Raw genomic sequence first — 116338 nt, 5'->3', positions numbered from 1 at the left:
AAAAAGTTATACACAGACAAACACACAACAAACAACTACTATACCACCACAGACACTAGGACTCAATACAAGTAAGATGATACGGGTACACATACAATCCAAATACTGATTGAGCAAAAACATAACATAATTTAGAGTCAATAAAGAAACAAGAGAGAAAAAAAAGAAGGAAGAATCGCGTAGAAAAAATAAATACAAGTGAAATGTAATTAAATGCAAAGTCAACAATCTGTCAAATAGATACATCAACTATAACTGGGTGGAAGGTTAAGATATTGTAGGTCCATTTCCCCCCACTTTTGTCTTTGTTTTCCTAAACACAAGCCTACCTTGATTGAATGTGTTCATCAGTTCATGGCGTCATGATGCCATTTAGGGCAGCAGTGGGATATGGGACATTATATTACATTTGATTTGCGAGAGCTATCATTACATTTTAGGATTAGGTGGTTAATTGTCTATAAATAATTGGGATTAGTGGTTTAATTGTGTTTTTGGCATTGAACATTGGAACATTTAGAAATACATTTCTTTTAGGTTTAGGTTTTGTAAGCCAAAAACCGCACACAACAACAAGACATAGATATGACAAATAACTTCAATATACGACGCATATTACTGAAATATACCACGAAATGACTATGTGGCCTACCACCCACACTACCAATAATCAAATCAGTAAATAATTAATTTAATTAATTTATTTTTTTAATTAAATAAAAAATAACGAAATTGTTGGATTTACAAGCTCACATTTGTTTTTAAATGGAAATGTTTCAATAATAAAAAAGAAAAAAAGAATATATATAGGGCTATTTGCCATACATTACCCAAATAGGAACGCCTGGATAAAAACCGTGGGAAATACGTGTCGTGGACATAATGATGGAAATATGACAATTCTGTTCATTTCATCCAGCTTTTTATTCAGATGATTGGAAACGATTGTAACAATTTTGTTTTCATTCGATTATGTAGCTACTGTGTTTCCTAAACACTGGGTTGGGAGCCATGTTTGGATCACAAACACATTTGTATGGGTCACGAGTAAATATAGCCTACCTTTTTGTATTTTTCGTTTATTGCAATTTATTTCATTATTATTTCTAAATATTTTCAAAAAGTAAAAAACAATTGTAATAATAATAATAATAATAATTGCAACAACAATAATCATAATTTTAAAGTGCTTTTTGAAGGGGTTAGAAGTGAACGTTCTTTACAAAACAAAATAATATGCATCGAGATATGTAATTAAAATAGCAAAGTAAAAACCAAACAATAATATAAATAACAATTTAAAAAACAAATAGCACCAACAACAACAATGAGACAAGTTTAATTCAATTCAATTCAATTCAATTCAATTCAATTCAATTCAATTCAATTCAATTCAATTCATGTGTGTGTGTGTGTGTGTGTGTGTGTGTGTGTGTGTGTGTGTGTGTGTGTGTGTGTGTGTGTGTGTGTGTATATATATATATATATATAATATATATATATATATATATATATTATATATATATATATATATATATATATATATATATATATATATATATATATATATATATATATATATATATATATATATATATATATAATTTATATGATGGTATCGTTAAGGTGATCCTATACCTGTTGGTTCTTTGTACTTCTAGACCAGTGGTTCTCAACCCTTTCAGTCCACGACCCCCAAAATAATCATATTTGAACTGGGGACCCCGACCCACCCTGACAAGCACTTGGTATTGTAGACATTACATTTAGTTTGACTTGGTTCCACAGATAAATATTGTGAAAATAGCCGAGCTTGTAGATTGGCTATTGTCACATTTTTTTCCTTTCTTATATAAATTATTTTTAAGACAGGTTGAGAACCACTGTTCTAGACTAATGATGATTATTACTTTCTCCATTGGCCTCCACACCCGATCATTGTGCTCATGAATACCTAACTGAAACAGTAGTCATGAAACCTCCTGAGCCAGTTAGATAGCCCAGTAGTCCTACTACAGATTCATATTTACATACAGCCTACTGTTAAAAAATACAGCCATGACCAAACAAAACTATACAATATTGTCACTAAAGGACTAAAGAAGTGCATCATAAATGCAGTGGTGGAAAGTAACTAAGTACATTTACTTAAGTACTTTACTTAAGTACAATTTTGAGGTATTTGTACTTTACTTGAGTATTTCCAATTTCCAGGACTTTTACTTCTACTCCACTACATCTCAGAGGCATATATTGTACTTTTACTGCACTACAATTATTTGAAAACTTTAGTTACTAGTTACTTTTCAGATTTAAATTATGATATTATGAAACATACATTAACCACTTTAGCCCTATTTTATACATAGGCTATTTGAAAATAGCCGATCTACAAGCTCACAACGCGTCGCATCGCAACGCTTGTAGATCTGCTATTTTCAAATATTTAGTACTTTTACTTTTGATACTTTAAGTACATTTTGATGCCAATACTTTTGTACTTTTACTCAAGTAAATTTTTTATTCTGGACTTTTACTTGTAACTGAGTATTGGTACTTTTACTTAAGTAAAACATTTGAGTACTTTTTCCACCACTGCATAAATGGACATTTGAGACAGAGTAACCCAGTCTCTGTCAACTCTAGACGAGATCTAAATGAGCTGTGAAACCCTCACTGGGTTTAAATGACAATACAAATACAATGCTCTATTTGTATATAGTTGTATTTGTGTCGGTTAAAATAAATAAATAATAAGCAATAAACAACAACAGATATAACAACAGGTATTTTTACTTTACTGGAGTATTTCCACAATTTTTGGTACTTTTACTTCTACTCCACTACATCTCAGAGGCAAATATTGTACTTTTACTCCACCACAATTATTTGAAAACTTTAGTTACAAGTTACTTTGCAGATTTAAATTGTCACATTATAAAACATACATTTAACCACTGAAGTTTAGCCCATATGCCAACCTCAGACCGTCTGATAACAGGAGATTTTTTTTCCAGGGGGGGGGGGGCTCTTGACCCAGGGCATTTTTAACAGAGTAGGCCTAGATGTAATTTCCAGTATTCTGATGGATTTTGGGGGTTAGACACCTCAAAAAAACACTTTTACCTAGAAACTCCATTCACAGTTAAAAAATTCCACCTTACTGTGGACATGCATCCTTGGGATGTTTTACTTTGAAATGATTTGTAGTTTTTGAAATATTTAACTTTAAGCGCCCAATGCATTGTCAATGGCAATGGACATTTAAAAGGGGAAAAGTACAAACTTTGGCAGGCTACTAGTCCTACATAATAGAACCCCCATTCAAACTTTAAAATGTTCATCTTAATGTGGACATGTTTGCCTGAAAAGTAACCTTTGAAATGTTTCATAGTTTTAGAATTGTACTCCTTTAAAAGTTCAGAGATTTATAATGGAGGTCGATGGAAGATTTTGGGATCTCAAAAAAACACTTTCACCTAGAAACTCCATTCACAGTTCAACAATTCCACCTTACTGTGGACATGCATCCTTGAGATGTTTTACTTTGAAATGATTTGTAGTTTTTGAAATATTTAACTTTAAGCGCCTAATGCATTGTCAATGGCAATGGACATTTAAACTGGGGGAAAACTGGGGTCCCAAAATCTTCCATCGGCCTCCATTATAAATCTCTGAACTTTTAAAGGAGTACAATTCTAAAACTATGAAACATTTCAAAGATTTTCCTTTTCAGGCAAACATGTCCACATTAAGATGAACATTTAAAAGTTTGAATGGGGGTTCTAGGTGTAAGTAAAATACAAAAAAGCAAGTCAAAATCACAAAGAGACATAATGTGAGCAGCTGAGAGATGGTGTAGGGGTCTAAAGAGTGGATTCTCAGCACAGAGGTTCCATGTTCAAATCACAGTTGTCCCATGTTTCAATGTTGTAGTACTTTGAAATGTTCAAGGCCAAAATACAAAAAAGCAAGTCAAAAGCACAAAGACACATAATGTGAGCAGCTGAGAGATGGTGTAGTGGTCTAAATAGCAGACTTTCAGCACAGAGGTTCCATGTTCAAATCCCAGTCATCCCATACTCAAAAGTTGTAGTACTTTGACATTTTCAAGGCCAAAATACAAAATAGCAAGTCAAAAGCACGAAGAGACACCTGCTGAGGGCCCAAAGGTGTGTTGGCGCAGTGGTCTGGGTGCTTGATTGGTTGCCTCTGCTACAGACAGTTGGCAGGTTCAAGTCCCATGCCATCAACGTACTGGAGGACCATCGGTGGGACTGTGTCCCTCCCCTGTTTCCTGATAGTTAAAGGTGGGGGGTTATGTCTGAAAGAACTCTGCCCAGCAGTTTTACAGGTCCTGTGAACTCATTGCTGATCAGCAGGGTGTCTTTTGGGGACCACATGATTGCTGCCCTGGTGCCTCTGAAGGACTCGTATGGTATCGCTGGTTCGCAAACAGGGCCATGGATAAACACCAAAAGCACCGAGAACACATCAGAGGCACGTGGAGGACCTCGATGGCTGAATGAGCTGGAGTGTCCTTCTGTAAAACCTTAGCTGGGCAGAGTTCTTTCAGACATAACCCCCCACCTTTAACTATCAGGAAACAGGGGAGGGACACAGTCCCACCGATGGTCCTCCAGTACATTGATGGCATGGGACTTGAACCTGCCAACTGTCTGCAGCAGAGGCAACCGATCAAGCACCCAGACCACTGCGCCAACACACCTTTGGGCCCTCAGCAGGTGTCTCTTCGTGCTTTTGACTTGCTCTTTTGTATTTTGGCCTTGAAAATTTCAAAGTGTTACAAATTTTGAGTGTGGGATGACTGGGATTTGAACTTGGAACCTCTGTGCTGAGAGTCCACCCTTCAGACCACTACCCCATCTCCCAGCCACTCTCTTTGCATGTCTCTTTGTGGTTTTGACTTGCTTTTTGTATTTTGGCCTTGAAATTTTCAAAGTATTACAACTTTGAAGTATGGGACGACTGGGATTTGAACATGGAACCTCTGTGCTGTGAGTCTGACCTTCAAAGCACTACACCATCTCTCAGTCGCTCCCTCCACATGTCTCTTTGTGTGTTTAACTTGCTTTTCTGTATTTTGGCCTTGAAAATTTCAAAGTATTACAACTTTTGAGTATGGGATGACTGAGATTTGAGCTTGGAACCTCTGTGCTGCGAGTCCACCCTTCAGACCACTACCCCATCTCTCAGCCACTCCTTTTGCATGTCTCTTTGCGGTTTTGACTTGCTTTTTGTATTTTGTCCTTGAAAATTTCAAAGTATTACAACTTTGAAATATGGGACGACTGAGATTTGAACATGGAACCTCTGTGCTGAGAGTCTGACCTTCAAACCACTACACCATCTCTCAGTCACTCCCTTCCTTTGTCTCTTTGTGCATTTGACTTGCTTTTCTGTATTTTGGCCTTGAAAATGTCAAAGTATTACAATTTTGAAGTATGGGACGACTGGGATTTGAACATGGAACCTCTGTGCTGAAAGTTCGACCTTTAGACCAATACCCCATCTCTCAGACACTCCCTTCACATGTCTATTTGTGCTTTTGGCTTGCTTTTTTGTTTTTTGGACAGAATCCGAAGGAGTAAGAGCAAAACAAATGTTTTACAAAAGTCAGCCTCCTGGTGGCGCTCTAATAGGCATATGTGAAAAATGCAGGGCAAAGGTTTTTCCTTGGCCTCTAGGGAGTGTGCGTGCAAAGTTTCACGTAGATTGGTGCAGTAAGGTAAAAACGTGAATCGGCCTGTTATAGCGCCACCATGAGGCTGATTTGAAAGTTTTCAAGTGGCATTTCTTCATGGGCCAAGTGGGAATCTACGTGGAAGATTTCACGGATCCCGACGATCTTTCTAGGAGATCTTTTCCCAGAGGGGGTGGGTTCTTGACCACGCTGGGGGTCCCCCCCAGGAAATTTTTAACAGAGTAGATGTAATTTCCAGTATTCTGGTGGATTTTGGGAGTTTGACACTTTTATCAGGCTTTACTTACATAGGATCCATTAAAAAGTTAAAAGTAGCAATAAAAGAGCCATATTTAATAATAACATTTTGCTGGGGACCCCCTGGAACCCCCCTCAAGGACCCCTGGGGGTCCCCGGACCCCACTTTGAGAACCAATACTTAACTGTTTTTGAAAGTCCTGAAAAGAAAAACAAGACTCGCGCAACAAAAATCGGCAAGACACACCATCTCCGGTTTACTTCCCGCGTCTCGCGTAGCTATCTGTGTGAAGTGGGCGGACGCCTTTTTAGGAGACCGGAAGCACGTTGGCGTCCGCCCACTGCACGCAGATAGCTACGCTATAGCTTATTGTCGATCTGCTGTTTTTGCTATTTTAGAATGTTTATGCTGAAAAGTAACAGTTTTGGCCATAATGAGGTTTCCGCCCGACAGACAATATATTAATATTTATATTGTACATGCAAAATTGCTGCTATACGAAAATGTATTGTTACTGCACTGTTTCTTATTTTCATTTTCATTTGTAATAAAATGTCACTGACATCACAAGGTATTCTTCATTTTACGTATGGTCCAGTATATTATTAATTCATATCAGTCACTGTATTCCAGACTGTAAGTCTTAAACAAAATATATAAAACATAACCCTAACCCTCAACAGTGGGATAAAATCAATATGGTAACGTCTTATGCAAATGAGCCATGCGGTCGAATGTAAAGAAATCGCTAGTGTAGTCTGGATCTGTCATGACCGTCATGGATGAACTTCAACCTGGTGTTTGCACTTTCTCCATTTTTGACCCGTTCATTCATCTACATAAACGTTCGGATTTCAAATATAAAGTTTTTGACCCTGGCGAGGGTGGGAGTTGAAAGTGTGACTTCTGCTTCCTCTGCGGCTGCTCTATCCATAGCTTAGTCGGAAGAGCTCTTGACTTCAGACCACAAGATCATGGGATCGAATCCCAGCACAGGAACCTTGGCATCTGGCTCCCACTGGTCTACTATCTTTTTTCTATCTTTTCGCCTATCATAAAGGTTACTGTACAATATATAGAGGATGAAATGCATAATTTATTAAATAATATAAAAGGTAATATCAAATACATTGTAAAAATGAGAGACATGACGCTTTATTAACAAGACAGTCTTTTATTATATTATTCCTCATTTTGCTGGTTTCCCCTGAAACCCCTTTACTGTTACAGAGTATAACTGCCTTAGAATCTCTGCTGATGATGTGGCCATAGCTGAATGGTTAGAGAGCCTGCCTTGCAAGGCATAAATCCCAGGTGCGATCCCAGGCCTCAGCAATGTTTCAAAGTGTACATGAACAAGACATTTAATAGAATAGTTCACCCAATAAAATACTTATTTTCTATCAATTACACACTCCATGAAGTCTTGAATTCATGGAGATTTGTTTTGTTTTTGACACATTCCTGAGCACAGACTCAGACATATTGGTTGGATGCATGGCGCATATAATAGGCTATCGCATTCTAGATTAGTAGGCAATAATTCCAATATTCACTATACACTCCTCATGTTTAAGCCTAACTGAATTATGGACTTGTATATAAATTGTATATATTTTTGGACGACTTGTGCATTTAATTTGTCGGCAATACTTTGCCACACTTTCTCCCTGGATCCATTTATTGCGGCGGTGTTTCCTTTCTTGCTTATTTGTATTATACATTTTACTTCCTCGTATAATTCCGGGGAGACATCAAATTTCTCTTTTGGGTCTTGGGTCAAGACCCAGGCTCCCGGGGAGACATCAAATTTCTCTTTTGGGTCTTGAGTCCCAAGACTCAAGACCCAAAAGAGAAATTTGATGTCTCCCCGGGAGCCTGGGTCTTGACTCAAGACTCTTTTGGGTCTTGAGTCCCAAGAGCCAAGACTCAAGACCCAAAAGAGTCTTGAGTCAAGACCAAAAGAGAAATTTGATGTCTCCCCGGGAGCCGGGACCCAAGCCTCCAGACTCTTGAGCTAAACAATTTGTGAACCACTGCCATTTAGAACAGTGGTTTTCAGCCTTTTTCATGCCCCTTTTCACCCCTAAATTGATATTACAATTACTCCACTTTTTCCCCAGTAACACAACACTGCTAACCACACAGAAATTGTTCACACGGCCAGAGGGCATTTTTTCCCCTATTGTATGGAATGCATGCGCTAATAAAAAACAACTTAACTTCCTAAGGGTAATATGAGCATCAAAACATTTTTATTAGCATGCATTCCATACATGCCATAGGACTAGACCACACATGGACAAATGACATCATCAACTTGTGATGGGCATTGTCCTTGAGTAAAATATGAACTATTTCTAAAATACTGGTAAATAAAATATTTTAGGTGTTTTACATTTTTGTTATAGAGGGCAATTATGATGTATTACGGCATATAAGGCTTGTTAGCCATGCAGGGATCCATTTAATGCCTTTAAAATGAAAATAGATAAATAAGACCATTACTATGTCAAAAGTAATCAACAGACTATACTATACATTGTCAGACATTGGGCAAATTGTCAAAGATGACCTATAAGAATAAAGCAAAAATTCTGAAAATAGCTGATCTATGCACACGTCGCGAGGCATAGCATGTAGATCTGCTATTTTCACAATATTTATCTGTGGAGTCCTACAAGTCCTACAATTGTAAGTGCTTGTCAGGGTGTGTGGGGTGGGGTCCCCAGTTGAAATATGGTTATTTTGGGGGGCCTGTAAAGTTTGAGAACCACTGCTCTAGGACACAATAATGAAAATATGTCCAGGTGACTTATCAGTGCATGTTTCAGACACTCGTTCATACCTTGATCACATTCAGACTCGACTACTGACAGACTCGGCAGTGGTTCTCAAACTTTAAGATTTCATGGACCCCCCCAACAGTATACAAATGTATACTGTCAGAGTTATATATTACATTATATTATATATAGTTATATATAGAGTTAGACTTGTACGGGTCAATTTAGAACCCCCTAAAAGAACTCGGAGTGTCCCTGGACCCCACTTTGAGAACCACTGCTATACAGTGTTCTCAAGAAACTACAGTACGTAAAAAAACTCTGCTGCCCGCCTGCTCGCCAGAACCCGATCCAGGGACCACATCACACAAGTCCTCCATGACCTTCACTGGCTCCCAGTCAAACAAAGAATAGGCCTACAGTATAGACTTCAAGATACTGATCACCGCCTGCAAGGCCCTCAACAACCAGGCTCCCTGTCACCTCTCTGACCTCCTCTGAACCTCATGGACATACCCAAGACAAAGAAACGAACCTGCGGTGACAGGGCTTTCTCAGTTGCCGCCCCCAGCCGAACTCACTCCCAGCTCACATCAAAGCTGACCCCACCCTCGCCACGTTTAAAACCCACCTTTTCAGACTCGCATTCTCTATACCTAATTCAAATACCCCCTTTTTTTTTTACCTCTTAGGTTTTTTTTGTTTCTTAACCTTTATAACTAGTTTTTTCTCTACTAAAGTTTTTTTAAATTTTGTTTCCGTTTTGCAAAGCGACTTTGAATATTTAGAAAAGCGCTATATAAATTGTATGTATTATTTATTATTAGTAACCACCATAGATAACAGCTAAGCACCATAGCTATAGAAATGCACCATTTGCTGCAATAAAATAAACAATAGATAAGGGATTGGAAAATCCAAATCAATATTTCATCAGACAGACAGACAGACAGACAGACAGACAGATAGACAGATAGACAGATAGACAGATAGATATATGTGTTCTCCATTAAAGTGAAATAATTTCAGGCCCATGGAATGGACTAATAATTGTTGAGATGGTAACAGGAAGAGTGGCACCTCGATGTAACATTGGCTATTTGGTCCAACATGTTAAGAAAGAAAATATTTGGAAAACGGTCTAAAGTAATGTAAAGTAGGCTACACATGATAAGAACATGATTGAACATTTGACATTTAAGGAATAATATTTCTACAATTGCTGCAAAAATAATACAAGGCAAAAACTACCCCTAGCACTAGTGCTTCCGGTTTGTTGCCAAGGCAACAGTAATGCCAACTAAAAGCTTGAAAGGAGAGGAGATCTGCGTCTAGTCTAGCCTGTTATAAACGCTCTTTTGGCTAAATTGGTGTCAAACAAATCCAATTAAACGTAGTTTTAACATTTAACGCATTAAAATAAGTGTTCGTTTGAACTTATCCTGCAATAATGACTCAGAGACAGATTTTACAAGGTGAGATTTACAGCATTATTCTTTGAACAGGAGGAGACATTTTTCTATGATCTCTTGAGCAGTGGTGGATGTTTTGTAAGAATAATCAGAATCTACAAAGTAACTATAGCCTCGTTCCCAGCCTTAACTCATGCAAAGTAACTAGTAACTAAAGTTTTCAAATAATTGTAGTGGAGTAAAAGTGCAATATTTGCCTCTGAGAAGTGTAGTAGAAGTAAAAGTACTGCAAATTGGAAATACTCCAGTATAAGAATTACCTCAAAAGTAGGCTACTTAAGTACAGTACTTGAGTAAATGTACTTAGTTACTTTACACCACTGCTCTTGAGATAGTTGACGTGTTCAATGCCATTGATTTCCATCTCTGTTGTGCAGCTTTTGAGCAGTATCAGCAGTCCAGGATGCAGTTTGTGCAGACTGTTGCTGAACTGGCAAATAGACCACAGAACATACAGACGCTACAAAACGCAGGTAAGAAACGAGTTTGCCCAGTGGTGGAAGAAGTACTCAGACATTTTACTTTGGTAAAAGTATCAATACCACAATAAAATAAAAAAAAAACTCCGTTACAAGTAAAAGGCCTGTGTTCAAAATGTTACTTGAGTAAAAGTAGCTACAAAAGTATTGGCATCAAAATATACTTAAAGTACAAAAAGCTAAAAATAAATACTAAACTGTTTGTAAATAGCAGATCTACAAGCTCGTGAGCTTGCAGATCGGCTATTTTCAAATAGCCATGTATAAAATAGGGCTAAAGTGGTTAATGTATGTTTTATAATATAATAATGTATATCTGCAAAGTAACTAGTAATTAAAGTTTTCAAATGATTGAAGTGAGTAAAAGTTATTTGCCTCTGAGATGTAGTGGAGTAGAAGTAAAAATAACTAGTAACTAAAATAACCAAATACGTTTTTGAAAAGCTTTGACATTTTCTTCAATGTATTGACATTGTTGGATTTTTTTTTTTAATGTTTTGAAAATATTTGCCTATATATAATAACATGACCAAAATAGGGACGACAGGTTGAAAGTAGGCTAGTTAATGCTCGCAATTAGGCTCTATATGCACAGCTGCTATAGTGGAAAGAAATTCACAGGTGTTACCAATGACACTAATTAAGGCTCTGCCCCATTCTGGTCAAACAGAGTCAGGGTGCTGATACTGTGCATGTTGGCTCACTGGAAACACTCAGCTACATCAATGGGTCTCAAAAGCCCCTTTTCCATCACAGCTTAAGCACGACACTGTCCAGTACAGTCCAGAACCGCACCACACCGCTTCAAAATGTCTTGCGTTTCCATTGCACAAAAGTCCCCACTCGCAAAATCCCCACCCTCCCGAAGGAAATCAACTCCCCTTTCTTTAACACACCAACTTAGCCTCAGGCTACAGGGTTAGCCTAAATGCTAGCTTGCTTCCTCAGAGCTAGTTTGGCTCTTAAGTTATTATTTGGCCATGTTCACCCTGACTTTAATCTTCGCTATTGTTGGGAAGACCTGTGTGGTGTCTAAACACGTTGCCATCACTTATATAAAAAACATTATTAGCGTGTATCGTCGCACATTCATTGTTGCCAGGTTTAGCAGAAAAAAATAAGCAATCAGGTCTATGAAAACAATCCCAAAAGAAGCGACTATCTACGGCTATTTGAAAATAGCAGATCTACAAACTCACAACGCGTAGCGATGCGACGCATTGTGAGTGTGTGCATCTGCTATTTAAAAAATATATATACATATATAATGTTGACAAATACATGAAAATGTTTAAGAACCACTGGTTTCAACAACATATGGAAACAAGCCCCAAATAATCAACTACATTTTAGAAACAAGCAGTGGTGGAAAAAGTACTCAAATGTTTTACTTAAGTAAAAGTATCAATACTGCAATGTAGAAGCATCTACAAGTGAAAGTCTGGAATTACTTGAGTAAAAGTACAAAAACTATTGGTATCAAAATGTACTTAAGGTACCAAAAGTAAGTACTAAAATGTTTGAAAATAGCAGATCTACAATGATGCGATGCGTTGTGAGCTTGTAGATCGGCTATTTTCAAATAGCCTAGGTATAAAATAGGGCTTAAGTGGTTAATGTATGTTTTATAATGTAATCATTTATATCTGAAAAGTAACTAGTAACTAGTAACTAATACGTTTTCAGATAATTGTAGTGGAGTAAAAGTACTACCAATATTTACAAGCAACTTTACAGAAAAATAAGCCCAATGTCGCTTATAATAAGTGGACATGGCAACACTGCTACCGTAGTGTTTACATTTTACAGAGACCTGAGTGGACAGACACAGCTGTGAGCCGACCAATCAGTAGCAGTCACAGCTTTAGCCCCGCTTAGCCCAGCTCAGACCTACCCAAGACTGGGTACTTTTTAGGCACCAGTTTAGTACCACTTACACACCACTCTACCCACTTCATTGTAGTGGAAACCGTTGCTGTGGTGGGCGGTGTGGGGTGGGGCTAGGTAAGTCCGTGTATATGGAAAGCCGCCAAAAGTGTGGTCCAGGGACCCTTATGGTTCCTTGAGGGGGTTCCGAAATCTCCCCTTACGGGTGTGTAAATCTGTGTACAAATGGAACCATAAGGGTCCATTTGGTTCCATTTGTACACTCTCAGAGAGTCAGAGTTATGGGGGTCCTTGAAATAAATAAAAAGTTTGAGAACCACTGTGGTACACGAAATGGAACAGAGCCTTCATTAGCATCATTGGTAACACCTGTGAAGGAAGTAAGGAAGAAGCCCAATTTCTTTCCAATATGGCTGCTGTGCACAGAGCCTGTTGTCTTGTTGTTGTTGATGAAATATGCCTCCCTCTCCTCTCCTACTGCTCCAGGTGTAATGTCCCTGCTGCGCCCCCTGCTGTTAGACGTGGTGCCCAGCATCCAGCAGACAGCGGCCCTGGCCCTGGGTCGGCTGGCCAACCACAGTGACGACCTGGCGGAGGCCGTGGTGGAAGGAGACGTGCTTCCCCAGCTGGTCTCCTCACTCGCCTCGCAGAACGTCAGTGTCTCGCGTTGGGCTTTTCTTTACAGTTGCTTGCAACCCGTAACTCTTTACAGGATTATATGCCCTCCTGTCTATCCGGGATTTGAACCCGCGGGCCGCGGACGGGTCCCCCACCCACGCAAGCGGCATACTTTCGAAATTCTACTGCTGAACGCCTGTTTTGTGCAGAGAGCACTGTTTCCCAAACGGTGGGTCGGGACCCATTTTCGGGTCGCTGGCCCATTTGTATGGGTCGCGAGTAAATATTGCTTTATTTTTCGTTTCCTACGTTTTGTTTTTTAACTATTAACAATGTCAAAAGATTTTCAATTTTTTTTTTTTTTTGTCATTTATAATTTTCGAAATATTTTTCATTAAGACAAATTTAAAAAATCAAAGTAATTCCATGAATTAGGAAAACGTGTGTGTGTGTGTGTGTGAGAGAGAGATGATGATTGGCTGGGTGGACGTTTACCCACCCACTGAGTGAGGTCAACTCATGTTCGATGTTTATTGTTCTACACATATAGGTAAATGTAACGACTATAATACACTCCATTCCATAAACGTTCACCCAGACCAAGAAGGGGGGGTTAGGTTTAGGCGCTCACGGTCCGGTTCTTGAATAGAGTTGTGCCAGCTTTGGCATTTTGCCTGGGAGCCACTTCAGAACTCAAGAGCCCTTTGCTCTTGCAAAAAAGAAAGGCTAAGCCTTTCTTTTTATTCATCTCTGAGTTTACGTCTCTCTGACTCTCCTCTCTCTGTCTCTCCCCCTTCCTCTCTTCATTGCACAGGCCCTCTTGAAAGCGTATTCTAATTCATAATGTTATTTATTTATTACTATCAGAATTGATCTCTGGATCCAGAAATGTTTTCCATGCATGTCAGGACAATGTGCCTTGCCAATAAAAGTAAAGATAGGTAAACTTTCTGTTTTGAGATTTCTTCTGTGCACTGACAAATATGTGCGCGCATGCATGTGTGTGTGTGTTTGCAGAGGTTTTATAAGAAGGCTGCAGCGTTTGTGCTCCGAGCGGTTGCCAAGCATTCTCCAGAGCTGGCCCAGGCGGTGGTGACCAGCGGTGGGGTGGATGCTCTGGTGCTCTGCTTGGAGGAGTTTGACCCCGGGGTGAAGGAGGCCGCGGTCTGGGCTCTGGGATACATCGCACGACACAATGCACGTAAGACTGAGCCCATAGACATGTATGTGTTATTGTATAGTCCATTATCTGCCTTTACCGTCTACGACAGTGTTTTGCCAAGGACCGCCCATACCTTCTTCTTATTGGTTGAAATTAATGAACAGGAACTGGCTGTTTCTACCCCTTTTTTCCGCTGATTAAGTATGTTTTTTGTCTGCGACAGAGGCGCGCTGTCTGAAGCAGACTTGAGACTCGAGAGGCCGAGCGAGCTCAGGTGAATTAGTCGCTGTGCCGAACATTGCGAAGTCTGCTTCAGCCGACTCAGCACTGTGCGAGTTATGTCCCGATAGAGACAGAATCATAAATCATGTTTTGGGGTGAGCGTTCGGCACAACTGCCAATCAAAGTGACTACTGGCCAATGACGGCACGTCTTTTCCGGGACTTGGCAAAACACTGTCGTTGATTGTATATACGTATAACGTAACATAATATAACATCATAACGTAACGTAACGTAGCGTAACGTGGCGTAGCGTAGCGCTACAACATCAAGGATATGTTGAGAAGGAGAGGACATTTTCAATGTTTGTGAGATAATTGGTTCAGGAAAATAAAAAGAAGGCTTATCACTTTTTCAGAGATCTTGTTCTACAAAAGTATTCAAAAGTAGCAGGTCCACAAGCTCGAAAGCTTGTAGATCTGCTATTTCTGCTATTTTTTAATTTGAATCCTGAAAAGTAACAGTTTCAGACTTATGAGGTTTCCACCCGACAGAGACGATATCGTAACACGTTTCTCCCATCCCTGTGTATAGAGCTGTCTCAGGCAGTGGTGGATGCGGGTGCCGTCCCCCTACTGGTGCTTTCCGTGCAGGAGCCCGAGATGGCCCTCAAGCGCATCGCGGCCTCGACCCTCAGTGACATTGCCAAACACACCCCAGAGCTGGCACACACCGTGGTGGACGCCGGAGCCATCGCCCACCTGGCACAGATGATCCTCAACCCAGACGCCAAGCTCAAGGCAAGGCCGCTGATATGCAAGGACACGCGACTTTCATTTATATGCCAAATGTTACTTGCTTTGTGTTGCAACTTTGAGTTTGAGCTTGTAGCTCACGGCCGACATTTTGATTCTGTGCATGTTGAGCCTTTGATGCTGTATACAAATAACGAGCAATGGTAAAATATCGATAAATCTGAGTAATTCTCTGCAAATTCATTCTTTTATTTCTTTCTGGGAAGCACATTAATACTGCAATTTGTAAAAGCATTCTTCTTCTTCTACAATTTACAATTTAGGCATTTAGCAGACGCTCTTAATCCAAAGCGATTTACAGTAAGCAAGGAAAACGCAAGGTAACACATTTAGCATCATAGGTAAACCAAGAACCTCCCATCAGTCTAAATATAATAATGTACATTGAAACTATACAAACTATAAGATGTCAGGTCAACAAATGAACCTGGCATCTGTCTAAATTACATTTTAACCTTTGCATAAGACTAGTGCTACAGGCTGAGGTGAGTCTTCAGATCCTTAATTTGATCACCATCCTCATCGTCCTTCTCTCTCCGCCTCCGTGCAGAGGCAGGTGCTGTCGGCTCTGAGTCAGATCAGCAAACACTCCGTCAGTCTGGCGGAGATGGTGGTGGAGGCGGAGATCTTCCCCGCGGCGCTGGCCTGTCTCCGGGACCCCGACGAGTATGTCAGGAAGAACGCCACCACGCTGATGAGAGAGGTGGCGAAGCACACGCCCGAGGTACACATCTAACACCCAGCACCCCAAAGAGGAACCCCCCCCCCGCTCCCCTACAGCTTCGGGGGATTCCATTACATAAACACTGTCAGGATTAAATTAATTCTTAAAGGAGTGAATTGAAAATAGAAGTACAGTGGAAGTGGAAGTCATACCCGAGTAAAAGTAGACTAGAGATATCACAACGCTCACCACGTCTCGTGTCGCGAAGCGTTGTGAGCTTGTAGACCGGCTATTTTCACAATATTTATCTGTGGAAGTGGAACCCAGTCAAAGAAAATGTAAGGCCTACAATTCCAAGTGCTTGTCAGGGTGGGGGGTCCCCAGTTCAAATATGATTGTTTGAACTGGGCCTGAAAAGGTTGAGAACCACTGCTATACGCCACTGAAGACACAGACGTGTGTGTGTGTGTGTGTGTGTGTGTGTGTGTGTGTGTGTGTGTGCGTGTGCGTGTGCGTGTGCGTGTGCGTGTGCGTGTGTGTGTGTGTGTGTGTGTCCATCCAGCTGTCCCAGCTGATTGTGAATTGTGGCGGTGTCGCGGCGGTGGTCGACTACCTGAGCGATAGCCATGGAAACGTGCGGTTGCCGGGGATCATGATGCTAGGATACGTAGCAGCTCACACCGAGACCCTTGCTATGGCTGTGATTGTCTCCAAGGTTTGTGTATATGTCTCTGTTACTGTGTGTGTGTGTGTCTTCCATGTGTGAAATGCGTGTTTTTCTGCATGTGTATGTATGTCGTGTATGTATGAATCAGGCTTAAAAGGATCCCTGATGAGGGCATAGGCTGCTCTATGAGCCAGGATGAATCCCAGAACCTTGTGAGAACATCAAACACACTGAGTTTGAGAAACGCTGCGTGCCTGTTGTCAATTAAACCCTTTGTGCTGTGTACCCTCCCATCCCCCAGGGGGTGCCCCAGCTTGCCCTGTGTCTGTCCGAGGAGCCTGAGGATCACATCAAGGCAGCCACAGCCTGGGCCGTAGGTCAGGTGGGGCGCCACAGCCCCGAGCACGCCAGGGCAGTCGCCACGGCCAACCTGCTGCCCAAGCTGCTGGGACTCTACATGGACGCCAACAGGTCAGAAGACCTGCAGGTCAAGGTGAGACAAGACAAGACAAGACAAGACTTTAATTATCTCTGAGAATTCTCACTGTCAAGAAAAACGTGGACACCAGGACACCTAAGGTCATTTTGGTTGTTGTTTCCCATCCTGTGGCCTGGACCCCCTCTTGGGGTCGGCGCAAACAATCACAGGGGGGATGGGGGTTGAGGCTTTGTCTAAAATGTAAAATATGGCTTGCCACCAGGGCAGGAATTTCAGGGAGGCCACGAAGGCCATGTTCGTCGTTGCCCCTCAGTTTGGCCTTGTGCCCCTCAAAAAAATGGCATGCCCTGAGGCCACAGTGGCCTTAATGCCCCAGCTGACTGTACCACTTTCTCCTCTGTCTCTTTCTTGCCAATATGTAGACACCAGTGTCTCTTTCGTCAATATGTAGACACCAGTGTCTCTTTCTTGTCGTGTAGCCATCAGTGTCTTTTGTTGAGATTCTGGAATTCTTCTTCTTCCAATCCCCTGAGTCCCCATGCATCTTTAAACCAATCCAGTAACTTTGATTGGTGCAGGGCTGAGCATGGATCAGATTGTAAATACCATAATGTATTTATTTCACTGCAGATAGTCTACATATTAAAGGGATACTTCACTTTCACATAAAATAAACATTTAAAAAATATATTAAAAATAAATGAAAAAAGTAATGGAAAAATCACGGCCCCCTCACGCATTAGTGTCCTACTAATGTGTGAGGGGGCCTTTATTTTGCCATAACTTCCTTCATTTTTTTAAAATATATTTTTTTAATGTTTATTTTATGTGAAAGTGAAGTATCCCTTTAAATGTAAAATCATCCTTAACCCTTAAATTCAATTAATTCTTTCAATGGACTAAAATCATGTTTTATTTGATGGCATTCCTGCCCTGGCATTTGGTCTTTGTGCATCAAAAAATGTACAATACCAAAGGCCAAGAGGCCCCTAAAATGTTGTGAGCTTATAGATCTGCTATATTTGTATCTGTCATACAAGAAGTATTATAGGGCTTACAGTAAGTGGTTAATGTTTGAAAAACAAGTGTGCGTTCGTGTGTGTGTGGGGTTTGTCAGATCTAATAAGGTGGGCTCCCAGGAAGAAAAGTTGGGAAACACTGATTTAGGTGGTTAGAAACAAAGGGGTGTATTTGTTCCACAGAATAAGCATGTGTGTTTTGTCATGTTGTCTGTGTAAGAAGAGTGTGTTGTGTGTTGTTGTCAGTGTAAGAAGGCTCTGAAGGCTGTCCTGCAGAAGTGTACGTACCTCCCAGCCCTGGAGCCTCTGCTGTACGATGCTCCCAGCAACATCCTCAAACATGTGGTCTGCCAGTTCAGCAAGGTGGGTTTCCACTGCATGCATTTCAGGTTGGCGGGTTCAACCAGCGATGGAAAAAGTACTCACTTTATTTATTTTTTAACTTAAAGACGGGGTGCCGTGATTTTCAGTGATCCCCCCCCCCCCCCCTAAAACATAATCATCAGGTATTATGGTTATACTAGGAGGAACACAAAAAAGTTTTATGTGGACACGCCTCCAGTTCATTAAGTATACCTGGTTCTCACCTTAGCACCTCCTCCACCACCTTAGCACCACCCACCTGTCCTAGTCCCTCCTCCTCCTCATGCCCACACCTGTTGTGTTATGATAATGAGGGGGAGGGTATGTTTTTACTATGTCACTAAAGCAGTGTTTTTCTATTGGCACGTTTGACCCTCAATAAGGTTTCAGCCTCCAGGTAGAAACTCAAAATAGTCAGAGAAGACATAAAACACCATAAAAACACCAGGGGGCTTAATGAAGTTCTATCAACCTCATAGACACATGAAAAACAGAAGAAGTGCAAAACCATGGCGCCACCTCTTTAAGTAAAATTCAAGTAAATGTAGCAGTACAACGATGTAGAAATACTCAATATTTTACTTGAGTGAGTGTTGGCAGCAAAATGTACTTTTAAGTACCCAAAGTAAATGCAGAATGTCACATTTCTTCAAAAGTTTTCAGAATTTGTCTCACAACGTTGTAGATGGGCTATTTTAAAATGGCCAAAGAATAAAATAGGGCTTAAGTGGTTGGTTTATATATGGTTTTATAATAATAATAATATAGCATCAAAATCAATTTAACCACTTTAACCTGGGCTATTAAAAAAAAGCAGATCTACACGCTCAAAAACACCATGTGACACGTTGTGAGCTTGTAGATCAGCTACCGGTATTTTTTTTTTAATCATGAAAAAAATGAAAGATTTTGAATATTTCTGAAACATTTTAACAACACAAATCTTGTACGGAGGTTCCTGGCACAAAACATTTTCAGAGGGAGAGTGGTTAGTCATCATCCCTTTGTAGTTTTAATTTTAATTTTATTAAGTTATGAAAGCTGAGAAGGAAGGCATAGATGGAGCAATTTGTAACCCTGTTGTGGAAATTGCTTTTAAAAGGTACTTTGTGCCTTCGCCTCACTGATGGCTTTGAACTTTTCAAAGCATTGGACTATCAGAGACAGACAGATGCTTTAACAATGTCTAAGAAAAACATACCTCTATAATGCCTCCTTTCTAAATCGTGTGTGGCTAGATTTGACCCAGGCAAAGTACCCCCGGAAGGGGGTGTTTTTCAGCGGATGATAAAAACCTGCCTCGGTCGCAATCCTGGAATACAAGGGAATGATTCACATAAATGTCAGAGCTTAAATTGGCACACAAATGTGAAATACATATAAAAATATATATTTATTTCTACAGCAGCGGTTCTCAAACTATGAGTTGCATTGGCAACTGAAAAATAGATTTTTCTTTTTTATAAAGAAACAGAAAAAAGTGGTGTTGAGACTTTTATTGTAGGCTGTTACGTACTGCTAGGTGGAGTTTAACTAACATCTAGCCTGTCTCGGGTCTGTAATATCTTGGAACAAATCGATCTCCCTTACGTAAGCCCATGTTAACCACAGAGCTTATAGGCATTTAACCAAAAACCCATAAAAGAATATTTAAAAAAAACCCAGTGAGAACCAGGAGGTGCAAATGCTAAATCGTTTCCAGATTTTGGTACACAAACTCTATACCAGTGGTTCTCAAAGTGGGGTCCGGGTCCTTATGTAGGGGTTCCATAGGGTCCCCAGCAAAATGTGTTACAATGGCTATATAGCTTGTACATCTGCTATTTTTGAACATTTTTTAAAAATCGTAAAAAAGGTGTTTGGAATAATTTGTATAATTGGGTTTGTCTCCTGTCCTCTATAGGTGCTGCCTCATGACAGCAAAGCCCGCCGCCTGTTTGTGACCAGCGGGGGTCTGAAGAAGGTCCTAGAGGTCAAGGTTGAACCCGGCTCCGCACTACAGGAGTACATTAACACCATCAACGGCTGTTACCCCGAGGAGATCATCAGGTTGACACACACACTCGCACGCACGCACGCACGCACGCACGCACGCACGCACACACACACACACACACACACACACACACACACACACACACACACACACACACACACACACACACACACACACACACACACACACACACACACACACACACACACACACACACACACACACACACACACACACACAAAAGTCAAAGCCTACCTCAAACTGTTTATTGTACTTTTGTGTTTTAGTTTTTCTGTTTTCAAACTGTTTTTATGATGTTTCGCATTGTAGTGTATATCTGTCTGTCATTAAATTTCTCTATGAATTGAGTACAAAGGACCCCAATGGAAACAAGCCATAAGCTTTCTTGGGTTTTAAATCCTCTTAGCTGACCTTGCTTTTTTTTTTGCAAACTGCTAATAAAGCATTTAATCAATAAAAAATACAATTCCCTGTTTAACAACAATAATAATAATGATAAAAAGCAATAAGAGGCATAAAAGCGTAAATGAAGCAGAATGGCAGAATAAGGTTTATTCATAGTATAGCTTTGCAAAGTCTGACTTTTGGTTTAGACTGACCTCTGGTGGCCGTTTTCCTCCATCCGTCCATCCATCTTTTTTTGTAAGACTTTTTTGTCTTATCCTTTTAACCTTAATATCTGACTGTACCACATGCTGTTTATAGTTCTGACTAATAAAGTATTCAATCAATCAATCAATCAATCAATCAATCTAGCCATCTATCTATCCATCTATCTATTGTGTGTATATAGACTAAAACAACAAAACATTGGAGATAACGAAACCCAAGATCCAAGATCTTTTAAAATGTGAAAGAAATTCTCAGTGCATGGGAGAATCTCTATAGCATTGGTTCTCAAAGTGGGGTCCGGGGACCCCCAGGGGTCCAGGGGGTCCCCAGCAAAATGTGTTAATATAGCATCACAATCATTTTAACCACTTTAACCTTTTATACTTTGGCTATTAAAAAATAGAAGATATACAAGCTCATAGCTTGCAGATGTGCTATTTTGAAAAATTGTGAACATTTTTGCAATCCTTTGAATATACATTTTTTTAAGCAAACATTTGTAACTCAAATCTTTGCTTCTGGGGGTCCCTGGAACAAAATATTTGAGATGGCGTCTGCGGCTAAATACATGTCATTTTGGGAGTCCTTGACATGAAAAGGTTTGAGAACCACTGCTCTATAGGCAGTGAAAACTCAGCGATAAAATGTGCTTCAATGAAAACCAAACTTGTGTTTAACACTCGTGGGGTGTTGCTCTGCATCAAATAATGACTATTCTCTGCATATTAGGCATAATTCATGTACATTGTGGTGTGTGGGCCTATGGTAACATTGACTGTTGTGTTGTTGCAGGTACTACTCCCCCGGCTACTCAGAGGTCTTACTGGCCAGAGTGGAGAGCTACCAGCCGGGAGCCTGATCCTTCAGTGGTTTCTTTTATTTCAAGGACCCCCGGAACTCTCAGAGGAATACTAGAACGCTTGCCCAAAAACACGCTCGCCCCGGGTCAAATCCGGAGACCTCAGAACGGTCGCCACCAGGTATTCCTAAACGTAACCTCAGTGAAACTATGCCTACATTTAACCTTATTCCTAAACGTAACCTCTGTAAACTGTGCCTAAATCTAACCTTATTCCCAAACGTAACCTCAGTGAAACTATGCCTAAACCTAACCTTATTCCTAAACGTAACCTCAGTGAAACTATGCCTGAACCTAACCTTATTCCTAAACGTAACCTCAGTGAAACTATGCCTAAACCTAACCTTATTCCTAACCTTAACCTCAGTAAAACGAATACAAGAGCTGCTGGGGGGGAGCGGTCCGCGGAAAAATGGGGGCGAGTGTGTTTTGGGGCGAGCGTTCTGGTTACCTTTTCAGAGTTACAGCCTAGACCCCACTTTGATAACCACCGGTCTAACACCCCCCCCCCCACACCTCATTTCCATGTTACTACGAACTATGAAGAGTGATGTATGTATGTATGTATGCATGTCTCAGCCTTATATCCATTAAAGAAGATTCTTTTTTTCTTTCAGATGTTTGCATTGTGAGACATTTGTTCTGCAGTCAGCTACTGTTAACAGTTTGTTTTGGATACAGCAGGTCCATGGTCACCTAAACCTTGTGAGAACCTCAACATTAAAGCCTCACTATGTAACTTTTTTTTAATTTAATACATTTTAATTGTGTCCAATCTGTATGGTAGAGTAGGCTATATCTTATACAATTGTGGTTGTATTTTGTCTCCCTGCTCTTCTATTGAGACATTTAGATTGTGTCAAAGGTCATGTCTCACCTGAACACAGGATCTGACACCAATTTTGACCTGATGGTCAAGTTTCGATTTATCCCCTGAGCAAGCAGGTCGACTCTATTAGCTCAATGGTAAAAATGTCAGAACTTAAGCAGATAACCAGGTTCAAATCTGGGGTAGAAGAGGAATGTTACATAAAGATGCTTCAAATTTGCTGTTTTCTCCTAAATGTAAAAAGTAGGAATATATGATTTGAACCCCACGGTAAATCATTATCAGACCTAAATTTACCCTTCAACTTCTTGTTAATTCCTGAAATTACTGGATATCGGTAATCAGGTTCTGTAGCATTTGAATATTGGGCCTTACATTTATATAAAATATATCTATATCTATATATATATGTATTTGGCCCCTCATTTATAAAATAAATGTAAAATCAAACGTAAAATACAAAATTAATGAATGTATTTTTGAAAAGGTGCCCAGAAATACCAGGTTCCCACTGTTCCGGTTACCTTTTTATATGGGTTATGCATGCATGCTATTGGGTATATCTAGGCCTATAGTGTATATCTGCACAGAGTATATCTGCACATTTCTAAAGTGACAATTTAAGGAATAAATTTGTTATCACTTGATGTGTTATAAGATTGGCCAGTGTTGGGAGCTTGTATATCTGCAATTTTGAAATAGCCAAATTAGGACTAAAGTGGTTAATGTGTGTTTTGTACTAATAATAATCAAAATCTAAGGCTAACTAGTAACTAAAGTTTTCAAATAATTGCTGAGATGTAACGGAGTAGAAGTAAAAGTACTGACATTTTGAAATACTCAGTACAAATACCTCAAAATTTTATTTAAGTCATACAGTACTTGAGTACATGGACTTCTTTCCACACAGTGCTGTTTGATTTGTGGGCGAGACTGCCCTCTGTCGGCCGTTCGTCACCATTACATCGTAACTGCAACAGCTGTGGCGCACATGGCGACCTTTCTTTGTTTATAGTCTCCAGCCGTTTTATATGGTTGTCTTTGCTTGTTCTGCAAATGGTTCTGACGGGGGAAAAGATGGTTCCGAGGGAGTCTGGGGTCTATTAATGTGTTCCCTGGTACATTTACACTCACCCTAACAACAACATTATGATAAAATGTGGTTCCACCCACCCCGTCCACGGACCGAGTGGTTTTGGAATCAGATTTAGAAAGTAAAGTGAATTATGTGTTAATATGGAACCGATACGGTTCATCAATCTGTGTCTGAACGGATATAGCCGTTTTCATCCTTTCAAAGCAACCATAGGTTGTTGTGATAGGCTTGTATAGGCCTACTAGTAGTGACTACTGAGAATATATGATGCTCTTATTATTGATTTAAAATGCTATAGCAGCCTACAATTTATTCTATATCTACAATATAATAGGCTAATAATAATAATTATAATAATAATAGGCCAACTGAGTCCATCTGGAATTGTGCCTTCATTTTGCTCTTTAAATGTTAAATAAATACCCTAAAGCTATCTATTTTTTTTGGTGATACGTCATTCAAGGTGTTATTAGGCTACTGTTGTGAACCTTCTGAGTGTGTGTTGTTTGTACATTTAGAAGGCTATTATTATCTTGTGTAGGCTGTATATTTCCAACACACACATTATCCTACTTTAATAGCTATAATAATAATATTAATAATAATAATAATAATGATAATATAGCTAGGTCCAATAGTGAGGAACATGAAATAGATAAAAGCATGAGTCTACCGCTGGCTGTCAGTTTATTTATGACGTGGTTTGATCAAACACGCACAGCTGTAGCCTGTTAGCCCTGATTTGATCCCTAGGCTACTACATAATAAACAAAGGTCACCCTCACTATGATGTCCACAGTATTGGTGGAATAACAATTAGCCTGCTCATCTATGTTTTACTTAGGTAAAAGTAGCCATACCACAACCACAATATAAAAATACAAAGAAAATAACTATTCCCAAACTTGAGCAAAAGTACAAACGTATTGGCATCAAAATACAGTAAGCTACAAAAGTAAAGCACTTTTTCGAATAGCCCAAGTATTAAATAGGGCGATAATGTATAGACATAAGTTATAATAATAAAAATCTGCAAAGTAACATAACTATTGTAGTGAAAATAAATAAATATAAGCCTATATATTCCTCAGATTTAACCTAGTGGAGTAGAAGTAGCCTATAGGCTACAGTATCAAAAGATATAAATACTCAAGTAAAGTACATTTACCTCAAAATTATACTTAAGTAAAGTAAGCTACTTGAGAGTACTATAATATAGCCTACTACATCTAGAGCAGGGGTCTTCAACAGGGGGTCCGGGACCCCTAGGGGGTCCTCAGAGTTACTACAGGGGGTCCCCCAAATCTTTGTGTGATATGATTATTTTTTACATTAACCACTTGAACCCTACCGTCCCTTTTCTGAGGAGAACTTGAGCTAAAAATAGCAGATCTACAAGCTCACAACACCACCAGCGCAAGGCGTTGTGAGCTTGTAGATCGGCTATTTTTGGCAAAGATGTATAGGTGTAGAGGGAAAAACAGAGCACACCAAGTAAACAAAAAAAGTTTAATCTGAAACTCAATTTTATACAATATAGAGGGGTCCCTGCTTCATCTCTCTCTCAGCTAGGGGGTCCTTGACCTGAAAACGTTGAAGACCCCTGATCTAGAGGGTCCAGAAGCACATTACCACCTATACCTCCCTCTCCCTGATGCTCCGATGATAGCTGACAGTGACAGGTCGGTGCTTCTCAGATGTTTTAATAAGGAATACTTCATGTATTTGGCCGCGGAGTGTAGCATTGGACCATTTGCACACTCACGGGTTTATAGGGCAGTCACAGTGACATTAGATGGGAAAAACAGCGGATTGATAAAACAGTGTTCCACGTTAAACCCTCCTCTTTCATAGCAAACCAACACCAACATCCTACTGAGACGACGGAAATTGCGCACCGGAGCACACTCGCCTATTAGTTTGTATTGGCCAGTGCACTCAGTGCTGTATTTCCGAACGCACCCATTATAACTATTATAAATCTGCAGATTTATTTCTCCTATTGTTTTAGGCTATTTGATCAAAAAGCTTAACCTTAAAATCTGTGTACAGTGCGTAGCATATTAGTTTACATTGTAGGCTATTATGTGATAATGGAGAAAACAGTTGTTTCATAAAATCTGTATCATATAGCAAAGGTACATTGCTTAAGCAACGGATCGATCGAGGCGCTCCTTTTTTTTTGCATTTTGCATTAAAAAAAGAAGAAGAAAAGAACATTAAGAAAGAAAAATAAAAGATTGGCGTGACAGATTCTGAAAGCCTGCATTGGGCATCAGTGGTGTTAAATACATGTACTCAAGTACTGTATTAGAAGTACAATTTTGAGATACTTTTATTCACTGGAGTATTTCCAATTTTCTACACTTTTACTTCTACTCAGTGCCAAATATTGTACTTTTACTCCACTACAATTATTTGAACATTTTAGTTACTTTGTAGCTATAGATTTTGATTACTAAAACACTTACATTAACAACTTCAGCCCTATTTAAACGATTTAAACAGGCTATTTGAAAATAAAACGATTTTTTAAAAAGATAGTGAAAATAGCAGATCTACAAGCTCACAACGTGTCACATTGTTAGCTTGTAGATCTGCCATTTTCAAAATATTTTAATATATTTTAGACATAATGATACCTTGTGAAACATGTCATTCAGCATAAAGCATAATGAGTACTTGATGCCAATACTTTTGTACTTTTACTCAAGTAGGCTACATTTTGATTATCAGACTTTTACTTGTAACAGAGTATTTCTACATTACAGTAGGCCTATTGATACTTTAACTTAATAAGTAAAACATTTGAGTACTTTTCCACCACTGTTGGGCATGTGTGTTGACACAAAATAGCCTAATAACGAGAACATTATATGATCCAATTAATCTAAAACAAGACAATAATTTTCACCAATCCCTGACGTCCTCGTTGACATTTTATTTGAGGCATTATGTTTCATTTACTTAAGGATACATTTACAAACATCTAGATTCTTTAACAGAAGGTGTCAGTTGGTTCTATTTCTAGAAATACATCTGACAGGATGTTGTTTTATTCTTCCTCCCAAACACTGGAGAAGGCACGTGACCTAACGGTAAAGCAGAGGTTTTTACTTTAGGAAATGGACAACATTCTCTCTCAGCTTCCCTCCGTGGTGGGAAAAGGACTCACATGATTTACTTAAGTAAAAGTATCAATACCTGAATGTAGAGATACTCTGTTACAAGTAAAAGTCAGGTAATCAAAATGTAGTAAAACTACAAAAGTATTGGCATCAAAATATACTTAAAGTACTAAAAGTAAAAGTACTCATTATGCAGAATGTCCCATTTCACAAGTATTCAAATTTATAAAATGTATCTTTTGAAAAATAGCAGATCTACAAGCTCACAATGCATTGCATCACGACACATGTGAGCTTGTAGATCTGCTATTTTCAAATGGCTGAAATGTATACAGAGCTGAAGTGGTTAATGTTTTGTAATAATAATCAAAATCTATAAAGTAACTAGTATCTAAATAGTTGTCAAATAATTGCAGTGGAGTAAAAGTATAATATTTGCCTCTGAGATGTAGTGGAGTAGAAGCAAAAGTATTGAAAATGGGAAATACTCCAGTAAAGTAAAAGTACCTCAAAATTGTACTTATTAAGAACAGTACTTGAGTAAATGTAGTTACTTTACACCACTGCTGTCTTCCCTACCATCTCATAAAAAAATAACACGTTGGATTCACTAATGTGTATTCTAAGGGATATTTAAAGAGTCATTGCATCCGCTGCAATGACTGAATAGCCTCAGGGTTTTTTGTTTTATCCTTTTAGCATTATTGTATAACTGTACCTCTGTACTTCTTGCAAACTCTTAACCCATTAAGACCTGGAACTGTGTCATTTTAGATTTGAGCTAAAAAGCATTATTTTACACTTTGGGCTATTCAAAAATAGCAGATATACAAGCTCATAGCGCGGCACCGAGTGCCGCGCTACGAGCTTGTAGATCTGCTATTTTTGAAAAATCGTGAAAATGTGTGCAAATTTTTGAATATATATATTTTTAAAGCGAACATTTTTAACTCAAATCTTTGCTTCTGGGGGTCTCTGGAACAAAATATTTTGATGGGGGTCTGCGGCCAAATACATATCATTTTGGGGGTCCTTGACATGAAAAAGTTTGAGAACCACTGCTGTATGGAGTACGTAAATACAATATAACTTATACAATTGGGGTGGTTGTGTCTCCCTGCTCTTCTATTGAGACATTTAGATCGTGTCAAAGGTCATGTCTCACCTGGCCACAGGATCTGACACGAATTTTGACCTGATGGTCAAGATTCAATTCATCCCCTGAGCAAGCAGGCAGCCTCTATTAGCTCAATGGTAAAAACATCAGCACTTGCGCAGGAAACCGGGTTCAAATACGGGGTAGAAGAGGAAAGTTACTTAGTGCTGCTTTAAGTAGGTCACAGAAGAATAAACCATGCAGGCTACAATAAATTATTCAGGAAGAGAGAGGTTTGATTTGGTTATATGGTAATCCGCCGCAATTATGATGATTTAGATGCAGTAGGACCAAATTCCAGGTGTATGCAAACATACTTGGGCAAATACTGACACAACTAAAGGGGACACAATTATTAGAATACATTTTTTCTCTCGATTATGCAGTATAAACATGAGCCAAAAGCACAAACCACCTCACTAGACTTTGCTTTGAGCAGAACAAGTGCTTTAATTGGTTTGAGTGAACGCTTATGGAATGGAGTGTATTATTATCGTTATATTCATCAATATATGTGTAGAACAATAAACATCACAGAATATGAGTTGGCCTCTCTCATGGGAGAGGGAACGTCCACCAAAACAACCATCATCTCAGACCACGCACGCACGCATACACACACACGCACACACACGCGCACACGCACACACACATACACACACAGCAATGTTAGCTCTGGGGAGGCATAACCTATAAGGGGGTTTCCTTGCCCAAGTATCTCACAAGTTTTTTTGTGTGCAAATTCAACAGTTTCGTCTCCAATAACATTTTTGGAGACATTTTTGTTTCGTAAATCGGAGAGGGCCAAAGGAAATTGCCGCAGCCCTGCCAGATTTTGCCTGTCCCCCCGCGGTCACCTATAGTACGTATTTACAGTCTCCATTAATTCCCTTAAGCACTTGACAAATTAAATCCCATGTCAAACACACACTTTGTTCCCTGTAACTTGTACAAATCCCACCGTCTCCCAAGCGAGTACACGTTAAAAAAATAAATTCGATTCAAACAAACATATACATTACACACCGTACGATATTCTTCAAGCTAAATGTAGGTTACGTGGCAGAATGCTCGGCGGTTAGGTCGACTCGGGAAGATTTCAGCCCGACTCATACTTTGTCGTACGATGGGGGTTTGCGTGTCAAAAAATAGCAGATTGTGTGTGTTTTTTTTGGCGCTCAACAACACCATTGTATGACGGAGTATAAATTGTCAAGACTTTGCAAAATTGCGAAAATAGCCGATCAACAAGCAAAGACCCGCTACTTTTACCATTCGACGTACTTGAACCCCAGTGTCCATATTCTGGGTGGAACATTAGCCAAAAATAGCCGTTCTACAAGCTCACAATGCGCATTGTGAGCTTGTAGATCGGCTATTTTTGACTGCGATATCGGGTATAGACGGAAAAAGTGGTCACGGTACAGTCGTAACTCAAGTCCGGTTCTCTAAGACTACAGGGGTTCAAGTGAGGTTAAGCACTAAATGAACACTGAGCATTTTGCGTCGTCGTTTTGACTCGTCAAGTGGGATGGATGCTGGATCGAAAGGAGGTGGGGGTGGGGTTGCGGGTGGGGGTGGTGCGGTGAGGGGGTGAACACGGGGGCGGTGCTGATGATGAGTGCAGCGGGGCAGGCGAAGGGTGTGTGTGTGTGTGTGTGTGTGTGCGCGCGCTGCACTGTAATTTGCGTGCAATCGTTCGTCATTTGTGTCCGTTGACGTCCGACTGCCTTCTTTTCCACTGATACATCACGACAATACCCATCCACCCCCATCCAGAAAAGGGAAAACTCGCTCTCCCAGCATGCACCTTGGCTCTGTTGTTCTAAAAAAGTGAGCTTGCACATTTTTATTTGTGACTACAGGAGGCCTCCAGGGCCAAACAGAGCAGCAGAGTGGGACTGGAAGTCACTTGTGACCCTTCTTGATGTTTATAGCAATTGAGTAAAAAAAACATAAATAGCCCGTTTTAGTGAAAGCCGAAAAAGAAAAGCATCCAAAGCACAGACTTCAGGTCAGATGTTTCTTGTATGAAACGTAGCCATTCACAGGGCGGGCAGGCAGACATGTGATCATCTGGACAACATGAATCCAGGTTAAAAGTAAAAGTGCAAGAAGGTAAAAAAACAACAGTTGCAGTTTTTGTTCGCAATAAAATGTGGTTTGAGTAACATGTAGGAAAACCCCATCCCTGATGCGTGACATTGTCATCTGTGGCTATGCCTGTACAGTATGTGGAGATATCAAGATGGCGGATAACACACACACACACACACACACACACTCGGACAGGGGTTTAACATGAGCACAGAAGCTGTGTCAACGACAACGGAGGTAGACGATGTCCGCAGATGAACTGAATGATCAGATTGATGAATGGCCACAGGATTTACCTCAAAACAACCACTAAAACTTGAGACCTGAGATCAGACTCTCTGAACCTTCAATTCACAGACAAAGACAGTCAACTCCTTTTCGTCGCCGTCGGGCAGAATCCTCTCACCATATTTTATTCCCCCGTAAAATAACGCCCTACTACTTGATCATACTACCAGCATCACACAAAAGCATCAAAAGTATCAGTTCCGCCAGCTTGAAACGCGGCGCGAAGCACGGCGTTTTAAGCTTGGCGATCTGCTATTTTAGCTATTTTTTTATTTGAATCCTGAAAAGTAACAGTTGAGGAGATATGTGGTTTCCACCCGACAAGAGACGTATTGCTTGTTTTGTTTAAAACATAATTGTCATCAATGACTTTTCTTGTTGTTGTTGATCACTTTGATTAACATGAACGCAAAAAAAAACCTAAACACATACGTTTTGGAACAATGGGGGGGTGGGGGGAGCTGGGCGGGGCATAAAGTCGGGAATAATAATAATACATGTTATAGTAAACACCCTATTATTAAAATAACCTTTGTTCAAAAACAAGAAAAAAAAAGAATACAAAATTAAATAATTCTTGGAGTATAAAGGCACACCTCTTCCACAGTGTATACAATGAAAAACAAACAGTTATTTAAAGCATGGCAGGGACTGATTATTATCATCAATATTATTAATATTATTATTATTATCATCATTACTACACTGAAGAGGACACAGAGAGGTTAAAGTGGTACAGATGCAGGAAACAGCCAACAAACACAGACTTGAGGGGGGAGGGGGGGGTGCAGGAATCTTCATCCTGCGACATGCATTTTTTTGTTTTACTTTAACTTTTTTGTCTGCCTTTTGTTTTTAAACTTAGTACATAAACAGTACATACAGTATAATAGTAAGCCGCTTCAGAACGCTTCTTCATTTAAACCACGACGCCACATTCACTCACAAAGATGGGTTCGTCTTTCACTTCTTTTACATTTTATTCGTTTTTTTAGTTTTTTCCACTCGTTTTTAAAATACAACTATGTTACACGACTAAAATTGCAATGTAAAAATATAAATGTGGATATAATCTGTGACTAAACGTGGCTGCGGATGGAAGTTTTTTTACATTGTTTATTTTTTGCGTGTGTGTGTGTGTGTGGGGGGGGTTACAGTCGTTGAGGGAGGACACCAATATTAACCCATTAAAACCGGGAAGGTTCGTCTGTGTCATTTTAGATTTTAGCGTTGGCTATTAAAAAATAGTAGATATACAAACTCACAGCGTGTCACTTCGTGCCGCGCTGCAAGCTTGTACATCTGCTATTTTTGAACTTTAAAAAAAAGTGTGAGAACTGCTGACTTTAGAAGGCATTTTGTAGAATCGGCCTCGGGTCTTAATGGGTTAAATCCCGTCGACTGACACACGCGCCAAAAGGCTCTCCTCACGTACGCACAGGTAATATTGCATTTCCCTTGTTTTAAGACCACATGGACCGATCGGGATAATCATATGCATAAACATTTGGTTCCATTTTCCTTTTGTGCAAAATATACATAAAAACCAAAACACACGCACACACAGAATCAATCAATTCATAAATTCCACCAAATTCAAAAACACAGGGTAAACCACCTTTCAACAACAACATCATCATCATCATCAACAACACCACAAACATCGATGAAGAACACAAACTCACAGCCAGGTTAGAGAAGAGGTTAATGGGGGGTTGGCGTGACATAACCGCTTAAAAAAAAAAGCCTGATTCGCAAAATAGCAGACCTACAAGCTCACAACGAGTTGCATCCGCAACACGTTGAGAGCTTGTATATTTTCGATGCGCGGTGTCGGCGTGCGATTAGGCTAAAAACACCTATATTGTTCAATTGCAGACTTCTACTCTGTCCTTCCGCTCTCTGCCCCTTTTTCTTATCCTTTTTCTTGCCATCTTTTCTCCTGGAACACTGACACACACACACACACACACACCATCGGCTGTCATCAAAGGCTCATGTATACTGTGGCTTTTTTTGCTGTTGGTCGGACATTTGATGAAGTTTAAATGAGCCTTGTTTTGTGTGACGCAGGTAACAATGCTGGCGTTAAAGAGGCGTTTGTCTGTCCTGGAAGCACGGATATGGCGTGGCGAAGTGGGGTCTGGTCCCCCACTGTCCCGAGATTTAAATGAGCACTCAACAGGATTTTACTCACCCTATCAAATATTGCCATAAAGTTTATTCCATCCAGTCCTTTCAGACGTATATTAAATGGTAGAAAGGATGGCTGGGCCTGTGAGATTGTATTATAGAAGCGCTACTCTCCCTTTCGCTTGGCGCTTTTTGCTGCGGTTGCATGTAACAAGAGCTCCTATCCTTTAACAACTCACTTGGGGAAAAAAAAGTGCAATCTTTTTGTCTTTTATTTATAAGGTGCTGAAGTCAATGGAAAGTTAAGGGGCTGATGACGTTTCAAAATGAGACCCTACGATGAGACGACCTCAAACCAGTTACTAAACCAAACCCCGCGGCCTGCCAAGACTTCTGGGAAGTTTCCCACAGTTACGAGGAGCAGACACCAGTGCCAGCACTATGACGGCGTTCATTTCAAACTTCCGTTCATAGAACAATTTTAGCAAGAGTGTCTGCTGTGATATCACTTACACTCACTGTGAAGCTCGATCAATACTTTGTTTGCGGCGACGCGTTGCGAGCTTGTAGGTCTGCTATTTTCGCCGCGTGACAACGTTGTGCGACGAAGCAATAAATGAGTCTTAAAGCTGCGGTCGTTCCCTCAGTGTCACAGTAAGACTGCGCAACATGGCAGCCGAGTCAAAAACACCAAGACACAAATAGCTGCTATATAGACAAGCATTACGGTATGACTCGCTGGACATAATGGACAGCAACTTAGTAGAGGAGGGGTGTGCGTTTTGAGCGCGAGTGTGTGTGTGTGTGTGTGTGTGTGTGGCAGGACAATAACCTGGGAGTCTGATCCGGCGCCAATTGTAAACGGGCGAGAGGAACAAACATTTAGTCAGGGAGGGGAGGTGCTAGCAGGCGATTGGTGGGATGAGGGGACGAATCGTTTTGGCTGAGAACGTGTATGGCGATTGGGTGGGGTTAACTGGCTGTTGGCCCATTGGAAGACTGCTTCCTGCTTCCCTTTGACGCGAAGCGATTGCATTGGACGAGGCTCAACGTAAACACCCTACTACTACTCCTACTTTCCTGCAAAAAAGTGACCTCTGAACCCCCCCCGTTGACCTCATCCCCCCTCCCCCAACATCCACCTCACCTCGGAAGGGAAAAGACAAACGACAAACAAACAAAGCGAAACGAAACAAAACAAGAAAAAAACACTCCATGGATGCGGGACGCCGCGTTAAGAGGCAATAATAAAAGCCATATTTCCCAAACATGAACAATCAAGACAAGACAAAACAAATTATAAAAATTAAACAAAAGAAAACATGACTTGAACAACCCACACAGCTCTCCTCATCGAACGTAACAAAAGAAAACCAAAAAAATGAAACTAAACAAAACAGGAGAGGAGAGGTTAAATGTAAACAAATGATGTTTTTTTTTTCTTCCTCGTAGCTGCAGAGCGCGATGCCCCCCCCTTTTTGAAAGGAGAGAAGGGTGACAGGGACAGAGGGAAGGAGGGAGAGATGACGGGAAGAGGAAGAACAGGTTGAGGGAGAGAGAGAGAGAGAGAGAGAGAGACTGATACAAAGACCATCGCAGCACCTAATCCTCTCAACGTGGGATGTGTCTTCCTCTCCTTGCTCCCTGCTTTTCTGTCCCCGTGGGTGGGGGGGTTGGGGGGGTGGGTGTGTGGGACAGGGGGGGCAAGGGTGGGCGGGGCTATGACAGGATAGTGGTGATGAAATCGTAGAACCTCTTGGAGTATTGCTCTGGGTTCACCGTGGAGATCTCTGCTCCAGCCTGTGGGACAAACACACAAAGAGTTTTTCTTTTATACCAGTTATTATAGCTCAGTGGTTTTCAAACGTTTTTTCCATGTCAAGGACCCCCACATTAATACGTATTTGGCCGCAAACCCCCGTATGAAAAGATTTTATGCAAGGGACCTCCGTACAAGATTTGCATTGTTAAAATGTTTAAAAAATATTCCAAAAGTAAAAAATAAAATCATGATCTCTACTAGCTCTACAAGCTTTAAAAAAATCGGCGATCTCATAACGCGTCCCATTGCGACGATGCGTTATGAGATCGGCTATTGTCAAATAGCCGATGCATAAAGCAATGAATATTGTGAAATTATAATAAATCTGTGCTCCACCTGCGAGTTTCATTTTTACAATCAATCCCAAAATACATGACGTTTCTTTTCATGTTTTAATTATTAAGCGTATACTTCTGCATGAAATAATGACAGTGTTTACTCCATTGTCTGCAGGAACATTTTAAAACACATTGGTGGCTGCAATGCGGTACGGAAACGGTATTCCCCACCCCCCCCACTACATAGGCAATTTAATTGCTTGAGTGTGTGCACATACTCCCCACTTTGACATTGTTTGATGTTTTAAGGGACATATTGACATCTCCAAGACAATCCTATTGTACATTGCTTCTGTTTTGTTTTGAAAAATGTCTCCCCAATTTAGTTGTTATACCAATTCCCCCCTGGTTATAGTTCCTGTCAATGAAAGAGATTATGCAAAACATTTACGATCATCTCAAAAAGCTGTGATCAGGTGATAATGCAGCCCCCCCCCCCCAACCACAAATACAGTGAAGAAGCCTGTCTGTATTTACAGTATGAATGACAGATAGCACAGGGCTCCATACATACCCCATGTTTGACGGTCTTGGCAGCGTGGGCAGCCTTCTTCTTGGCGTCGTAGTGCTGCAGGATGTCTATGACGGCCATGAAGTACACCTCCTTCCTGGGAGCATCTGGAGATGTACACAAGCAACACACATTACAATTTACTAGTCTTGGCTGGGCAATTCGCGGAAAAATATATCAAAACCCATATCTAGAACCAATAACCGACTTGTAACTGTATAATCGAGAAGCACGTTTTTTTTTCTTATTGTATCAGCAAATCAACCCAAAAAAATTATAGTACATTTTTCCAATTGACTAAATCCATTAGTCTGATTAACTCTCTCAGTGCCAAGCCCCGAGTTATCCCGAGTTTTTTCTGAATGCCCTCAGTGCCAGAACGAAAAATCCAGAGTTTAAAAACAATGTTCAGAACCCAAGATATCATTATCTGAAGATTTGCAGCTCCATCCACTCTTTGTTTAACTTATAACTGAAAAAGGCTGTATCTCGCTTCCTAAGCACTAAAAAAATTGCTGGCAGTTTAGAGAACACATTTTTTTATTTCATTGGCACTGAGAGAGTTAACCACTTAACCCTGTATTATACTTCATTGTACAATGGTGGTGTACAAAAATAGCTGATCTACAAGCTCACAATGCATCACGATGCGTTGTGAGCTTGTAGATCGGCTATTTCCACCATCAAAAATATCGTTCTTTAACACATTCCATGCCAGAGTTTAATCTCATAATGTACTCACCAGTGCCAGCGTTTTATTGTTGTTTTTTTGTTTTTTTCATGTCGCCACAGACCTCGCTAAATAAGTTAAAAGTGCGCGTTCATTTGGTTCTAAACACACAGCGGATCCGTGAGAAACGGCCAGCGAAAACAGTTTCCAAATCCGAGCCGCCATCTTGAAGATACAGCGGATCAACGCTAAACAGTGATCAGCGAGGAGAAAAACAACAACCGAGAAAATCGAGTTTTAAACAGGATCCCAGACAGGAAGCGGATACGATAAAAAAAAACGGAACCCGAATAATTCCGTTTCCTGTCTTCAAACCGGAAACGGAAATGGATCAAAAAAATTCGGAAAGTGCACCTGGGGAATTTTCAATGGGAATCGGCGGCGGTTCGCGTAGATCTACGCGATTGGCACGCTGCGGCTTTAAATAGGTTCGCGTAGATCTACGCGATTGGCATTCAATGTGTTAATCGTAACCGAGGCAAAAATGTTAAATAATAATTATATTGATTTGAAGTCAAATCGCCTAGCCCTAGACTGCTCGATACCACCAGCAGACCTGATAACGCAGCTGAATCTAAAGAGTTTCAGTACAGAGGCAGCAATGGATCAGGAGGTAGAGTGGTCCGTTTTGGAGCCGGAAGTTTCCCGGTTTGATCCGTGCAAGATCAGCTATTTTCGCCCAGCAGTTTTATAACAAGTAAGTGGTTAATCAGACTAATAGATTCCTCTTCAGGTTTCTGTGATCCTAGTTTACTGAGGCACTATACTCTGTCTCTCTGCATTTGATGCCTGTGTTCAACTTGCTTATTTTACGTCGCTCTGGATAACAGCGTCTGCAAAACGCCTAAATTATAAATGCGCAAATTGTAAATCGGTAAGAAGACCATCGCTAAGAAGAGCACAGCGCGCCAACACTCACTGTCGTTGCTCTTGATGGCGTACACGTCTATGGTGGGGTCAAACTCCCCGGGCGACAGCGGCTTGGTGCTGTCCAGCGTGTTGCTGGGACTGTCGGGGGGCGTCCCGATGCCGCCGCCGTCGCTCTCGCGGTCGTCGTCGTCGCCCTCGTTGTCCTCGCTCTCCACCTCCTCCTGCTCGGCGCGCTCCACGTCGTGGATCCCCACCAGCAGGCTGTAGTCCATCAGCTTCAGCTGGGCCAGGAACTAGTGGACGGGAAGGGAGAGAGAGAGAGAAGAATCCACTTCAAAATACTACTCACCACCTACAAGGCACCAGTGCAGTGGTGTAAAGTAACTAAGTACATTTACTTAAGTACTGTACTTAACGACAATTTTGAGGTATTTGTACTTAACTTGAGTATTTCCAATTTCCAATACTTTTACTTCTACTCCACAAATATTGTACTTTACTCCACTAGAATTATTTTCAAACTTTAGTTACTAGTTACTTTGCTGATGTAAATTATGATATTATGAAACATACATTAACCACTTTAGCCCTATTTTATAACTAGGCTATTTGAAAATAGCAGATCTACAAGCTCACAACGCGTCGCGATGCGACGCGTTGTGAGCTTGTAGATCTGCTATTTTCAAACATTTTAGTACTTTTACTTTTGGTACTTTAAGTACATTTTGATGCCATTACTTTTGAACTTTTACTCAAATAAATGTTTTATTCCGGACTTTTATTTGTAACAGAGTACTTCTACATTGCAGTATTGATACTTTTACTTAAGTAAAAAAATGTAGTACTTTTTCCACCACTGCACCAGTGTTAGTTTTAGACATAATTTTAGTCATCTGAAATGTTTTAGTTTTTGTCTAGTTTCAGTCGACTAAATAGTAGTTTAGTCGACTATATAAATATATTATAGTCGACTCAACCTACAGTTGATTTAGTCGACTAAAACGTATTTTGGTGGGACTTGATGGCGTCGTAATGGCGGATTTTACACTTGGTTGCATGCTGAAAATAGCCGCTCTACAAGCTCACAACGCGGCGCAGCGCAACACGCTGCAAGCTTGTAGATCTGCTATTTTCAGAGCGCAACAACCGAGCGCAAACCAAACATTAAACGACTTGTCTTTTAGTTCAACTGGATCTCTTCTCATGTCCCCTCCCGCTCCCTCAGGTCTGGCAACGCCAACCTCGTCAAAGACCACATACCTGTACCTGGGGCGATAGGGCTTTTGCTGCCCCAAGCATGTGGAATGCACGCCCCATTACTATCAGAGAAGCCTCCCCCCACCCTTCAATCCTTCAAAACCGCTCTCAAAACCCACCTCTTCAATATGGCTTTCCAAAGATAACTGCACATCCTTCTGTTTCAGTGATCCACTGTTTTGATTGATTTTATTCCATAGCCGTAGCCTTTTCTTAGTGTTTTTCCTAATAACGTTGTTTTTCTTTTGTCGTTTTTCTCTCCCCCTATGTAAAGCGTCTTGGGTACTTAGAAAAGCGCTATATAAATTTGAGATATTATTATCATTATTATTATTAGAGGAGTTGGAGGAAGAGGAGATATTGGGGCAGAGAGATGATGGCTAAAAGTACATAGACAAGTGTCATCAGTTTCACATCAGTAAAGACATCAGTTTTGTCTTTACTTGCACATAATGTGTATTTTGACAAGTGTTACTTGTACATATGATGCAGATCTTTCCACCTTCAGTCGGTCAATCTACCCAAACACATGCATACCTCCACGTCTTTCCTCAGCTTCTCCAGGAATATCTTCTTGTTCTCGTCGTCGATGTGGATCTTCTGGCCGTCGTTGATGAAGTCGTTGTCCTTGTACGTGGGCAGCTCCTTGGACTGGTGGTCCGTTAATAGTAGCGGAGCGGACGGTGAGCGGACGGTGAACAACAACACACAGAAGCAGTCAGAACCATGACACCTTCACCGTTCAGACCATCCTGTTGGTTGGTCTGGCAGGGAGGGAGGGAGGGGGGTCAGCAGACCTGGGTTCAAATATAGCTCGTCCCCTTAGCTGACACAAATCTGTTGCTTCTAGGGGTGCAGCAGTTTAATCGATCTAAGTAGGTTTTGATCAGACAACCAAAAAAGAAGAAGAATTGATTTGAATGAAATAATCGATTCTGGGAAAACATATATTTCCGCCCCAAAAAGGTTCCAAAAATAGGCGACTAAAAAGCTCAGTTTTAGGAATCCAATCTGTGAGTATCAAAATCACTCGTTTAACATCAAATCATAGTCCAAACTCCCATCAACATATAAATCAATGCACAGGGAGAGTGCACATTAAAATCCTGAGGCAATTTTTCTCACGTGAATTTGATTTTACTGGGTAGTAACAAAGCGAAACCAAAAAAACTAAAGCGGCGACAGCATGATCCATCTAAATCATCATGCATGACGTTTTAATGGAAAAGTATATCACTATATTAGCCCAGGTCTGGTATAAGGCAGCATGGAAAACATATTCAGAGGCGTGGGATTTCAAGAAGCATGAACTACAAAGTCAGCTTGATAGCTAAACTCATTTATTCTGTATTTGTATTTTAAAAACTTAAACCCTATATATTTAGTTGGGCTGGGGGTCCCCCAGGGTTCTACACTTGGTCCCCTCCTTTTCCCCCCTCTACACCAAATCTCATTGCCAAAAATAGCCGAGCTACAGTAAAAGCTTACTCACAATGCTACGGGTTTGTGAGCTTGTACGTCTGCCATTTTCCGGCAGAATGAGGATGCTACTGTATGGTTCATGTTGTTAATTACTGGATCAAATAAAAAAACATACATTCAAATATTTGATTTCATTTTAAAATGCTCCATGGGTTACCTACAGTAGCCGACTATGTATTCACGCCTCGTTGAAACCCCTCGCATATCGTTTTGTTAATTATTACATACACCTGTGTTTTATTGATTATTAACATGCGTGTCTGTTTCAGCCAAACGTGTGTAGGATAGAAACAGAAGTTCCAAACTGCCAAACCAAAGCTTTGACCTCGTTCCAGACCGGAACAGAGGACACAGGCTTGTGGAATGACTTCATGTGTTCACATGCATGCTGCATGCACAAGTTTAACGCATAGATCCACCTGGTGCATTTTTTTCATACTTAAAAAAAAGTTTTTAGCATTAGTGTGAAACAAACAAACTCTGAGCATTATTGTTGCCTATCGTTGCTGTCGGGCAGAAACCTCTGATCTCCATATTACATTTTTTCCATAGTGTCACACAAAAAAGTAGCACAAATAGCAGATCTACAAGCTCAAAACGCGTCACATCGCGAAGCGTTTTGAGCTTGTAGATGTGCTATTTTGGATATGTTCGGCATCTTTGAATTTGAATCCTGAGAAAACTGATAGTTTTGGACAAATGGAGGTTTCCACCGACAGACGCTAGGGAATGTGTAGAGATGCCTCTGTTGTTTTTCTTTTACATTCATTCTCTGTGTTCACATCCCAACGTCCCAGCTGGCTGACAGGTGTCACCCCAAAAAGGTGACCGTCTGCCAAAAAAAACGACCGGCCAGTTTACATACATTATGTCTACAGCTGTGCTTTTATCTCGATCAAACCTTCGTGATGTGAAAACACACTTAACTTCCTAACCTCTGGGGGTAATAGCAATGGTATGTCTTTGTGAAACTCGAAGCCTGAAACATACTCCGTTGCAAGTAAGTAAACGCTTCACGCCGACGCGAGATCGATTTCACGCGTCGTTGCGTTCAGGAATTTGTCACCAGGAAAAATCAGAACGCCACGCCAAGCGTGCAGAGAAGGTTTCTGTAGCAGGCAATATCCTTGTTTAGGCCTACGTTTGGAAACTAATCTGAAAATGCATCTGCCAACATAATACTATAGTACTGCCTATAATGACATAAATGCCAGAAACTGCAAATACGACATTGGTGATTATTCAGTGACAAGAAACATTACAGTTTCAAAAAGACCTACATTTACTATCACCACAGACATAAAGTGATGTGCATTTACACATTTGATCCAAATGAACACAGCTGTAGACATATGAAGTACATATAAATCATTTTGTCTACGAAAAAAAAGGCATCTGGTGGAGCCGTACACTTAAGCCAGATTTATACTTAGTCATGCGACGGTGCCGCGCATCGATAATAGCCGATCTACGAGCTCACAACGGGTGGCGAGCTTGTAGATCTACCATGTTCAGTGCACGACGCCAGCTCGCAACAGACTGTAAATCGGGCATTAGCTGATGAAAAGCCATCTGAATGGCGTGAAATGTCCTCCAGTGGTGGAAAGTAACTAAGTACATTTACTTAAGTACCGTACTTAAGTACAATTTTGAGGTATTTGTACTTTACTTGAGCATTTCCAATTTCCAATACTTTTACTTCTACTCCACTACATCTCAGAGGCAAATATTGTACTTTTACTCCACTACATTTACTCGAAAACTTTAGTTACTAGTTACTTTGCAGATATAATTATTGCATTGTAAAACATACATTAACCACTTCAGCCCTATTTTATACCTAGGCTATTTGAAAATAGCCGATCTACAAGCTCACAACGCGTCGCGATGCGACGCGTTGTGAGCTTGTAGATCTGCTATTTTCAAATATTTAGTACTTTTACTTTTGGTACTTTAAGTACATTTTGATGCCAATACTTTTGTACTTTTACTCAAGTACATTTTTAATTCTGGACTTTTACTTGTAACAGAGTATTTTTATATTGCAGTATTGGTACTTTTACTTAAGTAACGAATTTGAGTACTTTTTCCACCACTGATGTCCTCATTTAAAAATGTCCTGGGTTCCCAAGAGCATCTAAACTTATAATGTATGCATACAGGGACGAATGTCAAGATAAGATGCATTTGGGGAAAAACCAAGCTTGTGGTTAGTTTTGTTTTGGCCCCTTTATCAAAAAGACATTTCACAGTTCAGATAATGTTTGGCAGCAACTCTCTAAGTCCATAGTGTTCTCCTACATCCCCCACATCGTTCAGCCTAACGAAAAGCAAGGCTGAAGCTGTTTTTTTTTTTAATGTTCTTCGTTGTAATACCGCCAATGGCCTGTGGAGGGCAGATGTGTCATGTGAGGTAGGAAGGGGGGCGTATGCTCTGAGGCTCTGAGGAAGTAGAGAGCAGGAAATGAGGTAACAAGGCAGCAGTTTTTTGGCCACTTGTAAGCGGGAGAAGGGCAGTCACACAACAAAACGGCACTAGAAATGAGCCCGAAATGACAGAAACACACACACTTCTCACACGGACGACATACAATACACAGGGACATACAAGTACACGAGACAACACAGATAGGACCTTTGAGCACATATATACACAGACATAGACCTTGGATTGGGCTGGGAACGAAAAAAATGATGATGTGGTGCGACTCGCTAAGGCTGAGATATTGAATAAACAGAGGTAAAAAATGTGAATGCAATGCAAGGCTCGACTGCAAGGACTGCTGCAGACAAAGAAAAAGCACTTTGCAGAACTGTCACCTCAACGTGACAGTCTATTTCACTTATTCCAGACGCTCTCTCTCTCTCTCTCTCTCGCCCTCTCGCGCTCTCCCGTTCAACAGTCCTCCTATGCATCCATTCAACCCTCCTGCCATCTGTACTTTTTCCGTGCCGTGGGCGCTTAGGTCTTTTCTAAAACCCCTGCCTGTTTTTAATTCCGTTCTTAATTCTTTTTCCTCTCAGACAGGCGTGGGATTTGATCACTCTGGGAGTTGTCATTGATTTTCCTCCCTTACACTGACTTGCTTTTTTAAAAAAAAATCTGACTCCAGAGTCGTGTGCGAAACAGAGATAGGTTGAGACAAAAGAACAAGACAAGAAATGGAAGAGAGACAGGAAAAATAAAAAAGGTACTGTACTAAAAATAAAATACAGAGAGACAGGAACAAAGGGAAAGTTCGGGAGTTGACAGACAAAGCTCTTTTTTATACCTGGTGTAAACTGTGTGATGTGACAACAAACCCAAGTCGAGTTGAAGTTGAGAAAGCCCTAGAGTATTACAGACGAAAACCTCTCCGAACATCAAAAGCGTATTTCATGTTGCTACTCTGGCTATTTTCTTAAAAATCCTATATGAAAAAAAAATGAATAATTTATTTTGGGGGTCCTTTGCACGAAAAAGTTTGAGAACTACTGATTTAGAGGGAACAAATAACTTGTAGAATCGGCCTCAGGTCTTAATGGGATTTGCATGAACCCTAGATGATTTTACGTAGGCTGTTATCTTTTTTCTTTCTTCTTTCCCCCCCCCCCCCCAGTACATTTGAGAGTGAATCCCCGGACCCCACTTTGAGAACCACTGCTCTGTGTCAACAGTAGTTGGCAGTAGCTCTGGGGTCGTGGCGCTAGCCACGACCCCAGAGCTATAGAACTACTACACTCACATACTGTACTGTCATGTACAGACATAATTAACTGTTTGGGTGAGTGTGTGTGTGTGTGTGTGTGTGTGTGTGTGTGTGTGTGTGTGCGCGTGTGCGTGTGCGTGTGCGTGCGTGCGTGTGAGTGAGCGTGCACATGCATTGCTCAAGGCTATTTTGCAGTTGCAAAGAGATTGCAACATGGGAAGAGTGTGTGTGTGTGCGTGTATATACTGTACATGCAACAGTGGTACTTAGATTTCATTTTGTTTCTTAACCCCATTCAATCCGGGAACGCATATACTGTGTCATTTTAGATTTTGGCTATAGCCCACTATTCAAAAATAGCAGATCTACAAGCTCATAGTGCGGCACATGAGCTTGTAGATCTGCTATTTTTGAAAAATCCTGAAGATTTGTGCAAATCTTTGAATATATATATGTTTAAAGCGAACATTTGTAACTCAAATCTTTGCTTCTGGGAGGGGGGACAAAATATTTTGAGATGGGGGTCCGCGTTTGAGAACCACTGATATTATAGCAACATACGGCTTTCAGAAAACAGGAACTTTTTTTTATTTAGAAGACATTTGTAGACGCGTTCCCGAATTGAACAGGTTAAGTAAAATTAGCAATACCACAATGCAGCAATATTTTTACAAGACAAAATGCTACTTGAATAAAAGTTATCAAACTATACTTTCTGTCCCTAAAACCAAAAGTAAATGTGGGGAAGCAGCATTTAGTTTCTGTGCACCACATATCTGGAACAAACTGCAGGTCTGCTGCCACTCTTGTCTTTTAAAACACAGCTAAAGACCTTTCTGTTTGCCACTGCCTTTGATTGAGTTATTTTTTCCTTTCTCTTCTGCACTGTAACTGTATCTGTTATTTTTACTTATTTTATTTTATGCATCCTAATGTCATTGTATAATTGTGTTTCCTTTGCTTGATGTTCCGTGTAAAGCCCATTGATTTGCCTTGTTGTAGAAATGTGCTATAAAATTGCCTTGCCTATACTTACAGAAGCAACATGTAAAAGTACTCATTAGGCAGAATGGCCCATTTCACAATCATATTATTGGATTGTTATTAGTTATGTATTAATGTGCTCGTCACTTCACTTCAGCTGGTAAAGGTGGGGCTGATTTGAATGTCTTCATGTGCTGATGGGTTGCTTAACCTATGATAAAACATCATCATTTATCACTTAATGAATGTTTTGTATTAATAATCTAAATCTGAAAAGTAACAAGTAATTAAAGCTGCGTCCAATAAGTGTGGCGGGAAATGCACAATATCTGCCTCGGAGATGTAGTATACGTTTTACAGAAAAGTAAAGTATCACAAAATGTAAATACTTAAGTAAATGTACCTCAAAATGTACAGTAATTGAGTAATTTTAACTTAATCATTTTTCCACTACCGTGTGTCTAAGGCACTTGGTGTGAAGTAGATGCAATTATATCTCAATGGCGTGGTCCTTACCCTCACAGTGACACCAATTTACGGCAATTACCAAATGTCTTCAATTTGAATGGTGACTTTTTATTGGTGACTGAGTGGCTACCAGAACGAACCTGTGCATAATGTGTGTGAAACTCGCCAACACGAGTTTGTAGGAAAAAATGCGGCACAACATTGGGGAAGAGCATAAGATTCATGGTGAACATTGTATTGGAGTGTTTCCTAAATAGCAGTCTCGTGATTAAACTACTGACATCAAAAAAATTACAAGTTGCTGTTGGGCAGAAACCTCTTATCTCCACATTTTACATCATAAATTAATGGCCTACTTGATCATGCTACAGCGTCACACCAAAAGCATCAAAAGTAGCAGATCTACAAGCTCGAAACTCGGCGCGAATTGACGCGTTTCAAGCTTGTGGATCTGCTACTTTTGCCATTTTTAAAAATCTGAATCCAGAAAAGTAACAGTTTTGGACAAATGAGGTTTACACTGAACCGACTGAGACGAATAATGACTTTATGGGTTCCTGAAGCATTATCATATCTGTCGGAAAGAAACCACGTATCTCCATGTTTCAACTTTTTACGTTTTTCATTAAAAATAAATTGTGAATGAATGCCCTGCTTAGTCGTAAGAGACGAGTGTTGCACAAAAGTAGCTTTTTTCGCGGTTGGTTAAGTGTATCTGTTGGGTTTTATAAATATTGAACCAATGAAAAATTATAACTACATTGGATCTATTGGAATTTGGAACACAGGTTCTTATGTCCATTTCCTGAAAAGTAACAGTTCAACAGTTCGCCAAGTGACGTAATACTGACTTCTTCAAAAAGGTCCCCAGGACTATAATCAGTATAACAGCATTTTAGGAGATTCATTCTATTGTTGGTTTTTTTTTGTGTGCTTTTTTTGACTTTGGAGAAAAGCTCTAGTTCTAACTCTTGCCTCGAGGAAAACAGTAAATGACTAATCTCTTAGTCTGGGCTCGGAGCTGTTTGTCCTTAGCCAACAACTTGTTGACTGTGAAATAAATATTGCATTGCAAAACAGAGTGTGTAGGCGACAGTGGATTTGCGGGCCAGACAGCCAAAGCACATTAACGGTCTCATTTCAACACTCCTCCGCGGCAAGGGACCTCTCCGTTTAGTGTGCCAGCATTACAGAGGTCAGAGACACTAACGCAAGCTTTTTAAACTGACTTACTTCAAACTTTGGAGGGTCAGTGCAACTGCATTTGTGGGTGTATCTGATCTCTTGATTGGTTGATTGACACAAAAGCCAATCAACCAATCAAGAGCCCTAGCTCTCCGACAGTTTTTCCCAACAACGATCTCCATTTCACATGTTTGTTTGTTTGTTGTTTTTTAAATTCTTTTCTAACCATCCATTTTATTATCACGATCTGTCTCCTCTATCACCCACCCAGCGATAAGATGTCTGAATAAAGATGCTGACGTCTGGTGCAATTTGTTCGGTGAAGAAGAGGAATGAACTGTCGGGCGAGATAAATAAAACAAGTAGACGGGGGGGGTGGGCTGACAGAGGAAGAAGAGCGACTGCAGATGGGAAACAAAGGGTGTGTGTGAGAAGATGTGTCTTTTTTTTTAACCCATTAAGACATCCGTGTCATTTCTAGATTTGAGCAAAAAAAAACATTATTTTACACTTTGGCTATTCAAAAAATAGCAGATATACAAGCTCATAGTGCGGCACAGAGTGCCGTGCTATGAGCTTGTAGATCTGCTATTTTTTTGAAATATCTTGACATTCTGAGCAAATCTTTGAATGTAAGTGTGTTTTAAAGCGAACATTTTTAACTCAAATCTTTGCTTCCGGGAGTCCCTGGAACAAAATATTTTGAGATGGGGGTCCGCGGCCAATTACATATAATTTTGGGGGTCCTTGACAATTATGAAAAAGTGTGAGAACCACTGATATAGCGACGTACGTTTTTTAAGAAAACATTCGTAAGAATCGGCTTCAGGTCTTAATGGGTTAAAGTCACAGCTGCGTCCGCTTGGAGGAGGAGGGAGGGTAGAAATGAACAAAAAGGCCATAATAACACAAAACTCTAAATTCTTTGATATAATAATAATAATAATAATATAGATCATGCCTGGTATATGAGCCCTGGTTCCCTTACATCTCTTACGTGTTTCATAGCGCAGTAAAAGCGCGTGGCGATCCGGAGCGTTTGCAGCCTTTGCTGAACGTTACTCGATTTGGGGCGCAGGGGCGCATCCTCTGGCTGGGGGCGCTGAGGCTAGAGAGGGGAGGTGAGGGGTAGGTGTCGGGGGTGGGGTGGTGTTTTTAGGGGGTTGGGGGTGGGGGCGGGGCAAGGGAGGGGTGGGGGGGGGTGTAGGAGAGGAGAGGAGACAGAAGAAAGGGAAAGAGGAGGAAGGGAGGAAGGAAGGAAGGAAGTTGGAAGTAAAGGCAGAGTGTTTAAGAGAAATACAGTGTACACAACCGATTATGGAGACGATAAGACACAGAGGAGGAGGTTTGAAGTTGTGGCTGCGGCCTTGAAACTCCCAAACCCTCCAAGCCGCGGCCCCGATGGCTGGGAGAACATGGAGAAGCAAATGCCCTCCTTTATCGACAAGCACAGAGAAAAGACACCTTATTTATTATCTTAACCCATTAAGACCTGGAACTGTGTCATTTTTTGATTTGAGCTAAAAATAATTATTTTACACTTTAGGCTATTCAAAAATAGCAGATATACAAGCTCGTAGCGCGGCACCGAGTGCCGCGCTACGAGCTTGTAGATCTGCTATTTTTGAAAATTTGTGAAAATGTGTGCAAATCTTTGAATATATATATTTTTCAAGCGAACATTTTTAACTCAAATCTTTGCTTCTGGGGGGTCCCTGGAACTAAATATTTTGATGGGGGTCCGCGGCCAAATACATTTAATTTTGGGGGTCCTTGACATGAAAAAGATTGAGCACCACTGATATAGAAAGATATGTTTTTCAGAAAACTGTTGGGATTTAGGAGACATGTAGAATCGGCTTCAGGTCTCAATGGGTTAATGAAAAGAAAAATGAAGAAGCAACACAAAAAAAAAGGATCTAAACCGTAAAATTCTTGATCTGGTTTTGGTTTCTCATCCAAATCAGTCAAAGACGTTGCTCATTCACAAAATGTTTCTTGTGATCCATCAGTGATGTTTTCTGCATGTGTGGATACTTTCCTGTCTGTGTGTGTGTGTGTGTGTGTGTGTGTGTGTGTGTGTGTGTGTTTGTGTGTGTGTCCCTGCAAGTTTTTTTTTGCCTATGCTGTAAGCGTTGCTGGCATGGATGCCCGGCCCGGCAGAGAAAAAAGCTGGCAGCCTGGGCACATGTCCAGTGGGAAGAAGCAGAACTCGGGGTCCACTGTGCTACAACCAGGCTCATTTGCATGGAATGAACCTACTGAACCCACAGCACCCCCGACATTTAACAAAACTCTACCAGGGGTCTTCAACAAAGGATCCAACATGAATCCAGTGCTGTCAAACAAGTCTATGAAGCTATCCATGAAATCTATGAAAATGCTTAACACATTGAATGCCAAAAACGGTCCGGACCGTTTTTGAGGGTCCAAACGAGAAGTGCCGAAAACGGTCCGGACCGTTTTTGACCCAATTCTATTTTTATACATGTGGGCCACGTGGGGCGCTAAAACGAAACTTTGACATCACCCAAGGAGTTTCTGAGAAGAAGAGGCTGGATGAGGCTCCATGTCAAAAATCCTTCCGGTCGGCGTTTTCAATGTTATCTCCTTGACTAAAAGCTTAATATCTCCATTTCTTTTTAATGTGGTGGAAACGAGCCGTTTCCGATCGGCGATCACGCTGCAATGGAGGATCGCGTTGGAAATATTATTGTTCCAGGCGTTAGTCGGGACCCTCCGCCGTCTCGCACGCACGCTTTGTTTACATGCACTTCCGCGTCGGGGCTTCTGCAGCACGAAACGTATAACGCAAGTGGATGGAAGAAATGCAGGCACTCAACGTATAATATTTTAATAAACCTCTGGCACCCAATGTGTTAATCTGCGACACAATTTTATACAATATGTATTGGGCGGGGGGGGGGGGGGGGCTACATCTCTATCAGCTAGGGGGTCCTCGGCCTGAAAAACGTTGAAGAACCCTGCTCTACACACAACCGGAGGTGGTGAGGTCACTCAAGACCGGTTCCCCTCGACAAAAATCTCAAACTGTCGCAGTGCGCGACAGTTTTTTTCAGCTGAAAATACGGCATCGAGTGGCACTTGTCGAAATGGTTAGCGGTGAGCTATATCATGTAGCTGTTTAAGACTGAGATCATATCACACACACCGCCATGTTAACACATTGAATGCCAAAAACGGTCCGGACCGTTTTTGAGGGTCCAAACGAGAAGTGCCGAAAACGGTCCGGACCGTTTTTGACCCAATTCTATTTTTATACGAGTGGTCCACGTGGGGCGCTAAAACGAAACTTAGACATCACCCAAGGAGTTTCTGAGAAGAAGAGGCTGGATGTGGCTCCATGTCAAAAATCCTTCCGGTCGGCGTTTTCAATGTTATCTCCTTGATTAAAAGCTTAATATCTCCATTTCTTTTTAATGTGGTGGAAACGAGCCGTTTTCGATCGGCGATCACGCTGCAATGGAGGGTCGCGTTGGAAATATTATTGTTCCAGGCGTTAGTCGGGACCCTCCGCCGTCTCGCACGCACGCTTTGTTTACATGCACTTCCGCGTCTGGGCTTCTCACAGCACGAAATGTATAACGCAAGTGGATGGAAGAAATGCTGGCACTCAACGTATAATATTTTAATAAACCTCTGGCACCCAATGTGTTAAAGGAGTAATTCACCCCAAAAAATGTCTTATTTCCTATCAATTACACACATCATGAAGCCTTGAATTAATCGGAGATTGTTTTGTTTTTGTCACATTCCTGAGCCAGTCATTTGATGACTCAATCGAGTCCCCTACTGAGCAGCCACCTGGTCATCGAATTATTGGCTTAGGAATGCGACAAAAAACAAAACAAAACATTAATTCAAGGCTTCATGGGGTGTGTAATTGATAGAAAATAAGTCATTATTTGGGTGAACTACTCATTTAAAGCCATGAACCCCCCACCAGAGATGCCAGCCGGGCCGGCGGTGGCATGGCGAGCAAAGGGGAGCGTAAACAACAAATACAACCAACAGCAGCAGAGAGCTACAGAGCTGAAACCTGCTGCAGACACAGGCGGTGCTTCATAAAGCATCGACCGCATACAACAAAAAGAAGAATCACCTAGAACAGTTCCATAACCACTTAAGCCCTACATACTTCGCGTACGACGACTAGCCAAAATAGCCGATCTACAAGCTCACAACGCCTCGTGATCAGTGTTGGAAAAGTTACTAAAACATAGTAATATATTACTTATTACATATTACTTGTTTAAAAAGTAATATAGTTACTTTACTTATTACTCCCTGCCAAAAGTTATTAGTTACTTTACTAGTTACTGGAAAAAAGTAATATATTACTTTAAGTTACATATTACTTTATAGTTATTTTCCAACACTGTGTTGGAAAAGTTACTAAAACATTACTTTCCAACACTGTGTTGGAAAAGTTACTAAAACATAGTAATATATTACTTATTACATATTACTTGTTTAAAAAGTAATAGTTACTTTACTTATTACTCCCTGCCAAAAGTAATTAGTTACTTTACTAGTTACTGGAAAAAAGTAATATTATTACTTTAAGTTACATATTACTTTAGTTACTTTCCAACACTGCTCGTGATGCGGTTAGTTTTGAGCTTGTGGATCGCCTGTAATGACCTGCCCCAAAATAGGGACGTCGAGTTAAAAAGTGGTTAAAGACTATTCAAATAGTAGCCAGTATCTTCTAGATACTGCTAGCTACACGCGCTGAACACCATTCATTTCCATTAGCATTGCTACAGAGCGCTAACAGTCTTCCGGCGGACATTTCTCAGCAACCGTCGTGCCGATTTCTTCAACCGCTTGCCCGGGACCTTGGAAATGCGCGATATCAAACCCAAATATATAAAAAGACTGAACTATCCCTTTAAAAGCTGGGTTGGGCCCCCCCGGAACTAATCATGTCCGGATGGTTGGACGCCCAGTGCCCACATGAAAAAGCATTGGTATGTTTAATTAAACCATTTTTTTGTGTTTGAGCTTGTGGCCTAACAGTATACGAATAAATGTACCCTTACTGTACAAAACAAGCCGAGTCACCATGGGGAGTAATGTTGTGTCATAAACAGTGGTGGAAAAAGTACTCAAATTCTTTACTTAAGTAAAAGTACCAATACTGCAATATAAAAATACTCTGTTACAAGTAAAAGTCCAGAATTCAAAATTTACTTGTAGTAAAAGTACAAAAGTATTGGCATCAAAATGTACTTAAAGTACCAAAAGTAAAAGTACTAAATATTTGAAAATAGCAGATCTACAAGCTCACAACGCGTCGCGATGCGACGCGTTGTGAGCTTGTAGATCGGCTATTTTCAAATAGCCTAGGTGTAAAATAGGGTTAAAGTGGTTAATGTATGTTTCATTATATCATAATTTATATCTGAAAAGTAACTAGTAACTAAAGTTTTCAAATAAATGTAGTGGAGTAAAAGTACAATATTGCCTCTGAGATGTAGTGGAGTAGAAGAAAAAGTATTGGAAATTGGAAATACTCAAGTAAAGGACAAATACCTCAAAATTGTACTTAAGTACAGTACTTGAGTAAATGTACTTAGTTACTTTCCACCACTGGTCATAAATAAATAAAAATAATAACAGACCCTAAGCAGAGGAGATGTAGTAGATGATTAATTCGATGAGTCACATAAGTCAATGGCAGTCTTGCTTTGTGAAATACTAGGCCCGCAGTAGACCGAGTCGACCTCGGAGCAATCCGCTGCTATTGGCTAGCTGCGCCCGGGGAGCGCCAATTACCGAAAACCCACATCTACTGTATATTTCGTTGTAGAAATACACCAAAACGAACAGAATATAGATCAAATACTGTACATGTTGTAAGTGAAGTAATAATAGGACATGTCCACAACATGCAACACGATGTGGTTGGGGGAAACGGGTTCACAAATAGAGCCACAGATATAAAGGATATATACCGTGCACACGCATGCATGGGAAGGGAGTCAGTCATGCAGTCAGGAGAGAACTCTGCTGTGCTTGTTGTGTATTCGTGTCTGTGTGTCCGTGTGTGTGAAACAACACCGACACACACTGCACAAAACCCCCCAAAAAACAAACGCATATCCATATTCTACATGGCAGAGACTACGCTAGACTACTGTTGTATGCTAATCCTCACCTTGGAAGTACAGTGTGTGTGTGTGTGTGTGTGTGTGTGTGTGTGTGTGTGTGTGTGTGTGTGTGTGAGCGAGTCGCACTGACAGGCTGGAGATCTATGTGAAAATGCAACACATATTTTGCAACGTTGCCAGTGGATTATCAGTGCGCGAGTTGCTGTGTGCTGTGCTTAGCTGGCATATTGTGTGTGTGTGTGTGCGCGAGCGCGCATGCTCACGTGCATGTGTACTGTACGTGGAAGAAGGTACTGTGTCCTGTGGAGAGGCAAGCTGTCACTTTTCCATTCCGTCTCATGTGATATCTATCTACTTCGTAACATAATTCATAACCTGTATGGTTAGCAAAAATAGCTAATGTAGCATCATTTTAAACACTATCAATTTATATGTTGGCTATTCAAAAATAGTAGATCTACAAGCTCACAGCTTGTACATCTGTTATTTTTGAATTTCTTTTGAAAAAATATCAAATATGTTTGGAAACTTTTGAATAATGTAGACTTGTTTTTAACATGAAACTTCTTTTCTGGGGGTGTTCCTGGCACAACACATTTTCAGATGTCAAAAGCAGAGCTCAACCACAGCAATTATCATGGATAACATGACTCATTAATAACGTAATAATTCATAACATGTATGGTTACTGGTTAGCATCACTTCAGAGTCAGTGGCGATCAGCTCTACTGTATGTGTCCACAGCGTCTCTCTCTCTCTCAAACACACGTTTCTATCACTATACTATAACATCTTTTACCATAAGCCTAAAGCCGGAAAATTGCAGATCTACAAGCTCACAACGCGTCGCGCTGCGACGTGTTGTGAGCTTGTAGATCAGCAATTCTTCGGTGCACGGACACCAGCGCGCAAGTAAGTGTAAATCCAGGCACAACTCCATCTCTAATCCCTAAACCTAACTTCTAAATTAGGGGTTTAATAATCCTCAGGTGTTCCAAAGCCTTAATCCCAACGTAGCTCTAAGAATTATTTTCATATTCTACTATAGTTGTGGGGAAATTTGGTCCTCACAAGTATAGCAATACACGCGCACACGCACACACACACACACACACACACACACATACAGAACTCGTGGGGATTTAATCCTCAGGTGTTCTGTAAGTATTTAACCCCCCCTCCATTCTATGTTTAGCTTCTGTTTAGATGGAGGGGGGTGGGGGGGGGGGGGGTTTCCCCCTGGAGTCTGCTCTATGCTCTGCTGCTCCCTGATTAAAGCCCCCTATTACAGTAACAAGGTCCAGTGGAAAGTTAAGACCCTTCACGGTCAAACCATGACCCTGCTCATAGAGACCCACTATAATATTCACAACACAGCCAGTCAAACAGACACCAAGGTTATTATAGCTTTTCTTTTTTCCATTTAGTTTTGACTCTGTGTTTAGCAATTTCAGTTAGTTTAGATTGTTAAAAGTAGATTTTTTTAAAGCAGGTGTGCTAGTTTAGTTTAGTTTCTATTAGTTTGCATTTTGTGAAATAGAAACTTTTTAAAATTGCAGTCAACTAAAAGGTTTAGTCAATTAACTATAATAACTCTGACAGCCAGTACATTGCACACAATAAATCCCAAAACAGCGAATGATCTGCTTCTGGAAATCATTTGATTGAAGCATTTCCATGCATAGCATTAGTGTGATTATATGCAATAACCTGGGTTTACGTGCTTTACTCTGAAGTTGTGCTTGTAAATTCCTTTGACAAGTTTACCTGCATTCTATTAACCACTTAAACCTACGGTACTTTGCTGACCGGGATCCCCCAGGGCTCTATAGTAGATGGGCTAGTATTTCCCTCTCCACCGAATCTCTTCAGCCAAGCTCACAACGCGCTAGCTGCGATGCGTTGTGAGCTTGTAGATCAGCTATTTACGCCGTATGTTCGCGCCAGAATATGGACGCTATAGGGTTAATGCTTTCTTAAGGATGTGATAGGAAACCTCTATAAACTTCCTGCCTGATTGTTCTGCATTTTCAACACTGAGTTTCCATTCTTCATTTCAGTAAACATGAAGAGCTTCCTCTTCAGTCAAAAAAAAAAAAGATTGTTGCCTGTCAACACGATGTTTGTTTACCGGGTCCGTCCGGTTAGATTCGAGCACATGTCTGTGCACACGTGGAGACTAAATGAGCCAGGTGAACAGTACACATGCACTGAATCAGTAGGAGAACCTAGCTTTGGTTTCACATGATGGGGTAATAATGGCCTTTAATACTGTAGACGAATGAACAAAGCACTGTGCAAAGAGCTTTGTCCCTCGGGTTATCAGAGCCCAGAACAATTACCTCACTGCCAAGTCAATTAAGCAATATTACACGAGAGGGTGTGCGTTACCGTGAGTATTGACACGACAGTGATGTGGTCAGGAACGAGCTTGAGGCAGAGCCAATAATCCAATAATCACGGTAAAGCCACCCTCGAATGTAATATTGCGATTATGCAAAAGTTACCATCAAAATAAAACATAATACAAATGTATTCATATTCTGCATGTGTTATCTCTATTATCCTGGAAATACATGTTGTGGTCTGACAGAGACGGAGTCCCTGTTTACTCAGCCAGTCCAGACCCAACATTGAGATGGTTGTGCGCTTTAAACAACTTTTCCCATCTGAACACATAGAGAAACAAAACTCAACGGTCAGCTCAATCTCATTGTAATTAAGATATTCAATAGAAATTCAAATTGTTTTAATGGCAGATTTAGCTGCTACGTCTGCAAACTTCCAATGCCAAACTGCTAGCCTAACCTCTTAGCCGCTCTGCTCTGCCGAGCACAGCTGATTTTCATATTTTGATTGGTTTCATTTAACACATTCCATGCCAGAGTTTAATCTCATAATGTACTCACCAGTGCCAGCGTTTTATTGTTGTTTTTTAGTTTTTTTCATGTCGCCACAGACCTCGCTAAATAAGTTAAAAGTGCGCGTTCATTTGGTTCTAAACACACAGCGGATCCGTGAGAAACGGTCAGCGAAAACAGTTTCCAAATCCGTGCCGCCATCTTGAAGCTATACAGCCGATCAACCATAAACAGTGATCAGCGAGGAGAAAAACAACAACCAGAGAAAATCGAGTTTTAAACAGGATCCCAGACAGGAAGCGGATACGATCGAAAAAACCGGAACCCGAATAATTCCGTTTCCGACCGGAAACCGGAAACGGAAATGGATCAAAAAAATTCGGAAAGTGCACCTGGGGCACTTAACATGGGAATCGGCGGTTCGCGTAGATCTACGCGACTGGCACGCTGCGGCTTTAAATAGGTTCGCGTAGATCTACGCGACTGGCATGCAATGTGTTAAGAACAGCTAGGTGTGCTGTCATGCTCGTTTGAGCACGGCTGGAGAACCCATTTCAACCAATCCGAGTGCTTGGTTGGAACTACCTGTTGTATAACTGTCTTTAACCTGTAAATACTCACTCACCAACAGAGCACACACAGTCTTTTTTATTCAAGAGGTTTACTCTTGACTAAAGCGGTACTCTTGTTGGTACGTTATATCCAAAAATCATTTGTAACTGTAAGCTGGCAAAGTATGTTTTCTGAAATTGGCCAGGTTTCCAAAAACACTGAGCAATTCAGACGTGAAGGGAACTACTGCTGCCTCAGTGATTTCAATGACATCACTTTCTGGAGACAGATGGCTCTGTGACCAAACCACTCCATCAAACTCAACAGTCAACGACTTAAAATAACCTTCCTCCAAACTATGAAACATTTCCCAGTGCTGTAAACCGCAAACTCTCTCTCACTCACACACACACACACACACACACACACACACACACAAATGAAAGCACGGTTACGTTGACACAGTCATCCAACCATTCTGTGGCATGGTACAATCACCGTACACTCCACAGGGAGGACTCCAAATCAGCACGCACACACACACACACACACACACACACACCCTCAAACCACTTTCAATGTAGTGTTTTTAAATTATTTTCCAAAAATAGCCGATCTACAAGCTCCTGACGCGCTGCAACGCATCGTCGGGAGCTTACATCGGCTATTTTTGGACTTTTGTGAACAAGGGCTTAAGTAGTGGTTAACACACTCAGTGTCCCACACACACACACACACACACACACACACACACACACACAGACCACAAGCAGAGGGACTCATGGGAGACAGCTGAAGCACAGGTTCAAAAGCAAGGAACGGGGAAAGGGGGGGGGGGGGGGTGGGGGAGAGACGACACACACACACACACACAACGTCACCAGAGCGTGCAGGAGGGCTGGACACAAAGAGAGAAGAGACAGAGGGAGAGAGAGAGAGAGAGGGAGAAGGAGAGAGAGAGAGAGAGGGAGAAGGAGAGAGCGAGGGAGGGATGTGGCACAATGAGTGGTGGCATGGCTATAAGGGATGGAAGATGGATATCTGCTAAAGGGGATGGAGATGGGTATCTGCTATTGTCATCCCGTGCCAAGACGTTCGGCGGTTCCGTTCTGTGAGAGTGATGACAGTAGACCGGCGGTGGTGGTCGTCTACTGTAAGAAAAGCACAGACGCTCCCCCCATGGCTTTCATATCGGAAACATGGGAGTGGCGGAGCAGTTCATCCACAATCAATGACTTTCATTATCAGTGTAGCTTGATGGGCACACCAGGCTGACGGTTGAGGATTGGGTGCGTGTTTGTGTGCGTGTGTGTGTGTGTGTGTGTGTGGGTGGGGGTGTGTGTGTGTGTGTGTGTGTGTGGGGGTGTGTGTGTGTGTGTGTGTGTGTGTGTGTGTGTGTGTGTGTGTGTGTGTGTGTGTGTGTGTGTGTGTGTGTGTGTGTGTGTGTGTGTGTGTGTGTGTGTGTGTGTGTGTGTGTGTGTGTGTGTGTGTGTGTGTGTGTGTGTGTGTGTGTGTGTGTGTGTGTGAGAGTGAGAGAGAGACCGGGGAAGGGGGGAAAGGATGAGGTTAAACAGGTTAAAAAGTTTGTGAGTCAAGTACGTTTCAAGGTGTGTGTGTGTGTGTGTGTGTGTGTGTGTGTGTGTGTGTGTGTGTGTGTGTGTGTGTGTGTGTGTGTACCTTCTCCTTGTCGCTAGCCTCTCTCGCCACAGTGGAACCCTACACCAAAGGCAGGAAAAGAATACATGAGTCATGGCGGCTGAGATGCTGTTTGGGGGAATGGGGGGATGCTTCCCTCTCCTGACTCATTCCTCCCTTCTTCTGTCTCTGGATGTGAGGACTACTACCGCCTGCCTGCAGCCATTTTGAACTTTTATATATCGTCGCTGTCGTGGCAGAAACCTCTTACAGTATCTCTGTATTTTAACTTTAACTCTGTATTTTTTTCGTAAATTAACGGCCTACTTAATCATACTACACACGTCACAGAAAAGAATCAAAAGTAGCAGATCCGCAAGCGCGAAACGCGCCTTGAGCTTGTAGATCTGCTACTTTTGCCAGTTTTCCACCCGACAGAGACGATATGTATTTTCTGTCATCGGTTGGGCTCTTAGTTTGTCGTCTGCCTTGAATTTGTGTCGGGGGCGGAAAGGCTATCAGCTAAACCACTGTTTTCCAAACTGTGGGTCGGGACCCAATTGTCGGTCGAGGACTGATTTTTATGGGTCACAAGTACATTTAAAAAAAAGATTTAAAAAAAATAAAATGAAAAATATTAATTTTTGTATACATATTTTCTTTTTCTAAAGAATAAAATTATGACAAAATAAGTTCCACAAATGTAACTTTTAAGCGGAAGTGAACAAAGCCAATCTACAAGCTCACAACGTGTTGCTCACAAACAGAATTTCTGTGAATTTTTGTGAGCTTGTAGATCTGCTATTTTCACTAGTTTGGGTCCCGGGGAGAGACATCAAATGTCTCTTTTGGGTCACGGGCTAAAAAGTTAGGGAACCACTGAGCGAAACAGTCAATGGCAGTAATAAACCTCAACAGTCATCTATTTATCTGTGAGCCTCCATCCCCCCCCCCCTCGGCCCGGCCGTCTTACCTTGAGGTCGTATTTCTTGAAGACGGAGAGACGGTGGGAGAACACGTTGCGCGTGACGATCATGTACGACTCGTCTCCGTCCACCGTGAGGCGGTACATTCCCAGGAACTGAGGCAGCAGCGTGTTGCCATGGCACTCCACGATGAACTGGTGACCACGGGAAAAAAAAAAGAAAAGACAAGAAAAAAAAAGAACAAACACATCAAGATTTTCAGGAAGTTTTCACAATTCTGCAGATATACAAGCTGACAATGTGCTGCGATGCATCCGCGTTGTATTTATTAAGAGTCTAATTTCTTCTGTATATCTGTGTGATGTATTGTCGATGTGTCGCTGTTTGTTATGCTGACATGCTATGAAAAAGGTCCTCAATGGAAATAAGCCCTCGAGCTTTATTGTGTTTTCATCCTCGGTGATACAATGACTGTATGTCGGTGCTTTTGTGCTCTTTCTTTAATGTCACCAATTAAAGTCAATCAATCATGCTTGTACAGTAGATCTGCTATTTTCAACATTTTGGAAATGAGGTTTAAGTGCCTAAAAAAAGGAGGACTTCAGTGTGTATGTGAATGAAACATAAGAAGAGCGAGAGAGAGGAGAGGAGAGAGGAAGGGAGAGAGAGAGAGAGAGATCTGCTGTCTCATGATTCATCGATCAGCAGCAGAGGGATATGGGGTGTCGTTGTCATTAAGGTTGACGGTGCATCACCAGTACACTGCACCGCCCTATAGCGCTGCCTGAATCCCTCCCTCCCTCCCTCCTCACGTTACACCCACGCACCGGTGCACCCTGGGAGCCCACCAGATTGTGTGTCTGTCCGTCGACCATAAAACTGGGGGTTTTAATTATTATTTTTGGGGGGGGGGGGTCCCCAGATCATTAGCTTATAATGTGCAACACTGTTTTCCACTCCCACTTCCTCCCACCTCTCTCTCTCTCACACTCGCTGATTGAGCTCTGATCTGGCACTTGCATAATCCAGCTGGTACAGCATGTAAATGAGGTTAATAATAATAATAATAATAATAATAATAATAATAAACGTTATTTATATACAGTGGTGGAAAAAGTACTCAAATTCTTTACTTAAGTAAAAGTACCAATACTGCAATATAAAAATAATCTGTTACAAGTAAAAGTCCAGAATTAACAATGTACTTGAGTAAAAGTACAAAAGTATTGGCATCAAAATGTACTTAAAGTACCAAAAGTAAAAGTACAAAATATTTGAAAATAGCAGATCTACAAGCTCACAACGCGTCGCATCGCGATGCGTTGTGAGCTTGTAGATCTGCTATTTTCAAATAGCCTAGGTATAAAATAGGGCTTAAGTGGTTAATGTATGTTTCATTATATCATAGTTTATATCTGAAAAGTAACTAGTAACTAAAGGTTTCAAGTAAATGTAGTGGAGTAAAAGTACAATATTTGCGTCCGAGATGTAGTGGAGTAGAAGTAAAAGTATTGGAAATTGGAAATACTCAAGTAAAGTACAAATACCTCAAAATTGTACTTAAGTACAGTACTTAAGTAAATGTACTTAGTTCCTTTCCACCACTGTTTCTATAGCACCTTTCAACGTGTTCCTTCCACGCGCTACGTCTAACCAGGGAACCTCCCCCTGTCAGGTGATAAGAAGCGGCTTGCTAGCTCTCACGCATTGAATGAGGCATGAGCCCGGCTCTAGGCTCTCCCTAGGCTGACAGAGGGAGTGTAGCAAAGGTGTAGTAAAAAAAAGAATGCAGCTCAAAGTGCTTTAAGGAGCAAACAATGCGGTGAAGCAGCATTCGTAGAAGCAGAATGCTGCTTCGCCGTGTTTTTATAGGCACTTGGAGCAGGTCAGCACTGGAAGACCTGAGGGGGCGGTTTGGAACATATCTAGACAGGCAGTCATAGAGGTAGGAAGGTGCCAGACCATTGAGAGCTTTATAAACAAGTAAAATAAATCAATCAATCCTAAAAATCCTAGAAATAAGGTGCATAATTGCTACTATATTATACCATACCACTATACTGTATATTAACACAGCATTCTTATATCATACCATTATTTACTATACAACATTATCGTTGTACTATATTATTATATACTATCTTACACTATTATATTTACTATTATACTATTGTTGTTATTGCTACTACTTGTCTCTCTCTCCCCCTCTCTCTCTCTTCTCCCCCCCCCGACACGGTGGAGGCAGATGGCCGCCCACCCTAGAGCCTGAGTTTTTCGTTGCCACTGTCGCAAAATTGCTTGCTCAGGGTGGGACAATGTCGGGTCTCTGCTCTACATGTAAAGTGTCTTGAGACAACTTGTTGTGATTTGACACTTTAATAAAATTGAATTGAATAAGGTTAGACAAACAAACAAAAAACAAAACGCAAGAGAAGCGGTTGCCGATTTGTGCTGAGGTCGGGGATCTCCATAAATGGGCATATTATAGGCACATAGACACACACACACACACCGACAATGTCGACTTTATCTAGAAACGCTAATCCACAAATCTCTGTGTGTTTGTCTTCCTAGATACGGGTACTGACGTTAAGACTGCAGTACATAGAACCCGCTGACGATAATAATAATTCTAAATAAAGATATCACTTTCATCGCACTTGGTGTGGGGTTACCTGACATGAGAGAGATGTAACAGCAAAATGGACACCGTGTGAATATATGTTTATCTGCTCATATTTCTGCGTGGTTGACAGTATTATTATAAAAGGATTATCATAAAAGGTTATTCACACATTTTTTTGCTCATCATGAATATCAAACAAGACGTGCAATAGAAGGAAGGTTTATATTACCCAAAGTGAAAACATCTGTTATACAGAAAACGGTTATGCACAGAGCTGTTGTAAGGTGGAGGGTTATATTATTCAAGCCAAAACAAAAGAAGGATTCAAAATGATGTTAAAACAACTAATTTGTGTTTGTAATTATATAATTTTTATAGATATTTTATTCAAGTTAAGTTGATATCGGTAGGTTAACGAAAAGAAGAAAAAAAAGATACTGAAATGTATAATTAGTTTTTAACATTGTAAGATGGTATGGATAACCCTTTTCTCCTTTTATCATGAAATGTAAAATATTGTTGTAAAATATAAAAATTTCTGGAATGAATTTATTTTCCTATATATCATGTACCCATTTCTTAACTTTTGTAGGTCAACTATTGTCCGTTTGTTGTATCTGCTGTACATTGTGTATGCTGTGTATTTGGGTGTGAGGGACCCCAGGAACGATAGCCATGCTTAGGCAAGCATGGGGGTGCATGAGTCAGTGACAGAGAGTGGGAGCTGGCCAGTGAGTATCTTGGTTGGCGTGTACGTGGCAGGTCTGTGTGTGTGTGTGTGTGTGTGTGTGTGTGTGTGTGTGTGTGTGTGTGTGTGTGTGTGTGTGTGTGTGTGTGTGTGTGTGTGTGTGTGTGTGTGTGTGTGTGTGTGTGTGTGTGTGTGTGTGTGTGTGTGTGAGACAGAGACAAGAGGAACTGAGGGCAGACAGAAGTGTGTTAAGACGCATGAGTCCACCAACAGAAACAAAAGAGAGATGAAAGCAGAGATAAGGCCTTGGATCAACCCTGGATAGATAAGCTTAGCTGTGTGTGTGTGTCTGTGTCTGTGTGTGTGTGTGTGTGTGTGTGTGTGTGTGTGTGTGTGTGTGTGTGTTCCAGCAATACTGTGCATGTCAGACGAGAGGAATTTAAATTCAATCAACTTGGTAGCGCATGGGATTCCTTGAGAATACTGCGTTTCTATATGTATATACTGTATATGTATGTATAGAATATTACTGTACATATAGAATTAATCTAATTGTAAGACAATTAGATTAAGCCGTTTACACTGGTTATTTATAGAACTATTCCATTAATTTCCCCGTAGTACTGAGCAGTCTGATTATTGACTGTCAACAGCCCCTCCACATCATAAATACGTTTACATGCATATGACACAAAACACCACAGAAACTCCAATGGTTATTGTTCATGTCTAAAATGACCTTCAATAATGTGACCAAATGTGTAAGTGTACTCCACATTGTAATTTGATTATGTTATGATTATGTTTATTATATATAATCTACTTTAAAGTCATTCTGTGTAACATAGGGCTGGGACAGAAGCTGTCAAAGAGCAGGTTTATGTGGAATGGTTATTGTGAAAAATATACCAGTGAAAGATTATAAGAAATAACTTAAAGTATGACTTTAAGGTAATATTTTTTCTCCCTCCCATAGACTTTAGTGTTTGTTCAGTGGCAGGGGTCTCCCTGTCTCTCCAGCTCTTTAATAAACAGAAAATACATTTTCAGCCAATCAGGAGAGAGTACCCATTTATCGACGTAATGTTTATAGTGTTCCACTTCCAATTTTGTCAGCTCATTTCTTTGTGTCATCACTTCCAATTTCACTCGTTTAATCTGTGTCCTGTCTGATTTCTCTATCCTGATTGGATATAATTGGTGCATTTTCTGTTCAATAAAGAGCTGGAGAGACATGGAGACTCCTGTTACTGAACAAACACTCTATATAGCAAAGAGTACTATCAGAATATAGAGCTGTTTAACCAAAGAAAATCACTTACCGTACCTTTAATATGGGAATATTGCAGTGCATAAATGGCTACATAACGCATTGTGTTTTGAACTGTGATTAGTGACGTGAGAGCAGCACCTGGTGATACTTCTTGAGGATGTTGTGCATCTCGGCCACGTCTTCGCCGGTGATGGTCTTGATGACGTAGCGCTTGTCGTAGGAGGTGTGGAAGCGCGCTCCGCTCCGCCCTTGAGCCTCGCTGATCAGGGGAGCGCTGCGCGTCAACGAGTTCTGCACAGAAAAAAAAAACACACCAGAGGAAACAAGCTCAATTACCACCGTTTTGGTCCAGGATCGGGCCCATATTGGGTGACAAAGGAATACTGCGAATGCGATATTTTGCAACCATATGCAATATTTTTTCACAGCATTGGAAAAGGGCCACAGACAGACCAACCTTTTTTTTAACCACTTAACTCCCTATATATTTGGTTGACCAGGGGGTCCCCAGGGGTTTGTACTTTGGGGTCTTCAACAGGGGGTCCGGGACTCCTAGGGGTCCTCAGAGTAACTACAGGGGGGCCGCCAAATCTTTGTGTGAAAGGATATATTTATATATTTTTTACATTAACCACTTGAACCCTAGCATCCCTAATCTGAGGAGAACATTAGGCAAACAGCCAATTTTTTTCTTCTTTTTTTTTCAAAGTGGTTTGGTGTAGAGGGAAAAAGGAGCGAACCAAGTGCAGAGCCAAAGGTTAAGTTTACTCAGTATTCAGGGTTTAAGCGGTTAGATGTCTGAAACAAGCAAAAACCATTAATTGACACAACACTGATGATAGCGCTGTCAAACAAGTCTATGAAGCCATGTCTGAAATCTATGAAAAACTTTAATCTGCAACACAATTGTATACAATAAGTAGTGGGGGTTCCTGCTTCATCTCTCTCTCACAGCCAAGGGGTCCTTGGCATGAAAAACGTCAAAGACCCCTGGCCCACACCAACACCATTGACCATTAAAATAAACACGCTCCGAAAATGCACGCGGCCCACACCCATCTCAACATAGCAGATCTACAAGCTCACAATGCATTGCAACGGGCTATAGATCTATATAGCTTTACAGTATATTTGGCAGATGCTTGGCCCAAGAATACGGACGCTGGGATTCATGTGGTTGACGTTAGCTGTTCTATAGGGAATACAAGCCCCTTAAATAAAAGGAGGACCTGAACCTAGCAACCTTTTCCACGGCCCACAAGCGGCGTCCGACTCTACACCTGCTGCCCAGCTGAGCCTCCATGCGTGCGCACACACAGCAGTGGTGGAAAAAGTACTATTTTTTTTAAAACTTAATTAAAAGTATCAATACTGCAATGTAAAAGTACTCTGTTACAAGTAAAAGTCCGGAATTAAAAATGTACTTGAGTAAAAGTAGAAAAGTATTGGTATCAAAATGTACTTAAGTACCAAAAGTAGAAAGGACTCATTGTGCAGAACGTTTCACAAGTTTTCAAATGTGTAAAATGTTTAAAAAAATATTTTGAAAATAGCAGATCTACAAGCGTAGATGGGCTATTTTGAAATGGCCGAAATGTATATAGGGCTGAAGTGGTTACTGTATGTTTTGTAATAATAATCTAAAACTACAATGTCGTTTTCAAATAATTGTAGTGGAGTAAAAGTACAATATTGTGCCTCTGAGATGTAGTGGAGTAGAAGTAAAAGTATTGAAAATCGGAAATACTCCGCTAAAATAAAAGTATCTTAAAATTGTACTTAAGTACAGTACTTGAGTAAATGTACTTAGTTACTTTACACCCCTGACACACACACACACACACACACACACACACACACACACATATGCTGACCATAACACTGAGCACAAAAGTAACCTGATCCAACATGCCTTATGGAACTCTCTGCCCCCCCTGGCATCCTCTGAACCTCATCTGTAACGTTATCATTTATACTGTTAGTATTATATTTCATCTGTATTATGTTCAATGAACCCATTCAATCCCGGGCAGATAGCAGATCTACAAGCTCATAGTGCACTATGAGCTTGTAGATCTGTAGAAATCTTTCAAGATTTTGCAGTCACTTTTGGGACAATTAGTCCCAAAAGAAACTTTTTCCCAAAAACGATTTAAAATAGTATACAAAAAGCCTCAGATTTTTTTTGTGTGTTTAAAGGTAGCAGCTCCATGTGCAGTAGGTCTATGTCAGAGGTCCACTCAGTACAGATAGTGTCTATATGTGCAGTAGGTCTATGTCAGAGGTCCACTCGGTACAGATAGTGCAGGAAACACAATGGTTAATAGTCCTTAGGGTGGGTGTATTCCATTGCCTAACTTTCTTTTATCGCAACGGTTCACAAATCTTGCCGCTGTGTTCGCACATTGTTGTATTTCTCCCAGTAGGTTCTTTGTCATTAGTCATGTTTTCAAATTCAACATCGTGCCATCTTTTTTACCCCGACAAACCATGAAGCGCAGGCGTTTATTATCGCCTCATCTCTTTTTTCTGTTCATCGCACAAGATCAAATGCCACGTTAACATTATTAACATACCTCATTAAAACCAATTGGTTCTGCTACAGTTAGCTTGTCTTCTAGCGAGCTAGCTTACAGCTGGCAAGTGCCCTCGTTGGTTATTACACCAAAGGAACGCTGCCAGTATATATATATATCGAGGAATAACGCCAAAGAGACAGAATTGGGTTGATGATGTGGAAATGTGGGGAAACCTATTCCCTCAATAACATGAGACCCCGCCTGACGGAGACAGATATTAGCCGGACCGAGAATGTACAAACGAACGCCGCGCGTTCGTCCCTGAGCGAGCGCTAAGGGCGTTCTCTCTCCCGACATCCACCCACTGCCCGCTGGCTGGAGTCAGCAGCGCGTTAATGTAAACACCAGAGAACGACAGCTGCACGGGGACGCTCTGACCTCCACCACGCACTGCCAACTCACTGCCTCGCTCTGGGAACAGGACTTTACTGGGAGAGAGAGATAGAGAGGGGGGGGAAAAAAAGAAAGAAGGAGAGAGAGAGAGAGATAGGAGCCGAGAGAGAGAGAGAAAAAGAGAGCGAGCGAGAGAGAAAAAGAGAGAGCGAGAGAGAGAGAAACAAAGGAAGTGGAGGAAAAAGGAGTGAGGAGCAACAGCTCAGTGCTGATAGGCCAGGACCAATAACTGTTGGAAACTATTAGTAGCATACTAGGCTTTGAGTTTTAACCACTTAACCGTAGCCATTTAAACCCTCTATACTTCGTGATGCGTTAAGACATATTTCCACAATTTTTTAAACACATTTTTAAGTATAAATGATTAAATATGTCAGTAATTTCTTTGTATATTTCAGTTATTTGTCATGTCTTCCCTGTTCAACTTTTGATTACGAAGCCAGAAAGGCAAACAGAAATAAGAAATGTATTCATATGTTCCAATGTTCAATGCCAAAAACACAATTAAATCGGTAATCGCAATTATTTGTGTGACAATTAACTGTCAACTTGAATTTTGTAATCTTGTCAGCTCTAGTGATGGTGTGTGTGTGTGTGTGTGTGTGTGTGTGTGTGTGTGTGTGTGTGTGTGTGTGTGCGTGTACCTGGAAATCTTGGTCATCGATGCCAAACCTCTCTCTGAGATTCCTGAACACCAGAGGGCAGTACTCTTTGAACTTGAAATGGCTCGGCATGTTCTCCCTGGAAAAACGTGCACACGCGCACACACGCGCACACACACACACACACACACACACACACACACACACACACACACACACACACACACACACACACACACACACACACACACACACACACACACACACACACACACACACACACACACACACATCAGACAGTGGGACAGAATCCACAATAAAAGTCATAAAAGTTTGGCGTAACCGTATCGGGACATAAATCACAATAATCAGAACCTCTTTATTTGTCAAATAGGAATTTGATTCTGGAGAACAAATGCAAGACCAGAGAGCATTCCAACGACTTTACAAGACAATGGAAAGGGTGCAAGACAGAAGACTTATCATAAAGTCCAAAGAAAATAAGCTGCAAAAGACCAAAAGTGCAAGATAAAGTGCAATAAAATCAGACAAAGTAGTTTGAAGGGCAGACAAAAGCACATCGTAGCTTGAAGGGCAGACAAAAGCACATCGTTGCCATATCCTTCTATCTCTAAATTTCAACTTTTTATGTTCTTTCATAAATTAATGCCCTACTTCACCATACAAGAATGTCACACAAAAGTAGTGAAAATAGCTATTAGCTACTTTAAAATGTTATTAAAAGGATCCCTGGCTAATAATATGGCCTTAATACATTATAATTGCCCTCTATAACTAAAATTCAAAACACCTTAAATATTTTATTCATTTTAGAAACAGTTCATCTTTTACTCAAGAGGGACAATGCCTGTCGCAAGTTGATGTAATTTGTCCATGCGTGGTCCAGCCCTTCAATGTGTGGAATGCATATGCTAATAAAACATACCGTATTTAAAATATTGATTTGATGCTCATATTAACCTTAGGAAGTATTAAGGTTTTTATTAGGTTATCATTAGGTTTTTAGGTCAAAATTCATGTCAGATCCTGTGTCTAGGTGAGACATGACCTTTGACACGATCTAATCGTCTCAATAGAAGAGCAGGGAGACTAAATACAACCACCCTAATTGTATAAGTTATATTGTATTAACATACTCTACCATACAGATTGGACAAAATCCATTTAAAAAACAAGGAACATGCTTTGTACATACAAGGTTTCCAACGATATTCAAATGAAACAGACTAGTTTATGGCGATACTCTGTGTGTGTGTGTGTGTGTGTGTGTGTGTGTGTGTGTGTGTGTGTGTGTGTGTGTGTGTGTGTGTGTGTGTGTGTGTGTGTGTGTGTGTGTGTGTGTGTGTGTGTGTGTGTGTGTGTGTGTGTGTGGTTGCGTAATCTAGGAGGCAGGGATTAAAAGATGACTCACTTGTTGAAGAGGTGGTTGTCCACTTTAATCTTGGAGTACGCCTTGAAGTCATCTGGCATAAGCATGATGGGAATCTGAACATGGCTTAGCTCGTTTATCTGCAGGGAGAGAGACAGAGAGAGAGGGGGGGGGGGTTAGGGAGGATTTTGTTTCTTAAACTTGTTTTTTCTTGACCACAACGTAAAATGCAATCAAGATAGCATCTTACTTAGACAGATGCAAGGGGGTCCCCAGCAAAAGTGGTTAACACAGCATCACAATAATTTTAAACACTTTATTAAAAACAGCAGATCTACAAGCTCACAGCGACAGAAATGTGTGTGGGGAGGAATTAATTGGCGTAATGACTAAATTGGGGAGAAAAAAAGGGGGGTAAATAATAATTGGCTACTCTAAATGATAAAAATAAAAATAAAAACGATCTTGAAAGTATTGGAAAATGTTGAATAATTTTGCATAAATTAAACATTTTCAATCAAGATTTTGTTTCGATAAAAATAGCCACCATGTAAATAGATAAGGGTTAAAAGGATCGTATTCACACATTTAGCTAGGGGACCCCCCCCTGGAACGGATGCTGGGGTTCAAGTGGTTAGAATCAAAACTAAAGCAACAAAACACAAAAGCAAGAGCCTCTGAGAGAGAGAGAGAGAGAGAGAAAGACTGGTGCCTGGATTATTCAGCTCTCCTCTCACTTAGCGCTGTGTGGGAGGAATAGTAAATCAGGGCTAGGGGGGGACAGGGTGTGTGTGCTGCAGTAGCACAAGCCTCATCATCACATCCACAGAGCACTCAGGGCTTCTCAAACTTTTTGGGGCTCAAGGCACGCACCCCAGTGGTGGAAAAAGCACTCAAATTCTTTACTTAAGTAAATGTACCAATACTGCAATATAAAAAATACTCTGTTACAAAAATTGACTTGAGTAAAAGTACAGAAGTATTGGTATCAAAATGTACTTAAAGTACCAAAAGTAAAAGTACTAAAATGTTTGAAAATAGCAGATCTACAGATCTCACAACGCGTCGCATCGCGACGCGTTGTGAGCTTGTAGTATATAGCTTGTAGTATATAGCTTGTAGTATAAAATAGGGCTAAAGTGGTTAATGTATGTTTTATAATGTAACAATTTATATCTGAAAAGTAACTAGTAACTAAAGTTGTCAAATAATTGTAGTGGAGTAAAAGTACTATATTTGCCTCTTGAGATGTAGTGGAGTAGAAGTAAAAGTACTGAAAACTGGAAATACTCAGGTAAAGTAAAAATACGTCAAAATTGTACTTAAGTAAATGTACTTAGTTACTTTACACCACTGCACGCACCCCTATATATATGTATTTCCCCCGCGTTACGTGTCGAAGTGTCCCTGAGGTAGAGACACTTAACCCCTAAATGCTCCCCGAGGCGCTGTCCCCGTAGCACCCAATGCCCCTGATACTTAACCCATTTAGACCCGAGGCCCATTCTACAAAATAATCTCTTCTAAATCCTGACGGTTTTCTGAAAAACTGTTGTTGCTATATCAGTAGGGCTCAATAAACCTTTTTCATGTCCAGGAACCCCAAAATGATATGTATTTGTCCACCGAGGCAATTCAAATATTTGCACAAATGTTCAAGATTTTTCAAAAATAGCAATCTACAAGTTCATAGCACAGCACTCGGTAGCACGGCACTCTTTTTTTTAAGATGGGTTAACTGTATATGCAAAATATACAGAGAGAAATACTGCAAAGGAGTGTGGAGTGGACCTAATTATAATGATAAATAATAATAATAATTATTATACAACACAAGTGGAGATGTTTGGCATGCTGTACATTTACAAAACATAGTAAATACTAGAGAGACAAGACACTGATGGCAGAGAAAGGGAAAGACTGGAGGATGTATGTTGTGATTATGTGGTCGACTATCTGGTCATGTAAACCCCTCAAACTACAAACATACACATTAAGACATACTCAACATACTCATCAACTCAGAGGGCTCAATTAACCTCACACACACACACACACACACACACACACACACACGCACGCACACACACACGCGCAATGCTCAATGAACCACAGCAGGGTGGAGATCATGTGGCAGAGTTTCCATTTGGAGCCGGCCACCCACCACCCACAACCTGTCACACACACATGATCCAAAGCCTGGTCAGTGTGTGTGTGTGTGTGTGTGTGTGTGTGTGTGTGTGTGTGTGTGTGTGTGTGTGTGTGTGTGTGTGTGTGTGTGTGTGTGTGTGTGTGTGTGTGTGTGTGTGTGTGTGTGTGTGTGTGTGTGTGTGTGTGTGTGTGTGTGTGTGTGTGTGTGTGTGTGTTTGGGTTAGGTAAAAACGGCACTATAAATTGCTTAAGACGTCCTCAGTAGTATGAGGAATATGTGTGTGTGTGTGTGTGTGTGTGTGTGTGTGTGTGTGGGGGTGTGTGTGTGTGTGTGTGTGTGTGTGGCAGGGGGTGCTGGAGGGGTTGCTGGAGTCTTATAATAGACCCTCTTCTTCAGCCTAATTCATACTGTGTGAGCCAAGCCGTGGCTCATGGCTCATAGCTCAGCATCAGAGCTATATGAGCCACAGCTTGACTCACACAGCACCAATTAAACTTTAACCCATTAAGACCGGGAACGCATCCGTGTCATTTTAGGATGTCTTTGGCTATTCAAAAATAGCAGATATACAAGGTCCCGCGCTATGAGCTTGTATATCTGATTTTTTTAATAGCCAAAGAAACCTAAAATGGTTCTATTCAAATTGCTAGTTTGACCACTTCAAATGCTCTTATCTTTGAAAAATAATAGGCTATTTAAAGGTTATCTACAAGCTCAATACATCAGAGACGCATTGAGAGCTTGTAGATAGGCTTCCATATAGACAAATCCACAGAGCGCTGCCTGTAGCTGCGGTGTCGCGGTGCAAAGCGGCACCCGCTTGACACCGCAGTTATGATTGCCGCTCTGTGGATTCGTCAATAGAAGACATGCTGGCTTCTTTGGAATCCAAATGAGCTTGTAGATAGGCTTGATGCAAGTAACATTAACAAGTGTCAACGAGCGTCAGCTGTACAGCGACACTGACACACACACACCCCAGCTGTGCTGAACTGAAAGTGACTGGAGATAGGCTTATAGATAGGCTTGTAGACAGGCTTCCATAGAAGACATGCTGGTTTCTATGGAATCCAAATGACTGAAATCAGGCGTGGTGACTCAGAACTTTAATCTGTGTGTGTGTGTGTGTGTGTGTGTGTGTGTGTGTGTGTGTGTGTGTGTGTGTGTGTGTGTGTGTGTGTGTGTGTGTGTGTGTGTGTGTGTGTGTGTGTGTGTGTGTGTGTGTGTGTGTGTGTGTGTGTGTGTGTGTGTGTGTGTGTGTGTGTGCGCGCGCTCGTGTTGCTCCAAAGTATAGCCTCCAAATGTGCTTTCAGCTTTCCATTGCTCCCAGCCATGGCAGTGTGCAGGCAGACACATGCAGTTGTATATCATCGCTGTCGGGGCAGAAAGCTCTTATATACCCATTCAAACGTTGTGTTTTTTAACGCCCAACTTTATCATAATACAGCATCACACAAAAGCATCAAAAATAGCAGATCTACTTGTCGATCGGCTAGTTTTGATACTCTCCGATGGTCCGGCAAGAGCAAGACTAAGCTTTGATTGATTGATTGAATACTTTATTAACCCATTAAGACCGGGAACGCATCTGTCATTTTAGATTTGAACCACTTTAACCATTCTTTTATACTTTGGCTATTCAAAAATAGCAGATATACTAAGCTTGTTGTAGCGCGGCACTCGTAGATCTGTGCAAATCGTTGAATATATATTAATTGTTTAAGCGAACATTTGTAACTGAAATCTTTGCTTCTGGAGGTTCCTGGAACAAAATATTTGACAAATGTAAAAAAATATATATATTCAAAGATTTGCACACATTTTCACGATTAAAAGATGTATCGCAGCGCGTTGTGAGCTTGTTGATGTGCAATCTTTTTTAAATGTTTGCCTATCAATAACATGACCAAAAAACGCCAGGCTGAAAGTAATACACAGTGATACCTTGTCCACACGGCAACGCAACGCAACAAAGAAAACGGGGAAAAGAAACATGTATGTGTGTGTGGACAGAGCCTTAGAAACAGAGAGGGAGACAGGAGAAGAGAGAGAAAGATGTGTGTGTGTGAGAAAGAGATTTGAGTGAAGACCCTGAGAGAGAGAGAGAGAGAGAGAGAGAGAGAGAGGAAGAAATGGTGCATGAGAAAGAGAACATATGGGAAATACATTTCTGAGTGGAGTGCTAGTGAGCAGAGTGTGAATCACGTCTGTGTGGCAGGATGGGATGAAAGTAGTAGCCAGTCAGTAGCTGTGTGTGTGTGTGTGTGTGTGTGTGTGTGTGTGTGTGTGTGTGTGTGTGTGTGTGTGTGTGTGTGTGTGTGTGTGTGTGTGTGTGTGTGTGTGTGTGTGTGTGTGTGTCTCAGAGCCTCGTCGTGACAGGCAGAGACGTCACTGTGGCACAGATGCATTGTGGGTGCTCAGCGGGGAGACATCGCCTAAACAACAAAGGCCCGTCTCACAACGGTAGGAGGAGGAGGAGGAGGAGGAAGAGGACAATGCCTCATGCTACTGTTATGTTACCACACACACACACACACACACACACAGTCCATTGATAGAAATACAGCAAGCAACTCACAAGTACACTCATACAGACACTACAATATACCTGCAAATACACACACAAGCGCAAATTCATGCATGTGCGAGCATACGCACACACACACACACACACACACACACACACACACACACACACACACACACACACACAGGTGAAATGTGGCGTGTGCGAGAGGATATACAAATTGCTGATTATTTTGAAGGTTACATGAAGAAGGTTACATTACAAATGCAGCACACGCACACACACACACACGCACACACACACACACACACACACACACAGGTTAAATGTGGTCTATATGGAAGGATATACAAATTGCTCCGTACTTTTGAAGGTTACATTAAAAACATTAGACATTACGAAAGCAAATTGCTGAAATGCTAATGTTCAGCAGACAAAATCTAATTCATACTCGCCGGGAGAAAGTGAGACTTAATCGAGATGGACGACTCCCCACTAGGGTTGACAAGATTATGAAATTTAACTTACGATTTTCACACAAATAATTTGATTTTATTGTGTTTTTGGCATTGAACATCGGAAAAAGGTTAACAATAGCCTTCTTAGGCTTTGTAAACATAAGTAGCACAGGGCAGCCAGATGTGACAAATAACTTAAACATACAAAGAAATGTTGACCCCCAGGGGTCCTTGAGGGGGTTCCAGGGGATCCCCCGCAAAATGTTATAATACAGCATCACGCTCATTTTAACCCCTTCATCCATATTTTATAATACGTTGGTTATTCAAAATTAGCAGATATACAAATGAAGTGTTGCGCTGCAAGCTTGTACAACTGCTATTTTTGAAAAAGCTATATAAAAAATATTGGAAACTTTTGCATTTTTTAAACATAAAATCTTCTCTTCCGGGGGTCCCTGGCACAAAACTTTTTCAGATGGGGGTCCGCGGCCAAATGCACATCAATGTGGGGTTCCTTGGCATGAAAATGTTTGAGAACTAACTGCCTTAACCCAATCAATCGCAGGGAACGCAGCTGTGTCATTTTAGATTTTAGCTATAACCATTATTTTATACTTTGGCTATTCAAAAATTGCAGATATACAAGCTCATACCCACCACTGAGCTTGTAGATCTGCTATTTTTGAAAAATCTTGAACAATTTTGTGCAAATATTTGAATATATATTTTTTGATGGGAAAATGTTTTACTCAAATCTTTGGGGGGAGCAAAAAAGCATTATTTTACACTTTGGCTATTGAAAAATAGCAGATATACAAGCTCATAGCGCGGCACCGAGTGCCGCGCTATGAGCTTGTAGATCTGCTATTTTTGAAAAATCGTGAAAATGTGTGCAAATCTTTGAATATATATATTTTTTAAGCGAACATTTGTAACTCAAATCTTTGCTTCTGGGGGTCCCTGTAACAAAATATTTTGAGATGGGGGTCCGCGGCCAAATACATATAATTTTGGGGGTCCTTGACATGAAAAAGTTTTGAGAACCACTGATATAGAAACACACGTCTTTTTTTAGAAGACATTTGTAGATGCGTTTCCCGGATTCAATGGGTTGTGCGTCCTCCAATAATCCTATACGTTTCAGTTCAGCAGCAGCATGCACCACTGACTGTGCATGCTGCTGTGAACATGCGTGTTCTTTTAGAAGAACTAAATAATTAACCGGTAACCACGTTGTAAAGGCCTGCTCCCATGCTAGTAGCCCTGAACAGAACAAGACACACACGTCTCCTCCAGGTGCTCTGACATTCAGCCTGGCATAAAGCTGCAAACGAGCTCCACCTAGAAACTTATGGCCTCCAGGAGGAACACTGGCAGGATCGTCGGGCCCCCCCAAGGACAGGAGCCTTTTCCCCCCTAATTAGGTCTAAACACTGACTGTTGTTGTTGTTTACCTGCTCTGGATGACATCCACTGTGTGTGTGTGTGTGTGTGCGTGTGTGTGTGTGTGTGTGTGTGTGCAGTGGTGGAAAAAGTACTCAAATGTTATACTTTTAAGTTAAAGACGGGGTGCCGTGATTTTCAGCCCCCTAAAACATAATCATCAGGTATTATGGTTATACTAGGAGGAAGATTTTTTTCAAAAGTGTACAGAAATTGTAAAGATTATGTTTTTATGTGGACACGCCTCCAGTTCATTAAGTATACCTGGTTCTCACCTTAGCACCTCCTCCACCACCTTAGCACCACCCACCTGTCCTAGTCCCTCCTCCTCCTCATGCCCACACCTGTTGTGTTATGATAATGAGGGGGAGGGTATCATTTTACTGTGTCATTAAAGTGCTGTTTTTCTATTGGCACGTTTGACCCTCAAGGTTTCAGCCTCCAGGAAGAAACTCAAAATAGTCAGAGAAGACATAAAACACCATAAAAACACCAACAGGGGGCTTAATGAAGTTCTATCAACCTCATACACATAAAAACCAAAAAAGTGCAAAACCATGGCACCACCTCTTTAAGTATCAATACAACAGTGTAGAAATACTCTGTTACAAGTAAAAGTCTGGTAATCAGAATTTACTTGAATAAAAGCACAAAAGTATTGACATCAAAATGTACTTAAAAGTACAAAAAGTAAAAGTACTCAGTGCAAAATGTCCATTTTACAAGTTCAAAATGTGAAAACATCTAGCCAATCTACAAGCTCACAGCGCGTCGCAGACGCGTTGTGAGCTTGTACAAATCTCTACAAATCAGGCATTAAGAGGCTATCAAGGCCCTCCAAAATACATTTTAGTCAACTAAATCAATTGTAGATTTAGTTGACTAAAGTCTCAACAAAAACTTGACTAAAACATTTCATCAGACTGTCAAAATGAACACTGGTGTGTGTGTGTGTGTGTGTGCGCGCGCGCGCGCGTGTGTTTGCATTTAAGCTGTATCCCAGCCAGTTAATGTATTTAGTTTTTAAATGCTCATATACAGTACAGTAAACCTTCCAAGCCTTAGTTGCGCGCAGAGAATAGCGGATCTAGAAGCTCACAAAGTGTCGCACCGCAATGCGGTGGAGCTTGTAGATCGGCTATTTTCCAACAACAGCAAAAATCAGGCCTTGCAAACAGGTTTGCAGGAGATCATACCCACTGAGGTAGTAAAAGAGAGAACTCCAAGTGCATTGTCCTTTAAACTCGCCATGAACTCAGCAATAAAGTTAATCTTGCCATAAAGTTAATGTATTTTCAAAGCTTGGTCGCTGACTGTATGTTTACAGAGGTCCTATGAGGACAATGAGGATTTAACCCATTAAGGCCTGAAGCCGATTCCACATGTCTACTAAATCCCAACAGTATTCTGAAAAACTTATGTTTCTATATCAGTGGTGCTCAATCTTTTTCATGTCAAGGACCCCCAAAATTATATGTATTTGGCCGCGAACCCCCATCTCAAAATATTTTGTTCCAGGGACCCCCAGAAGGAAAGATTTGAGCTACAAATATTTGCTTAAAAAATATATATATTCAAAGATTTGCACACATTTTCACGATTTTTCAAAAATAGCAGATCTACAAGCTCATAGCGCGGCACTCTGTGCCGCGCTATGAGCTTGTATATCTGCTATTTTTCAATAGCCAAAGTGTAAAATAATGCTTTTTAGCTCAAATCTAAAAAAAAATTACACAGATGCGTTCCCGGTCTTAATGGGTTAATTGGGGGCGAAGCAAAAGAAAGGAGAGAAAAAAAAGAAAGAGAAAAAAAAACACAACAACATCAGCTTTGAACGGCCCCGTACTGGCAGGAAACCGGGGGAACGGACCCTTCATTAGAGATGAATGGGTGTTGCGAGGCCAAAGGATCTGACAAACCAGCCGGTGTGAAAGGGAAGGGGAGAGCCGTCTCTCTGTTGCCGCATGTTATTATTATGGCCCGAGTTCTTCGTGGTGATGGATGGGATATGAAAAAATGTGATGCCAAGATCTCGAAAAAAAAAGAATAAAAATCCTCTACTTGATTGCAGTGGTGTAAAGTAACTAAGTACATTTACTTAAGTACTGTAAAATATTGAGGGATTTGTACTTTACTTGACTATTTCCAATACTCTTAATCTCAGATCCAAATATTGTACTTTTACTCCACTACAACTATTTGAAAACTTTAGTTACTAGTTACTTTGGCTTTGTAGATTTTGATTATTATTACAAAACATACATCAGCCATATGTATATTTCGGCCATTTGAAAATAGCCGATCTACAAGCTCACAAATGCGTCGCATCGGGCCGCATTGTGAGCTTGTAGATCGGCTTGTAGATCTTTATACACTTCATACATTTGAAAACTTGTGAAATTGGACCTTCTGCATAACGGGCTCTTTCTACTTTTGGTACTTTAAGTACATTTTGATACCAATACCTTTGTACTTTTTCCTCAAGTACATTTTGAATTCCGGACTTTTACTTGTCAACAGAGTATTTCTACATTGCAGTATTGATACATTTACTTAAGTAAAACAACATGCGAGTACTTTTTCCACCACTGCTTGATTGTATGTTTGGGGGGGGGAAGATAAGGAAAAACTAATTGTCGGAATGTTGGAATGTGTTTTCCCCTCTCAGCCATGACCCTTTCCTCCTCCTACTGCTGCTGCTGAACCTCTGAAGACACAGGCCTTATGGACGGAGTGAGTCACACTGCTTGTTTGTGGTATTATTATGTGTTGAGACACACTTAGACCTGTACGTCGTTATACCTTTCAAGCTGGTAACTCCTCCGTGTCATTTTAGTTGTAGCTATATATCGCTGTCGTCGGGCAGAAACCTCTCATCTCCATATTCTATGTTTTTTTTCCGTAAATTAACGCCCTACTTGATCATACTACAGCGTCGCACGAAAGCAGATTTAATTTAATTCGAAGCCTTAACACATTGTCTGCCAAAAAATAAAATAATAAATGTCAAAGACTTTTGAAATCATTTCATGCATCTAAAGTGTGTCTTTCACTAAAATGCTCAAAACTCTAACCTCTAGCTAAAAAACGGAACATGCTATCAACTCACTTTTTTTTTCAGATGAAAGAAGAGATTCTAATCTTTGTTTTGAGATATTCCATGTGTTCATAGTCATAGCACAACATATTCTGTGGGTCCTCAAAGATGAGTCAGAATGGTCAAAATTCCTGGCACTGGCTGATCCTGTAATAGAAAACCCTCTGGCAAGCAATGTGTTAGAAGTCACAGTTTTGTTGTTTCTATCCGACAGAGACGATATATAGCAACATTTTTAGAATCGGCCTCAGGTCTTAATGCATTGTGATGAGACCTTAAAGGAGCTACACCATGAATTTAAAAAAAATATTTGATATTTAATATCATATGGTGTATGTCCCTCAAACCTTTTTCAAAAGGTTTGAGCCTAAATCATCACTCAGATATACTCATCCCAAGTCAATTGTCTCTGGCTTATACAGCACTTTCAGCTGCAATACCAAAACGTCCTCTTGGGCAGGGGGGGGCTACTGAGCAATTCTGTTAATACAAAATTCTGTTAATAAAAGTATATATAAAAAATAAAAAAAATAAATGGAAAAATTCTGCATAAAAGGAAGCATCTAAGAAAAATACAAAATCGAAAAAAAAACACTTTGAACATTTTTGAACAATTCCACCAAGTGTTTGAGGTGCCTGTTTCACCCACTTCCGGGGGGCGGAGCCAAAATCCGAGCCCGAAGTATTTGTTCGTAGACCCCCACTTAGGGGGGGTAGAAAAAGTTTCGGAGCGATTCGGGCACTTTTCATTTAACATTGGGTTTGCCATCAAAAATGTTTATGACCTCATAAACATTGCCATTCTGAGATCGCCTGTTCAGACACGCCCATTCTGGAAATCCATGAAATGAGAAGGAATGACTGAATTAAAAAAAAAAATTTTTTGGGTACAAGAGACACTGGGGACCCCAAAAAATACAAAAAAACAAGAAAAATGTGATTTTCATGGTGTAGACCCTTTAACCTTTGTAAAGGCCAGAGACTGCACCAATGGAACTAGTCGCAACTGCCTTGCAACACAACAGTTTTAAGGCCAGTCCACAACCAATGCAACTCCATGCAACTGCCATTGGGGATAATAATGGTTGCAAAGTAGTTGCATGTTGCAAGGAGTTGCATTGGTGTGGACTGGCCTTAAGACCCATTAAGACCGGGAACGCATAATGTGTGTCATTTTTGGATTTTATTTGGCTATTCAAAAATAGCAGATATACAAGCTCATAGCGCGGCACCGAGTTTGTAGATCTGCTATTTTTGAAAGAAAATCGTGAAAATGTGTGCAAATCTTTGAATATATATATATTTTTAACATTTGTAAAATATTTTGTTCCAGGGGACCCTCAGAAGCAAAACATTTGAGTTACAAATGTTCGCTTAAAAATATCTATAATATATATTCAAAGATTTGCACACATTTTCACGAGTTTTTTTCAAAAAATAGCAGATCTACAAGCTATAGCGCGGCACTCGGTGCATCTAGTTCAGGCAGACGACTCGAAGCAGCGAAAGGTCCTCCTGACCACGTGATTGGTTCACACTCACACACATGCACACTTCATCTGACTGGGCCGGGCTATTTAACCCATTAATACCTGGAACTGTGTCATTTTTTGATTTGAGCCAAAAAGCATTATTTTACACTTTGGCTATTCAAAAATAGCAGATATACAAGCTCATAGCGCGGCACCGAGTGCCGCGCTACGAGCTTGTAGATCTGCTATTTTTGAAAAATCGTGAAAAAGTGTGCAAATCTTTCAATATATATATTTTTAAAGCGAACATTCTTAACTCAAATCTTTGCTTCTGGGGGGTCCCTGGAACAAAATATTTTGATGGGGGTCCGCGGCCAAATACATATCATTTTGGGGGTCCTTGACATGAAAAAGATTGAGCACCACTGATATAGAAACATACGTTTTTCAGAAAACTGTTGAGATTTAGGAGACATGTAGAATCTGCTTCAGGTCTCAATGGGTTAAAACCCCCCTGCTTACTGCTCAATCTGCCCTGCTCTCTGCTATATGCTGCTTTGTGCTCTCTGCTCTATGAAGATTTTGCACTCCCACCATCACTCCAGAATCCATCTGAGGGTTCCGTTTCTATATTATTCCCTTGGTGGGGGGGGGGGGGGGGGGGGGTCTTGCTATTTCATTCCCTGTAATATTTGGCAGATCATTTATTCATTATAGTTTCATGCTTACAGGGAATTGAATGAGCTGGAGGACAGAGCCTCCAGCACACCAGAACATATTGCTTATAGATGTTTCTACTCAATAAATATTGTCTCTGTCTGAGCAGTGGTGGAAAGTAACTAAGTACATTTACTTAAGTACTGTACTTAAGTACAATTTTGAGGTATTTGTACTTTACTTGAGTATCTCAAATTTCCAATACTTTTACTTCTACTCCACTACATTTTGGATCCAAATATTGTACTTTTACTCCAGTACATTTATTTGAAAACTTTAGTTACTAGTTACTTTTCAGATATAAAGTATTACATTATAAAACATACATTAACCACTTTAGCCCAATTTTATATCAAGGATATTTGAAAATGGCCGATCTACAAGCTCACAACGCGACGCGCTGTGAGCTTTGTGATTGTGAGCGTTGTGAGCGTTGTGAGCGTTGTGAGCTTTTCAAAAAAAATTGTACTTTTACTACTTTAAAAGGTAGGGTAAGTGATTTGCAATTATTCAAATAATTGCAAAATGGGTCTATGTTCTGATAGTGCTCGTTACTATAGAGTGTCCTGTCCATATAAAGAGTCTCCATGTCTCTCCAGCTCTTTATAAAACAGAAAATGTATTTTGTAGTTTTTTTGTTTTTTTTTGTAGTTTCATTTCCAATTTTATCCAACCAGGACAGAGAACTCAATCAGGATACAGATTAAACAAGTGAAATTGGAAGTGATGACACTAAGAAATGAGCAGACAAAATTTTAACTGGAACACTATACAAATTAAGCTTAAAAATGGGTACTTTCTCCTGATTGGCTGAGATTTTGACACCTACCGAAAAATGTATTTTCTGTTTATTAAAGAGCTGGAGAGACAGGGAGACATTTGTTACTGAACAAACACTCTATAGCAATGATTACTATCAGAATATAGTATTTTAACCTTTTAACAAAATACTTTTGTTTTAACCAAAAAATATCACTTACCCTACCTTTAAGTACATTTTGATGCCAATACTTTTGTACTTTTACTCAAGTAAATGTTGAATTCTGGACTTTTACTTGTAACAGAGTAGTTCTATATTGCAGTATTGGTACTTTTACTTAAGTAAAGAATTTGAGTACTTTTTCCCCACCACTGCTGTCGAGTGGAAACCTCACATATCCAAAACTGCTACAACGTTACACAGTGCTGTATATTTATTTCAGTCCAAGAGCGGTGTCACTGAACTAGTGAGACTAGCTGTGGTTCGTTGGTTCTCTCCCTCGTGTTGTTGCTTTAGCCCGATCATGCTACTCTAATGTCAATGTCAGCCTTTATCTCCTTGCAGCTATCTGCCTATCTGCAGCCAAGTTTCACACCGCAGCTTCCTGTTTGTCGCCATGGCAACAAACGCTTGTTTTCCGGCCCTCCGGAGAGGAGCGCTGTTGAGCCCCTGTTGGCAGTGTTGCCAGATTTTGGACGAGAGAAACAAGCAACTAGGGTCTATGAAAACAAACAAGCCCAAAAGAAGCGGCTATCAAGATTAAGTTTAACCACTTTGAACCTATATACATCGGCTATTTGATAATAGCTGATCCACAAGCTCACAACACGTCATGGTGCGACGCGTTGTGAGCTTATAGATCAGTTATTTTCAACCAAAGTCGCACGTCGTGAGCATGACAGAAATCTTGAAAACGAACGTGAAGAACACCAAAATATTGTACGCCGGGGGTCCCTGGCAGAAACCCTTTTCAGATGGGGGGGGTCCACAGAGGACCCCCCCCCATATTCATTGGGGGGGTCCTTCACATGAAAATGTTTGGGAACCACCGGTTTAAACAACATTAAGGAAGCAAACCCCAAATAAGCACAACTACACTTTAGAAACAAGCCCCCCAAAAAAACTCAACCCACAACTACCAATATTTTACAAGCGACTTTTACGGAAAAAAACAAGCCCAAAGTGGCTTATAATAAGCAGACTTGGCAACAGTAGGACAGGAAGTGGATGTGTAGTTGAGCGTTGCACAGTCAGCATCCACCCGGCCGTGGGTTATCAACGTGGAACAATGACATAACGGCCTCGGAGATGCTTGCTTCCTCCCTGATATAATGCTGACAGCAGAGAGGAGAGCTTGTGACGCTCACTTTTTCACATCCATGCTGAAAAGCATGGATGTGGAACGTTTAGTAACAGGGGGTGCAACTGCAACAGTTAACCCATTCAATCCAGGAACACATCTACAAATGTCTTCTAAATCCTAACTGGTTTCTGAAAAACGTATGTTGCTATAATATCATATGGTCAAGGACCACCAAAAATGATATGTATTTGGCCCACAGACCCCCATCACAAAATAATTTGTTCTAGGGAACTCTTTATTCTCAGAACTCTAACCTTATTCTCTATTCTAGTTTCTATTCTCAGAGCTCTGTCCTAAGTGAAAAAAATGAAGGAACCAAGATCAGTTATTTATGTCATTAGGATGTTCCACCTACAGTACCTAGGTGTTCATTCAGTACATACTGCAACAGGAAAACCCCCTTTATCTACGTCTGATTCCTAATACCAGTCGTTATGCATGATGTAGTGGATGTTATGCCTGGCCGATAGGCCATTTACAAAGTCACTGCAGGAATGTGCCCAAGTTCTTCATTAGGGCTGCAACTATACATTATTGTTCTTAGCCATTATTCTAGTGGGAACACTTTTTCGATTAAACGAATAATCAAGAACACATTTACCACTAGATAAATGTGCTCCTCTGAGCACAGCTTTCCGCCAGGGCAGGTAGGTTATTGTTTCACGGCAAACGGACCATGATTCGAGGCATGATCATGGAATGGAATATGGAATGGAATATAGGCCCCACGCCTTGGGGATTTATTTGTCACAGTATATTTGCACATACGTGAAATTTGTCCTCTGCATTTTACCCACCCTATAACAACTAGTTAACTTAAGAGTCTTGCTCAGGGACACACATCGACACATTGCTGTCATGGCCTGGAATCGTACCTGGGACAACCAGGGGTCTGGCCCCAGGCGGGCTCACTAACCACTCAGCTATGGCCGCCCCATGATCATGTCTATGATTCGAGGCATTTTGTTCAAAACGGGCCACTCCTGCAAACTTTGGAAGCCAATCTTAGCCAATCAGGATGAAATATGAAAAATCAGACAGATCCGTCTTGATCACATGACTATAGAGATAATGTGTACCGATTTGTATTATGTTTTTTTGAAAAATCGGCCTCCACCTCCTCCGCTATAACAGGCCGATAGGGGCAGAGGTTCTGCTCTGGCCTCAAGGGAGTGAGTGTGCAGTTTCATGCCGATTGGTTCAACTGTGACGGAGATTAGCTGCTCATAGACAGACGGACGGACGGACGGACGGACGGACACACACGGACGGAGGCGAAAACAGTCTCAGACACGCCTTCGGCCTGGCGGAGACAATTAACTGTGGCACCCCTATTCTCCATGAAAAAGACCAACCTCATCACATGGCCTGCTGTGCTGTGGTTCCAACATGGCATACTTAACATTTCAAGGCTCTGCAAGCTGTGATCAAACAGTCAGTTACACAGCATGACAATTAGCATCAGCCACCAATTAAGTGCTACTCAATTGTGATTGTGTGTGTGTGGCACACAATCACAAGGGGTGGGTTGGGGGGGGTTGATACAGCAGTGAATTCCACGCTGTATCTCCGTCCAAATCACCTGTTGCCTACAATGAGGAGCAATGATTTGGGAGTGGGAGGTTAACTAACGCTAGCTGCAGAACGTTTAGAATCAGATCCACATCATTTGGGAGGAAAAGAAAGCAGTCGGTGGTGTTGCGTCACTGAAACAATGACTGATAGACAGACATAAAGAAGAACAAGGACTGTTGTGGTTGTAAATAGCCAGGGTGACACAGTCAATCTCAGACACCTGACTTCAGATTTTGAGGAAACTGAACCGCTGGCCTTAACATGAAAATGTTTGAGAACCACTGCTTTAGCACACACATTTCATGTCAAGGACCCCCAAATTGATATGCATTAGGCCGCAGACCCCCATCTGCAAAGGTTTTGTGCCAGGGACCCCCTGAAGAGAAGATTTATGCAACATGTCACATCACGGCACATTGTTTGTTAACTTGTAAATCGGCTATTTTTTGAAAAAGTTTTAATTATAAAATGATAAAATGGGCCTTAAGTGATCAAAGCCAGGAACACTTTTGCCATATCACTATATTACAATATCCAAAATCCCAGGCGATATCTAGAGTCTCATATCACGGTATGGATATAATATGGATATATTACCCCAGGCCCTCAAGGGAAACTGCACAGAACGACAAACCAAATAGCACTCTATTTTTCACTCTAGTCTAGGTTATCATGTGTGCCTTTGGCAAAGGTTTCGGGATCCTGCACTGGTTCTAACTTTTCCACAACTCAACGTTGGGTCCTAATAGTCCTGCAGTCTTCTAGGACAGTGGTTTTCAACCCTTTTCATATCAAGATCCATTATTTATTCGGCATTTGAGCAACAGACCACCGTTTGATGAGATTTAGACTCTCAGACCCAAGACTTAGAATATTTTGTTATCGCAAGCTTGTAGATCTGCTATTTTTGAATAGCCCAACGTATAAATGGATAAAGTGGTTAAAATAATTGTGATGCAATGTGTTAACTACTTTTGCTGGGGACCCCCTGGAACCTCCCCAAGGACTCCACTTTGAGAATGTTCTATAATCACTGATGTGCAAGGGATGTTTGTTTACCTGATGTGACCCGTGTGTGTGTGTGTGTGTGTGAGCCTTACTGGTGACTGTGATGAAGATATAATCAAGACTGATGACTATAGCTGGCAGACAGACTCGTCGTTACAAACCAATCCAATTTATCCACATTAGGTCCAATTATGTACTCACCCAAGCCATCACATTATTACATAGAAGAGACTAGGCCGCACAGTGAGTCGACAAGCTAGCTCTACCGCCACAACAGTAGAGGGAGCGACCGTGATCTGGTACCACCCAACATTTAGAACAAACAAGTTCTCATTCTACTGCTCTGCCACCAAAATGTGGAATGCCCCGACACCATCCATTAAAGCATTGGTTCTCAAACCACCAGGGGTACTTGAGGGGGTTCAAGGGGGTACCTAGCAAAATTTGTTAATATAGCATCACAATAATTATGACCTTTTATACTTTGGCTATTCAAAAATAGCAGATATACAAGCTCATAGCGCGGCACCGAGTGCCGCGCTATGAACTTGTAGATCTGCTATTTTTGAAAAATCGTGAAAAATTGTGCAAATCTCTGAATATATATATTTTTAAGCGAACATTTGTAACTCAAATCTTTGCTTCTGGGGGTCCCTGGAACCAAATATTTTGAGATGGGGGTCCGCGGCCAAATACAAATAATTTTGGGGGTCCTTGACATGAAAAAGTTTGAGAACCACCGCATTAAAGGATGCGTTCTTTCAAAATTTGCCTAAAAGAACTATCTCTATCAGGAGACCAAAAGGGGAGGTAAATGGAATGTTCCTGTCTCTTTTGTACATATAGTGTTTGTATTTGTTGACGACATGTATTATTGGGTTCATTTTGTAGGCTATGTTGATGAATGTCCCCAGGACTTTTTTTATTACCACGTGCTGTTTATATTTCTGACTAATCAACATACTGTATTCAATCAAATCAATCAAAAAAGCTACAAGCTCTATTTCGAGACAAGGTCTACTTACTGCATCCAATGCAATCCAATCTAATCCAATTCAAATGTATCCAAAGGCAGAAACCTCTTATCTATTCTCCATATTCTAACTTTTCCAGTTTTTTCCCCCCGTAAATCAATGGCCTACTTGATCACACAACAGCGTCACACAAAAGTACTAAAAGTATTGGATCTACAAGCTCGAAAAGTGAAGGTCAGCAGACCTGAGTGACTTGCTGGGAATGTTATATGTGATGTGTAAAACACCAGAGAGACCGGTTGGACGCAGCGCGAGGCGCTGTGAGCTTGTAGATCTGCTATTTTTGGCAGGCGTTCCCCTCAGAATAGGGATGCTAAGGTTAAAGTGGTTAATGAAAAAAAGAAAAGAAAAATCCTATCACACAAAGATTTGGCGGCCCACCCTGTAGTAACTCTGAGGACCCCCTAGGAGTCCCGGACCCCTGCTATATCCCATTATGAATCAAACAGACATACAGAACAATGTCACAGCCAGATGCCAAGACTCTAAAGGTCATGTGCTATAACTGCAATGATGTATTAAGTCTGAACTTGACCCTTTATTGGCCAATTAACAATGCAATTGCCTCACTAACCTGACCTGTTGCATATAGCCCAGAGCCATTCACTGAATGGCATGAAAATAAAGCTAGCCAAACAAAGCCATCTGCTGTATATATATTATACTGTTCATATTGTTAAGTATAAACTACTGTTATGCTTTCCTACTACGGTACCAGTGGTGGTAAAAGTACTCAAATTCTTTACCTCAGTAGAAGTATCAATACTGCAATATAGAAATACTCTGTTACAAGTAAAAGTCCAGAATTCTCCATTTACTTGATTAAAAGTACAAAAGTATATTGGCATCAAAGTGTACTTAAAGTACCAAAGGAAAAAGTACTAGAATGTTTGAAAATAGCAGATCTACAAGCTCACAACGCGTCACGATGCGATGCATTGTGAGCTTGTAGATCGGCTATTTTCAAATAGCCTATATATAAAATAGGGCTAAAGTGTTTAATGCATGTTTTATAATGTAATAATTTATATCTGAAAAGTAACTAGTAATTCAAGTTTTCAAATAATTGAGTAAAAGTACAATATTTGCCTCTGAGATGTAGTGGAGTAGAAGTAAAAGTATTGGAAATTGGAAATACTCAAGTTAAGTACGAATACCTCAAAAAAGTACAGTACTTAAATGTACAGTATGTACTTAGTTACTTTCCACCACTGTACGGTACATGCTATACCCAGCAAAAGAATGGTAACTAGGTGGGGGATCCAGGGGGTTGGTTTTCCCATCGGCAGTGCAATCTCCCTCGTTTAATTTGGCTATATGGAACCGTGAGAGATCAACAACTTTAACAGTTACAGACCTGGTCTAAATCTAAGTCGACATTGAGCCTATGGATTGTTTTCTTTGCGATTACTCTTATCGATTATGTTTCGATAATTCGGTTTGGTTCAAGTTTTTTTTAATTAATTTTTATACATCAACAAATCAACACAAATTATAAGTAAGCTGATTAAAGGTTTTCCTTGGTTAAAATAAGTGTTAAAAATAGCTCTATATTCTGATAGTACTCATTGCTATAGGGTGTTTGTTCAGTAAAAGAGTCTCCATGTCTCCAGCTCTTTAAACAGAAAATGCATTTTCAGGTCGGGATACCGATTTTATCCAATCAGGAAAGAGAACTCAGTCAGAATACAGATTAAACAACCCCAGAGGCCCTCCCCAAGGCCCCCCCCTGACCCCACTTTAAGAACCAACTCTAGGCCTAATATATCTTGCTGATATAAAATAGGGCCTTACAGCACCTAAGGTAAATTAGGCCTATAATAGATGCTGACTGTAGCCATGGCAAAAGCCCAGAAAACATTTATTGCGTAACCACCGCATGGGTTTTGAGTGCTACTACATTGGCACCCAAAACGTTTCCAAGCCACATTCCCCGCGATGACATCTCCCATCGCCGTTAAATGTGGTCTGACCTCAGCTAGAACCTTAACCCATTAAGACCTGAAGCCCATTCTAAAAATGTCTTCTAAATCCTTAACAGTTTTCTGAAAAACCTATGTTTCTATGTCAGTGTTTCTCAATCTTTTTCATGTCAAGGACCCCTCAAAATTGTATGTATTTGGCCGCGGACCCCCATCTCAAAACATGTTGTTCCAGGGACCCCCCCCGAAGCAAAGATTTGAGTTAAAAATGTTCGCTTAAAAATATATATATTCAAAAATGTGCACACATTTTCACGATTTTTCTAAAATAGCAGATCTACAAGCTCATAGCGCGGCACTCGGTGCCGCGCTATGAGCTTGTATATCTGCTATTTTTGAATAGCCAAAGCATAAAATAATGGTTAAAGTGGTTACACACAGATGCGTTCCCGGTCTCGATGGGTTAAAGGGCCGGGCGCTGCTCTGGGGTGAGATCATTTCACGCAGTTTTAATGCTCCATGGAGTATGGTGTGGGAGTTTTTGAAGCATGTGAAATCACTAGATCCTGCATTTTTTACCACCACAATGCTGTTCTCTGTGATTGTTTTCGTGAGTCATGATGAGAGTCATAAATGTAACATGTCGGGAGCACAACATTAGCTAACGGTGTGATTTTTAAGGCAAAACAATGAGTTACCCGACTACTCTTTGGGCTTGAAAAAAGGTTTGGTTCCTCTGTCATGCACCCGAGTCGAGGCCATGCTGCACACGGATTAAAGCTGAAACTAATCTCACGACTGACAAATGATTTTGTGCCAAAGTCCCCAATCTGTGATTTAAGACACTATGTAACTGTCCTCGTCTACCCTGGATTTGAACCCGGTTTCTACCCTGGATTTGAACCCGGTTTCTACCCTGGATTTGAACCCGGTTTCTTGCGCAAGTGCTGAAATCTTTAGAGCCGGCCTGCTTGCTCAGGAGATGAATGTAATCTTAACAACCCCTGGCAAAATTTGTGTCCGATCCTATGTCTAGGTGAGACATGACCTTTTCACACGATCTAAACGTCTCAATAGAAGAGCAGGGAGACAAAATACATCCTCCCAAATCTACAACCACCGCCGATCTACAAGCTCACAACGCGTCATGTTAACAGAAAGCTTTGCGACACATTGTGAGCTTGTAGATCTGCTAGGATTTGTGTGCATTTTATACATTTGAAAACCTTGTGAAAATGGGATATTCTGCATAATGAGTACTTTCTACTTTTGGTACTTTAAGTACATTTTGATACCAATACGTTTGTACTTTTACTCAAGTAAATTTCGAATTGCGGACTTTTACTTGTAACGGAGTATTTCTACATTGCAGTATTGATACTTTAACTTATTTTATGGTTGTATCTGGAAGTTGAACCCCAGCTCAACTTGAATTTGTATCTTTATATCTTTTGTAGCAGCTACAAACAATCGGATGTCGCTTTGCATCTTCATGTCGCTTGGCTTCCACTGAAAATGAATGGTAGACTGTATCTTTGCATCTGCCCATGTGAACGTAGCATGAGAGAAAGCCAAGAGAAAAGACACGTCGACCGTCATTTGGTTCTCAGTCACACTGAGAACTTTAATCCATGCGTGCGTCACGCATGCTAGTCTCAGCGCTCTCACCTGACAATTTTAGCAATGTGCAGGATGATTAAAAACATCTGGTGCGTGTGAAAAATACACATGACACTCTATGTTTAAGCTAATCCCTCGCAAGTTTCAGGGTAAGTGTGCCAACCCTCCTCCCTGCAGTGTGGCGTCTTATTAATAACAACCATAAGTATATAATGGGTTCATAGAGCAAGCTCTCCTTTGTTCCTTTTGTCTCTAGTTCTGTGCTGGTCATGCCCACAGCATGTGGTGAATGGCCGTAGTGATCGTACTGCTGTACGATGTAGTATAGAATAGGGATTAAGTGATTAACCCTTTAAGGCCTGGAACGCATCTGTGTAATTTTTTTATTTAAGCTAAAAGGCATTATTTTACACTTTGGCTATTCAAAAATAGCAGATATACAAGCTCATAGCGCGGCACCGAGTGCCGCGCTACGAGCTTGTAGATCTGCTATTTTTGAGAAATCGTAAAAATGTGTGCAAATCTTTGAATATGTATTTTTTCAAGCGAACATTTGTAACTCAAATCTTTGCTTCTGGCAAAAAAATATTTTGAGATGGGGGTCCTTGGCCAAATACATATACATTTTGGGGTCCTTGACATGAAAAAGTTTGAGAACCACTGACATAGTAACATAAGTTTTCTAAAAAAAACTGTTTTTAGAAGACATTCTAAAAACAGACATTTTGTAGAATCGGCCTCAGGTCTTAATGGGTTAATCTTAAACTAATTTAGTCTATGACACTTTTCTTTTGTCAATGCACGTATACAAAAAAAACCTAGAGGTTCCCGCCGCTACGCGGCCCTCACACACCGCCGATCAGACCAATATGTCTGAGTCATAGTGGGAGGGGCTAACAAAAATCCCCACCCATTCACTTCTATCGAGTTGCTCACCCAGCCGCATACTTCATTTTCACCCCTACTTCCGGGTTGGGAAATGTGACGGGGTGGGGCCTATTTGGGGGCCTATGTGACGTGTTTGGGTCACTCTGCGCGTCGGCTCGCATGCACAGTAGTGTCACCTCCGTGCGCAACGCCGCGCGCAAGCTCGTGAGTCGAGCACATGTGTCTGGCCCCAGCCGTAATAAGCTGCAGTACCCACGATTGGCCACCATGTCCGATGCGCTTCACTGCTCCCTCTCGGTTCTGGGGGCTTAGTATATGCCCATTGCCCATATACCCAGTATATTGGCATGCCCATATATGGGCATATTCTGTGGTCCTGCCTACATATGGGCGTATCGGGCTGGTTTATGGTTATGCCTGAGTCAGAGTGACGTGGCCGTGGTCCTGCCTATATATGGGCGTATCGGGTTTGTTTATAGTTATGTCTGAGTCAGAGTGACGTGGCCGTGGCCCTGCCTATATATGGGCGTATCGGGTTTGTTTATAGTTATGTCTGAGTCAGAGTGACGTGGCCGTGGTCCTGCCTATATATGGGCGTATCGGGTTTGTTTATAGTTATGTCTGAGTCAGAGTGACGTGGCCGTGGCCCTGCCTATATATGGGCGTATCGGGTTTGTTTATAGTTATGTCTGAGTCAGAGTGACGTGGTCGTGGTCCGCCAGCCAATTTTAATATAAGATAAAAACTATCAAATAAACCCACCTCTCTATTTTGATTAATCCAAAAAGTAATAGATAGAATAAATCGCCAAGAAAATAATGGATAGTTGCAGCTCTAGTCCTTGCGCTCAACACTGCGAGGGTGAGACGCCAGGACAGAGGGATCGATGTGCAAAAAAAAGGGCCATCCTTACTCAGCCAAGCCTCATTTAGCAACATCAATTACTCATGAGGGTGTTTTCAATTACTGCACAGCTGTATCACCTGTCCCTGTCCTTCTAATGGATCATTCTGTAGAGTTTTGTTCCCTTTAGTTTGTTTTGTTCAGATAAAAGTTACTGCCGCGCAAGTTTACCCTTTTCATTCGCGTCCTTCCAAAACACGAGACGTGAAAATAAGATGAAATACGCATAGACCTGTGTCTCTTCTTAATTGACTACTGTTAACCAATTAAACCCCAGGGGTGGATACTTGGTCCCCTCCTTTTTTCCCCCTCTAACTCTTTGCTGAAAATAGCAGAACTACAAGTTCCCCAGGCATTGCAACACACTTATAGATCTGCTATTTTTTGCCGAATGTTTGCGTATGAACTATGACAGAGACACGCCTAGAAAGGGCTTATTTGGGGTTCTTTCCTGATGGTGTTTAAACCAGTGGTCCTCAAACATTTTCATGTCAAGGACCCCCAAATTAATGTATTTGTCCCCGGACCCCCATCTGACAATATTTGGTGTCAGGGACTCCCATACAAGATTTGTGTTGTTAAAATGTTTCAAAATAATGTTTCACTTTTTTTACAAGATTCTTTTTGAAAATAGCCGATCTACAAGCTCACAAGCTTGTAGATCGGCAATTGTCAAAGGAATAGAAAGGGATGTGAGGATTCAGGTGATTAACTATGCACCGCAAAGCACCACCTTGTATATCGCTTCTTCTTGGCAGCGACCCCTGTCATACTATGGAGTAAAGACTATAAGGCTATCTTTGTGTAAAGTGAATGTGTATACAGTGTGGAGACAATGGTCATTGATGAAGAACAATGTGATCTCTCTTGCACCTGTCCAGCAGTACCATTAACAGTTTATCACAGTCTATTCTGCCACTGACTCATGAGACGTCTGAACCACCGCAGCAATTAACGCCCCCCCCCCCCCCCCCCCTTCATGTTCATGCACGGCACGCACACGCACACGCACACGCACGCACACTCACAGAAACAGCTGCTGCACACAAGCTACTACATACTAAGCAAGACCTGTGTAACACGGCAATGCCATTCAATGTCAAGGCGTCCTATGGCGTAACGCATGGCCTGGAACAGAGCTTTTTATGAGCATGCGGCTCCACACACACACACACACACACACACACACACACACACACACACACACACACATGTTGAAACAGCTCTGGAGCCTGGTCCCAACGCTAATCATACAACCAGATGCTAGGGCATGCATGGGGCTGGGCAAGGTAGGGTAAGTGATATTTTTTGTTTGAAAGGTCAAAGCACTATATTCTGAACAAACACTATATAACAATGATTATTACTAACAAGGGTCTTCCCCGTCTCTCCAGCTCAACAGAAAGTTCATTTTCAAGTAGGTGACACAATTTCAGCCAATCAGGAGAGAGTACCCATTCATCAGCTTCATTTGTATAGTATTCCAGTTCCAATTGTCTGCTTATTTGTCAAAATGTCAAAAATAGTGTAATTAGCAGATCTACGAGATTCTAGATTGGCTATTTCCACTATTAATGTTTATTTTTAAGTATAAAGTAATTAAATAATGATGATATTTGTCACATCTGCCCTGTGCAACTTCTGTTTATGAAGCCTAAAACCCAAACAGAAATGAACATTTTATTCATTATGCTCCAATAATGTTCAACGACAGAAACACAATTAAAATCGTTAATCACAATTATTTGAGTGACAATTAATAGTCAGGTAAAATGTAATAATCGTGACACATGCCCTACTCCATGTCACACTGCTTTCAACCCATATCAGCAGAGAGCCTGTGTGGTTAATAGCAGCAGAGGACACACACACACACACACACACACGTACTGTTATGCATGATGTACATGCGTACAGTATGTGCTGAAGAAGCAGCACACACAAAGGATCAATATCGTGCAATCTGCAGATGCACATATTGGAAGTGCAAGGGCATTCGTGCACACACACGCGCGCACACACGCGCGCCTGTGTTTGATTCTCTAGAAAGACAGTCTTATTTGTGAGTTCTCATCATCTCCTCACCCATATTCATCAAATCACATTAGCTATAGGTCGGCTCCTGTGGATATTTATAGATTACACCCCCCCCCCCCCCCCCCCCCGCCCCTCTCTCTCTTATGCAATCCACAGACACAGACACTCTGAGTCACAGAGAGAGAGAGAGAGAGAGAGAGAGAGAGAGTAAGGAGATGATTGAGAGACAAGAGATCCAGGCTGAAGGAAGAGAAAAGGAGAAAATAAAAAGGAGAAGAAAAAGGTTGACGGTTCAAATGCATCATTGAGGACAGCTGGCTAACAGCCGGCCCGTCCATAAGGCCCATGTTGACTAAAGATAAAATAACATTTAATCATTTTCTTCAAAAAATTAGCAGATATACAGCTGGCAGCACGGCATGAGGTGACACGCTGTGAGCTTGTACATCTGCTATTTTTGAATAGTCAACGTATAAATGGATAACGTGGTTAAGGTCCATGTAGACTAAAGATAAAATAAAACGTGAATTAAAAAAAAAAACGTCAATAAAAAAAAAAAAAGATTATGTCGGAATGGATTATTTATTTGGATGTTTAACGGTTGAGAAGACATTTAATTTCCACCACCGCTTGCCATCGATCCACAAATTATTTTCATTCTAGAAACGCAGGAGGTGTTTGAGGCTCCCTAACGTTGCGTGACTGGAAGATAACGTTACTTCACACCACAGGTTCAGATCGGGCAGAATGAATCTTAACAATTCTTTTATTTGCAATTATTCTGTCGATTACTTTTTTCGAGAACTGTGTTTTTCATATCTTCCTATATCTCTCCGTCTGTCTTGCCCGGTTCTCCTCAGTGGCTGGAGCAATTGATCAGAATTTGCACACGGACATTGCCCATAATGACGCCCGTTTTTCACTTACCCAAAATGTAAGCCGCTTATTAGCGTTTCATTTACGGCCCGTGTCTCCCCCCACACACACACACACACACACACACACACACACACACACACACACACACACACACACACACACACACACACACACACACACACACACACACACACACACACACACACACACACACACACACACACACACACACACACACACACACACACACACACACACACACACACACACACACACACACACGTATGAGCAGGAGGGCATCTTCATAGCACTAGCACGCAGATTCACACACTGCAATGTTCTAACCCAGGTTATGTTACTAGCACACATAGCTTAGTTAGCTCAAACAGCTTAAACATCAACTTCTCATGAATGACATATACATAAAAACACACAGCTAATGCTGCACTCAAGACGTTCCATGAACTTGTGCGTGAGGCAAAGCAGTTAGGTCACATTTCCAGAACGTTTCCCCATCGCAATATACGGCAATACTTCTGCAACAACTAGAACGTGCTTGGCAGTGCTCAAACTCAAAACAACCCGACCAGAATGGTGTTGGGCAAGCAAGCAATATCAGGTTTTTCCCGTCAGAGGCTTGGGGCCCCTAGATCGATCACTGCGCTTTTTTTTTTCTTTTAATGAGAACAGCATGGATTCTAAACCAGACTACTTTATTTTTCTCATTTCTCTGTTCCAGGGTAAGAAAGAAAAGATCCATTCCAGTCCATAATTGCAGGTGAGTAAGTAGGGTGTATATTCTATGCTCGTTCAAATTTTGACATTTCCTCTGTTGGCCGCATCTCGCGGTCAGATCCGCAGGTCCATTTTTAACCTTTAAGTGGACATCGTTTCTCCTTTGGACATATTGCAGCAACAGTGTGGTTTGTTTTTTTCATTTTCAGTCCAGAAACGGTCTCTGTCCCTTTTCCAACTGTGAGACGAGTTTCAGATCAAACTCTCCTTTGAACGCATATGTTAAACACTGGCACTGAGGGGTTAATGATTGCTTATTTTTCCTTTTTTTTTTTACATACAGTAGCTTTAGCGACAGTATCCCTAAGCCCGACTTATACTTGAGTTGCGTGCTGGCGCTGCGCACCGAGAATAGCAGATCTACAAGCTTATGACACCAGCTATTTTTGGTGCGCGACACCTGCTCGCGACTGAGAATAACTCCGGCTTTACTGCCACTGCCTGAAAGTAGAGGGAAAAAAACTGGTCAGGGATTGTCTGTGATGTTTGTGGGACTTAACAGACCTCTCTTGCTTCAGAGCGCCCGATCCAACCCAGGCAAGGGAAAAAGGGTCCATGTGGGCTGCAGACAGTATACTTGGCGTCAGTCTAAAGAGAGGTTGGCACCAGGCCCGCTGGGTTGCTGGTTCTATTTCAGCAAGCACAGCAGGCGGGCGCCTCTATATCCTCTGGGTATTCAGTGACTGAGAGACAGAGAGAGAGAGAGAGCGCAGCTATTCTTTCTTCATGTGTGGACTGATTTGAAGGTGAACGCCACTCAAGAGAGAAGCTGACATGTTATGCTCATGGCCATGTCTTTATTGGGATGGTGTGGTCAGTATTTTGCTGCCGTCAGGTGGAAACCTTGCCAAAAGCGTTACTAAATGTATCGAGTAAATTATAGATGACTTGTTAACATCCCTATTCCCTACACAAGCTATTTGCTATTGCTTTTCATTGGTTAAATCTTTATAAAACCCACAGATATACCACTTTCACTTTAAGAATTGTTTAAAAAAAAAAAGAATGGTGAAAAAAGCCGATCTACAAGCTCACATTGAGCCGAATTTTGCACAAATTAGGGCAATAATTTACAACAAAAAACTGCCCGATAGCGACGATTTGTGAATATGACCCGACTCTCTGTGATGTGAAGATGTAAGAGTGGACTCAGAGTTCTCATTGTGGAAGAATGGCAGCCATGATGGATATGAGACAGAAGGCTGGCTTCCATAGAACAATGGACCATACAATTCTTTAACCACTTAAACCCTATATATACCGCATACACAGTATATATACATATATATATATGCTGTCAGGCCGAGATCTCTTATCTTCTTTTAGTGTTTTTTCGTAAATTAATGCCCTACTTGGATCATACTAAACAGCGTCACACAAAGATAGTAGATCCACAAGATCAAAATGCAAAATGAATTTTAATCCAGAAACGTAACAGTTTTGGACATATGAGGTCTTTGCCGAAAATAGATGCATCGTGATCTCATTATTTTTACCGAACGTTAGCCTGTTATTGCTGGTAAATGTTCACCTATTGTGACATGGCCCAGAATAGGGACGCTAAGGTTCATATGGTTAGTAGTACAGAGGGGGCAGTTCACCCAAAGTCCAAAAAAACATGTTTTTCCTCTTTACCCTGAGTGCCATCTATTCACTTCAGTGTGATTTAACAAGAGGTTTGGAGAGAGATCTGCCGTCAACCCCCCCCAATACAATGGAACTCAGCATGGTTCTGTGGCGTTCAGAAAAAAACTCTTCCCGGAAATCATGGCGTGGGGTTACTCGTGAATATCCACAGGCGCCGATGAGAGCCGTTTCATTGAGAACTATTATTGTACTGAGAAACGCCTGCCGCCTATCTTTGCGCAGATCCACGTAGGGCTGCAAAGTTAACGATTATTATTGTTGAAACCTCTTATCTCCATATTTCAACTGTTTGTGTTTTTTCGTAATTTAATGCCCTACTTCAGTGTGGTTCTCAACCACTGGTCCGGGGACCACCAGTGGTCCTTGAGGGGGTTCCAGGTGGTCCCCAGCTAAATGATGGAGAGTTGGTAACCAAATGAACCCTTATAGATCTTTAACCCTTGAGTGTAAAATGAAACAAGTCCATTTGGTTTCATTTTACACTCTCGAGAGTTAAATTATTGTTTAACAATCTGCATTACTTAATTAAAGAATAGTTATTTTTATCAACTTTTGCCTGTTATGTCTCCTATGGTACCAACATCAATACAGCATGACATTTCAGACAAAATCTTATCCAACGACAACAAAATGATCTAAGTTTTGGGTCTGAGAGTCTAAATCTCATGAAATGGTGGTCCGTGGCTCAAATGCCGAATAAATAATTGATATGAAAAGGGTTGAAAACCACTGCCTCTACTTGATCATACTACAGCTTTAACTGCTGCACCCCTAGATCCAAGTGTGTGCGCTTCCTTCTGCCCTCAACTGTCCCGTCTCTCTACTTTCCAATGCAAATCCAGAGAGAAACCGGCCTCCAAGAGATATATCAACGATCAAGACTCAAGAGGGGTTTTATTTGTCACTCGCACATACTGTAAGCAGTGAAATGTTGGTGTGACATGGTTCGCAAGACGGTGCAACAATAGCAATAATATACAAGACAATAATAGGAACAAGTAAGACGCGCGAACGCAGCTCGAAAATAACATAGCAAGAAGAAATCTAAAACTGTCCTCAAACTAAGGCGTTTTCAACTTGCCATCCGGCCTGAAATATGCACAAATGACATGGAATTCTTAGATATCCCAATAGATGAACTCGTCTAGATGCTTTTAGATGTGTTTTTTTTTACTGTAGCTGCTATATTTCTCTCAGAGGAGTGTAATTAGTCACCCAGGGGCAGGCGGATTTCAGCCACACTGTTGCACTCTGAGATCTGTCAGCAGCCAATGAGAGCGTGAGTCACATGGGGGCGCGGCTGCACACAGGCAGTGCACACAATACTGCACACAGACGGACGTACACACACACACAACCCGAGCACGGTTTAAAAAAATAAATAGGAAAAATAATATAAGTAAAAAGGAATTAAGGTTAAAAAGAAAGGTTAGAAAAAGGTTAGGCACACCCTCTGATCCATTTTAGCAGCAGCATGGCATGTGCATTGGGAAATGTGCAGAATTATCGTGTAATAGAATGCACAGCTAAATAGACATAACATTTTATTTTTCTGGCTCAAGGACAGTGCAGTTACAGTATGTACGAACGTGATCAATTCTCTCTCAGAATTAGGGTAGAACTTTAGACAGCAAAGTGTAAAGTCAAGCAGGGTGACACCGCTATGGGAGTTGCTCCAGTGAAGATGAATGGGGGTTTAGTTTTTTTATGATCTTGTCGTTTGTTTAAGCTTTTTACAACTGACCTGAATGTTCCACTGAATGGAATCTTTTCATCTTTGCACTCAATACTTAATCCCCGGCTGTAAAAACTTGAGGCATATTTACACGTCTGTGATTTAATCCCAAATGTTGGGATTAAATTCAAAATTGGGCTGCCTGCCTGCCTGCTGGACCGGTCCAGGAATGCTATTCGTAACCAGCTGTCGTCATCTTTAAAATCACGCTGTGCTACTGCAGTGCCATTCAAACACATCTTCATCCATTCCTTATAATTGGGTTTAGAATAGATGGTTGGTTACGTAACCTCAATCAAGAGTATGAACCCGGGACTGTCCTAGGCAATAAGGCAAACGATGTTCAGGCTCTGCTATACGTTACTCTCTTCTCAGCACATTAGAACTTAGGATGCAACCATTTAACCCATTGAGACCTGAAGCCGATTCTACATGTCTCCTAAATCTCAACAGTATTCTGAAAAACCTATGTTTCTATATCAGTGGTGCTCAATCTTTTTCATGTCCAGGGCCCCCAGAATGATATGTATTTGGCCGCGGACCCCCATCAAAATATTTTGTTCCAGGGACCCCCCAGAAGCAAAGATTTGAGTTAAAAATGTTTGCTTTAAAAATATATATATTCAAAGATTTGCACACATTTTCAAGATTTTTCAAAAATAGCAGATCTACAAGCTCGTAGCGCGGCACTCGGTGCCGCGCTATGAGCTTGTATATCTGCTATTTTTGAATAGCTCAAAGTGTAAAATAATGCTTTTTAGCTCAAATCTAAAAATGACACAGTTCCAGGTCTTAATGGGTTAAGAGCAGGGAGATATACTACATCAACAACCCCCCCCCCCCCCTTGGGGAGATAAAACGGAACCCTTAGGGAAAACGGAGCATACTGGTGGTGCTGGGTGCCGGGGTGGTGCTGGGGTGGTGGTGGTGGTGGGGGCAAACAAAGTGCATACACAACGTTCAGCGGCACTGACAGCAAGAGGAAGTACAATGAATGACGTGAGCTTAAATAAACCGCTAATATGGTCAGCTGCTTGACACGTCACACGTGCATCGCCCACGTACTAGTGCTGCCCATGTGTGTGTAAACCTCTCGAGTGTAATCTTGCCTGAACTAGCTTCCAGGCATCATTTCTTACATCATGTTGTGTGGTGTGGTGCCTGATTTCAGTCAGTGTGCGTTAAGAGCTTTGGTTATGGTGTAACAGACGGAGGCACCGTACTAAGAGCTCGACCGCTTGCCAGATTTTTGGGTGCAGTGCCACCGATCCCATTTTTGGAGACCGCCGATTACACATGTTTTGACCGATATTTTGTCCCCAAAAAAAGCCTTTTTTATTGAATTTGAAAGCTTAAAGGGATACTTCACTTTCAAATAAAATAAACATTAAAGAAAATGATTTAAAAAAAATGAAAGAAGTTATGGCAAAATAAAGGCCCCCTCACGCATTAGAGTGTCCTACTAATGTGTGAGGGGGCCTTTATTTTGCCATAACTTCTTTCATTTTTTTTTAATATTTTTTTTTAATGTTTATTTTATTTGAAAGTGAAGTATCCCTTTAAGATTTGATTTAAGTTTCTATTTGAGAACATTTGAATGATAAATACACTACAAAAATGTATTAACCAAGAACTTTTTGATAGATAAGTAAAATAAGTAAGTATATATTAAACTTAAATATTTTACAACATTTATCTAAAATGAGCAAGCAAAAAGGTAAATATAAATACACAAACTGTGTATCACATCTTTTATTTGACCACTTAAGCCCTATAAAAATAAATAAAAAAGAAGAAAATAGAGTCAAAGAAGTCAAACAACGGCCCAGATATCAGCCAAACCAATGAATCGGTCTGGCTCTAATCTAGGGAGGTATAGCATATGAGACCGATTTGGTTCATCTACAAGGAGCTGAATGTCCGGTCCTGCTTCGCGGCATCACTCTCTAGCTTCCCATGCATCACTCTCTGGCTGCAAGAATGCAGCGAAATGGCTGGTTTCCAGAGAGCGGACGCGTTTGATTGATAGGCCCCCGAGGAGATAAGAGAGGGTGTGTGTGTGTGTGTGTGTGTGTGTGTGTGTGTGTGTGTGTGTGTGTGTGTGTGTGTGTGTGTGTGTGTGTGTGTGTGTGTGTGTGTGTGTGTGTGTGTGTGTGTGTGTGTGTGTGTGTGTGTGTGTGTGTGTGTGTGTGTGTGCGCGTGTGGCGTCTGCAGCAGTCACTGTGCGCCGGCTTGTCGAGTTGCATTCTCGGACCGCCCCCTCCTTCTCCATTCCTCTGCAGAATGCTGTCGTTAGCAGGCATTGGCCAGCTGACCCCTACTCCAACCTGGGGCAAAAGAGGCCCACTTCCTCCAAACTCTCTGAAAGCAGACCTCTATCAACAATGCCAAGATGCGAAAAGCCTTCTTAAGCCTCGGTTATACTTAGTTGCGTGCCGGTGGTGTCGTGCTCGGTAAATAGCAGATCTACAAGCGCGCGATGCGTCACGTCGTGTGACGCGTTGCGAGCTTGTATATCTGCTATTTACGGCATTCAACACCCGTGTGCAACTTAGGTATAAATCAGGGCTTTATGCTTTCTCAATGACAACGTCACTTGAATGTTCACGTTTAAGTTTAGCAAAACTTACATTTTCACATTGCCCGTGGTGCAGGAAAACGAGCGCCTTATCTGCCGTGATGATGAGAAAAGCAGGAGGAGCACGAGTAGCCTCAGGCATGAAAAGGAAATATGCGGGGTCTGTGTTATGCAATCTGAGAGAACGGTTTGAACATGTAGCCTTGTTGTTGCCTAATTCATGCAAGTTCTTTAAGTCCAGGAGTCAGGGCTGCGTTTTTAGCCCCAACTGAGGCTTATCTCTGACACTCTGGGGAGACCACGGAGAGTTTAGGACTTACAGTAGATGTGCATTTCTTGATCCATTGAGCAGGTGTTCGCACACACACACACACACACACACACACAGACACACTGACATGTGGAATGAAAGATGCTGGCCCAGCCCAGACACTGTTCAACATTGGACAAGAATGATGCCAGAAGCTCAGCCACTATCGTAGGGAGTCTGTGGCTCGCTTAACTAGACTATGATTGTGCAGAAGTTTGCCTATACTTTCTTGGCTGGCAACTAGTAACAGTATAAGAAGTGGTGTAAAGTAACAAAGTACACATACTCAAGTACAGTACTGCAGTGCACTTTTGAGGATTTTTTACTTTACACTGGACTGGAGTGATTTCCAATACTTTTACTCATACATCTCAGAGGCAAATATTGTACTTTTCACTCCACTAAAATTTTTTGAAAACATTAGTTACTAGTTACTTTGCAGACAAAACATACATTAACCACTTCAGTCCTATGTATACCTAGGCTATTGGAAAATAGCCGATCTACAAGCTCACAACGCGTCGCTTGTGAGCTTAAAGATCGGCTATTTTCAAAGCACTTTATACATTTTGAAAACTTGTGAAATGGGTCATTCTGTACTTTTACTTTCAGTACTTGAAGTATATTTTAATGCGAATATTTTGTACTTTTACTCAAGTAAATGTTGAATACCTGACTTTTATTTGTAACAGAGTATTTCTACATCGTGGTACTGGTACAAAATGTGAGTACTTCTTCCACCACTTGAGTATTAAGCCTATAACTGAGGACTTCTCCGAAATGAAATGTTCGTTCACAACTGAGGGCACAAGTGGGTTCGTTCAAAACTTCATCCCTCTAAGGCATTACAAAAGACATGGCAAGATGCTCAGGGGAGTGATTAATGTGTTGCTGCTGCCTCTTGTGTAACTTTGTATTGTTTTTTTCTCCTCAAGGCCTAACACCACAGCAGGGTGGACTGAGGCCAGCCTACGCCAAAACTACAGCTCAAAATATTGACTGAACTGCTTTGGAGGGTGAAGTAGCCTTGGATTTAAGGACACCAGGCTCTCTAGGGACTGCGTAATCCATCACCCTCGACATTAGGCCCAACGTCAAATGAAATGTGACTAAATTGATCAAGATTAAAAAAGAAAATCCATGTACCTCATCCTTATTAACCAATTCAATCCAGGAACACATCTGTGTCATTAGCTAGATATACAAGCAGATATAATACCAGATATACAAGCTCATAGCGTGGCACCGAGTGCTGCGCTACTAGCTTGTACTGTAGATCTGCTAAAAAATATATATATAATCTAGAAACTTTGTGCAAACTTTGAATATATATATATATTTAAAGCGAAAAATTTTAACTCAAATCTTTGCTTCTGGGGGATTCTACAAATGTCTTCTAAATCCTAAAGGTCCTTACACACCGGCGAATATGCGAATATACGCAAAATTCGGACTCGTTCCGAATAATTAAAAGACGCTTTTTCGCTTCGCGAAACTGGTGTGGACGCTTGCATTGACTTTATAAGGTTTTTAAAAAAACGTATTTATTCGCATGAAGAATTCGCCCCGGTGTGTAAGGACCTTTACAGTTCTTTTTTTTTTTTTTTTTTTACTTATGTTGCTATATCAGTGGTTCTCAAAAAAGAATCATGTCAAAGACCCCCAAAATGATATGGATTTGTCCACGGACTCCCCAACCTCAGAATATTTTGTTCCAGGGACCCCCAAAAGCAAAGATTTTAGTTAAAAATCTATATATAAATATATATATATTCAAAGTTTGCACAAATGTACACCATTTTTCAAGTTGCATTCATATTCATAATAGCAGATCTACAAGCTCATAGCACGGCACTCCGCGCTATGAGCTTGTAGATCTGCTATTTTTGAAAAGCTAAATCTAAAAGTGACACAGATGTTTTTTTGCTTAGAGATACCGAGACAGGATGCTGAGGGTAGAGAAGGGTTTACCAACGAAAATATCACTCACGGCTTACAGTTCTGTCACATTTTCTTTTTTTTAAATCACAATTTAAAACAAACAAACGTTTGCAGTGTGCAGTAGCACAAAGACCATGTGCTGCTGCGTGTGAGGCACGAGGACCCGAGTTCGATTCCGACTCCCAGTCTTGCCTGGCTTGCATCAATGTCTCTAGCTTTCTCTGCCATTGGTTTCCTGTCTTTCTACTACGCTCTCCTATCTGAGAAATGAAACATTAAAATGCTGGAGGAGGAAAAAAAGCTTTTTGCTTTGAAGAAAAATAATGCTTTGTTTGAAGCAATCTTTCATTGCGTTTGAAATAGCTGGAGGACTGAGGGGGTTGGGGTTAGGAGACATTGTTGCAGTATGGTTAAAACATCAGAGAGGCGTATAATTAAAATAGTATCACTATGAAGAATTCCACTACATTCCAAGGACAAATACTCTTTTAGGTGTAAAGACAAGTATTCCCTAAACGGCCATTATGAAAAGACAAACACAACTAGAAAAACCTACCTGACAGGTCTCCGCCAGGTCAGGTAGGTTATTTTGGGCAAGCAATGTTCGGAATTCGCCAATCAGGATGGAATATGAAAAATCTAAAAGATCCATCTTGCTCACATGACTATAGAGATCATCATGTATACCGATTTGCGTGAAATTTGGATAAAATCTGAAGGAGTAATATTAAAAAAATGTTTTACATAAGCCTGGTGGCGCAATAAAAGGCAGATGTGATAAATGATTTTTTTCAACTGGCATTTCTTCCTCGGCCTAGTGAGAATGTGCGTGCAAATTTTCACGGATATTGCATGCTGTGTTCATGATTTGAGGCATTTTGTTCAAAACGGAGCACTCCTGCAAACTTTGGAAGCCAATCTTAGCCAATCAGGATGGAATATGAAAAATATGAAAGACAAGTTTTGTTTAATGACTATAGAGATACTGTGTACCGATTTGCGTGATGTTTGGATAAAATCTGTAGTAGTAGTTGTTTTGCAAAAAGCGGCCTCCTGGTGGCGCTATAACAGGCCCATGTGACACATTTGGGTCAGAGGTTCTGCTCTGGCATCCAGGGAGCGTGTGTGCACAGTTTTGCTGCGATCAAGCCAACGGTGCCGGAGATTAGCTGTTACACAAACGGACACACGGACGGACAGACAGGGTGCAAAACATAAGTCTCACTCTCGGCCATGCCTTTCGGCCTGGCGGAGACGACCAAAAAGCCCATTTGTTTACAGCGCTGCCTGGATTTATACTTCGTAACATGGTGTCACGCTGCAGAAATAGCCAATCTAAAAGTCATGGGGGAGTATTTGGCGCCTTGGAGAATGGACACACAGGGTTAGAAAACCAAGTTATTTCTGTTCTTCCATCTTATTATCGTTGCTGTCAGGCAGAAACCTCTTATCTCTATATTCTAACTTTTTGTGTTTTTTTAAGTAAATGAACGCCCTTCTTGATCATACTACAGCGTTACACAAAAGCAACAAAAAGTAGCAGACCGGCAAGCTCGTTTCAAGCTTGTAGATCTGCTACTTTTAAACAGTAACTGTTTTGTTTTTTTGGACAAATGAGGTTTCCACCCCGACAGAGACGATATGTACCTGAGGAACAATCACTTTTGTTTAAATAAAAAAAAAGACATCATAATGTTAAAGGATAATTCCGGACATTTTAAGTGTTATCTTTGATGTGTCGTTACTCACCTACCGACGTAAAAAGTGGCGTTGTGATAGACAAACATGCGCTGAAAGTTCCTGAGAGGCTACCGCTAATGCCGAACGATTTAACACTGGTTGCTTGTTTCTTTCCAGAACCTGGCAACTTGGTGTTGCCAGGTAGAGAAACAAGCAACCAGTGTTAAATCGTTCGGCATTAGCGGTAGCCTCTCAGGAACTTTCAGCGCATGTTTGACTATCATGAGACTCTACAATGAGTAGTAGTAGAGAAAAAAATAACTTTGCATCGGTTATAATAGACGAATTTCCCTATGCCACGCGCTCCCATTATGACAACGGAGGGGGTTGAAAAAATGACGACAGGGGAATCTCTGGAAAAAAACAATGCCACTTTTTACGTCGGTAGGTGAGTAACGACACATCAAAGATAACACTTAAAATGTCCGGAATTCTCCTTTAAGTGCAGAGTCCTGCAAGTGCGATGGCCCCTGGCCAAAGGTTGATGTAACGCATTGTGAGCTTGTAGAATGGCCACAGCATGATGTAAATATAAATCAATCTTAACCCATTCAATCCGGGAGGCGGGAACGCATACTGTGTGATTTTAGATTTTCTTTTTTTTGGCTATAAGCTTTATTTTATACTTTGGGCCATTCAAAAATAGCAGATACACAAGCTCATAGCTACGAGCTTGTAGATCTGCTTTATTCTTTTTTGAAAAATTGTGAGAATTTGTGCAAATCTTTGAATATAAATGTTTTTTTTAAAGTGAAAAGTTTTTACTCAAATCTTTGCTTCTTGGGATTCTACAAATGTAATTTAAAAAAATAACTCATATCGCTGTAATATCAGTGGTTTCTCAAACTTTTTTCATATCAACGACCACCAAAAATTATATGTATTGTATTTGACCGCTGACACCCCCCCCCCCCCCCCAATCAAAATATTTTGTTCCAGGGACCCCCCAGAAGCAAAAATTTTAGTTAAAAATGTATATTTATTCAAAGATTTGCACAGATCTACAAGCTTGTTTATCTGCTATTTTTGAATAGCCAAAGAAATATTAAAATGACACAGATGCGTTGGTTTAACCAATTTAGACAGGGAGGGGTTTTTACCTTTCAATCCGGGAACCCCTTTTGGGGTCTTTGTTGCCATGTACAGTATATAGCAACATAATCTTTTTGTAATTTTTGGATACATATTTGAAGTTTTTCAGAAAACTTTAGGTCAGGATTTAGAAGGCGTTTTTAGAATGGGCCTCAGGTCTAGTGGTTAAAACTGGTATACTGTTACATCCCTATACCGGGGATGTGGTCAGTCGCCGCAATGTCCGGTCAGCTACAGTGTGCCATATCAATGTCCACTCTACGCCTCTCTAGAGGTCAGCCCTCTACTGGAGTGTTTCCCAAAACAATGGGTCGGGACCCGTTTTGGGGTCACGGGGGAGACATGTTTATGTTTATAATTAAATGATTAAAGGATCCCCATTACAGACACATGAATGAGCCTCTAGTCTTCCTGTGGTCCTGAACAAAGCAAATACAATACAGATGTACAACTAAAAATACAAATTAAAGTTTAAAAAAAATAACTAAAATAAAATACAAATAAATACAAAAAGACAAATTAACATTATAAAATCAAATCCAACAGTCCAGTCAAATTAAACAAATAACAGTTAAAAGTTAAGTTATACCATTGAGTTTGAGAAAACATGTTCTTGGTGCTGTTCTTATGTTACCAGAAGCTGCTCCTCTAGTGTTGCAACCAATGTCATAAGTCATATGTAACTGGTGAGTCAAGCTAGACAGCTTTATTGGTGCTAATAATGTTCCGCAGTAGCATTAGAAGACTCACTGATCATTTCTGTTCAACCATTAGTCATGCCAGATGTTCATGCATATAGCTATTTTGTCCTGTATGAACAGCCTAGTCACAGACGAGCCGCTTTATTCTGTGCAACCTGTAACTTTTTCTAAATCAGATTATGTTGCTGATGACCAGATTACAGGGCAGTATTCTAAATGAGACAGAAACCAAAGAGTGAATAACTGGTTTCATTATGGAGGGAGTGATGAAAGTAGAACACTTCCTAGTCATACCGATTCCTCTTCCCATTTTGATGACAATATTGTTAATATGTGTAGACCAAGATAATGTGCTATCAATAGTTACTCCCAGAAGTTTTATTGCGTTCACTTGGTCAATTTGTGTGGTGCCAATTGACAGATTTTTGCCCAACATGTGTCTAAAAGAAGACTCTCTGTTGTCTCCTTGAGAGATAATGAATGAACCATGACAATGCATTGGAGGTGAAACCATAACACTGTAGCTTATCTACAAGCAAGGTATGATCAGCGCCTACTAAATTCTTATTATCCATGCATGATAACCTGTCATCACTCATTTGTAGAAGTGCAGTGCTTGTAGAATGGCCTTCACTGTATGCATGCAAAGGTTGAGAGTAGATTATTGGAAAAGTAGTCCATGACCTGCTTGAATAGTATTTGTTCTATTATTTTGCTTAACAACGCTAAAATACTGATAAGACGGCTGTTTGGTCCATTAAATGTTTTATTTGTATTTTGGAAGTGGAATGATTTTAGCTTCCTTCCATACTGACCCCACTGATTAAACACTGGTTGAATATATAACATATAGGAGTAGCTACAGAGTCACAATTTTTAGTATTGTCTGAGTTGTCTATACCAGAGGAAGTGGAATCTGCTTGTGACATCATCAATTTCAGAACCGTTTCTGTACAAGGTTTGGGGACCACTGCTCTGTGCATGTCTGTTACATACGGGCCTAAAACACCACATCACCATCTCTGACCTCACACCGTAAGTGTCCATTAGGTCAGTGGTTCCCAAAATTATTTTTAAAAAAATAGCTTATAATGTGCAAAATAGTTTTCTCACTCAATAGTAAACAAACCAATATACAGTATAAGTGTATACAGGGTATCTATGTGCACATTTCTTAAGTTACAATTTAAGGACTTTTTAATACACACTTGTAATGCCTACAATTCCAAGTGCCCCCACCCTGCTGTCAGGGTGGGGGGTCCCCAGTTCAAATACGATTATTTTGGGCGGTCGCGGCGTGAAACGGTTGGGAACCCCCTTACATTAGGTCACATAGATGCACAAAATAACAGCATTCAACTGTCTATTAGGTATTCCTGCCAAGGGGAGAAAACTTCCACTGCTCTGGCGAAAGCAGCCAAAAGCTGGATTTGAATATTCTACTGTTATGTGCACAGTGCACACACAGCCATTTAACTAACACAACAGGTCTCCAAAAACATGTCACACACACACCACCACCACCACCGCCAATCAGCACTAACAAACACAAACTGACATGGATCTAATAGAACAGAGAGGCATCCCAAAAGAAACACTAATATTATTTTTTTGCTCCACTTGCCAATCATATCCCTTACAACCATATGCTTGGCCTACATGGAAATCGTGTCAGGCCGCGTGAACCGAAATGTATAAACCGACAAGATAAATGAGCCGCTAAACATCTTTGTTTACGTTTCAGAAGCCTTTCTGTCCAATCCAGCATACCTCATTAAGACTTCCAGTAAACAAACCGCAGTGTGTGTCTGTCTGTGCTGCTTCTGCTGAACCGAGACGTTGAAGGGTAGGCCGTTTGTTATGCGATTAAAGCACACTCCCAAGAATGAACGCGATTGAAACAAAAAGCGCTGTTATTATATACATCATGTTTGATATTTTGTTCAGTATGCCTGTGTGGTATGTTTTGCCTCATTAGATAGATAGTACAGAGTACAGAGGACAGTGAAAGGGGGGGTGGTTGTGAATGTGAACGAGCGTTGAACCTACAAAACCGCTATGAGCCTGTATGAAAATAATAACTGGTGCATCAGTTATTTTTGGCAAGCGACACTGACATTTGGTAGGCCTGTCACAATTATTACATACTGTAATCGCCTAATCGCAATTATTTCAGATAGTCCCAATCATTTTTTGAATTGTTTCCATGAACATTTTTCATATACATTTAAAGAATTCTGAAAATTTGAGAAAATAGCAGATCTACAAGCTCAAAACGTGTCACGTCATTACCACTATTCATGTTTTTGTTAAAAGTATAAAGTTATTAATTGATGTCATAACTTATGTCATAAGCACCTTAAAGCCAAACAGAAATGTATTCATTTATAATGTTCCATAATGTTCAACGACGGAGACGCAATTAAATCGCTTTATCGCAATTATTTGAGTGACAATTAATCGTCAAGTAAAGTTTCAAAATCGTGACAGCCCAAGACATTGGGGCGATGCAGTATATAGAGTAAATGAACCTTTACACAACTATATAACTTTTCTTTAATGAATAAAATGTAAAGTTGTCCAATCTGTATGGCAGAGTATGTTAACACAATATAAATTATACAAGTGGGGTGGTTGTATGTTGTCTCCCTGCTCTTCTATTGAGACATTTAGATTGTGTCAAGGGTCATGTCTCACCTAGAAACAGGATGTGACACGAATTTTGAATGGTCGAACCTGACGAACCTGATGGTCAAGACTCAATTTATCCCCTCAGCAAGCAGGCCGGCTCTATTAGCTCAATGGTAAAACAAATTCAGCACTTGCACAGGAAACCGGGTTCAAATCCGGGGGTAGAAAGAGGAAAGTTACATAGTGCAGCTTTATAACCTCATAACTTTTTATTTTCTTTTTTGTGGGAAAACAAAAAAAAAACAAATGGAGATTAGAAGATCGCTGACAAGGACTTTTTTCACAGGCCTGCAAGACGCAACTCTGCCAAACTCACAATCTTGTCTCTTTCTGATGTGAGCGTAGCTGCTGCTGCGTCTGAGAGTAGTCATTGAGGAAGAGCCATGGAACTAAGATAAGCCCTCTCTCTCTCTCTCTCTCTCTTCCCTCTCTCCCCTTGCATGGGAAGAACAGTTCTCTCATGACATGCAGGGGCCTCAGACTCAGAGCTTATCCTTTACAGTACATGTGCACAACAGGATGCAAGGGAGAGACTAGGGTTCGCTTCTGGGAGGCACACGCACACGGCCCTGAGTGTGCCTGCCTAATGCCTATCACAAATCATAACAGTAAAGCAGTGGTTCTCAAGTGGTTTTTAATTTCAAAGACCGCCGTAACATAGGCTACTGACCTGTAAGGCTAAGGAACACCCCTCAAGGTCAAGGAACCCTGAGGGTCCCTTGGACCCCCTTGGACCCCCTACTGCAGAACCACTGCAGTACAGAATATCGTCTCTGTCGGGTGGAAACCTCATTATGTCCAAAAACTGTTACTTTTCAAGATTCAAATTAAAAAATGATGTAAAAAAAAAAACAGCAGATCTACAAGCTCAGAACGTGGATGCGTTTCGAGCTTGCAGACCTGCAATTTTTGATACTTGTGTGTGACGCTGTAGTATGGTCAAGTAGGGCGTTAATTTACAAAAAAATATGGAGATAGGAGGTTTTGTCTACCTGACAGCAAGCCTTACTAAAAGCAAACACATAACTGCTGTGCTGTTGTTAAAGCACACACACACACACACACACACACACACACACACACACACACACACAGTGTCAAAGCCACACATTTGCATTGACAGCGCTGTCACTGTGTGCTACCGCTGGACAGCTGTCATCTCTGATTCGTCCACACATTGGTACACACATACATCCTCAGGCAGGCCCTGGACCCTTGGAACTCTGTGAGCCGCACAAAAGGAATCAAATGGACCCCAGAGGAGGGGGGGGGGGGGGGGCTCTACTAATAAGGGTATCTTTATTGGGACCCTTGTGGTCTATCAATTTCCACCAGTGTTTAACCCCAGCATCCGTAATGTGGGGAAAGCATTTGCTGAAAACAGCAGATCGACAAGCTTGTCGATCTGCTGTTTTCAGCAAAAGCTTTCCCCTCAATAACAGAAAACATGAAAAGACACTAGCATAGAGCCATGAGGCACTCCGCTCAACCATATGGGGTTAACTCTGAGAATGCATAAATGGACCTGTACTGTATTTGCACATTGTCAGGGATTTCATTTTTGCTGTGCAAGGAAGTATCATGGATCATTGACTGATTGGATGGATGATGAATGATGATGGTGATGATGATGATGATGGGTCACTGAATGACAACACTCACCGAATGGTTGACTCCCCACATGACCACGCTCAGCAGGGGGTCGCTGGCACGGAACAGCTTGACTTTCTGAGCCACGAAGTGCTTCTTTTTGGTCTTGGTCTTGCTCGCAATAGATGCGGCAATGCTGCTCGCCGTGGCCATCTTTTTATTATTATGGAATAATAATAATACTAATAGTAATAGTAGTAGTGATGGTCGGTGAATTCCCACCCCGGCTTGGCTGCTGCTGTTGCAGTCCTGTGTGTGTGTGTGTGTGTGTGTGTGTGTGTGTGTGTGTCAGTCCACGATGACAGCTCGCTGCTGGCAGCAGCAGTGACTGTGGTGTGTGTGTGTGTGTGTGTGTGTGTGTGTGTGTGTGTGTGTGTGTGTGTGTGTGTGTGTGTGTGTGTGTGTGTGTGGAGGCAACCAGCGGTATCTTCAATGGAGACGGGCTCTAGACATCATCGTTCTGTTTTAAAAGGCTGGAGGTTCCAACGCGATCAAAAGGCGGGTATAGAGGGTCCTCCTCCGCCGAGCCCCAGGTTCCGATCCTCGCCCCGGGGTTCCGGTGTGGTCCAACGCCGCTGCACTGGGTCTATCAGGGGCGGTATATATATATATATATATATATATATATACACTGGCCCTAGTGCTGCTGTATTACTACTGCCGCCCCTGACACATACAACGTTCCGTTCTGTCCCGTGCGGGAGAGGAAATAAATACCTATACACGCGTCTCCGTTTCAGCTGATACTGATGCGCTTGCGTTCGTTTATCGATGCCACGCTTCTCCCTTCATCGTCGGTCCACCACATCATAATTCACCTCCTCTTCCTCTCTTCCTTCCTTCCTTCTCTCTCCAGATCTCTCTCTCTCTCTCACACACTCTCTCTCTCCTCTTCGCCACCACCAACCACGTCTGTCTCGCACACTCGCTTGTCGTCCGCGTCAAGTCAGGCGCGATACGAGACGGGTTTCCTGTGAGTAGGACTTCAAAGTAAGACGCATGTTACAGTGGTTCTCAACATGTGTGTCGCGACCCCCAGGGGGGTCCTCACATGATGTTTGGGCGGTCCGCAGATGACAGTATAGATGGGTTTCCTGTTTGTAAACATGAGAGGATGATGCGCGTGCAGTGGAGGGTTGAGCAGTAGAGGGCGCTATTACCCGCAGCAGCTCTAGTCAAATGTACATTCATAAAATAAATGGTCTTCACCGGGTTTAATGAAAGTAGATTAAATGATGCAGTTTGTAATATCTTCTTTACTCAATAAAAATGATTTGTCGGAAGTTGGATCTGTTTGTATATAATAGCAGCATTATGCCTATTATGCCTAAAATAGCAGCATTATGCCTATCTAAATCCCGAAAATAACAACAGAGTGAATGGCGCTTGCGCATGCGCAGATTGCGCACTCTGCTCTGTGATGACGTCGTGCGGAAACCCATCTATAGTGACAATTGAAGGACTTTTAAGACCTTTTTAATACCAAAAACAATAAAAAGAAAGAAAAGAAAAAAGTTCAGTTCTACATCAAAAGTAATCAACAAACTATACTCTAAAAACTGGTCAAACTTAGACCAAATTGTCAAATAATATAAGAAGGAAGCAAAAACTGTGAAAATAGCTGATCTACAAACTCGCAACGCCTCGCAACGTGAGGCGTTGTGAGCTTGTAGATCAGCTATTTCCACAATATTTATCTGTGGAACCGAATCTAACTAAATTGAATGCCCCAACTCCTACTTGTCAGGGTGGGGGGTCCCCAGTTCAAATATCATTATTTTGGGGGGGTCACGGCCTGAAACGGTTGAGAACCACATACTGTCCTATGAAGGTTTTATAAGTACAAGTGTTGCGTTATAATTAAAAAGCTGTGTTTATCTTATTAGGTACATGTTATAAATAGTCAAACAAAATATAAAATCTAAAAGTGGTCTAAATCTAAATAGTTTTATGGATGTATACAATTTCGCTTTTATTTTGAAAGTAAAACCAATCCTATTTCCGCTTCAACTGTCAGTTTGATAGGTGTCATTTACATAATGCTAACTACACAGGCTAGCTACGTTCCACGATGCGGTTTCTCTTTTCTTTAAAAATGTTTTTACACATAACAACTGCGACAGACGAAGTCAACCAAAACGACGCTTTCAAATAATACTTCGTGCAGCTGTGGGCGGTTGCAAACGACACCACATACGCTACAAGCAAACATGGGCTGTCTGGGCTGTCCGTCTGTTACTGCGGGTCCCTGCCCGACCTTCGCTAGCAAGCTACTTTAACATGCTAACATCTACACGCCAAATGTACCAAGGATGAGTCCGTGATGTCACGAGTGAGCGTCGTCTAGCGGAAGTGCTACAGACTCACCACCACCCATACTTATAAATAAGCCACCACCCCTTTTCCAATGTTAGTTAATTGAAATGAATAATAACCGAAAACATAACATTACAAGCTTCAAAAGGGGGAAGAGGGAAGAGAGAGAGAGAGAATATCGGTCTAATTTCAGTCACTGTAGAAGTCTCTAAATTCATATTGATGTTTTGTGTGATGATTTCAAAGTTTCACATTAATGAAAGTTTCCCCTTCAGGACTTGATAACAATAATAGTTGTAATAATACAGATATATTAATAAAACTTCCCAAAATGATCAGGATGATGACTTATTGCTCTGTATAGGCTTACTTGTATTAAAAAATAATTTCTGGTGACATAGTACGATCCTTTCGCTTACAAAAATGTATTTGCAAAAAAAAGAAAAAGGGGAAAAGAATGCTTCTACTCAGTTGAAAATACACATTTGTTGTCTAACAACCTGCACGTAGCGTGGATGATAGACATGTTGTGATGTCAATGTCTTATCCTTTGGTATCTTTATTCACTAGATCCTCCTATACGACGTTAAGGCTGTAGGGCAGGCGTAGTAGATGATGACATAAGCTGTCACCGCTCACTCAGTCATCCCCTCCCACGCCTTATGTTATGTGTGGTCACTATTTAAATTAAAACGCCTATAGGAGCAGGTGATCCACTTTAATATTATCCAACGATGAGATTTGCTCTCTCTCTCTCTCTCTCTCTCTCTCTCTCTCTCTCTCTCTCTCTCTCTCTCTGTCTCTCTCTCTCGACCCATTTGCTGTAGACTATACATTACTATGCACTATCTTATAATCCTACAATATTACACCAATAATTTCATTTTTTTTTTACAATTGCAGATTATTGCAGAATGTGTGGGGTTTATTGCTTCACATGCAATTAAATAAAGTATAACCTGTTGTGTAGTGACTATTTTTCTGTAATTAATTCCATGTGTGGGCATCCATACTGAATAGGCTATGTTAGTGCCATTGCCCATTTTGCAGCATATATAATAATATTAATATATAATAATATTAATAATGATATTAATAACCACTTAGACCCCAGCATCCGTATTGTGGAAAAAGCTTTCGCAGAAAATAGCAGATATAAAGTCACAACGTTGCAACGCAACGCATTGTGAGCTTGTCGAGCGGCTATTTTCAGCTAAGATAACATAAAAGACACTAGTATAGAGCCCTGAGGGACACCGTATGGGGTTTATGTGGTTAATATAATATAATAATAATAATGATATGCATTCGCTGTAAAGCGTGGAACATCCCATCCCCCATCCTTGCATTGGGCTGATGAGAGTGTAATCTGCTGAGAGACAGAGGTGATGTGATAGAGGTCATTGCATATACTGTAGGTGCAGACAGAGGCTGCTGTTTGTTCTCACTGCCACAGTGCTGCTGCTGCTGCTGTGTCACTGTGTCACTATGACTCCAGCAGTGCTGCAAAGTAACTAAGTACATTTACTCAAGTTCTGTACTTTGAGGTACTTTTACTTTACTGTATTTCAAATGTTCAATGCTTTTGCTCCACTACATCTCAGAGAAAAATATTGTATTTTTTTACTCCACCACAATTAGGCCTATTTGAAAAAGTTAGTTATTGATTGATTGAATACTTTATTAATTTATGTATTTACAAAATAATGCTTCAGGGGCCAGTTACAAATGGCAGACACCTGTAAGTGCTCTTTTAGAGCAGTTTTGAAGGAGGGTAAGGACACGGAGTCACACTTTTTTATGACTGTTGACAGGGCATTCCGCATTTTGGTGGTATAGCAGTAGAACGAATTTAACCCTTGTTTGAGCTCAATCTGGGTTGATCGAGATTGGTGGAGCTCCCTCTGGTGTTTAGCCTGGTAAACACCCCCTCCCTCCGGAAATCTCATGCATTGCATTGCATTTGGTTTCAGGAAGGAGGGTCTGGGATTGCTCACAGAGTAAAGCTGCCCGAACCGCTGCGCATACGAACCAATCAGCGGCTGCTAGGGGCGGGATCATCCAATCACCTGCCTAGTAGCTTGAAAAAATGAAACTCCGTCTGTCATCGATTCTGCGCCCGAAGTCTCAGATGCAAGTACGCTGTGAAACAAAATGTGTGTCGCAAGCTTCTTCCATTTGACGGAGTGAGGTTATCTGGTGTTGTGTTTGCTGACATCTTTAACGTTTTTTAAGTAGTTTGACAGGTATACATGGGTGTCTTTGTGATGTAGTAGTGCACCTTACCAGGCCCATTGCAAGTGGCTGTACTTGGCCCTCTACCCCGAGCCATCCCACCCTAGCATAGTGAGCAGGGTTTAAATGAGTTGTAAGGCATGTAAGGCCATGTAAGGCATGTAAGACCAAGCAGTAGCCTGACCAGTTTGTTTTGGGATGTCTGGAGCCTTGTTTATGAAGCCTGGTGCTATGGCCTTATAGTGCTTGGCAACGTGTCATCACCACGGGGGGCGTGGCATAGTAGCTGCAGACATACTGGTGGGGGTCAATGTTAAAGGAGGAGTTCACCCAAAAAATTACTTATTTTCTATCAATTACACACCCCATGAAGCCTTGAATCCATGGATTTATTTTTGTTTTTGTGGCATTCCTAAGCCAATAATTTGATGACCGGGTGTGTATCCGGTAGGAGACACAAATAATCTACTTTGTGTCTCCTACCGGATACATTAGCCGGTAGGAGACGGGAATCAAATTATTGGCTTAGGAATGCCACAAAAACAAAAATAAAGGCTTCTTGGGGTGTGCAATTGATAGAAAATAAGTAATTTTTTGGGTGAACTACTCCTTTAAGTTAGCCTCGATCTCCAGGCTTTTATTGTTTAGTTTTGCTAAAAAAATAAAAGTCAACCTGTTCATCCCCCACCAAGATGTCCACCGCTCCAAATGACACTTGTTGACGCCCCCTTCAGGATTTTTTGCTACGCACTATACTAGTTACTCTGTATTTAAATTATTATTACAAAACATTCATTAACCACTTCAGCCCTATTTAAACTTTGGCTATTTGAAAATAGCAGATCTACAAGCTCACAGCGAGCTTGTAGATCTGCTATTTTCAAAACGGGACACTATATGCATAATGAGTACCTTTTACTTTTGGTACTTTAAGTATATTTGTTATTTTTGGTGGTTGAAAATTCAGATTGAGAAGCTGCAGCTTCCCCAGGCATTGTGTCAATCTTTGTCTTGTTCATTGTGTGTGTTCTCTTGTTTATTTTAGTATTTTATTGAGTGTACAGCACTTTGGTTCAACACTGTTGTTTTTAAATGTGCTCTATAAATAAAGTGGATTGGATTGGATTGGATATATTGTGATGCTAATACTTTTGTACTTTTACTCGAGTCAATTTTGATTACAGGACTTTTACTTCAGAGTGTTTCTTTCTGCATTACAGTTGTGATACTTTCACTTAAGTAGCCTAAAGAAATTGAGTATTTTTCCACCACTGGTCTCCA

General features: G+C 41.0%; 2 protein-coding genes across 2 annotated transcripts; one reads left to right on the top strand and one right to left on the bottom strand.

The window, feature by feature from the left end:
• Positions 1-10199: 10199 nt before the first annotated feature.
• spag6 (sperm associated antigen 6) lies at positions 10200-22043 on the top strand (the record flags this gene model as incomplete). The annotated part of the gene is made up of 11 exons (XM_080417387.1): positions 10200-10224; positions 10599-10694; positions 13074-13240; positions 14223-14406; positions 15183-15388; positions 15954-16127; positions 16630-16782; positions 17036-17227; positions 18439-18555; positions 20459-20604; positions 21977-22043. 11 exons carry the CDS (start codon positions 10200-10202, stop codon positions 22041-22043), a joined length of 1527 nt encoding a protein of 508 aa, XP_080273513.1.
• Positions 22044-33915: 11872 nt separating this feature from the next.
• pip4k2aa (phosphatidylinositol-5-phosphate 4-kinase, type II, alpha a) lies at positions 33916-110659 on the bottom strand (the record flags this gene model as incomplete). Its single annotated transcript, XM_080417296.1, has 10 exons — positions 33916-34570; positions 35445-35548; positions 37091-37334; positions 38836-38949; positions 57334-57372; positions 58265-58411; positions 62943-63095; positions 66421-66517; positions 67811-67908; positions 110519-110659. The coding sequence occupies 10 exons, from the start codon at positions 110657-110659 to the stop codon at positions 34490-34492; spliced, it is 1218 nt and encodes a 405-aa protein (XP_080273422.1). The 3' UTR covers positions 33916-34489.
• Positions 110660-116338: the final 5679 nt, after the last annotated feature.

Source organism: Gymnoscopelus braueri (assembly GCF_963280865.1).
Source record: "Gymnoscopelus braueri genome assembly, chromosome: 21".
Classification (NCBI taxonomy): domain Eukaryota; kingdom Metazoa; phylum Chordata; class Actinopteri; order Myctophiformes; family Myctophidae; genus Gymnoscopelus; species Gymnoscopelus braueri.
The sequence above is the reverse complement of the archived record's forward strand: the minus strand, read 5'-3'. Positions and strand labels throughout refer to the sequence as shown.